The sequence below is a fragment of the Medicago sativa genome, chromosome 3, assembly GCF_051527215.1.
Source record: "Medicago sativa cultivar Bolivia chromosome 3, Bolivia_mono, whole genome shotgun sequence".
Taxonomy (NCBI): domain Eukaryota; kingdom Viridiplantae; phylum Streptophyta; class Magnoliopsida; order Fabales; family Fabaceae; genus Medicago; species Medicago sativa.
The window spans coordinates 94,016,627-94,160,805 of record NC_140751.1 but is presented as its reverse complement, the minus strand read 5'-3'; the positions used below and the strand labels follow the sequence as shown (position 1 = coordinate 94,160,805).

Sequence of the window (144,179 nt, the reverse complement as noted above, 5' to 3'; positions counted from 1 at the left end):
TTAAAACTCCCTCAAAAAAAGTAAATAATTAGAACATATCCTAAAGAAATTATACAATCATAAACATTTTTATGACTGTCATAAGACTATAACTACAGCCACGCAGTGTAAGGCCATTTAGGTTTCTTCAGTGGTTTAAGGCACATGACAGTGTCCTGAAATTCTAAGAAAGTAATATCAACAAATTGACGCTTGTCTTTACCTGTCATCCTCTCAAAACCAAAAGATTTTGTCCATGTGTCTATAGCATCCTCGGATGAATGCAAAACCATGCTTTCTACTCCTAAGCGAGTCAATTGTTTCTCAAGTTCATCCATCAACAAACGACACATTCCTTGTCCTCGATGTTCTTTCTTGGTGACCACGAAAACTATCTCAGCAACCTTGTGACCATAAATCCTTATGGTAGCCACCGAAATCACTTCCTCCATTTTCTCCAAAATCACATTATAGAAACCACAAAAGTTCAAGCGCTTATGTACTGAGTCTCTACTAAAAACAATGTCTCTAATCAACTCTCTTCCAGATAAAGCATCAATTGTTGGATAAAAACTCTCATACAATACATGAAGAGCTACATTTAACTTACGCTTCTTTTGACTAAACTCGTCAGAAGAAAAATCTCTGCCATCATCATCACTATTCACATTCTTCAACAGTGTCCAAGTTAGATTATCCGCAACCTTAACTGGTTTCCACAATAGCTTCTTTAGACATATGAACCTGTTCGCGCAAACTATATTGCAAAACCAATTCTTCTTTTTAACATTACTCTCCATGTGACTAGATTCATATCCTGTTGCCTTTACACACCCAAAGTGAAATTTCTGCTCACATTGAACGCAAACAAGAATACTGTTATCATTGGTATCTGTACATTCTTGTTTACGTTTAGGTCGACAACATATTTTGCAACAACAAGTTGGACAGAACCAATCACCATCCGGAACTCGATCAAGATCTAAACAACTGAGGTGGAATACAGAAGGACATCGATCGCATAGTACTATGTCACCTCCAAAACCACAAATAGAACAAACAGTATCATTATTTGCTTCATAGTTTGCTTCGGCAATACAAATATCGTTTTGATCACGTGAACTCATAGCTTCCCTTTGACATTCCAACAACGACCTTCCATCTTCCAAGAAGATACTAGTGGATGATGTAGGTCTTGTACAACCAGCATGATCCTTAAATCCAGCGAGAGTGAAATTAAAATTACAACAATCACAAACAATACCATCACAAAATATACTCCCGCTTGTAACAACATTGTTACTACCACGACATAGCACATTAGTCCCTGAAACCAAAACTTTATTCTTTATCAACCAAGAAACAAGTGAATACCTTTCCCTTATACCTTCTCTATTTAATCCCATCCCTCTTTTACCACTACCCACCGAATTAGTAACTTCCGGTTTAGATTGAATCACATGCTTCTCATTTTCCATTGATGTTGATAATGTAGTAACCGTGGCTTTTTTAACAGAAATGAAACTAGAGGCTTCAGAATCCTCATTAGAAGTCAATTCAAAGGATTTCAAAGACATTGCTATTGCTGCTGCTTCCTCGGATTCACTTGGTTGCTTTTTCGACTGTAATGGAGACAGAGAAATTGTTTTTGATGCTGCTTCATCAGATTCTCTCCGTTGCTCTTTTATCGGCGATGGAGACGAATAAATTAATGTTGCTGCTGCTTCCTCGCATTCTCTCAGTCGCTCTTTCGACTGTAATGGAGACAAGTAAAATGCTCTTACTACTGCTTCCTCAGATTCTCTCGGTTTCTCTTTCAACTGTAATGGAGACGAAGAAATTGTTGTTGCTGCTGCTTCATCAGATGCTCTCAGTCGTTCAATCGACTGAAATGGAGACAAAGAAAATCCTCTTGCTACTGATACCTCGGATTCCTTCGGTTGCACTTTCAGCTGTAATGGAGATGAATATATTGATATTGCTGCTGCTTCCTCAGATTCTCTCAGTCGCTCTTTCGACTGTAATGGAGACAAAGAAATTGTTGTTGTTGCTGCTTCCACGGATTCTCTCAGTTGCTCATTCGACTGTAATGGAGACCAATATATTGATGTTGTTGTCACTTCTTCCTCGGATTCTCTCGGTCGCTCTTTAGAAAGTAAACAGGACGAATAAATTGATGTTGCTGCTGTTTCCTCAGATTTTCTCTGTCGCTCCTTCAGCTGTAGTTGAGAAAAAGAAAATGCTCTAGCTACTGCTTCCTCGGATTCTCTAGGACGCTTTTTCGACTGTGATGGAGACAGAGAAATTATTGTTGCTGCTGTTACTGGTGCTGCAGTTGAAGGGTGTTTGAGGGAACACCCTCCTTCTTCAATGCAACTCTCGCAGGCTTTTTTAAGAGTAATATGGTTTTTCCCATTGTTAGGAGAAGTATAACGCAATTCCCTCCTACCATTTTTGTCAATGTACCAAAGCTTCCAACCCAAAGAAAGAAGATGTTGTTTTGCTTTCAAAGTCAAATCCTTTCTACCAGCACTTTCTTTGCAATCTTGTAGTCCTGTTAAGCGGCACCATTCTCTTACAGCTTCTGGACAATGCTCAGGCACTATGTTCATATCAGGGGGTAGTGAACGAGAATCCATACCAAAAACTTCAATTCATGTACCAATCTGCACAAAAACATAATTTTGTTGTTATTAAAATTTCAGATACACTATTGTTTCTAATAGAAATTTACTAATAACTATATCAACATACCCCAACGAAAATAAAACTCAATTCCACACAACAAATGCATATTAATTCATTCTCACAAAAAATTAATGTATCAAGCTATAATGTTCGTTCTCCTATGCTTGATTTATTACAGTGAATTTTCAGTTAGAGTATTCTCGTTTCTGTAGTATACCAATTCGTTAACATACCTCCGAGCCATTTTTTATTAACATAATGACATCGATCTCTTATTGCAGCCCGTGTTGCTGAATCGGCTGCTTTTTTTTTTTTTGTACCAACAATTAAGAATTGTTTTCCCATGTTTACTTAAGATTCAAGGCTTGGCATGTCCTACAAATTTACCATTTACCTTTTGTGGCATATGCTTTGATTTCATACAAATTCTGTCCCTAATTAGGTTTTAGTTTTATGTTTTTACACACATGCCATATATGTACAATAGAGTTTTCTATGACATTTTCTTTTACCTTTCGATCTAGAGTTCCTATCAAATAATAATACTATTAAAACGAATGACCAGACAAGGATGTTGAAATGAATTTTTTTGAAACCACCTCGATCACATATGGAGTGATAAAGAGGTCGGTCAATAGTTTGATCCTTGAAAAGCTGGCAGCAACAGAGATACTTACAAACCGGCAGGAGTTGAACATGACCTTACTGATGAATCAACTCCTTATCAATTGAGTCAACCTTCGTTGACTGATCCTCACTCTTGGAATAATTCTAACAATTACTAAGTAATACTAATATTGTTTGTATTGAAAGGAAAAGAAAAACTAAAAACAAAACCATTAATTGACCTTAAAACAAGAATAAGATTAAAACACCATGACACAAGCAAGGTGTGAGCGCTGACAAAAGTATAAGCAATAAAAAAAGAAGAGAAGTAGGCTTACATGCATGCAGGAGAGGAAAGAGAAGACGGCGGTGGGGAAAAAATAGGAATAGAAGGAGAACTTTCTATATTGCAACAACAAAACCTATTTTGTGGATTTAAGTTTTAGCTTGACCCAAGAAAGATGTTTGACAATTGTTTTACCTAAACTTAATTTTTGACAAAATTGTTTTGCCTAAACTTAAAAACCTAAAAATTGTTCAAAAATTAGGAAAATTATTATCACTTATTTTTTAAATTAGACTTATAAAATTAAATTTAACCTTTCTCAACATAAAAAAAAAAATTAATTTAACCTTTTTTTTTCTTTTGAGGGAACCTTTTTATTTTTATGATCAACGTTTTTTTACTTTTATTTTATTATCTTTGATTTGTTTTTAATCTCTTAGAATTTATGGTTAGACCTAATACAATCCCATAAAACTTATTTTTAAGGATGAATTAGACTCAATTTCAACATGGTATCAAAGTCTATTTTCAGGTCACCACCATTTATATCAACGCACCAAGCTCAATAGTGTTGAACTTGAGGGGTGTATTGGGAAAAACTCAAGTCTCACGTTAGATAGATATGATTCTTGATAAGCGTTTATAAAGAGACATTTTGTTCAGCTTCCAGGTCGGTTTTGTGAGGATGTGTTAGTATCAACCATAAAATTCTAAGATAATCAAAAAATATTTTTGAGTTAATAAAAAAAGATATATGTTCCTTAAAAAAATTATATGTTTTCTGACCCAACCATAAATTTGATTTGTTGATTTGTTTTGATCAAATATGTTGAATTATTTTTAATTGAAAAATCAATCAATTTCAGTGTCTTCTCTTCCTCAATTTTCATGTAAACTTTTATAATGTTTTTCAAAAATAAGGTATCGATTGGTATTAATATTAATTAACCTTTTTCCTGATTTACAGATCTTAGTAATTTTTTATTACAAAAAGAAAATTCAATTAACATTAACGACAAAGGTATAGTTGGACACTGAATCAAAATTCAAAATTATAAGTTGGAAAGTAATGGTGTTTCATATTTAAAATAGACATCAGGTCGGGTTGTATTTAATTTGGATGAATTTTTCAATCTTATAATGAATATGGGCTTCATTATTAGTCATTTTATCATCTAAAGTTTGACATAAAATGCAGTGCAGAACAAAATTGTGTAACTAAGGCCAAATCCTGTAATGATAAAAATAACTTCTACCCGTATAAGAGTTAACAAATGTTGCACGACAAAACACCAACAAAATTGTGTAACTAAGGCCAAATCCTGTAATGATAAAAATAACTTCTACCCGTATAAGAGTTAACAAATGTTGCACGACAAAACACCTTGGTGTTTCACTTGCACTTTTAACCATAATTGTGTTCTTCTCCCTTTTGCTTGACGATGGTACTCTATTCTCTAACACCAAATGGTGTATGATCAATTGATCATAGTATTGAACACTACAATTCAAACTATGATGGTGATCACAGCAAAACATAAATGGTTATCTATTGTAAAATGAAAACAAACAGAAATGTATATACAAAGCATATCATTAAAAATCCCTAGAAAAAAAAAGTACATCATTAAAAACATGTCCAAAAGAAACTATACCATCAAAAACATTTTTATGACTGTCGTAATATAACTACCATCAAGCAATACAAGGCCATGTAGGTCTATTCAGGGATTTAAGGCACATGATAGTGTTCTGAAATTCTAAGAAAGTTTTATCAACAAATTGACACTTGTCTTCTCTGGTTATCCTAGCAAAACCAAACGCTTTTGTCCATGTGTCTATAGCATCCTCAGAGGAATGCAAAACCAAGCTTTCAACTCCTAAGCGTGTCAACTGTTTCTCAAGCTCATGCATCAACAAACGACACATTCCTTGTCTTCGATATTGTTCCTTGGTAGCCACGAAAACTATCTCGGCAACCTTTTGACCATAAATTCTTATAGTTGCAACCGAAATGACTTTACCCATTTTCTCTAAAATCACATTATAGAAACCATGAAAGTTCAAGCGTTTATGTTCTGAGCCTCTACTAAAAACAACATCTTTAATCAATTCTCTTCCAGATAAAGCATCAATAGTTGGGTTAAAACTCTCATACAATACATCAAGAGCCACATTCAACTTTCTCTTCTTTTGACTAAATTGATCATCATTACTCACATTCTTCAATAATGTCCAAGTTAGATTAGCTGCAACTGTTATTGGTTTCCCTAACAGCTTCTTTAGACATAAGAACATGTTACCACAAACTACACTGCAAAACCAATTCTTCTTTTCACCACTGCTCTCAATGTGACTTGATCCAAGTCCTAACGCCTTTACACACCCAAAATGAAACTTTTGCGCACATTGAACACAAACAAGAATATTGCTGTCATTGCCATCTACACATTCTTGCTTGCATTTGGGTCGATAGCATATTTTGCAACAACATGTTGGACAGAACCAATCTCCATCCGGAACTCGATCGAGACCTAAACAACTGAGGTGGAATGCAGAAGGACATTGATCACACAGTACTATGTCACCTCCCAAATCACAAATAGAACAAACAGTATCGTTATTTGCTTTGGCAACACAGTGATTCCCTACTTCAGAATTTCCTTCGGCAACAGAATGATTCCCTGCTTCAGAATTTACTTGTACTTCAGAATTTCCTTCGGCAACATAATGATTCCCCGCATCAGAATTTACTTGGGCAACACAATGATTCCCTGCTTCAGAATTTGCTTCAGCAATACAATGATTCCGCTTTTCATCACGTGAACTAAGAGCTTCCCTTTGACAGTCCAACAACGACCTTCCATCTCCCAACAAGATACTAGTGGATGGTCTATGTCTTGTACAACCAGCATGAGCCTCAAATCCAGTGATATTGAATTTAACACGACAACAATCACAAACTATGCCATCAGAAAATAAACCCCCTCTTTTGACAACAATGTTACTACCACGACAGAATACATTAGTCCCTGAAACCAAAACTTGATTCTTTATCAACCAAGAAACAAGTGAATACCTTCCTCTTTCACCTTCCGTCTTTGATACCTTCCCTTTCTTACCAGAAGCCTCTGAATTTTTCTTCATTATACTTGTCTTTAATACTTTCCCTCTTCTACCACAATCCTCTGAATTCTTCTCCATTAAACTCGTTTTTAAAACCTTTCCTCTTTTATCACTACCTACCGAATCCGTAACTTCTGATTCAAATTTACTCACATGCTTCTCATTTTCCATTGATGTTGATACCGTACCTACTATAGCTTTATTAACATCCCCGGAACTAGAGGTTTCAGAATCCTCATCAGAAGTTGATTCAGAACTGGCACTAGAGGCTTCAGAACCATCAGAAGTTGATTCATCGGATTCAGAAGAGATTGATATTGCTGCTGCTTCCTCGGATTCACTCGGTCGCTTTGACGGAGACAAAGAAATTGTAGTTGCTGCTGCTTCCTCCTTGGATTCTCTCGGTTTCTCTTTCGACGGCAATGGAGACCAATAGATTGATGTCGCTGCTGCTTCCTGGGATTCCCTCGGTAGCTCTTTCGATTGTAAAGGAGACGAATAAATTGATATTGCTGCTGTTTCCTCAGATTCTCTCGGTCTCTTTTTCGACTGCAATGGAGACAAAGAAATTGTTGTTCTTTCTGTTTCCTCGGATTCTCTCAATCTCTTTTTCAACCGTAGTGGAGACGAAGAAATTGACGTTGTTGCTGCAGTTGAAGGGCGTTTGGGGGAACACCCTCCTTCTTCAATGCAACTCTCGCAGGCTTTTCTAAGAGTAATATGGTTTTTCCCATTGTTAGGAGAAGTATAACGCAATTCCCACTTAGTATTTTTGTCAATGTACCAAAACTTCCAACCCAAAGAAAGAAGATGTTGTTTTGCTTTCAAAGCCAAATTCTTTCTACCAGCACTTTCTTTACGATCTTGTAGCCCTGTTAAGCGGTACCATTCTCTTACAGCTTCTGGACAATGCTCAGGTTTTATGTTGATATCAGGAGGTAGTGAACGAGAATCCATATCAAAAAATCCAAATCATATACAAATCTGCACTGCAATGCACATAAACATAACTTTGTTGTTACTAAAATTTCAGATACTCTACTATTTCTAATAGAAATCCACCAAAAACTATATCAATATACCACAACAAAAATAAAACCAAGTTTCAACAAATAGTACTTAAATAAGTTTCAACATGTTAAAGTTAAAGTCTAGCAGATTAGATATGTGCTAGATTTCAAAAACCAGAGGAAAGAAAGGAATCTTGAGAAGATTCTTGGATAGTTTTCATATCAATAAACAACTTTTTCTTCTATCTATTGGTCAAGATTCCGATCAAATAGTAATGATACTATTAAAACAATAAATTGACCAGACACAAAGGACTTTGAAGTGCATCTTTTTGTAATTATAATTAGGATTAAATTCACACCAAATTACTACAAATAAAAATTTCAATAGAAGCATATACACTATATTAATCATATCAAAACCAAAATAAGCAAGGCTCAAAGAATAAGAAGGAAGAGAGGTATACTTACATGCAAGATGGACCGGAACGACTGGCGCAGCCGCCTCAATGCAGAGCGAAGAGCAGGAAGAAGACGAAAAATACGGTGCCCTAGAGAGAAAAATAGGATTAGAAAGTGACAAATTATAAAAATTGAAACGAACTATAAACCCTAGTTTTGTGGATTTAGGTTTTGGCTTGACCCAAAAGAAAGAGGTTTTAGCTACAAAATTGTTTAAAAATTAGGATAATTATTAAATTAATAAGTTTTTAAATTTAAAAATAAAAACTTTTATTAGAATTTCAGAGACATTACAACATTCTTGATTGTTTAAAAAAAAAACATTCTTGATATATTCTAAATAAACAAAAAAAAAAAAAAAACAGAGGCAATTACAACATTGTTAGTAACAAAATTGTTTTGCTTAATGAGAAAGAAAAAATATCATTTCATTGAGTGGAGAGATTTACCTTCAGAGTGTCACCGGAAAAGGTTCGCCGGAAAGTTAATCAGAGAGACAAGAAAACGAGATGACTATGGAGTGCCGTCAAACGACCATTGAGTCTTTTCAGTTCAATTTGTTTTGTTTTTATAGACCAAACTAACAAACTTACTTGTCTTCCAAGTTGGGCCCAACTAGGGTTCCTATTTTTATGGGATTTCATCTTCTTATTTCATATTTTTGTTGTGTTATATAAAGGGCATGTTTGGATTAATTTAATTTTCAGCTTATGCAAAATAGTTTTTGTAAATAAATAATTTTTTATTTATTATTTATAAGTTTGTCAAGATAGTTTATAAAAAAAATAATTTATAAGGATATAATTTTTGTTAATGGGAACTTATGAATTAACATAAAAAACTTTTTTTTTAACAAATCAAAATGGAATTTCATTATAAACTCAATGATTCATCCTGTACAAGGTGTGCAAAAAGAGAACCATTGGACAGTAATTACAGAGTCAAAGTGCCACAAGAGAAACAACGGCACCAAAATAACAAAAAATAGAAAATTACACCTGAACACCCATACAAAGAGTTGGATGTTTCCACCAATCCGTAAAGCTGTAACAAAAGGACGGTTCCTTAGCTTTCAGCCATAAGAATGAATACAGCTTAACCTTTTCAATAAGATCAACAGAAGTAGAGAACGTATTTTGGAAAATACGGTAATTTCTTTCCTTCCATAAAACCCAAACTGTTGCAAACCAAATTGTCGTGAAAAATAAATGAGTAGATCTATACCAACCCGCCATCTTAGAAAATTGCATAAAGTGATGTAGCAAAAATAATGGCATGACCAAAGAAATACCTAACCAATTAAAAAACTTATTTATTTGTATAAGTTATTTTTTATAAACTCAAAAATAAGTCAATTCAAACTGGTTATTTCTTTTATGAGTTAAATAATGTTTACATCTTTTATTTGAACGAGTTTTGATTTGCCTATTTAAAACAAATTAGATTTCATACATTTTTCTATTTCAGAATTCTTTGAATTTCAACCTCAAACTCGCATGATTGTGTAACTTAATTTATGTGGTGCGTTGCTTGTACAATTAATTTTATTTTTCATTTTTTTAATGGCCACATGTATTAAATCAATTACATGTCACTATTTAAATAAAAAATAATCAAAATGAATTTGTGACAAACCAAAATATTCAATGTTGATTTTCTCTCCAATATTCAAAAAAGACACGAAATGAATATTTTTTTAAGGAAAGACACAAAATGAATGTTGCCTTTCTCCTACATCTTACATAAATCTACATTCCAACAATAAAAAAAAAATCTTCCAAAATCTTCTTAATATTAAATTTCTTTTTTATATAGTATATTTCAAAATCATTATTGCTACTACATTTTCATTTATCTAATTGTCTTGTCCGGTGTAGAACATGAAATGTAGTGGTGGTTTTCCTGTAGAAATGGCTATGGTGTGGTGGAAGGCGAGATTCCGGCGTGGTGGAGAGCAAGCTTCTACAACGGAGGAGAATGGTATCTGCAGACACGTTAGTACTTCGACGTTTAAGTCAGTATACGAAAGAGATGGATATTGTGCAAATGACGATGAAAATGGTGTGGATCCATTCTATTAAAAAAATGAATACATATTTTTCTCTATTTTTTGTGGTGGCCGAGATTTGAACACCTCAGACCATCCATATATTGTAATTGTCCCTACCAACTGAGCTAAGCCCACAAGGACATTTTTCTCTATTTTTTATTCATGATATTATGTACATATATAGTTTTAAACCTTGTTATGAAATATGAAATATACAAAATAATTTTTCTTTTAAAATAATTATTTTTTTTTGAAGGAAACCAATCAAATACATGTATTTAAAAATATATTTTATATTCTCAATCATTAAGTTAAGGGTTAATTATGTTTCTAGTCCCTATAAAATAGCGACCTTGTAAGTTTAGTCCCTACTTAATTTTAATAGCATTTTTAGTCCCTAATTTTGTTTTTCTGCACTGAGTATTAGTCCTTACTCAATTCAAATTTGTTTAGTTTATGCTTAAACTCTTAAATTTTTGAACAATTTTTTGCAGACATGTTTAGAACATTACTAAAAGTTCGTCCACAAAAAATTATTGCAAAATTTGATTTCTACATCCAGATTTTATTACTTTTTATCTTTAACTTTTGTCGTTTTAAAAAATTCATATTTAATTCATTTCATGTCAGAAAATTCTAAATTTTAGTAAACGAACCTTTCATAGTGTTCTAATCTTGTCTCAAAAAAATCGTTCAAAAATTTAAGAGTTTAAGGATAATTAATCAAACTTTGTTTTAGCAGGGACTAAAATTATAAGTAAATTTTTTTTATAAGGACTAAAAATGCTATTAAAATTAAGTAGGGACTAAACTTACAAGGTCGCTATTTTATAGGGACTAGAAACATAATTAACCCTTAAGTTAATAATAAGGTAATAAAATTTATTTATCATTGACGTTGAAATTAAAACAAATTGAATTACTTTTTCTTGACTAGTGGGTTAGAATTTGTGGATATCATAAAACTATTTAGAGTTGTGTTATTTGAACATTTATATATGTGACAACTTTTATGACAACCAAAATTTTACAAAGGAAATGAGATATTGGCACAAAAACCAAAGCAATGGAGAGAGGAAGTAAAAAAATAATGTGAGTATGAGAGAGAAAGTTGTCACAAAAGTTGTCAAAAATGGTTGTTCAAATATCATTTCTCAAATATTTATTATGTTAAAATAGATTAAAGTGTAGTACATGAATTATTTTGTAAAGAAAGAAGTTTAATTTAAGCAATCTTAAGGGATAAAAGTATAATTGTTTTGGGTTACGTAAGAGGAAGAAGAAAAAAAAAAGCAACTGCATCCTAATAAAGGACACTCCTACATCATCCGTTAGAAGCGTTGAGACAATGCAGTTGCTCATGCACCCTCCCAAAAGGTCCTCCATGATTAGCTCCCACCTTGGTAAGAATGTTTGTGCAAGAGTTTCCTTCTCTGAGAATATGGTAGATGGAGATATCTCATTCCTTAACTAGATAGTTGATGAGAGTATAATTTATTTTAGGTTATAACTTTCGATGAAGGCTTTGCTCAAAAAAAAAAAAAAAACTTTCGATGAAGGAGAGTATATATTATAAGATAAGATAACATAGGATGAGAATACAATTCAAGTTTCTCTTAAGAGATGATAAAAGTGTGATTTACTCAATAAATTAAAACATTTTTTGACTCGTTAATTGTGGATCGAATTAGAGGTTGACAAAATACATTCGGTTAAAAATAAAACTGAACATATGTAATATTGATTTGTAATATTTTTGTCTAAAATATTGATAATATTTTTATTTGATTAAAAAATATACAAAATGTTAAATATACAAAATACTATAATAAAATACTACATATTAATGATCGACAATAAAAAAAAATTAGAATGACAAAAAATATAAAAACTAAAAGGAGAATGCTTCTTATCGCAAGCACAATTGACGCGAATGTATCCCGAACAGTTATATTCACATACACTGTTTATAGGCTCAGCCTTGGACTAATCTAACGTGAGAAACTCTTCTGGATAAATTCGTTGTGTTTCAACTCGGGACATATAGCACTATTGAAACTAAAAACACTAATAGTATGGCATAGCATGGGGTATCAAACCTCGATATAGTCTCTAACTCCGACGGAGCAACCTATCAAATGCTCACATTTAACCTTGAAGGACGTTCGAGTTTCATCAAAAAATTCACGCAACAGTTGATATCTCTAAGCAGATGTTGGAAAGAAATTGTATAAAATATGTTCTTTTAAATAAAAATAAAAAAATTCCAACAAAGAAGTATATACATGCATAAACAATATGTATGGCAAATAATCTGCTGAATAGAGTTGTTGATGACCAACAACAAATCATGATAAACACTAACTAGCTCACAATAGGGCGAATCCAAAGATTTTTGGTGTTATGAGCTAATCAATAAATTTTTGCCCTTTTAATTATTTGGGTTTCTTTCTTCTTGCATTTTTGTTGAGAAGACTCATTCATAATAAAGGTTCTCTAAAAATATATATTCAACAGAATTAATCAAAACAACTTAAAAAGAAATACATCTTTTTTAAGGAGAAAAGAAATATATCTACATAGTACTAACTATACTAAGTAATGATAAAAACTGTGTTGCCCCTAAAAAAATTGTGTCCTAGGTTACCGCTCCTCCCAACCGCCCTTAGGGTCACCCCTGCTGGCTCAGCAAAGAGTTCAAAGAATCATGCATAAAAGTGTAGTGTTACATAGGCCCATGAATATTATTTTTTTGAACAAATCAAAATGATATATATACTCAAGAGTGTTTCCAATTGCACAAGACGCGCAAAACAGAAACATCAACAATGTTTACACAATACAGAGTCAAGTTTCCCTTTTAAAGGGCCAACCTAAAAAATAAAATTAAAGGAACACATCCATACAGGAAAGCGGATGTTTCCACCAATCATAATAAGAGTAAGCTAAAGCTGCCTGTTTTGATTTCAGCCATAAAAATGAGTGCAACTTCACTTTTTCAATAAGAGTAGATAGAGTAACTGACGTGTTTCGGAACACACGATTATTTCGATCCTTCCAAATCACCCAAATAGTAGCAAACCATATAACTGTAAAGAAAAGATGAGTAGTTTTTGGCAAACCTGACAACCTGGTAAACTGAATAAAATGATGTCGAAGCTCACCAGGAGGAACCAAATAAATTCCCAGCCAAGTCTGCACATTGTACCACAGGGCTCCATAAATATTACAATGCAAAAAAAAGGTGAGAAGCTGTTTCTGATACATTACAGCCAGCCACACATATGCCATCTGATGGAATAAGAATACCCCGTTGAACCAGATTATCTTTAGTTGGTAGGCGATTGCGAAGAAGACGCCACCCCAATAAAGACACCTTTGTTGGAACATGCTTTAACCAAACATCGTGAACCTGTGACCTGTCAGCCGTACCACCTGTGTCTGTAATATAGCGGTACGCTGCTTTCACCGAATACCCATGAACCGGGTCTAGCAACCAGCTCCAAGAGTCATGAACAGTGTCCTGCAAAAAAATGTTACTTAAAAGAGAAACACACTCCCTCACACTCTCCTCCTCCCATGCAAACAAACGATGACGCCAAACCCACGCATTACCATTGTCGTCCCACCCCAACCTCCTCATATCCTCAACCTTACTCTCCTTCTCCACCGCCAACTCAAATAATCTAGGAAACTTTAACCTCAATGGAGTGTCCCCCACCCAAGTGTCATACCAGAAGAAGGTGTTCCTCCCGTCGCCAACCTTCCTTCGAACATTATCATAAAACCACCTCCCAACACCCTCACCTACGCCTTCACGCACTCTACACATCATCTTCCACCACACCGAAGCATGTCTATCTCCCTCCCTAAGTCGCCCCCCAACCTCACCATACCGAGCTTTTAACACTCGATACCACAGCCCTTCTTTGTCCACCAACATCCTCCAACACCATTTTCCTAACAATGATAAATTAAAAGCTCCCACCTTCCTAACCTCCAACCCCCCTTCTTCTTTTGGTAAACAAATCGAGTTTCAATTAATCCAAGCTATTTTCCTATGATCCTCACCACCCCCCCAAAAAAAAAATTAAAAATAGATTCAATAGAAGAAATTATACCTGCAGGGGCTTTGAAAAAGGAAAGAAAGTAAACCGGAAGCGAGGACAGGACAGACTTCAGAAGAACCAGACGGCCACCATAAGATAGATATCTGTTATTCCAAGACGACAGGCGAGCCACAATACGGTGGACAACAGGTTTCCATAAGGTAGATATCATGATTTGTTGTTGGCCACCATAAGATAGATATCTGTTATTCAATAGGCCCATGAATATTGTGTTAAGACGATTGGTTTTGTCGTAAAAAAAATTAGAAATCGAGATTGTTGTTCGTTTGCCTTCTATTTCTGTTTAATTTTCTATATACCATTATAACATACTCCTTCTGATCACATTTATAAAGAAAAAACAATTTTTTAAAATCATTGAATATCTAATGTATTTGGTCTATAAAAAATAGTTTTTTACTTGTAAACGTGATTAGAGGGAGTAAGTCATAACGTTTTAATGTTGATGGAGGACGATAAAACTATTTGGAGTTAAATACTGTAACAACGACTAGAGTTATAACTTTTTTTTTTTTTGGTGCAAGAGTTATAACGTTTTATATTACATCAATAAAATATTTTCTACAGAGTACTAACGACACGTTAATTGATAACATTTTATATTACATTAATTGGAATTTTTAATTTTTTTTAAATGTCTCTTTGATTAGGTTCAACTATATATATAAACACAAAAACAACTGGATCATATTTTTTAATGTCAACATATTGTGCAAGTATGAGGATTTTAGTCTCAAATATTGTGTTATCTATTTTTATGTTGCTAACCATTCTTGTTGCTTTGCAATTTCAAGATGGTGAAAGTATACTCCGTAAAAATAAAGTATCTGTTTCCATTACCAACAACATAACTGATACCAAGCTTCGTGTTCACTGTAAAGATAAAAATATTGATCTTGGAACATTCAAATTAAAATATAGAGAAACTTACTCATTTTCTTTTAGGCCTTGGATCATTGTAAAAGCTGAACTATACTTTTGTAAATTTTCATGGTTGGATGAATTTCATTACTTTGAAATTTATAATGAATTAGATGATCACGACACTTGCAAAGAAATGTGTCTTTGGGAAATAAATAAATCAGGACCGTGTAACGTAAGGGGTGATGATGTTGATTGCTTTCGATGGAATGAAAATGCATAGAAGGAAGGCAACTGGGTGAAGGGTGAAGAGAACCGTACACTTAATGTGTAACTTATTCATTATACTCTTCAATGAAAATTACGTAGAAGAGATAATGAATTATTATAAATATATATATATATATATATATATATATATATATATATATATATATATTTCCAATTAACCATTAAAAATTGGAGTTTGATCTTCCTTTCTATCTCAAAATTTCTTTCTCTTATCTTGATGTAAATCATTTTTATGCACTCTAGTTTTCTTGTAAAAAATCTTACTTGTTTAAAGGTGGATATTGTATATAGTTCTTCATGTGACGCCTCATACTAACGAGGTTGGAGAGTGATTGTTGTTGCACAAGACAAAAAAAATGACCAGCTTCTGACTGTTTTAGACAAACCAAATTCACATCGGAATGAGCGAGATCCTAAGACAATGTAGGTATAAGATCGCATGGTTGAAAGAAGACTTATATGAATTGTTTGAAACTACCTATACCAACAAGATACATTTTTTTTAGTAACTCATTCCATACGAACTTTACAATTAAGTATGCTTGACTTGGAACAATTTTGAGATGTGTGACATTCTAAAAAAAATTCCCAAAAGCGTGCAACTGAAGAACTTAAAGTCGTCCGAAATATTATAGTCTCATATGAATTGTTAGCATGCTTTTTTTTTTGTTTAAATATGAATATAACCCCTACAATTTTAGTCCTTGTAAGAAATCATTTTTATTTTTAGTCTTTGCAAATATAAAAAAAAAAATTGATCATTACAAAAATTTAATCCCCGTAAAGTTTGTTTACTTTAAAATTGATATTTGTATTATTTAAAATATTTGATCAGTGTCCCTCCAATACCAAATACGTAAGGACTAAAGTTGATATTTAGACACGTTTTACAGGGACCAATTCGAACATGAACAAATTTTACATGACTAAAAAATTAGCAAGGGCTAAAAGCAAATTTTATTATATTTGTAAAAACTTAAAACAAATAATATTGTGTACATAAACTAAACCAAAATGACTCATATTTACAAGGACCAAAAACATTTTTAGTTTTTTTTTCTTTTTTCTTTTTTTACAGCAAATAACTATGAATCTAATACTTATTTTGTTTTAGTAATAAGTCTCTTTAAGATGGCTTCTTGTTAAGTCTAAATTTTCATGTTAAAAGTCTTACGTTAAATGAGATAAGACATAAATAAATCTTTGCAAGGTGAAGATTATCCCACTTACACAAATATATGGCAAACCATGTCTTATTTAATGTAAAACTCTTAACACATCATTATTTTCAACTTAACTTCTAAGTTGATTTTATAAAAACCTCATGGAATTGTATAGCCACTCCAAATTCTAATATACATCACAATTTATCCAAAAAATATATTCAACCACTTGTTATCGAGTCATCTCAGTTTTGTATAATTGAGTTAGACCCAACCCAAAATAGTAATAATATATAAAATAGTTTTTTTATGTAAGAAATGGGTACGGATTTAACGTACAGACTACCTAGTTTCTGCAAAAAGAAATTTAATGTTTTTTTTTTTTTACTAGTAGGTTTGAGGGCTATTGTTTGACAAGGATTGCGTTCTTTTTTGCCGGTAGGTGAGTAGGTTTGAGTGTTATTGTTTGACAAATCACAAAACAAAATGGGTTGACCGTTTCACAAAGAGTACGTCCGGTAAAAAAGGGTGTGCGATTTTCTTTGAAAGAATTTTAAGACCCTTTTGGTAATTTACAATTTAGAATCAATTTTGGTATTCAAACTATCCAAGCATCAATTGGTGAAGATCACATTTGTATAAAAGTATCCACAAGTAAATCAATTTAGGTTCATCTCACTTTTTCTCAAAGTCAATTCTATCAAACTCAATTCATGCACAATCGAACACATACATATAGCAGTATTATACAAGTATAGCTGTCAAAAAATAAAGTAAAAATAAAGTAGGGTTATAGTATAAATTCCGTAGTACGCGAATCTACTTTGCAATCAATTAAGTCAAACATTTCCAGACAACACAGCAATCAGCGGACACAATAAATACATGTCCAAATGAATAATTGAATCCCCAAATAAATCACTGCATCATATTTTGTTCCCACTTAAACTCATGTCTCATCCATATTGACTGAATAATGGCCGAAGTTCCTGCCCTGTTGATTCAACAATAAGGAATCCAGTCAAATTAAAAGGAACAAAAACACAAATGTGTGCTAACTAAATTTATCAGATGATTGCATAAATGACAGCGAAGCAAGGTAGAAATGCTACTGTACATCATACGGCATATTTTACGTTTTCAGAAACATTAGAATGTTCTCCTAACAAAATATAGTAAGAATGCTAACCTCAGATTGTAACCGCTGCTTATTGAGTAACTGGGTCCTGGCCTTGTTCAAAACTGAATTTGGTGACTTAAACATCCTCTGCACGTAAAAGAATAGGTAGATCAGCAGATAACAAGTGAAAGGAGAAAATCCAGTGAAAGTCCTCACAGACATCACAAGACTTATTTAGCACAAACTCACCTTTTCACCACCAGACATTCTATGTTCGCCATTGTTTAGATACTTTTTCTTGGGTGAGAAACTAAAGACATCTTGTAGGAAGTCGTTGTCCTAATACCACGGAGGAAGAGGGTCAGAAAAACAAAAGGCAAAAACAAGTTCAATATTACAAGCTTTTGACAACAACTAGGTGCTAAAAAAAAGGTAACAAAAAGCCAACCTGCATATGTTTAATGAACCCCCCTCCAAGGAAGTGCTTGATGAAATTCAGCTGCAAAAATATATAGATGTTAAAACGCAATTTTGACTGCAAAAAAACAAATGAAATAGTGCATGAAAATTTTTAAAAATAAATAAATGAAAGAAAGCAAGGAAAACCTGTATCATTTGAGACCACGACGATGTCTGTAGAGAATCACCACCAATCTTCATTGAAATTTCAGGAGCGTAACCATCCTAGCATGACAATAAAAGATCAGTACAGAAGCCTTCTGACTCTTATTCATAAGTACTACATTTCTATTCTCAAATAATAGTAACAATAAGGGAGAGAAGACAAAGAGTACCACCAACATACCTCAAAAAAATCCAAGATATCTCTGAACAGGTTCCTCTGACTATTAAGATCTTTCTTGGCAGATCCTTTTCCACCAGCCTCCACAGAAAGATTTTTGCATTGATTTATCACTTTTCCTTTTAATCCTTGTAAGAATATGTAACTTTCCTGTGGTTTACTCTCTTCTTGAGTTGCATCACTTGCATTCTTAGCCTCGGTCGAAAATTTATCGATAGCTCCAATCTCAAAAATTAGAGCCAGTGCTTCACCAGCAGCAATTCTTACTGACCTGTCTTCTTTATCTAGAAGACCGGATAAATAGGCTATTGAACTGAATGGAAAATAAAATCAATAAGCTGGAACCAAGGCCAAGAAACAGCTACACAAGGAATACAAATCTATATGTAGGATAGGTAGGGGTAAATATTATTTACGAGTAGAACATAGATAAAATGTACTCCCTCTGGCCTCTACTATAAGTAAAAATACATAATTTCACACTTATTAAGGATGGTATTATAATAAATGTGAATAGATTAGTTGACATTTGCTTATATTTAAGATTTAGGCCCTTTTTTTCCTAATAATTTAGTCTGGAGGGAGTAAATCTAAAATAATTAATCCTAGTCTATAGAATAGATTGCCAAAACTCTAATTTAAACCTTAAATTATCAAAATAAGTTGAAAAATATCGGTAGAAACAAACAGCAACAACAAAATATAAGTGGGATTACATTTCTCTTAAGGGTTGATAAATATTTAAGTATCAAAGTTTTAAGTCATATCTTAAATAAGCTTATTCTACTCTTATCTTTTTTTTTCATCCCTCTTTCTATGGGTTAGTCCAAAATGCGTGAAGTGTTATTCTAGTGGTATTTATAGTGATACAACAAACAAGAGCTCTCTATGTCCCTATTGTGTGAAACTCCAAACAGTTTCAAATTGATCAACTTTTTAAAAATGAAAGCATGGACTCTATAATTTATATATGAGTTACATCGTCTATGGACTGGAAAATAATTAAGTGATTTAAGCAGTGGTCCTACATCATCTATGGCATTAAGAAGCAAAATAACTTGTCGATATTATACCTCTTACAGGAAGCATGAATGGACATTGTTACTAAGTAGAGCAGAATGAAATCAAAATGCAAACAAAAGAATAAACTGTGCTTGCCTTTGCCAATGTTTTGAATTCAGCTTCAGATTGCCTACGGTAGAGAGGAGAAAAGACCATGCAGACACCACAGCAGTTATTAATTGAGCAGAAGGTTTGACTGCAACTACCTAAAGAGTGAATAAGCTGAAGCGGTAAATAAAGGGAAGACAAATGGGGATACAAAATTATAGAGTGAAAATAGCACATTTGTCATATCTAAAATACTGATCAGAAAATAAAGCAACTAGAACATTTTAACAGATGCATACATTGGAACCTAATTTGGGATGGATCACTCGCCACATTATGTCCATTGATCGCTCTGTTTCTTCTTGATCATTCCCTCCAACAAAAGTGATTATAGCCAAGCAGTCCAGCAACTATACACAAAAATGACATTAATCAGAAAGTATATAACATCAAAAACATAAAAGGAGAACAGGGAAAACAAAACAGAATACAAGACAACATTTCTAAACTCCTCACCGAAACATTTTTACTTCTAGCAAGAGATTCATCCAAAGGGGTAACAGATTCTTCAAAAATCTCGCGTGCATTATCACTACATCCAACTGTCAAGGCCAAACAACCTGCAATGGAATGAAATTTAATATGCAATTAACAAAAGCAACATACATTATATATAACATACATTATATATGAAAAAGGTGTAATTTAGTCAAAATTTTACCAATGGCTTGAGATGCAAGAGTTATCTCTTTGGCAGATGCCTTCTTTGATCCCTTTTTTATTGAAGCAAGACAGCTATGTAACAAAGTAGCAAATCTGATAAAAACAAATAAATCACAGCATGGTTATCAATTATGATAATCATCACTTTAAAGACATACATTACACAAGGCCTGTTTGAATTGACATATTTGAGCTTATCTACACTTGTGAGACTGTTCGGGAAAACTTAAAAAAACAAGTTATGACTCGTTCATAAGTTGTTTTCAATTTATTTTCACAAGCTCTCCAAGATAGCTTATGAAAACAACTTATAACTTTTACGAAAACAGTTTAAATTTAGTAGTTTATCCAAACAATGCCCTAGTGAGTTGAAATTGCCTGTTACTCTAAAAATTGTACCAGCCAAAACAAAAACCTAAAAAATAATCAAGTTATATTCTTAAGAGAAAAATAAAAGCTTACTTTTTTTCTACAAACTGATGCTGCATATTACTCTTGAAAGCATCAATTATGGCTGAAAAGGCATTTTCCCTCGTGGTGCCCCTTAAATAAATTCAACAGGAAAAAAAAATCTTTAGTTCCACCTTCAATAATCATCAATATTTAACTTAATGATGGTAAATTAACAACTTAAGTACCTTTTTTCATCTAATGCATCAAGAGCTTGATCAAGTACAGACTCTTGATCAAATTGAACATCTTCTGTACCAGACACATTCATGAGATCAGATGGAGCAGTTGATGATGATGTCACGCTACTATCATCATCGCTATCAAACATTGCAGCAGCTTTAGTTCGTGAATTACCTAAACACAACATAACAAACACAATTAATTAACTAATCAATTAATAAAAATAATTAAACTGAGTTAGATTAGATCAATTAGAAGAAGAAGAAGAAACCCTAGAAACTTACGTTTACCCATTGTAACAGTTGTTTCTGGTGGTTTGTTGTTAGGGTTATAATTGTTAAAAAAATGAATCGGAATTTGAGGAAATGAAAGATGAAGAATAATTAGGTTTACAAGAACGAAAACAAAGGGAATTGAAAGGTATGAAAATTGAGAATAATAACACTGATTTTGATGATTCGGTTGATGAATAATCCATTCAAAATTCGAACACTACTTTCTGAGATTGAGATAAGAATTTGTTTAATCTTCTAAATCCGAAACAATCTTGAATAAGCTGTGTATTAGGTTTTTATAATAAGAAGAAAAAAGCACGCGGCGAGGTTTTTTTTCCTTGATTCTTTTATTTTATTTATTTATATATATTTATTGTGGACCAAATAAATAATGCGAATATTCGGTGGGTTTGTCAAAAGATTATTTGGTGTGTTTTTTTTGTGATTGCGTGGCGTGTTGTCGGCCGTTGATTGGGTTCTTTTGTTTACCGACATGGAGACACGTGGCTTTTGTCGAGTTGTTATGGTTGCTTACGCGGATGTGTGGAACACGTGACGTGACGAAGTTGTTTTTACTTGTGTTTTTGCCTTTTTCGGAGTTTAAATCATGTGTTTATGTACTTCTCTAGAAAGTGAGGTACTTATTAAATTTTGCAAAGGAAAAACCTCATGAATTGTATAGAAACTTCGATTTCGAATTTGTGTTGTGTTGAAAAATTAATAAATTATACTCCCTCCGGTCCTTATTATAAGAAAAAGTTGATTTTTTAGGTTCATTGTGTAAGTGATGTATCTAGTCTATATTTATAACAAGATACATTAATTATTCTATGAATCAAAAAAGTCAATTGTTTCTTATAATAAGGACCGGAGGGACTATTTGATTGTCCATCAAGTCTTTTTGATAACTAACAAATGCAGAATTTATTAGGTTGAATGAGGAGGATTCTAAGATGGGATCCCTTAAGATTAAAAATGGTTGTCATTATTATACATATCTATCATGAAACATACTCTATATCTTATATTAAATGTAGTATTTTTTTTCACTAACATATATTTTTATTTGTTGAATTTCACTTTACTTAATTACTCCATAAATTATACGTCAAATTCAATTGTAACACTTATATGAGATGGATGGAGTAATATTTTATTTCATTTCTTAAATTACACATTGATTTGTCATTATTAATTGACCAACATTATATCGGTATTTCATTGGTGCAACGGTTTATTGCAATGCAAATTATATATGAATGAATAGGGGAATTGAGATAAATGTAAATTGTTGTAATTGTTATTGTCGTGAAGAAATGAAATAGTGCAACTTTAGGGGGTGTATTGGATTAGGATTCTAAAGGATTTTAAAAGACTTTTTAATTATGAAAAAGTCTTGTGGTATTCAATCAAGACTCTTTGCAATTTAAAAAAAGTCTCGTGGTATTCAATCAAGATTCTTTGTCATTTTTAAAAAGTCTTGAGGTATTCAATCAAGACTTTTCATCACTTAAAAAAAGTCTCATGGTATTCAAAATCATTCAAATTTCAAAGGATTGTTTAATAAATTAGATTTTGTGGGATTAAAAAAAGTCTCGTGGTATTCAATCAAGATTCTTTGTCATTTTTAAAAAGTCTTGAGGTATTCAATCAAGACTTTTCATCACTTAAAAAAAGTCTCATGGTATTCAAAATCATTCAAATTTCAAAGGATTGTTTAATAAATTAGATTTTGTGGGATTTTCTAGTGAAATTTTAACAAGAAAAAGTCTTTCATGAAGACATAAGATTCCTTGGGATTGTTTTTCTTTAAAAGTTTAATATCTCTTTCTTATCCCTTCTTCCTTCTCTCTTCTCCCTTCTCTCTCTCTCCCCTCTCTTTTCTCCCTCCTCTCTCTCTCTCTCCACTCTTTTCTCCCTTCTCTCTCTCTCTCTCCATCTCCCTCTCTCTCCGTCCCTCTCTCCCTCTCTATTCGTCTCTCTCTCCTCTCTTTTCTCCCTTCTCTCCCTCCTCTCTTCCCCCTCTCTCTATCTCTCATAAAAATAAAATAAAATAAAAAATAAAAGTATGTATTGAAAAAATTATGATAGAGAGTGTGTTGTAATCATTTTTTTTCAATGAGTCCTTCAAATTCATAAAATCTTTTAAAATCTTATAAATCCATAAAATCCTTTAAAATCCTTTAAAATCTTATGATGTAAATCCATTGAAATCCAAATTGAAAATCTTGAGAGTCTTTTAAAATCATGAAAGTCATTAAAATCCTACAAAATCTTTTAAAATCTTTGAGACTTTTTTAAGCAAAAATTGTCCTTTAAAATCCTAATCCAATACACCCCCTTATTTCTAGCTACTTTCATTGAGCACCTATCTTAATTAACTATCAATGGTAAGTTTATTTTTTTATGGGATTTCATGTAGGCCTAACTTCACTTGCTGTTGACTAGATGAAAAAATTTCTTACCTAACTTTATTTTTCTCTTGATGAATTTGAGATTACTAGGAGTCCTTCCTTTAAGAATCAGACGATTAACATATTTAAAGAGGTATAATTTATTAATTTTTACCACACGTAAATCATACATACACTAGTTTAGTTGTATGTAAAAGTATTTTGTTGGTATATATGGGAAAATGATTCTCTCAAGTCACCTAAAAGTCTATTACAAAATCTTGACTCTTGATTTGAAATCTCTACACTTGAGAAAAATAAATTGAGAGGATCCTCCTTTCATATATATTTATGAAGGCTTGTACACCCTTCCGGTTCTAATATTTAGTTCTGTATTTTTCTAGGAAGCATCAGTTCTGTTAACAACAGCCAACGTTTTTATTTATTTTGTAATACTCACATGGTTTAGCGTGAATCCAACATTCAGCTCTTTGCGTGTATATATTATGTATATAGTTACATTCAACTCTTACGTAACCCTAAATATAAACTCTCTTAAGTATATTATTATTGTCAAAAGAACTCTTTTTTTTTTTTTGAGCAAATTGTCAAAAGAACTCTTATTATATCTTGTTTGTTTTATTTATAAACGTAATAAAGAGAAGAACCAGAGATCATCAACAAATTGGCATGCTAGCAACTGTGATTTAATTTGAGGGTACTAGCAATTGCGATTCTCACGATTAATTAAAAATAGTTATGCTAACAAGTGTTCTAAGGGTATCTTTAAAAAAAATGTCCTAATAAGAGCAGTTAACTATGTTAAAGATTTAAAAGATGAAATGATTTATAATTTTTATATAGAAAAAAATTCTTGTTAAAATTTCAATGTGTTGAATATACAATATCGAAAAAACAAGTTTTTTCTTTTTACTTCTAAACAAATGTCCAAAGGCACTTGTCAGCATTTTTAAAAAAAAAATCTTAAACCTGACGTATAGATGAGTTAAATCATAAGAGCTCTTGAAAACTGAAAAGATGGTTGTATTTTTTACTCACACTTTCTAACTTGAGTATTGATTAGAAAAATCCACAAATTATCAGATTATACCAAAATTTCATAGCATATTCGTTGACATCGACGTCGATATTCTTTTTAACTTTATATGATGTGTTGTGTGCCTCCTGTAATCTTTTTTTCTTTTTTCTTTTGAGGTTTCTGTCGACAACAACGCTGGAATGATAAAACAAAAACACATGGTCAATATATCATTCACTTTTCACTGTGTTATGAATTATTTAAGCAGGGATTTTTTTTTTTTTTTAAAGGAATTTAAGCAAGGATGTTGTGAAGAATGAAAAAAGAATATTTCTTGTCAAAAAAACGTAGAAAGAGAATATCCGAAGAAACAAGACCGACACAAAGTAGTGATGATAAATCATAAACGTGTTCGAAGTATTTGGCATATATTAAAAAATGACATTGTAATTAATATGTATATTATCTTCACTTTTCATATTTGAAAAAAAAAATTAATTATGATTATGTTTGAGAAAAAAAATGGTGATTGTCATAAAAAACAAATTGGTGAAATATCATTGTCATTTGTTTATATGTGTATTAAATTTGATTTTTCATATTTTCAAAGACAATTTAGTGGTATTAATTAGGGGGTATGTTTAGAAAAAATAATAATAAATGAATTTAGTAATTTGAAAAGGGGTTTACATTTAGGGATAAAAATAAAGTCAAATGGATGCGTAGATATAGAGACGAAGAGAGTAACATTAGTTTTAGAACTCATCAGCAAAATAATCTTGTCCATATTTTTCAAAAAATAAAAATAAACTTGTCCATATAGTTGGCATTTAACGTGTACATAATAATGTAAAACTTATTACTTAAAAAAAAATTGTTATGAAATTGATCTTTAGCATTGCAAGATATTATAAAGTATATAAGAATAGAAAGAAAGGAATATAGAGAGAGCATGAGAGTATAATATATGAGATTTACTTTTCCCACCCTATGGCTTTCCTCGCGCGCCCTATTTTTTCAAAAATACCCCTGGTTCGGAATATAAAATCCGAACAACTTCCGGAAACTAAATTCCGGACAATTTCGTGGATTTTGGCACTTCATCCACCCTGATGGATGTTGGTGCCATTTTTGAATATATGGTTTCGGAGTACATAATCCGGAATTCTGTACAAACTTCGGATTATGTAATCCGAAAAGTGTAAATCACCCCCGTTGAAAGTCAACAAATGGGGTGGGAAATGATGTTTCCGGATTACATAAGCCGGATTGTGTTAAACTGTCCGGATTATGTAATCCGAACTGCACCAGAACACAGGCAGAAGCCATCTGTTTTGGTTCAACCTTTGTTTTGGCGCATTTTGCTTGCTTCCAAACAGACATATCACGCCGGTGATATGTTCTAACAGTAAATCGAACTTATAACATTAAAATTATCAACAAAACATAATTTTCAAACATAACATTAATCAAATATAATTAAAAATTATTCAAGATTACATAACATTAAAAATTATCCAAATGTTACAAGATGTTCAAACATAACATAATAAAAATCAACTCCTAATAACTACACCCGGAGCACCGCCACCACCTCTACCACCACCCCAGCCATCACCTTTGCCACCCCTGCCACCCTCAGTAGCTCCCCGGCGACGGTAAACTTTCCCATCATGCACCTCTCTCAATACCTCCTCCAAATGTTGTCATGCTTTAGACCCTTGCGGCACCAGACCACTGGACATCACAACATAGACATGGTCTCTGATGCGGCTCATCCTTCCGCTAAGCTGTAAGTACCCAACATCTCCATCCTCCTGAGCAGTATGAGAGTAAAACAAACACTTCGTTTTAGCGAACAACGAACATAATTTGATCAAAAAATAATTTTTTAAATGCAAAAGATATATAAGAAACTCTAAACTAATATTTTCTTATTTCTTAAATAAATTTATGACCATATTCAATATGAGAGACATTAATAAGTAACTATAGTTATCCTACGAGTATTAACTTAATAGTGAAAAAAAACAAAAAATAGAAAGAGAAAACAAAAACACAAAAAAATAGAAAAATAATAGTGCATATGTTCTAGGTTAAATGTGTTTTTAGCAAATGATGAATTGTTTAAGTTAACCTAAGTTCGATTCTTAAGTAGAGCAATTACTGATCAAATTTTACTTAACTCTCGGCTGAACTCCAAATCACAGTGACCCCTTTACCCTGAGAATCGGAAAGTGAACGACGATTGACTAAATAGAAAGACTTTTCTTCAAGTGTGAGAGACATGAGATTTTTATCACCATAGAGTAAAATCCATTAAGGACTAAATTATATTCTAATCTACTATTTTTATTTTGGGTTCATTTCATTTAAAATCTCAAATGCTCGAGGGATTAAATGAGATGACACGAGTCTCTTATAGCTTAACTAAGGTCTTGGATTCGAATCCATTTGGGCCCCACAATGCTCGAGGGTCTTCCCAGTTGCGCGCGGAGGATACCCGATTTACACACACAAAAAAAAACATTCTCAGAAGAAGAAGAAGAAACCGCAATATAATTTAAGAACATAATTGATGAACTTTTAAATAAATGTTAATTTTCTTAAACATTCGTGATCTTAAACAAAAAATAAAACATTAAAGCAATATCTATATATGAAACCAAAAAAGTAGTAGAAAATAATGGAATTATTAGAGACCTCTTTTAACTTAATCAGAGGTTATGTATTCAAATACAGTTTTAGAAATGCATTTGTGTTAAATATGTTGAGGAAATGTTTTATCATCAATTGCATTCATACCCCTGAAGAATTGGTCTATGTGCATAGATGATACTCGATACACAGTAACAAATAATGATTTGGCTTAATTCGAGGAAGTGAAACTTGGAGGTTAAAATCGAACAATTATAAAAACATTGGATAAAAGCAACAATTAAGTCAAATATTTCATTCATTTATTTATTTTGAGAGGAATGAATTCGTTAACTCATAAATGGAATATTAACATTTATTAACAAGCCAAAATGGAATATGATATATCAAAGTGAATGATTCATCTCGCACAAGATGTGCAAAGAGAGCCACCCAAAAGTTTATACAAAGTTATGTTTTTTTTTTTTTGAACAATAAGAAATGGAATATATTATTAACCCAAAGAGAATTCTCAAGCACAAGGTGTGCTAGAGAAAGCTCAACAATGTACAATTACACAGAGAATAGTGAAAAATAACAGATAGTCTAGCCAATGCCCAAACAAACAAAGAGGCTTGACCACCACATATGCAAATTATGACGAATAGAAATGTTTGTAGCCTTCATCCACCAAAACGAATGTATTTTGACTTTCTTTACCAATTGGTGAACGTATGTTCCATGTTTTTGAAGACCCGACTGTTTCTTTAATTCCACAAGACCCACACACAACACAACCAGATGAGTTACATACAATAGTGAATGGTGCGCGAGCCACCTGCAGAATAAACAAACTGATAAAAATGATCTGACACACATAATGGCTCGACTGTAGCTACACCTAACCAGGACCGTATTTGCCCCCACAAAGCAGCATAAATCAGACAATAGAGGAAAAGATGTAGAGTAGTCTCGGTGTCGCCGCAGCTCACCACACAATGCTGATTAGCATGAGGAAGAACACCGCGCATAGACAAATTATCCTTCGTTGGCAGTCTATTCTGAAGGAGTCTTCATGCAAGAATAAAGACCTTCAAGGGAACCTGTTTGTGCCAAAATAAATCCGATAAAACTTCTGTTGTCTGAATCGGTTGACTGGTAAGCAATTAGTTAGCACCTCTAATTGAGTAACCAATCGCCGGATCAAGTCTCCACACCCACCGATCTGTAGAATTTTGCTGCAAAGAAATGTCAAATAGTAAAATCCTACACTCCCCAAACAACTCCTCCTCCCAATCCCACAACCGTCTGCGCCATTGCCACGCCTCCCCCTTCCTCCCACCCTAACGAACACATATCCGCCACCGAATAGACTTATTCACAGCTAAGTCGAAAAGGCATCCAAGCTGAACACAAAGCAAATTTATGTTATTGATACCTCAGCACTAAACATCACGAAATAGTAAAGCACATACTCTATATTAATTATAATGTAGATTAATTTTAAATAAAACCATCAACATTACATTTAAATAGATACAATGATACATGCCTTGGAATTTTTCTTTACAAAAAAATAGAACATCTGTTTTTTTTTTGACAAAAAAGATAACACTTCTGTTGTTGATGTTTTTTTTGACAAACTTCTGTTGTTGGTGTTGTTTTCGTAAAAAAAGTAAAATAATGTTGACGTTTGTTTTTGTATTTGAAGTCGTTAGTCTTATTTTAATCTCTATAATATTCAAGAATTGTTAAAAAAAATTGTAAAATTGTGCAAACTTTTGTTTAGGCCTTTACAAAATCGTGTATTTGGTTTTCTTCCTTTTTTTTAGGGGTGGTTTTCATAGCCTTAAAACCTTTAAATCACTAGTATTTGTGATATTTACCATTCTTTTTAGAATATTTTTTTGACGTGTTTACTTCTTAGAATTTATTTTAGCTCTCAATTAATTTTCAAGCAACTGCATGATAATACACCATTGTTTACAATGTTTGGTGTCACCTAGCGTGATTATGTTACTTTGTGTGAGACATAAATATTTAATGGACGTAATATCACATGTGATAAGGAGAAGGAGAAAGAAGGTTTGGTTTAGTTCAGTCTTTTCTCTGATGTTTGTGTTTGTAATGAAATGAAATTTGATTTGTTTGTACTTGCTAGGTTTAGTAGCCTTTTGCCCTAGTATGTACGAATGCTCTATCATGGGATATAATATTGTCTTATGTCATTTTTGCTGGTTCCGTTTTTGGCTATGTCCCAGTTCTTTGTCCCATCAAAAAAATTCATACACCAATTTGTGATTTATAGCGTTATGGTTCAGCTTTGGTCAGCGCCTGAAAATATGGCAATGTATATTATACCTTTCAAGTCAATGTATATTATATAACTTTTAAATAAATGTTAATTTTCATAAACATTCATGATCTTAAACTAAAAATAAAACATTAAAACAATATTTATATATGAAATCAAAAAAGTAGTAAAAAATAATGGAATTATAAGAGACCTCTTTCAACTTAATCAGAGGTTATGTATTCAAATACAACTTTAGAAATGCACTTGTGTTAAATATGTTGAGCAAATGTTTTATAATCAATTGTGTTCATACCCTTGAAGAATTGGTCTATGTGCATAGATGATACCCGATACACACTAACAAATAATGATTTGGCTTAATTCGAGGAAGTGAAACTTGGAGGTTAAAGTCGAACAATTATATAAACATAGGATAAAAGATATATTTAAGTCAAATACTTCATTTATTTATTTATTTATTTTGAGAGGACCAAATTCGTTAACTCATAATTTTAAGGTTATTAACTTCAAAAGTTTAGTATCTATCTATAATAAACAACTCCAAGAATTTATTCAATCTAATGATAAAAAGCTAGGTCTTAGACTTAGAAGTTTAGTATCTATCTATAATAAACAAATCCAAGAATTTATTCAATCTAATGAATATTTTAGGGTTTTAGGGTTAAGGTTTTAGGGTTTTAGGGTTTAATTATAAAATATTTAATATTTTTTTTAAAACTGTACCATGTAACGCCCTCCTTGTTATTTAATTATTTTTCTTGAGATAGAGTCAAATTATATGATTTATTTAATTATGTGATATGTTGATATTTTATTGAGTGGCTTTATTTTATTATTTATTAGAGTATATTTAGTGGGAGAATATATTTAGTGGAAGAATATATTTAGTGGGAGAATATATTTAGTGGAAAAATATAATTATTTAGAATAATGAGGCTTTGGGGCAGAATTGGAAATAAGGGAAAATAAGTAGGTTAAGGATTTATATATAAAGAGGAGAGTCAGAGTTAGAAAATAAGGATTACGTGCAAACTATTTTTGGGAGAAAAAGGAGAAACCTAGAGAACGAGGAGAAACCTAGAGAAGAGAAGAACCAGAGAAGAGAAGTCTGTAGAATCCTTGCAATCAATCAATCTAAGGTAAGGGTGGGACTATCATTCAATAATCTTGAGTCTATGATTCTAAAATTTCATTTAACATGTTGTAGGTTTAGTTTTTGAGAATTGAATAATTATGGTCAAATTACTGCACGTAGGTCACAGTGAATTTTTATGGACTTTCTGCACAACTTTTTCGATTTCGAAACGTAAACTGGTATTGATCGGTACATAATTGGCCTTGGGTGTAAACATGAAAGTTTTAGATAATTTTGTTAGCTTTCTAGTGGCTTTGGTTTGACATGAAAATGACATTTAGTTTTTGAGTTATGATGAAAATACTCCGAGGAGGTCTTAGCGAAATTATACGGTGACAGCATTCTCTGTTTCATGTTTTTGCGTCTTTTTTACACGTCTCTATTTTAAATTGGTTTTTGGTATAAACATGAAAGTTGTTGATAATTGTGATATCTTTCTAGTATTCTTGGTTTGACATGGAAATATGTTATGTATAATTTATTATGTTTTTATAAAATTGCATGATGAATTGTTGATGTTTGAATATAATATTAACGATGATCTGTGAAGTTGTTATAAGATGATTTAATGTTGTTACTGATGATATATATATATATATATATATATATATATATATATATATATAATCGTATATGCATTATGTGAATTATAAGTGATGTTTCGAGACGATGATTACATTTTGATATTGTTATATCTTGAGATTATTGAGGTGCTGCCATGTTGCTGTTTACTATTGATTTAAGTTGCATGTGTCGGTCTAAGATGTGAGATTTTGATCCAAATTATTGGAGTCATATAAGACATTCATGTTGTCTAAGTTGTAAGATGTTGAGTCCATGCATTCTCATTTAAAGACGAGGGCTCATGCCCTAGGAGCTTTTGCTCAATAAAGAGGAGGGCTCATGTCCTAGGAGCTTTTGCTCAATAGCGACGAGGGTTCATGCCCTAGGAGTATATTTATGCTCAAAAGCGACGAGGGCTTATGCCCTAGAATGGTACCACATGCATAAGTAAAATGATAGAGTTGCATAGTCGAGTCAAGTTGTTAAGTTGATTTATGAAGTTGATATTGATGTTGATTATGAAGTTGATTATGATGATGATAATGATGCTACATGACCATTGCTATGATATTTGATGATGTTTATGTTGTTAAATATAATTGTTGAATTATATGCTTAACATTATTGTTTGTGAATCTCACCCCTTCTGCTTGGAAATGTTGCTCTTGATATGAGTAACTTGCAGGTGATAGAGAATAAGTGGCTGTTGATTGCTGTCGTGAGTGGCTATCTCTCATTGTGTCTTTAGGTGCTCTGATACGTAACGGGATGAGAACTTTTGTGGCTATTTTCTATTCCTTATGTATTGCTTATGATTTTACATGACTATGATTTAGTTTTTGGATTATTACGAGATGTTTGATGAGGCCTTCGTGCCAAGACTAATTATGTTGTTGAATTAAAATCCGCTGCGAAGTTTTTGAATATTTATGTTGACCAATTTATGAATGATGAATTGTTATTTATTCCATTTATGATTTTTAAGAAGTGTAGCATTCTGTTTATGTTGAATGACTCTGATTTATATGTGAAATTTTTTATGTTGGGAAAACGGAGTGTTACATACCTGTCATATAACTTTTATATATTTATATATTTCGAACGAAAAAAAAACTGTGTTATAATTTATATTTATAAAAGAAAACTATGTTATTTGTTCCGAGATCAGATTTGAATATTTTTTTTACTTTCATAAAAATAAACTCAACTTTTTTATTTTATAAATATATTTACGTTGTCTATAAGTTTTAGTTCAACTGATAAATATTTTGAATTTGTTAAATCTAACGCTGTAATAGATTTGAACCCCGACTCTTTTACCTATGTTTATTGGTATCTAATAATTATTGTCATTTTGTTTATCTATAAAAAATAAATACATTTACAATAAAAACTTGTGGTCCAGTTCTTTTTTAAGTAATTGTAGTCCAGTTTTGATTAGTAACATTAAAATATTATTGTACTGGCAATAAGGAAAATACGGGAGGGTAACAAAAAAACACATGTAAAGTAATAAGAAAAACAATATGGACATGTTTTTGAATCAGAGTATGAATTTGTCTGCAAAAAACATGTTTAGTATAGCAAAACAGGTACTACATGTAATAATAGATAAGACAAAATTGATCTAAGATGAGGAAATTTTCCATTGCCCCATGCTAAAACCCACCCTATATAAGACCCAACAAACACTCAAATCAAATCAAACACCTCTATCAATTCAAACACTTTTCTCCAAAAAACACACCTTTATTAGATCTTGAAAGCCATGGTATCGATGAAAACCTTCATCACTTCTTTCTTTCTTTTTCTAACCTTCTCAATTATGAGCATAGAAGCCCGTAGCCTGCCAAACATTCCCACAACACCACCAACACAATACCACCAACACTACCACCAACACTAACACTAAAAAACACACATATAAAGAGCATAGCATATTTGTGGTTTGTGATACCAATAAATTCATACTGTTCTTTGTCCCATCAAAAAAAATCATACACCAATTTGTGATATATAGCGTTATGGTTCAGCTTTGGTTAGCGCCTGAAAATATGGCAATGTATATAATACCTTTCAAGTCAATGTATATTATATAACATTTAAATAAATGTTAACTTTCTTAAACATTCATGATCTTAAACTAAAAATAAAACATTAAAACAATATTTATATATGAAATCAAAAAAAAGTAGAAAATAATGGAATTATAAGATACTTCTTTCAACTTAATAAAACACAACTTGAAGAATGCACTTGTGTTAAATATGTTGAGCAAATGTTTTATAATCAATTGCGTTCATACCCTTGAAAAATTGGTCTATGTGCATAGATGATACTCGATACACACTAACAAATAATGATTTGGCTTAATTCGAGGAAGTGAAACTTTGAGGTTAAAGTCGAACAATTATATAAACATAGGATAAAAACAATATTTAAGTCAAATATTTCATTTATTTATTTATTTATTTTGAGAGGACCAAATTCGTTAACTCATAATTTTAAGATTATTAACTTCAAAAGTTTAGTATCTATCGATAATAAACAACTCCAAGAATTTATTCAATCTAATGATAAAAAGCTAGGTCTTAGACTTAGAAGTTTAGTATCTATCTATCTATAATAAACCAATCCAAGAATTTATTCAATCTAATGAATATTTTAGGGTTTTAGGTTTTAGGGTTTAATTATAAAATATTTAATATTTTTTTTAAAACTGTATCATGTCATGTAACTTTTATATATTTATATATTTCGAACGAATAAAAAAAACTGTGTTATAATTTATATTTATAAAAAAAAACTATGTTATTTGTTCCGAGACCAGATTTGAATATTTTTTTTTTTACTTTCATAAAAATAAACTCAACTTTTTTATTTTATAAATATATTTACGTTGTCTATAAGTTTTAGTTCAACTGATAATTTTTTGAATTTGTTAAATCTAACGCTGTAATAGATTTGAACCCCGACTCTTTTACCTATGTTTATTGGTATCTAATAGTTATTGTCATTTTGTTTATCTATAAAAAATAAATACATTTACAATAAAAAATTGTAGTGCAGTTCTTTTTTAAGGAATTGTATTCCAGTTTTGATTAGTAACATTAAAATATTATTGTAATGGCAATAAGGAAAATACGGGAGGGTAACAAAAAAAACACATGTAAAGTAATAAGAAAAACAGTACGGGCATGTTTTTGAATCAGGGTATGAATTTGTCTGCAAAAAACATGTTAAGTAGTATAGCAAAACAGGTACTACATGTAATAATAGATAAGACAAAATTGATCTAAGATGGGGAATTTTTCCATTGCCCCATGCTAAAACCCGCCCTATATAAGACCCAATAAACACTCAAATCAAATCAAACACCTCTATCAATTCAAACACTTTTCTCCAAAAAACACACCTCTATTAGATCTTGAAAGCCATGGTATCGATGAAAACCTTCATCACTTCTTTCTTTCTTTTTCTAACCTTCTCAATTATGAGCATAGAAGCCCGTAGCCTGCCAAACATTCCCACAACACCACCAACACAATACCACCAACACTACCACCAACACTAACACTAAAAAACACACATATAAAGAGCATAGCATATTTGTGGTTTGTGATACCAATAAATTCATACTGTTCTTTGTCCCATCAAAAAAAATCATACACCAATTTGTGATATATAGCGTTATGGTTCAGCTTTGGTCAGCGCCTGAAAATATGGCAATGTATATAATACCTTTCAAGTCAATGTATATTATATAACATTTAAATAAATGTTAACTTTCTTAAACATTCATGATCTTAAACTAAAAATAAAACATTAAAACAATATTTATATATGAAATCAAAAAAAAGTAGAAAATAATGGAATTATAAGATACCTCTTTCAACTTAATAAAACACAACTTGAAGAATGCACTTGTGTTAAATATGTTGAGCAAATGTTTTATAATCAATTGCGTTCATACCCTTGAAAAATTGGTCTATGTGCATAGATGATACTCGATACACACTAACAAATAATGATTTGGCTTAATTCGAGGAAGTGAAACTTTGAGGTTAAAGTCGAACAATTATATAAACATAGGATAAAAACAATATTTAAGTCAAATATTTCATTTATTTATTTATTTATTTTGAGAGGACCAAATTCGTTAACTCATAATTTTAAGATTATTAACTTCAAAAGTTTAGTATCTATCGATAATAAACAACTCCAAGAATTTATTCAATCTAATGATAAAAAGCTAGGTCTTAGACTTAGAAGTTTAGTATCTATCTATCTATAATAAACAAATCCAAGAATTTATTCAATCTAATGAATATTTTAGGGTTTTAGGTTTTAGGGTTTAATTATAAAATATTTAATATTTTTTTTAAAACTGTATCATGTCATATAACTTTTATATATTTATATATTTCGAACGAATAAAAAAAACTGTGTTATAATTTATATTTATAAAAAAAAACTATGTTATTTGTTCCGAGACCAGATTTGAATATTTTTTTTTTACTTTCATAAAAATAAACTCAACTTGTTTATTTTATAAATATATTTACGTTGTCTATAAGTTTTAGTTCAACTGATAATTTTTTGAATTTGTTAAATCTAACGCTGTAATAGATTTGAACCCCGACTCTTTTACCTATGTTTATTGGTATCTAATAGTTATTGTCATTTTGTTTATCTATAAAAAATAAATACATTTACAATAAAAAATTGTAGTGCAGTTCTTTTTTAAGGAATTGTATTCCAGTTTTGATTAGTAACATTAAAATATTATTGTAATGGCAATAAGGAAAATACGGAAGGGTAACAAAAAAAACATGTAAAGTAATAAGAAAAACAGTACGGGCATGTTTTTGAATCAGGGTATGAATTTGTCTGCAAAAAACATGTTAAGTAGTATAGCAAAACAGGTACTACATGTAATAATAGATAAGACAAAATTGATCTAAGATGGGGAATTTTTCCATTGCCCCATGCTAAAACCCGCCCTATATAAGACCCAATAAACACTCAAATCAATCAAACACCTCTATCAATTCAAACACTTTTCTCCAAAAAACACACCTCTATTAGATCTTGAAAGCCATGGTATCGATGAAAACCTTCATCACTTCTTTCTTTCTTTTTCTAACCTTCTCAATTATGAGCATAGAAGCCCGTAGCCTGCCAAACATTCCCACAACACCACCAACACAATACCACCAACACTACCACCAACACTAACACTAAAAAACACACATATAAAGAGCATAGCATATTTGTGGTTTGTGATACCAATAAATTCATACTGTTCTTTGTCCCATCAAAAAAAATCATACACCAATTTGTGATATATAGCGTTATGGTTCAGCTTTGGTCAGCGCCTGAAAATATGACAATGTATATAATACCTTTCAAGTCAATGTATATTATATAACATTTAAATAAATGTTAACTTTCTTAAACATTCATGATCTTAAACTAAAAATAAAACATTAAAACAATATTTATATATGAAATCAAAAAAAAGTAGAAAATAATGGAATTATAAGATACCTCTTTCAACTTAATAAAACACAACTTGAAGAATGCACTTGTGTTAAATATGTTGAGCAAATGTTTTATAATCAATTGCGTTCATACCCTTGAAAAATTGGTCTATGTGCATAGATGATACTCGATACACACTAACAAATAATGATTTGGCTTAATTCGAGGAAGTGAAACTTTGAGGTTAAAGTCGAACAATTATATAAACATAGGATAAAAACAATATTTAAGTCAAATATTTCATTTATTTATTTATTTATTTTGAGAGGACCAAATTCGTTAACTCATAATTTTAAGATTATTAACTTCAAAAGTTTAGTATCTATCGATAATAAACAACTCCAAGAATTTATTCAATCTAATGATAAAAAGCTAGGTCTTAGACTTAGAAGTTTAGTATCTATCTATCTATAATAAACAAATCCAAGAATTTATTCAATCTAATGAATATTTTAGGGTTTTAGGTTTTAGGGTTTAATTATAAAATATTTAATATTTTTTTTAAAACTGTATCATGTCATATAACTTTTATATATTTATATATTTCGAACGAATAAAAAAAACTGTGTTATAATTTATATTTATAAAAAAAAACTATGTTATTTGTTCCGAGACCAGATTTGAATATTTTTTTTTTTACTTTCATAAAAATAAACTCAACTTGTTTATTTTATAAATATATTTACGTTGTCTATAAGTTTTAGTTCAACTGATAATTTTTTGAATTTGTTAAATCTAACGCTGTAATAGATTTGAACCCCGACTCTTTTACCTATGTTTATTGGTATCTAATAGTTATTGTCATTTTGTTTATCTATAAAAAATAAATACATTTACAATAAAAAATTGTAGTGCAGTTCTTTTTTAAGGAATTGTATTCCAGTTTTGATTAGTAACATTAAAATATTATTGTAATGGCAATAAGGAAAATACGGAAGGGTAACAAAAAAAACACATGTAAAGTAATAAGAAAAACAGTACGGGCATGTTTTTGAATCAGGGTATGAATTTGTCTGCAAAAAACATGTTAAGTAGTATAGCAAAACAGGTACTACATGTAATAATAGATAAGACAAAATTGATCTAAGATGGGGAATTTTTCCATTGCCCCATGCTAAAACCCGCCCTATATAAGACCCAATAAACACTCAAATCAATCAAACACCTCTATCAATTCAAACACTTTTCTCCAAAAAACACACCTCTATTAGATCTTGAAAGCCATGGTATCGATGAAAACCTTCATCACTTCTTTCTTTCTTTTTCTAACCTTCTCAATTATGAGCATAGAAGCCCGTAGCCTGCCAAACATTCCCACAACACCACCAACACAATACCACCAACACTAACACTAAAATACACACATATAAAGAGCATAGCATATTTGTGGTTTGTGATACCAAAAAATTCATACAGTTCTTTGTCCTATCAAAAAAATTCATACACCAATTTGTGATATATAACGTTATGGTCCAGCTTTGGTCAGCGCCTGAAAATATGGCAATGTATATTATACCTTTCAAGTGAATGTATATTATATAACTTTTAAATAAATGTTAATTTTCTTAAACATTCATGATCTTAAACTAAAAATAAAACATTAAAAGAATATTTATATATGAAATCAAAAAAATAGTAGAAAATAATGGAATTATAAGAGACATCTTTCAACTTAATCAGAGGTTATGTATTCAAATACAACTTTAGAAATGCATTTGTGTTAAATATGTTGAGCAAATGTTTTATAATCAATTGCGTTCTTACCCTTGAAGAATTGGTCTATGTGCATAGATGATACTCGATACACACTAACAAATAATGATTTGGCTTAATTCGAGTAAGTGAAACTTAGAGGTTAAAGTCGAACAATTATATAAACATAGGATAAAAGCAATATTTAAGTCAAATATTTCATTTATTTATTTATTTATTTTGAGAGGACCAAATCCGTTAACTCATAATTTTAAGATTATTAACTTCAAAAGTTTAGTATCTATCGATAATAAACAACTTCAAGAATTTATTCAATCTAATGACAAAAAGCTAGATCTTAGACTTAGAAGTTTAGTATCTATCTATCTATAATAAACAAATCCAAGAATTTATTCAATCTAATGAATATTTTAGGGTTTTAGGGTTTAATTATAAAATATTTAATATTTTTTTTAAAACTGTACCATGTTATATAACTTTTATATATTTATATATTTCGAACGAATAAAAAAAACTGTGTTATAATTTATATTTATAAAAAAAACTATGATATTTGTTCCGAGACCAGATTTGAATATTTTTTTACTTTCATAAAAATAAACTCAACTTTTTTATTTTATAAATATATTTACGTTGTCTATAAGATTTAGTTCAACTGATAAATATTTTGAATTTGTTAAATCTAAAGTTGTAATAGATTTGAACTCCGACTCTTTTACCTATGTTTATTGGTATCTAATAATTATTGTCATTTTGTTTATCTATAAAAAATAAATACATTTACAATAAAAAATTGTAGTCCAGATCTTTTTTAAGGAATTGTAGTCCAGTTTTGATTAGTAACATTAAAATATTATTGTAATGGCAATAAGGAAAATACGGGAGGGTAACAAAAAAAACACATGTAAAGTAATAAGAAAAACAGTACGGGCATGTTTTTGAATCAGGGTATGAATTTGTCTGCAAAAAACATGTTAAGTAGGTAGTATAGCAAATCAGGTACTACATGTAATAACAGATAAGACAAAATTGATCTAAGATGGGGAATTTTTCCATTGCCCCATGCTAAAACCCGCCCTATATAAGACCCAACAAACACTCAAATCAAATCAAACACCTCTATCAATTCAAACACTCTTCTCCAAAAAACACACCTCTATTAGATCTTGAAATCCATGGTATCGATGAAAACCTTCATCACTTCTTTCTTTCTTTTTCTAACCTTCTCAATTATGAGCATAGGAGCCCGTAGCCTGCCAAACATTCCCACAACACCACCAACACTACCACCAACACTAACACTAAAAAACACACATATAAAGAACATATCATATTTGTGGTTTGGTTTTTACCAGTTATCTTTGCCTCTCCCCTTCTCTATCTCATATTCGTGATAGTTTTATCTATGTTTAAAGAACCTTGTACCATTTTTAGAGCATTCTATGACTTCCTGCCACCTATTATAGAAGAAGGGGATGAAGAAGAAGAGGATTTTGTGTCTGCTACTGCGTCATCTAAAGGGGATGAAGAAGAAGTCTGCTACTGCGTCATCTATTAATGAAGAAGGGGTTGAAGAAGAAGAGGGACATGTGTCTGCTATTGCTCGCGCCGCAGGATGGTTTTTAGATTGTTGGGAAGTCGTGGCCCTTTCTTTTGGCTAATAGGTTGTTGCTTACTGCTTTTTGTTGTTCATTACCTCCTTGTTAGGTAGTTCCTTATTATTAGTTTTTTTTTAGCATTTCATGTGTGTTAATTAGGTTATATGTTAATTACTGTATTTTGTTGTGTGTAATTCCAATTCCACTAAATAGTTGGGTGGAGCTTGACCACTTTATACCTTCAAAAATCTTGTGTGAGGGTTGTGTGGTGGGGTCCACCCTTCTTGTGGTTATCTAGTTAGCTAGGCTCGGTTTAGTTCAGTCTTTTCTCTGATGTTTGTGTTTGTAATGAAATTTGCAAGAATGGTAAAAATGTGCAAATTTTTGTTTAGGCCTTTACAAAATTGTGTATTTGGTTTTCTTCCTTTTTTTAGGGGTGGTTTTCATACCCTTAAAACCTTTAAATCACTAGTATTTGTGATATTTACCATACTTTTTAGAATATTTTTTTGACGTGTTTACTTCTTGATATATCATTGTCGTTTGATATTTTATCTTAATTTTAATTTGAGTCAAAGTGGCCAAATATGCATCTAAAGTGCAAAAGCACGTTTCCATGTTGTGTGTTTTCCAAATCATGCATTTCTTTGTAGAGTAATGATATATGAACAACCATTGTTGACAACTTTTATGACAACTTCCATTTCCTCTATTTCTATTGGTCAAAAATAATAGAGAGAGAAAAAGGAAGAGAGAGAATAAAAACATAATGTGAGTATGAGAGAAAAAGTTGTCAAAAAATTGTTGCAAATTGGTTGTACAAATATCATTTCTCTTCTTTGTATCATCTTATGATTTACATGTGGAAAGGTGATATTCTTAGATCCTTATGATATCTTTTTGGTCACGTTGATTTTTGTACTGTATGTTATGACTTGTAGTGAAATTAGGACTAAACTTATGGAAGCCTTAAATGGTGACTTCTTTGTACTTGACACAGATGGAGAGTACTAGAGAGAGAAAAAGGAAGAGAGAGAATAAAAACATAATGTGAATATGAGAGAAAAAGTTGTCAAAAAATTGTTGCAAATTGGTTGTACAAATATCATTTCTCTTCTTTGTATCATCTTATGATTTACATGTGGAAAGGTGATATTCTTAGATCCTTATGATATCTTTTTGGTCACATTGATTTTTGTACTATATGTTATGACTTGTAGTGAAATTAGGACTAAACTTATGGAAGCCTTAAATGGTGACTTCTTTGTACTTGACACAGATGGAGAGTACTAGGATTTAGGAATTTGAGATTTGAAGTTCGTTAAGAGTGGAGAAAATGTTCTGGACAAATGAAATGAATATCTAGCTTTCATATGGCTTCTGCATCTAAATATATGTTTCTCAACAAATTTTTGGCAGAAGAATCCACCATCTGGGAAGCACACATGTAACACATCCAAGACAAACTATAGCAAATGTTGGTAATACTTGGTAGTTGTTACAATGATAGAAGCAATACCAGGAGTTTCTTTTAAAAAAAAAAGAGCAGCAACGGTTTTATTTTTATTTATTTGTATCCCTTTGTATACATACTAAACATTGTCCCGGGCTATATGTATGTATGTTTCTTTATCTAAGTGATCGTTCGAAGCTCCCTTTGGCATTGTATGAATGGAGCTTTAGGCAAGTGCTTAAAAAATCATGTTCATCCAGGTTCTAGTTTTTTATGCAAATTAAATTATTATTCTTCTTCTTCCATTTTACTCTCTTCGGTGGTTACCTCCCTCAATTCCCATCTTTCTGTTCACTAACACAAAACATCAAGCTAGTATTATGAGCTTCTCAACTCCCTAACTTTTCATTCATTTTTATATATTTCTTTTTCATGCTTTTTTTTTTCCTCAAATAAATCAACAACTTACGGTGTTATAGGCTTTGAGCTAATAGAAATGTTTTTTTTTCTTCTCTCGAATAAATCAACAATTTGCAGTGTTATAGGCTTAGAGCTAATAGAAATATGTTTTCTCTTTTTGATAGAGATTTGCTTATCTTGCTACTTGTTAAATTCTTGTCGGTTACCATTGTACAACAAAGGAGAACAGAAGTTTTTTGTGTGGACAATTGAAAATGAAAAGAACCGAAAAGTAATCATAATTTAAATTGGAAATGAAATTGAAAATTGTAAAAGTAACAAAGAGGTATAATGAAGCTAAAGTTTCATCTTCCTAAAACCAGCCATAATGGTGGGTGCTTCACCTATTTAACACCACATTAAATAGGCACATCATTGTGGAGTATAACATATGAGTGCTTATGGAGGAGGGTGGCTATGGAAGCACCCTCTCTCTCTTCATTTTTCTTGGGGTCACATTTAATAAATCTTAGTAAAATGCATAAATTTTGTTAAAAATGTAACGATATAGAGTTATTTGTAGGGTCTATTTAATATTTTCTTTTGAGGTGCTAGGTTGGAGAAAATTGGTGCTTATTAAGTACTACCGTAAAATTTTGAGGTGCTAGGTTGGAGAAAATTGGTGCTTATTAAGTACTACCGTAAAATTGGTGATGTGGACATAGGGCACCCACTTAAGCACCCAATGTTGGGTGCTCTGTTGTGGATGGTCTAAGCTTTTTAAGAAAAGAAACAGAAAGGTTTAAGCCTTAAGGTCTTTTTTTAAAATATTTAATTAATTTCATCAATATAAAAAGTTTCAAAAACTAACTACAAAATTATTTAAATATATGAAATCAATTAACTTCTTTTTAATTCTTCAAAAAAAAAAATATACTTCTTTTTAATTTGGAAAATTGCTCCGTGAAGTATTTGAATTTCTCCAAATTTAGATTTGATAAAATACTTCAGAAAAATCCTTCATTGAAAAGCTATCAAATTTTTTATCCGAACAATTAAATTTATATTAAAAAATTTGGATTATCCTCTAAACTTACATTCTCTCAATAAATTTGACTTGGCCAAACACACTTTGTGTAGAGAAGTGATATACTATTTTCAACAAAATACATTTTTCAATGCCTAACTAAACAAATCAGCTAAGTATCGAGATTGTTATTATCTATACTATATATAAAGAAAACTACCCCTTTCAGCACACTTTTGGGTTGGAATTTTCTTTCCAAAAATACCCTTAATTTTAAATACAAATAACCAATTATAAAATAACACGTGGATTAATAATCAATGTCACTAATCGTCACCGTTAACTTTCTTTTACCACCGTTAACAACAGATCAAACTCACAAAAAATTTAAAAATTATATTTGCATTCTTTATGTCTCTTCTCATGAATTCAAATCGATCCATAATTCATAATAGTACCCTCTGATCACATCTCATCACCTCTAAAAAATTAGAAAGTTCCAAGGCTCACGAACTTGATTAATACTTCTGAAGCACCATTGAATGGAATATTTTTAAGGTTCACTTCATGAATTGAATATCTTTCTGTTTTATCCTTCGAGCAATTTACTTTCCGCCAACATTACAATTCAAGCTTTGTTTTTACTTTTTTTTTTGTTAGAAGAATGAATGAATCAAAATTTGAGAAAATCAAAGTTGAACAATAATCACTTATGAAAAATAATAATCCAAAGTTTATGTTTTTTCCTGCTTTATTTCTCACGAGTCTATGAGTTTTTTTATTTTTTTTAAACAAAATATAATAGCCGATGAGGATTGGACTATAAATCCTCTAAAAAAAAAATTAGTAACAAACGTGAGCAAAAAATATTGTTAAAGATTGGACTTTAAATCCTCTAAAAAAAGATTACTAACAAACATGGGCAAAAAATATTGTTAAAGATTAGACTTTAAATCCTCTAATAAAAGATTAGTAACAAACGTGAGCAAGAAAAAAGATTAGTAACAAACTAAGCAAAAAATAATGTTAAAAATTGGACTTTAAATCCTCTGATAAAAATATTAGTAACAAACGTAAGCAAAATATTATGATTCAAAATCTTTTAGAAAAAGATTTGTTAGCACTATATTAAATGGACTATAAATCCTCTAAAAAAATATTAGTAACAAACGTGAGCAAAAAATATTGTTAAAGATTGGACTTTAAATCCTCTAAAAAAATATTAGTAACAAACATGAGCAAAAAATAATGTTAAATATTAGACTTTAAATCCTCTAATAAAAGATTAGTAACAAACATGAGCAAAAAAAAAAAAAAAGATTAGTAACAAACATGAGAAAAAAAATAATGTTAAAAATTGGACTTTAAATCATCTGATAAAAATATTAGTAATAAACGTGAGCAAAATATTATGATTCAAAATCTTTTAGAAAAAGATTTGTTAGCACTATATTAAAAATATTAATAAGTAGGGTTCTCACAGTTCAAAGTTCGTTCCCGCATTGTTTAGTTTTTCTCAACCTCTCTCCACCCTCTGCATCAGAATTCAGAATTAACCTGTAAGTTTTTTTCTTTCTTTCATGTTACAACTAATCAAAGTTGATTAATTTTATGGATTATTTGACTTTGCTGGTTTATAAGTGATTATGATTCAAATTATTTACGATTAATTTTAAGAATTATTTGACTTTGCTGGTTTATAATTGCTTATACAAACTATGATAGTGTGTTTTTTTTTTTTTTTTTTATCTATAAGCACACCTTTGCGTTGGACTTTTCTTTCCAAAAATACCCTTAATTTTAAATACAAATAGCCAATTATAAAATAATACGTGGATTAGTAATCCATGTCACTAATCGTCACCGTTAACCCTCTTTTACCTCTGTTAACCAAAGATCAAACTCACAAAAAAATTAGCGCAAAACAACAACTCATGTTACGTTTTTATCAGCCGCTTTTATGTTGTACATCTGTGTTGTTCCCTTTAATACAACCAACAAAGATTGTCGAGTATTTTCATATCCCTTCCACAAAAAAACAGTATTCCATATTATTTTATTGATATAAATTACTCATCCCAAGTCTTTGATCAATTGTAACAAACATGAGTAAAAAATAATGGAAAAGATTGGACTTTAAATCCTCTAAAAAAAATATTAGTAACAAACGTGAGCAAAAAATAATGTTAAATATTGGAATTTAAATCCTCTAAAAAAATTAGTAACAAACGTGAGCAAAAAATATTGTTAAAGATTGGACTTTAAATCTTCTAAAAAAAGATTAGTAATAGACATGAGCAAAAAATATTGTTGAAGATTGGACTATAAATTCTCTAAAAAAAAGATTAGTAACAAACGTGAGCAAAAAATAATGTTAAAGATTGGACTTTAAATCCTCTAAAAAAAGATTAGTAACAAACGTGAGAAAAAAATAATGTTAAAGATTGAACTTTAAATACTCTAAAAAAAATATTAGTAACAGACGTGAGCAAAAAATAATGTTAAAGATTGAACTTTAGATCCTCTGGAAAAAAATATTAGTAACAAACATGAGCAAAATATTATGTTAAAGATTGAACTTTAAATCCTCTAAAAAAATATTAGTAACAAATGTGAGACTTTATGAAAAATGTAGTTTTTAAAGATATTCTTTCATCGCAATCATAACAATGTTTCTTTTACATAAAATGTCATTTATACATTTATGTTATTATGTTACTAATTACTATTAGAATAAACAATAAAAGATCATTATTTTTTCTTTATTTTATATGCAGACAAACTAAAATATGTTGAGTTCATAAATAATTGTTATATAACTTGACAATATTTTGTTTATAAATTAATATATCAATAATTTCCATTAATATTTAAAAATTTAAAAAATTTAATCAAAATTATACAAACAAACATAATAAAATAATCACATGCGTTAGCGCAGTAGAAAGAGCGGACAGACGGGCACGATAGTGCCCGTCTTTCCGCTAGTTACTAATAGTTTATAGTAGTCTCCTTATTCTTGTGAGTTTAGCTAAGTTGGTAGGGATATTGCATATTATATGCAGGTCGGGATTCAAACCCCAGACATCACGTGAGCTCTAGCCACTAGGTTACTTGACCAAATGCAGGGGTTGGGGTTCGAACGCCGGACATCTCATTTCTCCACATTTAAAATTTGTGAGCTCTAGCCACTAGGTTACTTAACAAAAAAAAAACTATTACCCCCTTGATCCCAAATTGTAAGTAAAAAAAACTAATTTTCTTTGTCCTAGATTATAAGAAAAAAACAAACTTTTGTTATATTCAATTATGTTATTTAAAAAAGAGTGATGCTAAATGGTACGAGAGCTTCAACGCACGAAGTCGCACGACTTGTTTAACTACTGGCAATTTACTTTACCATTAGACTTATTGCTAGCTTATTGGTGTTTTTGTGTTCTTATATTGAACTGTTATGTGAGACGGGTTTAAATTGTATTTGAATAAAATCATACTGGTATGAAATACTTTTTGGGGCAAACAGAAATAAAAGGAACGTGCTGAAAATATTCTCTTTTGTGTATCAGAAGTTAAATAGTATGAGAATTCAAGGGGAAAAAAAAGTATCAATATGATTCTAATAAACTCAGCTTTTGAAAAAAAATATCATATGAATCACAGGCTCGAAAATTGCATTGCCTAGAACTATGATAACTGTGAAGTTACAACAGAAACCTATTTAAATAAACATACATGCAGAGGTACAAACTAAAAACATTATGATATTCTAATTTGTAGGAGTGGAGGTCTTTGACCCGATCCCTTGAAGCCGCCTCATCCATTTGTTCTGTGAAGAAGTAACATCGGTAGGTTGTTGTAATCTTGCCTCAAGACCTTGCTTGGATTGTTCTGTGACTGGAAGCTCAGCAGGGAGTGCAGCAGCAGTGCTAGTGAAGGCATTCAAAACAAGGAATGCTAGGATGGGAGAGAGATCCAGTCCTCCAAGAGGGGGGATAAGCCCACGGAATACATTCAAATACGGGTCACATACAGTGTTGAATCAAACAATAACCACTTTATTGAACACTCAAATTCTTTAACCAATTAAATCTGTGTATGCTGTGTCATTAAAATTATTAGCTACGTTGGTTCTAAGCAGTGTATAATGTCCAATAAGTGAAGAAACATGAAGTTACAGCATACGCATAACGCATCAGGGATGAAATAACAGAATCAAATATTTTGGTAATTTAAGGTAGATAATTAAATTCTATTGGGCGCCAATTGCATCCCGCTACTCAAGTATTTTCTACGTAAATGGATTCCCTAGGTCAGATAGTGGCCTGCAAGAAGACTTCAATCATCTGATTGTGATTGCTGTTCTACAATGTTCTAAATTCTTTGCTGAGCTTCAAATCTAGACCATTTGATTTCAATCAAATGGCTCCAATGCATTGACGATAGGATTCCCTAACCGTGGAGAATCTAGGTCCCTCTCTAATAGCATCCAACCTACAATCCAACACCTCCCATTGGAATTCCCTGGCCTTAAGTATGGAACTTACGTGTATATATCACTCATTTTTACCCTTTTCAACTCAACCACCTCAAAAGCATCCTATTTTTCTAAGAGAAATGCTACTTGTAGGGAAAAGTTCTATCACAAAAACATTCACGATGCTTACTCACTAATACCTCCTCCTTGTAATTCTTGTGTAACCACCCATGTATTCCAATAAAGTGGAAGATCAAATGACCAAAAACAACTCGCGAAACTCTCATGATGTTTTTTTTTTTTGCGAGAAATAGCACAACTCTTTTCTAATTGAGTATTGATTCCACTAAGAGTAAACCACCAAATTGGTCCCTATCTTTGTAAGCCTCTCTCAAATCAATCTCTGCCTTTGTTAATATTTCAAACTAATCTTTGTCTTCGTCAAAAGCTTCACAATTGGGTCCCTCATCATGTGACGAAAACATAAAGATAGGGACCGAATCGAGAAACGTTTGCCAAAATAGTTTGAATTATTAAGAGAGTCACAAACTAATTTGGGAGTAGCTTACAAAGATAGAGACCAATTTGGTAGTTTACTCAATCAACTAATAACCCCACGTCCTTGCATTTCAACAAAAAAATACAAGTTAAATGCACTCTTATCCACTGATGGAAGATAAAATTTTACGTTTATATTGGCTCCGTATTCCCATAAGGAACTGCCATTCTATAATTTTCAATCAACATTTATTGACATGTATTTGGTAATTGGCACATTGTGGCTAACATGTTAGCTATTACATACAAATGTGACTGACCCCAGGTAAGAACAAGCCTGGCAACGAGCAAGGTGTTGTAAAGACTCAAGAAATTATCAAGTCCATTAGCCAGCCACGGAATCACCGGGTAAAACAGCAGCAAAATTGTGACGATTTTCACCCACCTACTGTTCCTGTAGTTACTGCACCGAATGACGAACCGTAAAAATCATGAATAAAAGCGAAAATTACTACGAATGAATTACTACTACTGCTGCTACTTTTACTAACCTGTAGGCACGTGTTATGGAATTGAGAGGAAAGAGAGAGTAGTTTGTTTAAGAAAGGGTTTTGAGAAGCTAAGGGGTGGAGAAGTTTGGAACAAGGGTAAATTACATTGACCTTCCTCGAGGTTTTCTTAAACAACACGAACACCCCCTCTAGTTTTCAAAAAACACTGACCTCCCCTCAATTTAACAGTGTTAAACTTCCTTTAGATTAAACACAAACTCCTCTTTCGCTTCCTGTTTCCAAGCTCTGAACCGAAAGAGAAAATAAGATCTTCTCTGGCAGCTATTTATTTCTGTTGGCGATAAATTCAGGAATTGTAAAAAAAAATCTCTCTAATAACCTTATAAAAATGTCAAAAAAACATTGAATTAAATTCTTTCTTTCACTAATTTCACCCCTGATTTCCCTTCTTCTTCTTCCTCTCCACTTTGATTAGGTTGATTATTTTTCCAACCCTTTATTTCAAACAATTTTTTTCTGATTTTATTTTTTTGGCATTCACGATTGGTAAAATTTCAACCTATAATGTTTGTTTGTTTGATGTGTTTTAGGTTTAAAGGGGTTGTGCCATTTTGTTCAAATTTGTAACCTTTAAGTTATTTCTGAACTTGATAAAAGACTATAACGTGGGTTTAGGACTGATTTTGTTTTTTCGGATTATAAACAATTTTGGAGTCAAATATGAGGAGTTGTCAAGGATCATACATCAACGGAATAAAATGCTTCTATGGGTTTGGGTCCGACGCAGAAATGGGTCGTGGTAGACGAGTCAGAAAGGAGCCTTCATGGATTGTCTGATGATGGTTGTTTTGGTTTGTAAGGTGTGACTCTCATGACGATGTTAGACTGCTAGTGAAAGTGAGGAATTAACAGATATTAAGCGGTGTTAATCTGAGAGGGAGGTATTTGTCAATTTAATAACAAAATAAGGGAGGTTTATGTCTAGTTAAAAACTAGAGGGGGTGTTTGTGTTATTTAACAATACTTTAGGGGAGGTTAGTGTAATTTACCCTTGGAACAATTATCGACGGCGTTGGAAATGGACGTGAGGAGTTGTGGAGGGGAGAAATTGGAGATGGGGGATTTGAGAAAGGGGAATGCTAATGGGGATTGAGAATTACCCCAACAAAACGAGATGTTCTTCTTCGTTTCTGTATCAGTGGTGGACGAGTCGCATATTTTTTTAAGCATATACTCTCAGTTCGTAAATTTAAGCATCTGCATTTTTTACATTTCTTAAAAAAAATGTAAATTTAAGCATCTGCATTTTTCACATTTCTTAAAAAAAAAATGGTTAGTGCAATTAATGTCTATTTTGTGCGTTAATATCATAGCTAGGTTGTAACTTTTCTTAACTTGGTCAGGCCTCTACCCTTCAGGTGTTTTCCGGCAAACTAGGGTTGAAAGTTTGACAATGTTTATAACACCCATACTAGACGTATCTAGAAAGCCTAGCACGTGAGTTGAATTTAGTACTGGATACATTAAAATATACAACAATAAAATTTCGAATGAATATTATTTACAACATCATGCGTTCGTACAAAGATATATAACTCATTTTTTCCTAAAGTATAATAATTACACCCTTGAAATCCATGTCATCCAGTTGCGGTACGAACGGTCACTTGTTGAAATATCCATTCGGCTACTAGCTTGCCATCCAACCTGTTTATCTGAAACAAATAAGGATTGGGATGAGACATAATGTCTCAGTGAGTTCCCCTAAATCCTAGGCTATAGGCAACCTCAAGGGGAAACCTACGGTCACCACGTGTCTACATACAACCTGACGGTTGATTATACGTGTGTGGTCATGTTTCCTAGACGGTAGTGCATGCTAAACCCGTCAAAGGTTCATCTCACTTGTTATAGGCTTCACTTCCTATATGTGTCATGGTGGTCGAGGGGAAATCTAAAACCGCATTGCCAAGAATACACTCTATGTATCAGGACCTAAACATAACATAATCATGACACGATTCTAAACCGGACGATAAGGGGAAACCTAAGATCGTCATCGGTATCATGTTCTTTACTTGTTCTATTCCATGCCTTATACTTGTACTATAGCATCTACTGCTCTTGCTCATAACATAAACATGCATAGATTCATTCTTGCCTAATCATGAACATAATCATAAACATAACATGTATGGGCGTACATAAGTTCATTCATATTATGTTAGCGTTGAACAAACAATATTATCTTGGTTCATTTTACGGATAGTCCTGGGTGGAGTAACCCCGAGAACAATCCCATACATGACCGATGTACGTACATCGGACTCCCTCGGTGTCGTGCGGGTCCCTTGCGGCTTGAACTGTTCCCCTTAGGTCGAGAACCTCCCGTATCCCCCTGGCGTGGATAACAAGAGACACGAGCACCTACGTCTTGTTAATTTCAGTGACATGCGGGTCCCTTACGGCTTGAATCGTTCCCCTTAGATCGAGAACCTCTTGTATCCCCCTGATGTGGATAGCAAGAGACATGCCACCTACTTAATAATAATAGTCTTGTCGTACGTATACTTAAACATATTCATACTTGCTTGCTTAATACCTCGGACCCTTGAGTCGATCCGATTAGCGGTAACTTATACTTGTTCATGCTTGTACATACCTAAACATGGTGGAGAGATTAACTAATCACCACAACTTATCATGCTTGTAATCTTATTCTTAATCATGTGCGAAGATAACATACTTCGCATCTTATCATCTAGGGTTCTTACTAACATGCTAGTTCTCGACTACTATGTCGAGGCTCTAGTTCTTTCCCTTGCTTAATGAATAATTTGCTACCCGCTCGTAAAATCATTAGTTCACTCATATGCCATGCTACATTACACAAAGAAAATACTTGCTTTACCTTCAAGAAAATCTTTTTACAACCTATGCCTTGGAATCATGATTGGGGGATTATAGTTTAAAAAGATTGCTTGAAAAGAACCGCTCGCGAAACGCCAGAACCACCCGGAAGCTAACAAACAATGAGCTGCCCCACTGTTTGCTTGCCATGGCGAGTGATTGTGTGTGGGAGGCGAGCACCTGCTCGCCATTGCGAGTAGGAGGCGAGTGGACACCCCCATTCGACCTTCAAGCTCGCCTCGCGAGCCATTTGCTCGCCGTGGCGAGCTGTGACAGTCCAGAACTGTCAAAAATGATATTTTTCACTCAAAAACCTCAATTCCAATCATTCCAAGGCATATCATGGTACTAGAGATCATATACAACTTATAAAACAATCATTGAGCAAGTATTCACATGTGTAAAGTTACATGACATGAAAGGGGCAACTTTTCTATGTGTAAACCCTAGAAAATGCTAGTTATCTTACAAAAGAAAACACATAAACCAAGGGTGGTAATCTAACTAAGGAACTCACCTAATACAAGTTTCTCATGGCAGCTCCAAGCTCCATGCTCATACAACCAAAACTTTAGCTTTCAATCCACTTGCTTTCTTCTCATCTTCTTGTATTCCAAGACATCTTGTTCCTTGCTTAATCATGAAGAAACCACACTTGAATCAACAATGAAACCATAGCATAAACAAACCATAGCCTCATGAAATTCTTTCTTTAAGGAGGAGTGGTAAAATCATCTCAAACCAAACTTCATATTGCTTCCTTGTTCTTGTTTAAACCATATCACGTATAAACTCAAGCTTCCAACATATTCTTCACTCAACACCCAAAAACCCTAACTTTGTATCCATCTCTTGAGAGGAGGAAAAGAGAAATCAAACAAAACCCAAACTTCTTTAAGCTTAATAGATCATAAAGGAACAAAGTCTAGAAGCTTACCATGGAGGGAAGAAGATTTTGCAAGATTTGGTGGAGAGGAGAGGAAGGGCGATGTGAGAAGAAGAAAAAGAGAGAAAGAAGACTTGGTCAACTATTGGAGAGAGAAAGGGAAAAGTTTATGAAGATATTTTGTCCCAAAATCAATTAAATACTCCCTTGACGTGCAATGACCAAAGTACCCTTGCGTTAAGTGTGTTTAATACGTCTCTGATGCTTTAATCGTGTTAAGCTGACACCTTATAAAATATTTCCTTTAACTTACTTTTCCCTGAATTTATTTCCTCTGGCACGATCACGGGTAATATACCGATACTGACATGCGGGATATTACAATGTTTTAAATAATGGTATAGTTAACTTGTGTTCTAAAGGCACAAGTTAAGGAACTATAAAAAGAAATAAGAAATAAATTTTGTATTGAAAGTATAAATATCTAAACTTTTGTAATGTTGAATACATAGTTTTCAAAAAAGTAATTCTATATTTAACTTCTTAACTTGTGCCTTAAGGGCACAAGTTAACATTTTCGTTTAAATAAATGTATGTTTGTGATGAAGCTGTGGAGCTTGTGGTTAATGAGGAACCAAAAAGATTGGAACCATGTAGATGAATCGAACAATCTGATTGTGATATATTGGTGGAAGGTGGGAGATGAGTGGGTTGTAGTGCCAGCAATATTGGGGTTCAATATGCCAATAAACCCACTCAGTTTACTTGGTGGCTAAAAGCCTAAAACCCGTTTGATATGCCCAAATGCAACTCAAAGGCAATGACTAATCATGTTGGTTCATGAAGGAGAGAATTAGGGGCTTCTATCAAACATTGAAGTTGGTTACTGAGTTTGGCTTTAACTAGACTTTCCACCCGTGCGTTGTAAATGTAGTAGACAAAAAGAAAATATTAATACACAATTCGAACTTATAATTTTAATGTCATACTTTCGACTACAAATTGAATAGAAGTTTCTCATGTTTACAAATTTTAAAATACTCTTCTTTAAACACTACATTCAAAGTTCTATCAATGTAAATACCATCTTCACATTACAATTTTTGGGTGATAATACATGGACATATCATATCCGCAACATATGAATACTCATGTTACACAATATTACATAGGTGGTTGTTCATTAGTATTGCTACACACCAATCCATACCATAGTATCAATATCAAATATAATCATAACCATAAGGTTATTTAACTACCAAAAGAAATGCCACCAAATTCCTTCTCCAACCAACATACTACCTCTAATCATTGAAATGCCACCAAATTCCTTCTCCAACCAACATACTACCTCTAATCATTTCTTGAATATTCTATCAATATAGCAGGAGCCCGTACATGCGCCACAATCCTGATGCAGTTCATACAAAATGAAGTATTAATCAAGTATATCATTCTCATTGAAATAATAACCTCAAAATACATATCGAAATTGAAAGCAACTGATAAGAAGATTCAAATGATTTTGAATATGAGGAAAAAAGAGTGAAATCAATAATTATTTTCAGCCACAGAAAAAAGATGACAGACAACAACATCAATATTAAAACCCACTTCAAATATATTGAATAGAAAGAAGAGAAAGCACTTACTAAAAAAGATGTAACCAAAATGTACAAAGAAACGCAGAGAATGCAAAAACTGTAGCATGTGGATCTTCTTACCAAACTGGACCAATGAGGCCAATTCCAGTAACAAATTGTCGTAAGGAAAATATCAACGATGAAAAAGTCTAGATAAGCACCTCGCCATATCAAATTAATTAAGAGCTATAGCGTGATATATGAAAAAGTGATATGATCCTTTCTAGCTAATTCTAGCAAGGGCAATAAATTCTCTCATTGAAAATTGATCATATTCATGACATTCGTAGCGAGACAATTTTTTAGAAGATAATAACAGCTCCAAATACATTTGCTTCCAAGTTCAATGCAATTGAAAACTCATGTTCCGATAGCTTAGAAATGGCAGGAAAAGATAATCACAAGCAATGGGTGCATGAGCTTTATATACCAAGCAGTTATGAAATAGACTATCATTGAGAGAAAATATTTAGTCAATCGATGTTTTCCAATATCTATAAATTCATCAGATGGTTACAAATTCTACAATCAAAATATCTATGATTCTTCCTACATAAGAATCCCTTGCTAAAGTAAAAAACGCCAATTTTTTCCCAATCAAAATAATAAAATCCATTAATTTAAAGGACATGTAAACAAAGAAGTTTATAAAATGGCTGAGAAAGAAAATAAAATGAGACTAAAATGGACTTGAAAAAAAAACCTCGTTACATATTGTCTTGAAGCTAAATCGTATAAAGAAGGTACTCTCACATGAAGAAAACAAACTATGAGTCTATCTTTTTTCATACTTACTTAAAAGTTGTCAAATAATTTACAATAGAAAAAGGCCAAATTTAGTAACTGATTTAACACATTATAAAGCATGTTAGCTTTTCAAACATGACATTGTCCTAATCAAAATACCAACATAATAGAACAAACATAAAAGACATAAAAATTATGAACAACATGAGTTGTACACACTTTGCAATTTGCACACATGTGAAGAGAGAGAAAAAATAGAGAAAGAAGAGTTAACAATAAAGAACAAAAGTAATAAGTGGTTAATGAGATAAGAGTCTAATTGAGGTGGTTAAAGAGAGAAGAGTCCAATGATTGAGAGAAAATATTACGATGAAGAAAGGATGAGCAGTTTGAGATCATCAATGTTTGTGATCGATTTCGACGTCGTTAATTAGGAGGATGAGCAAGTTGAGGATGAATCCATGTTCAACTATGAATAAAATAGAGAGTTGAGAGTGATGAGAGAAAGTGAGGAAGAGCTTTTTCTGATTTTACCTCATCGATTCCTTTCAAGTTAAGCTCCTTTTCATCACACACCAAACTACAATCTATCACATTTTCACCAGCATAAATATTTTTTCCTGGCAATACATTGGGCACGGCTTCAGCTTTTATGAGACTTGAGTCACATGACAAACCAGAAAAACCATCACCATGCACAATACTCGACTCTTCATTCTTTGCATCTGCAATTGGGCTTGTTAATGGATCCACAGTAGAACCTGACAATTGACCTTGCGTCCCACCTATATATCCCACTTAAAAACTTTCACTTTGCAGAATTTATGGATTTTTAATTTGGCAGTCATTGCTTGAGCTGGCAATAAGTGGACTCACATTTGCAGCTGTGAAACAAATAAGTGGACTCACATCTGCAGCTGTGAGACAAATAATCAGAATTACAGATCAGTCAATGACATGTTAGTATTAAGCATAAGTATAGTACTATTATTATACGGATCCATTTTCAAGAACTTCTATTGCTTTACTCAATCAAATTACATTATATATAACTCAATTAAATCTTAAGATAAAATCCTACAACAACAAATCATTCTCTAATTTAAAAAAAAAACAAATTAAATATCTAGGTTTGGTAGTTCATGCTATTAATGTTCAAAGATTTATATATCTAGGTTTGGTGTTTTTCCTTTGCTATATGATGACATCCTGTCATTACGTAATATTAGGGACTTATTGTGACATTTTGATAGAGTTCTCATGCAATTTATACTGTTCTGGAGTGCAAAAAGCTTAAAATTTGAAGTCTGTTCGAAGGAAATCGCGCCACGCCAATTTCAAGCCGTGCTGCGATTTTTGAAGCAAAATTACACACTTCCTGTAAAGAGGAAATCGCGGCACGCCTATATACATGGCGCGGCGCGATTTTGACGGGTCAGGCCCATGACTTCTATAAATACTGCACTCAATCTGAAGAACAAGGGTTACGATTTTGGAGAACGAAAGTGCGATTTTAACACCCAGAAGGCTGCAGCGGAGAGGATTTCATCATCTCTAACCCAGTTTATGTATGTTTTAATTCTTTCATTGATTATGCTATTTGTAAACTCAATTATGAGTAGCTAAATCTCTTAGAGATTAGGTCGGAGATGAACCTATGTAACCCTAATTGATCATATGTTGCTGTGAAACTCTATTACTTATTAATGATATTCTAGTTTTCATTCAATTCAATTGTTCTTACTGCTTTTTATATCCTGATCAAATATAAACATGATTTTGTGAGATCGAATGACTACTGACCATAGCTTTCGACTTAGACCTAAATTGAATTGTTCTAATAAACATGGTTAGTCTAGGAATGGATAATCGTTTGTTAGTGATATTAGGTTAACGTGCTTAAACCTTTGATGATTATTAGACCACCTAAGGAATTAGGGGCTGTAGTTTAAAAAGAGGGTCCTAACTCAAGGGATTGATTAGGGCTAATTTGTTAACTATCGTGAAACTAGAGAATCATTAGTAATAATAGGTGCAGTAACCAATTAGGGGAAACATAGAGGATTCGAAGACCTGATCTCATCTCTCTCCTATTTTCTTAATCAAATCTTTACTTTTTTATTTGATTTCTTATAATCAAACCAAATCTACTGCCTAGTGGCAAAACAAAATAAACTTTTATACATCCTACTTTTATAACGAAATTGAATAATTGAAGTTAAAAACAGTCCTCGTGGGAACGATATTTTTACTACTTCGATAGTTATTGGTGCACTTGCCAATCTTCTATCAAGTTTTTGGCGCCGTTGCCGGGGACTGTTGAATTATTTCAACAAGGCAATTACGTTATAATTTAGGGTTTTTGCAATTTAATTTTTCTGTTTTTAATTTTTATTTTTCTGTTTTCATATTCACTTGATTACTTTGCGTTGTGCAGTGCTACTAATGTATTTTGCTGTTTATGCGAGGTAAACAGAGCTCGGACGACTTAGAGTACGATCTGGAAATTGAAAGAACTGCTAGAGCACTTTGGAAAGCTGTCCGATCGCAAAGGTTAGCTCAATCCGTTCCACCGGGTGTTCGAGAACAAATACTGGAGCCACTCTCAACTGAATCTGCAACTATGGAAGGAGAAGGAGTTGTACCACCGAGACCTAAGCTAGGAGACTACGGGTTAGCCACTCATCGCGGTCAACTGACCCACACTTTTCAACCAGCTAACCCTGTAGCTTTCGACATCAAGACAACTGTCCTCAACGGTTTGAGGGACAAGCAATTCGATGGGACTGAAGCTATGAGTCCTCATGAACACTTGAGCCGTTTTGCTGAAACCTGCGAGTTTTGTGTGCAACCAGCCACCGTGACTGAAGCACAAAAGAAGCTAAGGCTATTTCCTTTCACCTTGACGGGAAGAGCAAAAGATTGGTTGCTAACAATTCCAAACGGGACTGTCCAAACATGGGAAGAGTTAGAGCTGAAGTTCTTGGAGAAATACTTCCCTATGTCTAAGTATTGGGACAAGAAGATGGAGATCTCTAACTTCAAGCAAGGAGAAGGTGAATCATTGTATGATGCTTGGGAGCGATTCAATTTGCTTATCAAGAGATGCCCTAATCATGAATTCACCGAGAAGCAATACCTCCAAATCTTCACTGAGGGGGTAACACCAAACACTCGAATGTTCTTAGATGCTTCCGCGGGAGGTAGTCTCAAGAGCAAAACTGATCATGAAGTCCAAGCTTTGATAGAAAACATGGCTGGAAATGAGTATCGTGCTGAAGCTAAGAAGAAAGAAAGAGGAGTGTTTGGGGTGAGTGAACAAACTGCTATCCTTGCGAACCAAGCAGCTATGAACAAACAAATCGAAGCTCTAACTAAGGAGTTTCAAGGCTTCACTTTGGCCCATAAACAACAACAAGTAGCTGCAATCAAGTGTGACTTATGTGGTGAAGAACATCCCAACGGTGAATGTGTTCCAGAAGGGTCAAATGAAGAAGCTAACTTCATGGGAGGTTATCAAAGGCAGAATCAATACTACAATTCAGGCATCAACAAGCATCCCAATCTAAGCTACTCAAATAACAATGCTTTGAACTCTCAGATGCTCACTCCTCCTCAACAACAACAAAGGAAGCCATCAGCTCTTGAGGAAACTATGATGAACTTCATGAAGATGACTCAAGGCAACTTTGAAGAGATGAAGAAGAGTCAAGAAGCTGAAAGAAAGAACAATGAAGCTTCTAGGAAGCTGCTTGAAACTCAATTGGGGCAATTAGCTAAGCAATTGGCTGAACAAAGTAAAGGCGGATTCTCAGGTAACACTAAAGATAACCCTAAGAATGAGTCTTGTAATGCTATTGAATTGAGGAGCAAAAAGGTTTTGACACCTTTAGTTCCAAAAGCTCCAAAGAAGGTTGATGATGTAGTTGAGGTAGAGGAGGATGATGTAGTTGAAAAAAATGATGAGGGTGGAGTTGAAAAAGAAAATGATCATGGAGTAGTTGAAAACGAAAGGAAGAAAAAAATAGAGGGAGAAAAAAGTGAGAAGTTAATTGATGAAGATTCAATCTTGAGGAAGTCGAAGAGTCAAATTTTGAAAGATGGAGACAAACCACAGGTTATTCCATCATATATGAAGCTTCCATACCCTCACCTTTCAAAGAAGAAAGAAAAGGATGAAGGCCAATTCAAGAAGTTCATGCAACTTTTCTCACAACTTCAGGTGAATATTCCTTTCGGCGAAGCTCTTGATCAAATGCCGTTATATGCTAAGTTCATGAAAGACTTGTTGACTAAACGAAGGAAGCCTAAGGATGATGAGAACATAGCACTTTCTGAAAATTGTAGTGCTATTCTTCAAAAGAAGCTGCCACCTAAGTTGAAGGATCCTGGTGCTTTCACTATCCCTTGTTCCATTGGACCGGTAGACATTGGAAGAGCTTTATGTGACTTGGGAGCAAGTATAAATCTGATGCCTCTTTCAATGATGAAGAAGCTTAAGTGTGGGGAACCAAAACCAACAAGAATGACCATTACTTTAGCTGATCGGTCAATCTCTTATCCTTTCGGTATACTTGAAGATGTGCTAGTCAAGGTTAATGACTTGGTATTTCCAGCAGATTTTGTGATCTTAGATATGGCTGAAGATGAGGATATGCCACTCATCCTAGGAAGACCTTTCCTTGCAACTGGTCGTGCTTTGATTGATGTTGAACGTGGAGAGCTAATGTTGAGGTTTCATAAGGAGCAGGTAGTCTTCAATATCTTTGAGGCAATGAAGCACCAAGATGAGAATCCCAAGTGCTACCGGATTGACGTTGTGGAAGAAACAGTCGAAGATAAAACCCTTGAATCTCAACCTATTCAATCTAAGGAGGTGGAAAGTGTGGAATCTATAGATAGACAAGAAGTGATTGAAGATGTTGGAATGATAGAGGGTGTTAAGCAACTGGAAGTAAGCAAAGAACAGATGAAACAACAATCATCAGGAGACATCCGTGACAACAAGTATGGGGGATTGACGACTGGTAACAATGAAATAAAGACCACTACCACTGGTCCAGGTGGTAAATTGGCTTATAAGAGGATTCCCTATGGGATGCGTAACGGGCCGGCTGCTTTTCGATGGTGTATGCTTTCAACTCTCTCTGATACTTTAGAAAGAATTAGGAGGTACTGTGACGAAGGGTTGGCAAGAAACAAGCCTGTTGATGAAGCTGTGGGCCTAAGGAAGTCTGGTGCACAAGGAACTTTCAAGGGTAAGGAACAAAAGCTGAAACGGTACCGTAAAGGAGGACTCCCAAACAATGAAGAGGGAGCCACATCAAATGATCCTTAGGGATAGTTATCAGTCAAGCTAGTGACGGTAAAGAAGCGCTGAGTGGGAGGCAACCCACTATTTATTTTTCAGGTATGATTTTATTGCTTTAAAAAATAAAAACACAAAAATATTTTTCTTTTATTTTAATACAAGGCAGGAAAGTTTTAAAAATTTGTTCAAAGATACCTCTTGCCAAGAAAATCATGCAAGGTACTGATGTCTTGCATGATTCTCTCCTCAAAAGTTTTTCAAAAATTCAAGGAACTCAGGCATTTTTCAAGAAAACAAAATGTTTGGCCTGAGGAAGCAAAGAATGCTCCCTGTTTGACCAAAATCGCGCCGCGCCTATATATGGCCGCAACGCGATTTTCAAGAGCAGATAGCCTAACCCCCTGTTTTAATAAAATCGCGCCGCGCCTTGTATTTGGCCGCAGCGCGATTTTGCTTCAAAGCTTCCCAACCGTTGCAAAAACTAGCCGTTATAAACCCACCACCTACCAACCGTTGCAAAACTAGCCGTTTCTAGCCGTTACAACCCAAAATCGCGCCGCGCCTTGCATTTTGGCGTGCCGCGATTTTGCCCAAACAGGCCTATAAAATCCTTCACTGTTCATCATCATTTTCATTCCATTCTTCCTACCTTTCTCTACCAAAACTTCCCTAAACTTCCATTCACGAATTCTCTTCATCTTCATCTCAATATTCACTTCCTAACCATCATCAAACCAACATTCCAATCACAAATTCATCAATCCAAACCACCATCAAACCACAATCATTCAAAACTTTCCCAAACTTCACAAAACTTTCCATTCACCATCTTCCCAAACCACAAATGGCCTCCAACCAAAGAAACACCCGCTCAAAGAAAGCCACCAACCCCAAGCCATCCACAAGCAAATCCAAACGTCCTCGTGCCGCATCCGAACCACCCGAAAACGCCATCCATTTCATCAATGACCAAGCCCAAGAGTTCCATCAATCTATGAAGAGTTTCGAAGTTATAGGGGAAAGGAAGTTTGATTTCACAAAACTAGTGAAATATCCTTTCTTTGAGTCTGAATTAAGAAGGAGGGGGTGGACGAGATTGAATGAGATGATCGACGAGGCAAACAACAAGACGATGATCGTCGAATTCTTTGCAAATGCAAGGGTGTCCGATACACCCTTTCAATCTTTTGTTCGAGGAAAGTACATTGATTTCAGCCCGGATGCTCTCAACGCATGGCTGAATGTTCAAGCACCGGAGGAGTGTTGGGTTGAAAAATTGAGGAGGGAGAGATTTGCTATTACGGAGGATACCTTTGATGAGATCATCACCACCATGTGTAGGCCTGGGTCGACTTGGAAAAAGTCCCGGATGCTTACTTATGCGGAGATGCTGCCGGTACCCAAGGCGTGGGTATCATATGTGGTCCAGACTCTTGAGAGTGCATCTTGCACTTCTGAAATTCCTCTCAAGAGGGTGCTTGCTGCCTATGCCATCATCAAGGGGCACCCTATAGATATTGGCCGCCTCTTGGCCAATAGTCTTCATGATCTAGCAACCGGGAACACCACACAATTGGGACATGGAAGCTTAATTAATTGGTTGTGTGAGCAACAGTTGGTGCCGGCTTATGATAGTGATCTCAACACAAGCAATATGAAGCCGATCACCGACTCGGTCATGGATGGGTTTGTCAAGAAATATGAAGGGTATATGAAGGAGAGAGAGAGGGAGGCAACAAGGCAACAACAAATGGAGCAAGGAGGGAGTAGTAGCCAAGGGGGTTATGCTCCTCTTCATCCAAAGCTTGAGGAATTCATGCATGTGCAAGCTAATTGGATGAATGAGACTTCGGACCAGCTGTGGGTGAACCGTCCTAGGTTCTCAGCTGCGTTTGCTGCGGAGGCTCAATTGCATATGGGTCCGATTAGTGGGTCTTATGAGAGGTTTGGAGGCTCCCGTGAGCGCATGGAGAAATATTTTACACATCAAGAAGAGTATGGGCTGCGCATGAGGAGGGAAATCACTGATGATTTCAATACCACCGAGCAAGATCAAGGGGATGGCATCTTTGAAGGATTGAGGACACCGGGGGCTGGACACTCGGATGATGATCAGGACATGGGCTGATCTACTGATGGATTAGCATTTTCTGCTTTGTATTTTATTTTCAGTTATTTTTCTTTTTGATGTATTTTTTTTTTATTTTCTTTTTAATGTCGAAGTCCATTGAACTATTTCCCTATTGTAATTGCTCCTGCACTTGTTTATTATTAATGAATTTGTTTTGTTTCATGTGACCTATTCCAGTTTAGTAACAGTTGTTTGATGAAACGGTATTCCAAAAGTTCTAAAGGAGGGGTGACTTGATTCAAAGGCGAAGTGTACGGCATTGCTAGGCAGTCACATACTCCCAGAAATCTCAGCCATAAGGTTCATTGCCAAATTTGTTTTTCAATTTACTTATATTTAGATTAGTTTTCCATGCAACTACATTTCTAGAACTTGCATTGTTTCTCTATTATTGATTGGTCTTTGTCAATTACACACTGAGGCAAAAGTGCTTGGTCCTGTGAGCCTTTTTGAACCCTACCCTGTTTTAATTTGTTGAATTTATCCTTTCTTAACCAATTGTGAGCCGGTAGGATTAGAACTTTTTGTTCGGTGACAAACTACATTACAAGCCTAGAGACTTTTAGGACTTGTCCCTTAATGAATTTCTGAGTTAAGGCATTGTAGAATGTTGCTAAAGATTAAGTTTGGGGTTGCTATTGGAATTTGCAACCAACTAAGTTTGGGGTGGGGGTACTAGAGAATAAAACATTAAAAATCCGAGTAACTTCAAACTCGATTGTCCCTAAATGTTAAAAATATTCTCTAGTACCTTTGCATTGATTGTATTTCCACAAGGTGAATGATCGAAGGATTGAATTTTGTGCTTTAATTTCCGTAGGAATGCCTAACTCAAATTTTGTGTAGCCTACTCATCCAAATATATCCCACCTTTCACCTAAGCCCCGTTATAACCCTAAAGACCTCAAAAGTGTGTAATGATATTGACTTTGATTGATGTTTAGAAACTTTTCAAGCGTATGGTAATATGTAGACCTGCATGTCGACTGGTAGAAACCTATTTCATATTGTTGTGTGGAGTTGTGAATTGGTGGATGCGAACAAGTCAAACTAGCTCATCTTTAGCTAGAAGGAGAATGAACTTTTGGGTACTATCGTTTTGTCAGGTAACTGTTATTTTACTGTCGTTTGTCACTGTTGCAAGCAAATTCCTTGAGGACAAGGAATGGTTTAAGTTTGGGGTTGTGATGACATCCTGTCATTACGTAATATTAGGGACTTATTGTGACATTTTGATAGAGTTCTCATGCAATTTATACTGTTCTGGAGTGCAAAAAGCTTAAAATTTGAAGTCTGTTCGAAGGAAATCGCGCCACGCCAATTTCAAGCCGTGCTGCGATTTTTGAAGCAAAATTACACACTTCCTGTAAAGAGGAAATCGCGGCACGCCTATATACATGGCGCGGCGCGATTTTGACGGGTCAGGCCCATGACTTCTATAAATACTGCACTCAATCTGAAGAACAAGGGTTACGATTTTGGAGAACGAAAGTGCGATTTTAACACCCAGAAGGCTGCAGCGGAGAGGATTTCATCATCTCTAACCCAGTTTATGTATGTTTTAATTCTTTCATTGATTATGCTATTTGTAAACTCAATTATGAGTAGCTAAATCTCTTAGAGATTAGGTCGGAGATGAACCTATGTAACCCTAATTGATCATATGTTGCTGTGAAACTCTATTACTTATTAATGATATTCTAGTTTTCATTCAATTCAATTGTTCTTACTGCTTTTTATATCCTGATCAAATATAAACATGATTTTGTGAGATCGAATGACTACTGACCATAGCTTTCGACTTAGACCTAAATTGAATTGTTCTAATAAACATGGTTAGTCTAGGAATGGATAATCGTTTGTTAGTGATATTAGGTTAACGTGCTTAAACCTTTGATGATTATTAGACCACCTAAGGAATTAGGGGCTGTAGTTTAAAAAGAGGGGAAACATAGAGGATTCGAAGACCTGATCTCATCTCTCTCCTATTTTCTTAATCAAATCTTTACTTTTTTATTTGATTTCTTATAATCAAACCAAATCTACTGCCTAGTGGCAAAACAAAATAAACTTTTATACATCCTACTTTTATAACGAAATTGAATAATTGAAGTTAAAAACAGTCCTCGTGGGAACGATATTTTTACTACTTCGATAGTTATTGGTGCACTTGTCAATCTTCTATCACTATATATCTAGGTTTGATGTTTTTCCTTTGCTAAATTTTCCTTTGCTGTTTCTATTAACAAAATTATGCCCATGAAATGAACTTTTCAATTAAAATTGTCGCAACCGTTACCCGTAAAAGGTACCCGTTTCATACTAAAAAATATTATATTTGTTATATGGTAAGTCATTGAGTCAATATGGTTGTCCATATGTTTTCAAAAGCGGCGGTATTTTCATCTAATTATCATAATTTACATTTTGGTCCCTTTATATTGAGGAAGCAATTATTGATTTTATGTGTTTAGTTGTTTTTTTTATCAGGTAATATAGTGGCTAGAATTCACCTTATAAGGTGAATAAGTGAGGTGTCTGGGGTTCGAACCCCAACCCCTGCATATAATAATGCATTGTCCTAGCTATGTGTTTAGTTGTTTAATCAACAACAATAATAATCATAGCTTCAAAAATAATAATAATAATCTAACCACCGTGGTATACAATGTCTCGTGAGACATGCAACACATCAATACAAACTTCAATATATATCATTGTAACGTTAAAGATAGCCAGCCATCTAACTCATAAATTAACAAAGATTGCTGAATAGATCCCGCGGTACTGCTCAACCTTTCAGAACATACCTTGGGATATAATTTTTTTTTTCTCAAAGAACTGATTAGAAGTTATCTTCGAATGAATGTTTTGAGGGGGTTTTCAGCAACGCAGGGGGTTTGTACAACAATTATGTAAATTAACAATTAAGAAGCTCATTTAATCCCTACTTCTGAAGCCCTGTCCCGATAACACATTGGTTGGCTTGCTCGTGACATAATCGGATCAATAGTTAAAAATTATAACCATTTTGTATATTTAAATCCTTATTATCTAATCCTAATGTACAATGTAAACAACTTATGCAAAACCCTAATCCTAGATTATGGGTGGGAAAATGCTCACTTATTGTAGATTTTGAAATTCAAATCATCACATAAATGCAACCTAAATAATCTGGCCCACCAACTAATTTTCCCCAGTGTTGAGCCACTCAATACGCGCTACTCAATGCATTGAAGGAAACAATTTGGATACTTTCTAGGTTTCTGCTTGCCACACTCAGATCATCTAAAAACATCTCTTTTTTCCTCTGATCGCTACATCTCTTTTTTTCTTAATGATGTCAGTGTTCTACTTCTTCATCATCCACCATCTCCTTTTCTCTTTAGTATGTAATTCTTTTTTGTGCCAAAGCTGCTACAAAACTCCTCCGTTCCAAACAAAAAACAACACACACGGAACTTCTCTGTTCTTCTTCTTATTTTCTGAAAGGATATGTTGCATCTTTCCAACAAATTCTGCTCTGATTCCTCTTCATAACTCCAACCCCGTACTCGCATCAGTTGAAGACGAAGAAGATCTTTACGGTGGTGGTTTTTCATAATCAACTCAAATAAAAATAAAATTGGAGGTATTAAATTAGTTCTTTGTCAATTTCATACTAGATTTTTTCTTTCTCATTTCGATTTCGGTTAATGATTTCATTGATGATTTTCAATTTTTTTTTGTTTTGCAGTTACTTATTCACAGCTTTTCGGAGAACTCATTTATCTTGCATGCCGCTTTCTCAGAAGATTACCCGTGTTTTAGATACGTTTTCTTTTAATTAAAAAAAATTGATGATTTTTCAGGCGATTCCATTGTTGGTTATACTATCTCATCAATTCGGTTTTGGTTGATGATTCCTTTGACGATTTTGATTTTTGATTCGTTTATAATTTAGGGTTTAGAATAGATCGCATCTCACATGGTGTTGAAATGGATAGGAAGATCAACGCTGGAAGTTACAATTGTGAGTTTTTTCTTCATTTTTGTAGAATTATTATTATTATTATTATTATTATTATTATTATTATTCCATTCTTCCTTTAACTGTGAATTATTATTATTGTTTATTTTTTGTTCATTCATGTCTGCTACACTACAGTATAGTGCTATAGGCCACTTACCATACTCTTTTGCATACATTTTTTTGTCTCTTTCATGTTTGATATTTTGCCTTAAACTAGTAAGATACCCGTGCATCCGCACGTGCATCCGCACGGGTGCTGGTTGGTCGGGGACGAATTTATGCAGTATAATCTTGTCATTAAGTATTTAGTTCATGAGGGTTCAATATCATTATAGAATTTAAGTCAGGGGATGGCTAAATAGCATGAAAGTTTTAGCAATACCAATTTTTTATAAATAACATGAGGTTTTGTGTATCAAAGTTTGTTTAGTCAACGACAACTTATCCCGTACATTTACATTACTTCTAAAACTTGTATAAACGATAACTTGTCCACGTCTATTTTTTATTTTTAAATCTTTATCAAGAACAACTTGTCTTCTATGTAATAATTTTTTCGTTTATTTGTCATAAATATTTCTATGTTAGATAATTAATTTCAGTTCATAAATCAATATGGGGTAATGAATATTTGCTTTAAGGTTTTTACCAATAATTATTTTAAATCTCTCGTGTATAGTGATGACTCATGCCGTGTATAATAATTATTTTAAAATTCTTATTAGTGACGACTTATCTTGCGTATAATGATAATTTTCATATTTTTAGCAGCAACAATTTTTCAAGTATGAAATAATCATTCTAAAAATTTATTTGTGACAACCTGTCATGAGTATAATAATCATTTTAAAACATGATGTGACGACATTTTCCATGTATAATTATTATTTTTAACTTTTTAGCAGTAACAACTTATCCCTTTCTTATATTGTGCAGACTTTTTTACATTGTATAGAATTTTAGCAACGACAATTATTTAAGTGTATAATAATTTTCGACTTATACAATTTTATAATATGTTTGCCAACTTGTCGTGTGTATTAGTGATGACTTGTCCCAGGTATAATAATTATTTAAAAATTTAGATCAATGACAATATGACTCGTGTATTATAATTACTTTAAGTTTTTATCAATGAAAACATGTCTCTTGTATTAGTGACGACTTATCTTGTGTATATTGATAATTTTCATATTTTTAGCAGCAACAATTTTTCAAGTATAAAATAATCATTTTAAAAATTTATTTGGGACAACCTGTCATGAGTATAATAATCATTTTAAAACATGATGTGACGACATATTCCATGTATAATTATTATTTTTAACTTTTTAGCAGTAACAACTTATCCCTTTCTTATATTGTGCAGACTTTTTTACATTGTATAGAATTTTAGCAACGACAATTATTTAAGTGTATAATAATTTTCGACTTATACAATTTTATAATATGTTTGCCAACTTGTCGTGTGTATTAGTGATGACTTGTCCCAAGTATAATAATTATTTAAAAATTTATATCAATGACAACATGACTCGTGTATTATAATTACTTTAAGTTTTTATCAATGAAAACATGTCTCTTGTATTAGTGACGACTTATCTTGTGTATAATGATAATTTTTATATTTTTAGCAGCAACAATTTTTCAAGTATAAAATAATCATTTTAAAAATTTATTTGTGACAACCTGTAATGAGTATAATAATCATTTTAAAACATGATCTGACGACATATTCCATGTATAATTATTATTTTTAACTTTTTAGCAGTAACAACTTATCCCTTTCTTATATTGTGCAGACTTTTTTACATTGTATAGAATTTTAGCAACGACAATTATTTAAGTGTATAATAATTTTCGACTTATACAATTTTATAATATGTTTGCCAACTTGTCGTGTGTATTAGTGATGACTTGTCCCAAGTATAATAATTATTTAAAAATTTATATCAATGACAACATGACTCGTGTATTATAATTACTTTAAGTTTTTATCAATGAAAACATGTCTCTTGTATTAGTGACGACTTATCTTGTGTATAATGATAATTTTTATATTTTTAGCAGCAACAATTTTTCAAGTATAAAATAATCATTTTAAAAATTTATTTGTGACAACCTGTAATGAGTATAATAATCATTTTAAAACATGATCTGACGACATATTCCATGTATAATTATTATTTTTAACTTTTTAGCAGTAACAACTTATCCCTTTCTTATATTGTGCAGACTTTTTTACATTGTATAAAATTTTAGCAACGACAATTATTTAAGTGTATAATAATTTTCGACTTATACAATTTTATAATATGTTTGCCAACTTGTCGTGTGTATTAGTGATGACTTGTCCCAGGTATAATAATTATTTAAAAATTTATATCAATGACAATATGACTCGTGTATTATAATTACTTTAAGTTTTTATCAATGAAAACATGTCTCTTGTATTAGTGACGACTTATCTTGCGTATAATGATAATTTTCATATTTTTAGCAGCAACAATTTTTCAAGTATAAAATAATCATTTTTAAAATTTATTTGGGACAACCTGTCATGAGTATAATAATCATTTTAAAACATGATGTGACGACATATTCCATGTATATTATTATTTTTTTTTTAACTTTTTAGCAGTAACAACTTATCCCTTTCTTATATTGTGCAGACTTTTTTACATTGTATAAAATTTTAGCAACGACAATTATTTAAGTGTATAATAATTTTCGACTTATACAATTTTATAATATGTTTGCCAACTTGTCGTGTGTATTAGTGATGACTTGTCCCAGGTATAATAATTATTTAAAAATTTATATCAATGACAATATGACTCGTGTATTATAATTACTTGTTTTTATCAATGAAAACATGTCTCTTGTATTAGTGACGACTTATCTTGCGTATAATGATAATTTTCATATTTTTAGCAGCAACAATTTTTCAAGTATAAAATAATCATTTTAAAAATTTATTTGGGACAACCTGTCATGAGTATAATAATCATTTTAAAACATGATGTGACGACATATTCCATGTATAATTATTATTTTTAACTTTTTTTTGAGCAAATATTTTTTAACTTTTTAGCAGTAACAATTTATCCCTTTCTTATATTGTGCAGACTTTTTTACATTGTATAGAATTTTAGCAACGACAATTATTTAAGTGTATAATAATTTTCGACTTATACAATTTTATAATATCTTTGCCAACTTGTCGTGTGTATTAGTGATGACTTGTCCCAAGTATAATAATTATTTAAAAATTTATATCAATGACAACATGACTCGTGTATTATAATTACTTTAAGTTTATATCAATGAAAACATGTCTCTTGTATTAGTGACGACTTATCTTGTGTATAATGATAATTTTTATATTTTTAGCAGCAACAATTTTTCAAGTATAAAATAATCATTTTAAAAATTTATTTGTGACAACCTGTAATGAGTATAATAATCATTTTAAAACATGATCTGACGACATATTCCATGTATAATTATTATTTTTAACTTTTTAGCAGTAACAATTTATCCCTTTCTTATATTATGCAGACTTTTTTACATTGTATAGAATTTTAGCAACCATAATTATTTAAGTGTATAATAATTTTCGACTTATACAATTTTATAATATGTTTGCCAACTTGTGTGTATTAGTGATGACTTGTCCCAGGTAAAGTAATTATTTAAAAATTTATATCAATGACAACATGAATCGTGTATTATAATTACTTTAAGTTTTTATCAATGAAAACATGTCTCTTGTACCGTGACGACTTGTCACGTGGATAATAATTATTCTAAAATTTATATCAATGACAACATGACTCGTGTATTATAATTACTTTAAGTTTTTTAGTTATGAGAACATCTTTCATGTATAGTGACGATTCATTCCGTGTATAATAATTATTTTAAAAATTGTATTAGTGACCACATGTCACATGTATTTTTTAGCAATGATATTTTGTCATGTGAATAATAATTATTATAAAAGTTGTATTAGTGACGACTCGTCCCGTGTATAATAATAATTTTAATTTTAATTATTCAAGGAATTTTAAAATTTTTAGTAGCAATAACTTTTCAAGTGTATAATAATCATTTTAAAACTTCATATGCAACAACGTGTGCCGTGCATGATTAATATTTTTAACTTTATAGCAGCAACAACTTATTCTTTCTTATGTTGTGTGGACTTTTTTATATTGCATGGAATTTTAGAAACGACAATTTCTCAAGTGTATAATAATAATTGACCTATACAATTTTAGAATATGTTAGCCAACTTGTTACGTGTATAATAATCATTTTAAAAGAGGACTTTCACAATGAAGAATGTGATTAAAGGACCCTAAAAAATATGATTAAAGATAATAAAGAATAAATATCAATCTTCAAAACAAAATTATAGTTGAAAAAAATAGGAGTCTAAAAAGCAATTTAAAAAATAGGTTAATTGTAATGGTTAGGCCCAATAGATAACTTTCCATAACAAACCCTAATTTTCATTTCCCATTAACAAAACACAGAAGAAATTCTTCTCTCTCTCTCCGCCGTATCTTCTTCTTGTCTGCCCCCTCAAACCACGAAAACCTCCTTCTCTCTTCATCTGCAACTTACTCCGACCACCGTACATATAAATAAAGCCACCATTTTTATCGTCTCATTATCCTATACAAAACCCCCTTATTTATTTTGAGATCAAGGAAAGTATGAATATTGAGTCCAATTTCTCTCCGATTTTGCAGCCATCGTTAGCCTCCTCTGCAAAAATCAAAGTGAAAGACTAATATTTTCAAGAGATGTAAGATTTGTTTTTGTAGATTAATGAATCTGTTTTAGGTTTTTTTAGATCTAATACTAATGTTATTATTTTGGTAATCCTTTTCCTGGATCTTTGATAAAGAAGCTTTTATATTGCAATTTCCTTGAAGACTTCGTTTGGAGTTATTTTTTGGTTCATGCAAAAATAGATGGGTTTCTTTACCACAAAAAATTATCATTTTTATTCCAATTTTGAATTAAAAAATATAAAATGAAACTTTTGTTCAGGAAATAAGGTTTTTTTTTTTTTTCTGGTGAATGATATTTTTCTTTTGCAAATCAAATTTTTTTTTTCCTTCTATATACGATCTCTGTTTTTTATTTAACAAAAGTTACAACTCTGTTTTTTCTTTTTGAAAAAAATTCTTTCTTTAATAGATTCTTTTTGGAGAGTCTCTAGAAAGTCAGAACACGAGCAACTCATCCCTCTTTCTCTATTTTTTTTTTTTTGTAGTTTTGACATGGAATCTTCAATGGACAGCTTACAAAAGTCTATAATTCCCATTTTCGACAAACTTGGATCTCAATTATGGAATTGTGCAGCAGATCTGGAACCTTCATCATCTACTTCTTTCACACATGCAACAAATAACAACAACAAATCAAAGGCTTTTAAGGTCAGCTTTTATATTCATATCCTTAATTATATGAAATTGATTTCTTCATCACTATTTATTTATTTGATACATGCAACAACAAAATCACATTTATTAAAGGAAAAGATAAGTTTCTTCTGAGGAAACGAAATTGGTTATAAGTCAACAAAAAAAATTATGTTTTGCTGGTAAATATTGTTTTGTAAATTATTTTGTTGTTGTTTTCAAAGAACTTTTTTTTTGTTTAATTTCAATGAAATTGATTATTTACGTGATAGACAAAAAAAATAATTATGTGTAAACCTTGTTTAATATTTTTTTCTATCATTTAAATGATTTATTTATGTACACAGAAAAAACAAATTTTAAACTTATTTTAAAAAATAATAATTCATTTTAATAATTCAAAAGAGTATTTATACCCTGATTTCATGTGATTTTTGTTTGTTGAAAAATATTAATTTTATTTATATTTTACAGAAAATCGGTCACCGTTGATTGTAGAAAGGAGAGAAACTCTTAACTTTCTAGAAAATGAAGTGGAAGAACAGAATTTGAGCTTAGCAAAAGGTAAAGAGGAAAATGTTCACAAAAACTCTTATCCATTGGTTTAAATCTTTAAAACTTTGTAGTTTGTAGCATAGAACCATACCTTATCCATTGGTTTAAAACATTTTTTTTATACTGCTATTTGTTGCTATGTGTATTTCCGTTTTCTTTCTTTATTTTTTTCAATGAAAAGAAGGAAAAAGTAATAGAAAAGAAATACAAAATTTTGAAAAGAAATACAAAGTGTAGTTAGTTTTACATGATATTAAAAAAAATATGAAAATACTTTTTAGAAAACCGACTGAAAAAATAATAATATATTTTATTCATATTTTACAGAAAATCGGTCTACATGACTCAGGAGAAAGGAGAGAAACTTTTAATTCCTGCAAAACGAAGTGGAAGAACAGAATTTGAGCTTAGCAAAAGGTAAAGAGTAAAAAGTGAACAAAAGCTCTCAATCAGAGAAGTATAAGATGTTCTTGTTGAAAATGTTTTTGGATTCTATATTTCTTCTTCATTATTTTCTTAAAATAATTTAGAGAGCAATAATGATTTTCTTAATATAATTTAGAGAGAAATAATAATTTTTTTGGACAATTTGTTAAATACAGTTTGTTATATAATATATCTATATAGATCACCAAAAGTAGGTTTATAAAATTTTTGTTTGACATAATAGATATATTTAGATATAAAATAATAAAAGATTAAAACTCTTGAATAAAATAAGAACTATTTTGGACTAAAATCAAGGTAGTTTATTTCTGCATAATAATCTCTGTGAAGTTTGTCGCATAGAACCAAAACTTATCCATTGTTGTGTGTATTTTCGCTTTCTTTATTTTTTTCAATAAAGAAGGAAAAAGTAATAGAAAAGAAATACAAAATCATGAATGTTGTTTTGTATACCTTTGATGTAGAACTGTCATGATGATATGGAAAAAAAATGAAAAATACTTTTTAGCAAAGAAAACAGTTTTTGTTAAAGAAAAGTTTTTGTTATGAAGAACAATGAATGAAATGGAGTATTGAATCTTGAATAAAAGTGTGTTGAATCTTTCATAAAAGTGTGTTGCTACAAAGTCTTTTACCTTGATGTATTGCAGGTTTGCTCATTTTGTATTTGAAGCTTGAAGATAGAGTTGAAAAAATCTTCATGTGTAGAACATTTTTTGAACTTTGTTGAATGAGAGAAGATGAAAATAAGAGAATGGTGAGATAGAGTATATGAGTATTCACTTGTATATATATTCAAAATTAATTTGATTGAATTTGAATTTGAGAACTTGCCCCCAAATTTGGTTGGTAATTGTGTAGAGGACACATTAAATATATTGATTTGAGACACACTGACACAAATCAGCTGCTGTCATTGGTAGTTGCAATTTTTTCTAGTAAAAGCAAACTATCTTATTTGCCTCTCAAACGTACTCAACCATCTTCAGTCAGCATTAAACCGGGAAAAGCATTTTGAAGTGCAATGAAACCAAACAAACATAACTTGGTACTTAGGTGTTCATTTAGTTACAAAAAGCATTATTTAGACTTCTTTTACCCCTTAATTTAGGACGTGTCAGTTGTATAGGATGACCAGTTTGGGTTTTTCCACAACATTGAATCTTCTTATATTAAGGAGGATATGCTGTCGGACAAACTAAGACCTGAATTTCTAAGAGATATTCAAGCTTTGATAAATTTTGTTTTGAAAGAACAAGGCCAAAGCAAGTTGGAGCAACTATGATGACAGGTCATGTATTGATTAGTATCACCGAGTCTTATCTAGATGCACTCAACCATGGTGTCGTGCCTACTATTTCTTCCTCTTGGCAGGTTAGTTTTAAATCAACTTTTAATTTTTATTTATGCGAGATTGAAACATGTTGAGATTTCAGAATTCCTTAAAAGTGAATCAGTGACGAATGGATGTTATATTTTGACCATATTCGACTTGCTCATTTCATTAAGATTATCCTATCAAGGAAATAAAATGATCGATAAATCTTTGACTATTGATATATGATATAGTTGATGTATGAATGACAATATTCATTTACTACCACAATTTCCTTCAATGTTGTTAAATAGCAGCTATAGCATAATGTAATTTGAGCAAATCACTACCGTGATACATTATTTTATATGAAGCATTGTCAAATTGTGGCTAAGTGGCCTATAGCACTGTATTGTAGTGTAGCAGACATGAACACCTCCAAAGACTTTCTTCCTTTTGCTTTGGTAATCCACATATCTCTCCCTCTCTAACATTCTCTCCATTATAGATTTTTATACTCATTCATTTTGAACTGCAATCCTAATTTATCCTTTAAACAAAATCCCCAACTTTTTATGCCCTCAAACTGGTAATTTTGTTACTATGATTAAATGAGAATAGAAACTCAATTTTAAAGTAGAGTAAGAGTTCTAAATCCGTGTGATTTTTTAATATGTTATGTGAGGTGCATAAAATGTACTATTTTAAAAAATCATGATTTCACGGTTAAATTATCTTCTTTCTTGCTACCTTTCTCTTCTAGATATTATTTTTAACATCATGTATAGATTACCATAGAATTTTGAAATCTTGCTATAAGTTATAACAAAATTATTTTACTAAGGGACCATATTCTTTATGTATGAATTCTTGAACCTCCCTGTAATTTGTTAGTACTAAAACTTCTGTGAGCTTCTTCTCATTTTGTTATGAGTATGTTTTGTGTTAGTGATTTTATTTTTGAAGAAAAAGAGAAATGTGAAAAGCTGATTTTATTTATATTGTTTGAGCTTGATATTCAAGGAGAGATGCATCTTCGCTCTTCAAGTCTACACATCACAACAATGATGAAGTTTCTTTGCAGGGTTCCTTGGCATACTAGGTTCCTTATCGGAAGGTTTTGTTTGTCCATTTAATTATGGTCAGGTTGGGTAAGTTGGTTCATTTTCCTGTTTTTGTTTTTGGATGCATTGATGCATTTAGCATTGAGCATCGCTGCATATAGGGTGGTTGAGCATGATATATTGTTTTTTGATTCTTAGCTTTACATGTGATATAATGCTACTTCTATTCCTATTGATAATGACCAAAGGCAAATACAGTTTGATAACTTATGAAAATATAATGACATGATAACTATGCATACTATTATGGCTGAAAGTTAGTGACATGTGAGTTCTAACTTATTTCTTTTAAGAAAATTTAGTTTTGTAATGGGAATGGTTGTGGGAAGTTAAGGCACATGGCTGCTGATATATTGACAACTTATACAAAAAATGTTGAGGTAATTTGAGGTTTGGATAAGATAATTGGTGGCTGAACTAATGGGTAATCATATGGTATTCAAACTATTGTGTTTTAATCATATTGTAATCATATGCTCTATCCCCGTTCAAAAGTTTGAATATCATATGATTACCCATTTAGTCTTTTGAATGGGGATAGAGCAATTAGTTCTATGTTTTAATATTGAAAGAATTAGTATCGTCTTATTAGTTATTTTAGGTAGGATTATATATTTTTTTGGCTGATTTCTTGATCTGCAGAACATGCTTCAGTTCCTGTTGGATGCATCACATATGATTGGGTGTGGTCCTTTTGCTTTTGATTTAGATTGTCACCAAGTTGGAATTGCATGAGTAGTGTGTTCCGGTTTTAACGGAGTTGATATATCCATACTGTTTTAGGATGTTGGTAGCTATATCTTGAGTGGAGAGCTGCTGTCTCACTATCAGCAGAGATGCGGCTTGCATACCGTCCATTTCAGGATGTTTTTCTGCTCACCGCATTCATTTGGACTTGCTGTATTTTGTGAGAGGTGCCTTATAAATGTAGATGCTTCTCCCAACTGCAGGCCTATTGTAATTGAGTTGTATAATAGCATTGTACTTTTCTCTTTTATTAAAACTATAGATTGCTGCTCTATGTAACTAAAAATATTTTGAATCAATTATACAATTTCCTTTCAACATAATTTTCGTATCTTTATTTAAGTGATCTATAATATATGAATTTTCAATGTAATTGACTCACGAGAAAAAGAGATATGTGTAGTGTTTTTGGCAAAATCTCTTTTGTTATTAATTATAGATTGTTGCTCAATGTCACTAAAAATATCTTGAATCAATTATACAATTTTCTTTTATAGTTGTATTTAAAATTATGACATCAAAATTATAAGTTGGGACTGTACTATAATTTTGCCGTTGTTACTACATTTCCTTATTATATGACCCGTGCGCGGAAGCACGGGTGGACGATCTAGGTATATATATACCCAGGCTATCACTTACACCTGCAGACACAAGGATTCCGTTTAAATTCCAACGGAGGCAATTTCCTCTGTCTGTATGTTTTGCAATGACAATCAACAAGAGTCCAGGACAATCGCTCAAGCAAGTTGGTGTGTATCTTCCACAACCTGTATTTTCACATGGTCAACTTTATGTTGCAATATCTAGAGTTACATCAAGAGTTGGTCTGAAGATTCTAATGACTGATGATAATGGTGTTAGCATGGATAACACTTCAAATGTTGTTTACAAGGAAATTTTCCGCAATGTACCAACATGAACCACTTTTTTATTGTAATTTCATTACTTACATTGTATTTTGCATCATAAGCACATTATTTTCTATATATTTAAATGTTTTGTTTCCAATCAATATGACCCGTGCGGCAGCACGGGTGCAAGGTCTAGTATCCTCTAAGATTAATGAACATACAAAACAGATCTTAAGAATAATCAACTGCTTATCTAGGTATTTCTTTTTAAAATAATTGTGGAATTTAATTATATATTTTTCAACTATATATTAATGTTATCAACTTTTTTTGAAGGAAAAAAAAAGTTGGGATGTTATCAACATAATAAAAAGGAATATTAAATATAAATTTAGTTTGTTTACCTTTACTAACATTTGATGCAAGGTTCGGGGTTTAAACCCATGCCACCCCAAAAAAAACAAACATTTGATGTATGAAAAGGAACATTTTCCAAGTTATAACGTTGTAAAAAAAAATTGAATCGACAAATATTATTAACAACGAGCTTGTGAAGGAGAACTAAAAGGCTCGCTAAGGCAGAAACCAATACAAAAGTACCGTAAATATGTAACACTTAAACCCGATAACAAAACTTCCCCACCAAGCAAAGGAGGTAAGATACCAACTACCCAAAGCTATTAAAAGGCAACCTGAGAATACCAACAGCAACCGAAAAAATTCCTACCAAATTGAAGATATAAGAACACCAAGCAAAGTTCATAAACCAAGTATCTTACCCTCCTGTGCAAAACCAGAGAGCAGCAAAACGGCCTTCAAGGAAGGCAGCCTCATACCACCACTTTTATCTCATCAAACAATCACTTGGACACCAAATCTATTTAAACTCAATTATCTAAAAATTCCTACCAAATTTTATAACGTTGTAAACAAAATTAAGTTTAGTTTCAAACTCACTTTTCATTCAAATTTCAACTTTGGTCTTATCTACTCACCTTACTATACAATTAAATTAAATAGTACAGGTTTTAATTCAAGTGTGCAGGTAGATAAAGGGTACAAATTATTGAGAATACTTAATCTGATTGAAGCATATATTTGGAATCAGATATTTACTTAATACACCCTCCGGTTTTCATTGAATAACCGGTGTATTTAGTCTATATTATTGACTATATACATTAGTTATTCAATTATTTAAAATATTGTTTGTTGTTTATAATATTGACGGAAGGGTCGTTGTTAGAATTTATGACGGCTCCAACCCCTCCAAATTATTGTGATGTGAATGGTCACCTCCTCAAGTTGGCCAAGCTATATTCTTCGTGATATCATGAGAGTTTGTTCTCCCGGCTAGGGGTGTAAGTGGTTCGGACAAAACCAATGAAACCGAAAGTCTAAACCAAACCAAACCGAAAAAATATCTGACCTTGTTTGGTTCGGTTTGAAACCGATCCAAACCAATCAAAACCGATCTAGTTTGGTTTGGTTCATGGTTTTTCATTTTGAGATCCGTGAAACCGATGAACCAATCCGATGATAACTACACTCCTTATTTTACTAATATTATCCTTCATTCCTACCTCACACAAACTCATGGTTAGACCCAAAATTAAACATAAAATAATTTTTAATCCATTCACTTTCTCTTATCTTCACATCTCATCAGTCAGACTCTTTCATTTCTACTAAAAAAGTAACCCTAGCTATCAACTACACCAAACCCATTGTTCATCGTCACCCGTCACCGCTGAGAGCCTGAGATCGTTCATCCGGTTAGTTTTATCATGTTTATGCCATTGATTTATACTCATTATATTTCATTGTTTTCCATGTTATTTTTCTATGCCATTGATTTATACACGTGTGATGTCACTGACGCCATTGTTTTCCATGTTCATCTCTTGGTTAGTGAAGATTAGTAAAAGCCATTCAAAAAAGAAAGCATTTGCGATTTGCGTAAAATTTTGATCGCGTGTGATGTCACTGATGTGTATTGATCAAACTTGAAATAAAACCATAAAATATATATACTACTCAATAAAAATTGCAACCCTAGAAAATTTTCAAATTTGCACGCAAGGTCTGTTTGGCTAAGCATTAAATAAAAAGCAAGCATTAAGATAATATATATTTGAGCTCGATGAAGTTGTTTTTGAAGAATGATGGATGAATGAATCTTAGATCATATGTATGAAATATTGAGTAAGGTTAGTTATAAAAAATTATTTGAAAAATAGAGAACAGGAAAAAACAAAATATGAAATACTATTATACAGAGTTCTATGAAATATTTTATGAGAATATGTTTTTTTTAATTGTATTTTTAAATAAACCGATCAACCGAACCAAACCGATTTGTTTGGTTTGGTTTCTCTTTTGAAAAACAGTGAAAACCGAACCAATCCGAACCGATGAAGGTTTCATCGGTTCGGACATTTTTTTGACTGAAAACCAATCCAAACCGAACAGTTACACCCTACTCCCGGCGGCTTCTTCTCCTACGTTCTCAAAATAAAACAAGTGCACTAAGTGCCTGCTTGGTGTGGCGTGACAACATTGGATTGTTGAAAAATTAAATTTATGTTTGAATAAATTTATGTAAAAGTTGTTTAACAATAAGTTCAAGACAAAATATTAATTGTTGTTGCAAACACTCAAAGTGTGTGTTTGGTTCAGCTTTGAATATAATTGATTCTGAGAGAATTTATTTATGTTTGGATACAATTATGTAGAATTGATTAAACAAACTGAATGTTGTTTGGATGATTTTGATCAAAATTGCTTTTGAATGTATAATTACTAAAATAGACATAGCTAAAGGAGAATTGATAAAGAAGGAGAATTGATAAAGGGCAATAAAGGAAAATAATAAGTTGTAATAATAAAATATACAATTTACTGTTTATAATTGATTCTAGAAAAGCTAGAAGCTAGGATTTGTAGCTTCATGGAAAATTGCTTATAATTGCTTTTTGGTTAGAATTGCTTCTTTGAAAAGTCAAACCAAACATGTTGTTTTTTGTCTAGAACTGCTTATAATTCCTTTTTGGCTAGAATTGCTTCTGAAAAGCTAAACCAAACAGGCCCAAAATCTAATTTCAAGTTAGAAACAATTATCTAGGCAAAATCAATTCTTCTTAAAAACATTCAAACATTAAAATCAATTTTTCAACTCTAGAATTAATTTTGTAATTTTCAAAAGGGAAATGTGTCCCCGATGCACTTTTTAAAGACCTTAAATATTGAAATTTTATAAAAAATAATATTACATTCAATGCATTGAAAACTGTAGTATTTAACTTTCTTATAAAGAGTCCCGCGAAGACGGTCTTTAGCAAAACTTTTTCAAAAATTGTAACAAAAACATATACTATGTGAGTTTCTAAATTAGAAATGAGGGTGAAAAGTAACACCCTAAGCGTTTGGAAATGAAGGTCTTGTCACAAAGTGGTTGTTTCGTGGTAAACACGTTAAAATATGAAGGCCCGTGTGTTGGAGTTAGACCTGAAAAGGCCAAGCCCTATGGCACCACACCACAGACACCAGCAAGGTTAAGTTAATAATGGTGGATACTCACTTCATCACTTGTTCTAAATTATATCCATGTGAGCACACTGCCCCGTGGGTTTCGGGAGTGACAAATTTGAATAGCAAGAGAAGAGAAAGGGACAGTCAAAGCATTGGGATTTGTGAATATCAAACTCTTATTATACCCTGTCATTGTGAAATACTATAAGTAAGATGATTGAATTGAAACAGACACACTTTTAATTTGTTGAAATAAGTGGTATGGGAGTTAGTGGTTGTGGGGTATATAAACTCGTTATAAGTGTGTCAGAAAGAAAATTTACAAGTATAATGCACACCCACCACAAAACAATCATGTTCACTTATCCCCTTCCTTCACAACCCAAAAAATTTTATATGTGCATCATTGAGTTTTTGGGGGTCACATTTCATTTTACCCCCTGCATGACAGCTCTTTCCACAATTCAACTCTACATATATACATATTTAGATGGTGTAAATCCTTTCTTTTTCAATTTTCTAATTTAGTAAAAGATTGCCATCAATTTGCCTTTGGGCCAATAAAACAGTTGCAATTAAGGAGTACCTTGTCCAGAAAGTGTGCTACAAAAAATTAAATTCAAAATTAAAATGATCAACTACTGCCTAAAATTATCCAAGTGGTACAAATTAAATTTGAGTAATTTTTTTTTTTTTGGGCTTGTTTTGGCTTTGCTTATGTTTGCACTTTTTTTTTGTAGAACTTGTGCTTTTAGGTGCTGTTTACTTTTTATATAAATTGGGCTGTCTTTAAAAAATCTAGCTAAAAAGTTGTACAAATTAAAGTCATTAACTACGTCAATGCTTTTTGGCAATCAACTATCTCCAGCATGACCCTCATTTTCTGCTGAAATAGTACAAGTTTCATTGACCGCACCACAATGAGAGTAAGGTTAATGTACATATATATAAAATTTCTGTAATGTACCAGATTTATACGTGGCACACAGCTTTCCTCAGGAGAGTAATTCCAAATTGGTCTGTTTGTTAATTTTGGGTTTCTCATCAACTTTTTCTGCACCATTGAATATCTGCTCAAAATCCAACTATGCTTCTATAAAATAATTTGTAAAAGAGAAGAATCATTTGATTATTGCAATAAATAAATCACATGAGTAGCATGTTTTTCGAAATCGTGTATCATCTGCAGCAGTCACTTCCCTTAATTTTCTTTCTGTCTATGAGATTTTCTTTATTCGTTTTTTTATAAATCATATGTGTACTCATATATCTGATCAAATCTACTGATAGTTATGATCCAGATTAATAGCCTGCCACGCATACAACTTTCAATTCTATTGCTCTGTAGAAATTCCAGGTACACTATATTGTACGTGGATGCATGTTTGGTTTGTCGGTGAGTTTCATAAAATTAGTGTGAGCCACTGTGGTTTTGACAAACATTTAACTTCTATAATATCATATATCATTGTAAAAGACGGTTTCTATAAATATGTTCAACTTCGTTTTTAGTCTCTATAAAATAAAATTACACTTTTTGGTCTCTATAAAATTTTATGTCATCAAGTTTAGTCTCTGCCATGAAGTGAGGCTAACGGATGGTGATGCATCAATCTGCACCACGTGTAGTAGAAAATCGCTAATATAATAAAATTTTCCTATAAAAAACGATCTTATGTTCTTTCATTTTGTCTTTTTTTTTGGTTACAATTGTTTTGTTATTTTGTTTCATTTTGTCTAACCATAGTCAATCTAATACTTTTTTTTGTCAAAACAATCAATGTAATCTCATTATTGAATTCCAAAATTAATTTTCTAAATAAATCCACACGAATTAATTAATTCAGAAAAAATTAGATTAGTGAGCAGGAAAAACATATTTTGAAAAGTATACATGAAGCCAGGCTAGCTAGGAGCAAACTCAATAGGAGCAATGATATTTGTAAATTCATACCATTATATATCACTTCAATTGCATCACATTTTCTATTTCTCTCTCAAGATATCAAATGAGTGTCGTTGGAATATTTTGCTAAGAATTGGCATGGACTAAGAAGTTAAAATTGGCGAGGATGACATATACATGCTGATCCATACCTAACATTACCTTTCATAAGGGTGGCTTATAGACGTAACCTTAGTCCCGTACATATGTCCTTTTCTGGTCAGGAGTATTCCCCATGATCAACTTTCATTTCAAAGCGTACGTACGTAAATCTTCTCGGGTTCACTATCGATTCAATCTCCATATATATCACTATTCATGTATATGTATAAGACTCTTCTCACGATCCCGACCCAACAGTGGTATAAGAGTCGACGTTTCAACCAACTTTTTGTATCGAAATAAGATGATTCATATATTTAATATATTAGATGTAGGAATATTTTTTGTAAACACCACCAAAAAATATTCCTACACATGGTTGATTTTAGCATAATATGATGTTCTTTTGGTTGTGTTTAGACTCTTCTCACGATCCCAACCCAACACAACAGTGGTATAAGAGTCGATTTTTCAACTAACATTTTGTATCGAAATGAGATGATTCATATATTTAATATATCAAATTTTTGAGTGAAGATGTCGTGTTCAAACAATCTTTGTGTGGTTGTTAGTATAGGATGGGTGAGCATTGTAAATCCTTAAGATATCAAATTTGATTTCTACCACTCCATTTTGCATTTATTTTGTTTCAAACTCTTATTTTAAAAAGAACAAAAACTCTTTTGGGTGAAAATTAGCTGATAACTAAATACTCTATATAATAGGGAATTAATTTTTAGCGGATAAAAGATAGCTGGTAACAACATATTAAATTTGCAGGGTTTTGTAAAATAAACTAGCAAATTGAACTAGTTGTTAAATATGAAATATTATAAAAAATGTATCTGTAATCAATATTCAATTTTATTTTATTTTTTACAAAATTAATATTCAATTTTTTATTTATATAATAAAGGTAAAAATGATTCCCTCAAAAAAAAAAAAGGTAAAAATGATAGAAAAATCATACAATTGTAAGGTATAAGCTCAGATGTTATTTGAAGTAGGTTGGTTATTAAAAAATGATATAAGTTAATAAAAAAAGGGTAAAATATGCTTTTCGTCCCTGTAATTATAGGCCATTTGAATTTTCGTCCCTGAGCTTACTAATCCTCCCATTTCGTCCCTGTAAAAGTTAATCACTTGAAATTTCGTCCCTCGCCCATTTTAATCACTGCCACGTCAGCAAATTACCAAAATGGCATGGGAAATGACGAAAATACCCCTGACTTATTTTTTTCCTTAAAAAAAATTTCAAAATTTTGAAAATTCTTTTTTTAAATTAAAAAAATCTGAAAAAATAATTAAAAATCATAAAAAATTTCGGAAAAAAAATGTTAAAATTAAAACTGAAAAAACTGAAATTTTTCGGAGAAAAAATCGTAAAAAAAAATTCGGGAAAAAACTGGGAAATTTTTTTTTGTGAAAATTATTTTTTTAAATTAAAATATCTGAAAAAACAATTAAAAAACATAAAAAATTTCGGAAAAAAAAATGTTAAAATTAAAACTGAAAAAACTGAAATTTTTCGGAGAAAAAATCGTAAAAAAAAATCCGGGAAAAAGCTGGGAAAAAAATTTTGAAGGAAAAAAAAAACAAAAAAAAATAAGCCAGGGGTATTTTAGTCATTTCCCATGCCATTTTGGTAATTTGCTGACGTGGCAGTGATTAAAAGGGGCGAGGGACGAAATTTCAAGTGATTAACTTTTACAGGGACGAAATGGGAGGATTAGTAAGCTCAGGGACGAAAATTCAAATGGCCTATAATTACAGGGACGAAAAGCATATTTTACCCTAAAAAAAACAAGAAGTTCCCGAAGAAAAAATATTGTCATAAACATGTTTATTTTGATCATACAAACTTATAATTAATCTATAAATCATCCGCTACATGCCAAAAGCTTATCACATAAACATCAATGAGGTAAAGAATTTCATCCTAGCTAGCTGTTTTAAATAAATTGAAATGAAAACGCATACTTTGAATTATCGTTTTCCTTGCATTGCTTCCGGCCTAGGAACAAAATGCATGTGGTGTTCATAATTTCAATATTTTCTATCCCTTGGCAGTAATATATATCCCCCACTCCAAGAATTGGGAAAGAGATAGGGACGATAGCAACATAACATAGAATTACCCCAGCGCAGTACATATGCTCAGAGAGGATGAGTTATAATTAAGTTTTGGAGTTAAGTGAACAAAGCCCCCAGTGACATGAACAAAAAACTTAGAGAAATTTCAATAATATTAATTATTGCATTAATATATATGTATGGAAAAGGATGGACCATTCTGGCTGGTATAATTTCATCTCATCAATTCTTGACTTAAATACATTTGTTTACCTTTTTTTTTTTTTTTTTTTTTTATGTAGGAGTATTGTGTATGTTTGAATAATGAACTAACAAATAAAATTACGAGTTTTATATTGGTCCTCTAAATAAAGAGACTAATATGAAACCCATAAATTATTTAAGGACCAAATATACAATTTAATCAATAAAATACATCCTCCGGTCACTAATATAAGCAAAAGTTTGATTTTTAGATTCATTCATTAAATGATGTATGTAGTCTATAATAAAAATAGGGTGTACTTAGAATAGGGTGTCAAAACAACAAGGTCAGTGATTCAGTGTTTTGGTGAAAGATCACCATTGAAGTTCATCAACGGATAATTCTGGTCAAGTGTGAAGTAACGGTCCCGAGATGTCCCAAGAAGTGGCATGAGAATAAAATAAAGGAAATGATAACAAGTGTCCCGCTCTTGGAGCACTTGTTTAGAAGTTAAAAGAAGAATTATTATTTTTTGAAAATTGTGTATTAAACACATTGAAACTTAAAAAAAGAACCTTTTCTACATAAAATTTATAAATTATTTCCTCTTTTGAATCTTTAACAAGAGTCCTAAGGACGCTTGTTAGCATAACCCATAAACTAATTTAGGAGAAAACACAATTAAGCCAATATTTTGCTCCAAAATTTGATGTAGAAAATATTAAATTCAAAAGAGATTAAATACAATGCTATTACTTGACATTTTTACCTTCTTTTTAAATCGTTTGAAAATTATTACTTATAAATTGCGATCATTTAAAAATATTAAACTCAATTTTTACCTCGCATTTTGATCACTTTGTTGCTTTTAGTTTTGCTCTCAATTTTTCTCTTACAATTTTATCTCTACTCTTGATTTTACACTCAATTTTACTCACACAATTTCATTCTTTAGGCTTCAACTGACATAATTTTTTACACAGCTGTTCATTTTATCACTCCATTTTTTTTTTGTCAAATTGGGTCTCAATCAATTTAATTTTGAACAAATTTTGTTTGTAAAATTATCAGCATCCTAATTCTCAAAATTCTCAATTATTGTCACCACCAACCAGTCCTAATATGTTTACACCAAATGGATATATGAAATGTATAAACTTGAAACACTAATTGGGTCTACTTGAGAATGGTCAAGTTCCACAATTTGCATCTCAAGTTAATCTTAAAAATGTTACTTTTAGAGAGAGAGAGAGAGAGAGAGGTTGTTTTATTCAGAAAAAATCTTAAAGAGCTGTTTTAAAAGGGACTATGATGCATTTTTTTTATTCAATCAAGCTCAACATTATAAATGATCCAACTGTGCGATTGGATGAAAGAAGTAGACAATTTTTAGTTAAGAAACGTGGCCAATTTTTACCAGCATCATGAGAGAAGCAGCCCAATTAATTAAAATCTCAATGGCATTGAATATATATGATTATTTTCGGAAATTTGTTGGGTGTTACACACAAGTTGTTATGGAAAGAAAAGTGGGGAAGCTCAAAGAAGGATATCACATTCAAAACACGTTTTTCTTTCTCAATATGAAGACTGATCTTTCAATCTTGAGTATGCATGATGATTGCTGAAAGATGAACTTTAGTTGATGGGTGCAACAAGTTACCGTTCTTAAAAGAAAAACAAGAGTTTTTCTAGTGGGGGATTCTGGCACCCCATATACGTTTCAAGTTATGAATATAAATCAACATATACAACGGATCATTCAACGGAATAAATGGAGCAAAGTTGAACTCCAAAAAAGAAGGATAAGAAATCACACTTAAAATGTCTTCTATGGATAATGTTTGTCACAACATAAGCAGGATGAGAAGGATATGAAGGTGATGTCTATATAAATAAATTAGAATTTTTTACCATTTCCCCTTTTTAATAATTCAATTTTTTCCGACAAAAATAATTCAATCTTTTATATATTACCATTGACTATACTCTGTAATTATGCAACAATGAACTATATAGTGGAGCAATGAAAAATGACCATATTTCTAATGAAATGGAAAAAATGACCATACTTGATACAAAAATTGAAATAACAATGTTGATTACAAAATATGCGAATAACAAACACTTGCATCCTAAGAAAAAAACTTGCATCTACCCTATTTTATCTTTAACATACATAATAAAATTAGTTAGATGATAATTTTTTTATTGCGCTAATGTGTATCAAAATTTTTGACCAACATAATATACAATTAAGATTGTTTTATAATTTGGCTATATTGAAGAATTATTGTGAATACTCGGTACACGTTACACGATCAAGAAAAAAATGATTATTTGGCCAAAAATTTCGTTCTTACTATTTGCATGTGTAGAAATGGTTACATACTTGCATACATTTGACTGGTCATGTTACTGTGGATGAGGTTCTATGATGATTTTGGAATGGACCCTCCAGGTTGCATCTCTATTAAATCCTCGACCCGCTTCAAAAACTTGAGACACACTAAGGTCCGGGACAGGACAGGACCCTACGTTGCCACCCTGCATCACAGCTAGCTGGGGAAAGAAAAAAGCGACTCCCCCTCATCCAAGTCACATTCAATATATATATATTTTTAGGGTAATGTTAACCGGTGCTTCCAGGACACCGGTTAAGAAGTAAATATAGTAGGGTAATGTTAACTGATGCCCACGAGGCACTGGTTAACAAACAAATATTATATACATATAGTTTAGGAGTTTAGGATAAAATAATATTATATATATTATATATGGTTTTGAAATACTATTTTTCAAGATAATGAATGTCATTAAATTACATATTTTTTCGAACTTTTTTATAAAAGAACTATATATATTATGATTTCACCTGAACCAACATGTTCACCGTAGAGTTTAGTTGGTTTAGGTTTAACAAACAACTATGAGTCTTTTTTTACAATAAAATAAGTTTAATTTAAATGTCAAAATAATGATAGTACAATCCTATCAAACTTAAGAAATTAGTCTCCGATGTTACACAAACAAAATAGTTAGATAACACAAAAACCGTTGCTCACACAAGATGTTTAGATCACACAAACAAATTGGCTATGAGTTAGGACATTTTTATCTACATTTTAAAAGTCAAATGCATGTAGTTAAAAATACGTTGACAAATCAAACTCTTATAAAATTATGAGACAAACGTATTGGGAAAAATCCAAGTCCCACGACGGATAGATAAGACTCATGATAATAGTTTATAAAGAGTAGGCACTCTTCACCTTATGAACCGGTTTTGTAAGGATGTGTTAGGCCCCAATTTCAACATGGTATTAAAGCTTGTCGAATTTAAGGGTCACCTATCTATCCACGCACCAACCCCAAAAAGAGTGATGGACGTGAAGGGGGTGTATTGAGAAAAATTCAAATCCCACGACGGATAGACAAGACTCATGATAATAGTTTATAAAGAGGAGGCACTCATCACCTTATGAACCGGTTTTATAAAGAGGATGAAATATAAACTTTAAGCTAATACTCCTTCCGTCTCACAATAATTGTATTTTTAACATTTTTTTTCTTTTTCTCAAAATAATTGTCAACAATTTAGAATAGCAATGCAACATTTATTATTTTTTCCATTATTATACTCTTATTTATTGAATTTAATTCAATTTAACTACTCCACTAACTACAATTAATAAGGTATTTTAATAAATGATATTAATTTTATCATTGAAATTAACACAATTAATTATTTTGTTAATAATCGTCCACAAATCATAAACGACTATAGTTTAAAGACGAAGGAATTATTATTTTGAGACAGATAAAATATATTCGTGTGTAAGATGAACTGTCACCCCTCTAAATAGATATGGTGAGTCCACGCGCCCCAAAAGTTCGTGAGTAAGACAGTGTTGTCACAAACTTGTGTGTTCCTCAAACGCAAAGTCTTTTTCTCAGTCAAACTCAAATCAAAACCTCATCATCACACTCAATGCTCACTACTTAGTACATAACCAACCAACCAACCCTTCAACAATCTTCAAAACATAAAATAAAAGCATTGTCTCAAACACACACAAATACACATAATTCATCATCCTAGTGACCAAAATCTCGCCACAAATACATCAAAATAATCAATGTCTTCAATTTTCAATCTGAAACAGCTACTATAGCTTTAACATTTCGCCGAAATCATAGCCCACCAAAATATATTCATTTTCCTTTCCCACCTCCTCTTTTAATTCTTGATTGACTCCCCTAGTAAATGTACGTACTAGTCAATCATATATTACTATATATTATTACTACTATTACCATATTAAAAACATAAACATATTTTGTAGAATCAAATCAACGTGATGTTTTTTCTTTCTTATTGATTTCACTAGTGAGAATAAGAAATTTATTTTCCAAGGAAAAATAAAAGATATGGATGATCTTTTGTGCCATGAAAAAGAAACGTGCTTGGAAGTTGAAGAGAGAGATGAAGAATGGTCAATGAATCAATCACATCAAGAATTTGGTGTATCTGAGGAGGAGCATGTTGGATTATTGCTTCAAAGAGAGATTGCTTTTGGGTTCAAAAAAGATGAAAATGCTGTGTTTGAAGACTCCTTCAAACGTGCTCGTTTGAATGCAATAAATTGGATTCTCAAAGTTAGTTCATCCACCCTTTTTCTCTTTTATTATATTATATGTTATTCTAATTCAGCTTCATTAATGAAATTACAATTGGAAAAAAAAAATCTTGATTTTGACTTCAATTTTTTCCTGATTTTGGATTGATAATAATCTCAGAAAAGAGAAGCATTGGATTTTCACTTTGAAACAGCTTATTTGTCAGTGACGTACTTGGATCGATTCCTTTCTAAACACTTCATTGATGTAAGCTCTAATTATGATCTTCCAAATGCAGCATTTGTTTCTATCAATTGGTCACTCTTGTTTAAGTTTTCATCAATCTAATTAATTGATCAATTATTTAATTACCCTTTTGGTTGAATCTTTACATTTTATGCAGGGTGAGAAGGATTGGGCAATGAGGTTGCTATCAATTGCATGTCTTTCTCTGGCTGCAAAGATGGAGGAATGTATTGTGCCAGGGCTATCACAGTTTCAATTGGAAGATGATTATGTCTTTGAAGGAAAAGTGATTCAAAAAATGGAGCTTTTTGTACTTAGCTCATTGGATTGGAACATGGGTATCATCACTCCCTTTTCATTCCTTTCTTACTTCATCAAAAAGTTCAGCAGTGAATCACCAAGTCCTATAGTTTCCAACACAATGCATCCTATCTTCACTGTAGTAATGGAAGGTGAATCAATCATGAACACTTGAATGTCTTTCTCTCTTTGAGTTTAAAAGATTTACACTATCAATAGATCACAACTAATCAGAATGATTAAAGTCAAATATTTTTAATAATCAGATGATCATGTTAGATTGATACCAGTAGCATCTAAAATCGTTTGCATCAACGATGACGATGTACACAAATTAAATCCTTTTTGTTATTCTTATTTTTCTTTTTGAGAAAGATGAGAATTTCTTTGTTCAAATATGGACTAACCAAATCCACGTTTTCTTATGCAGAGTTCAATTTAATGGATCACAAACCATCTCTTGTTGCAGTAGCTGCCACTTTAGTGGCATTTGATCAAAAGTTGACCATAGAAGATGTGAGATTGAAAATGAATTCAATTTCTCAACATCCCTTACTTCACCCGGTAAGTCTTTGTTTTCATTTTTTTTTGCCAAGTTTCACCAAAATCATGATTAGAAGAATGACATCTTAATCAATCTATAAATTTTGCCCTTTGTTCTTTATTTCACAGGATGACGTATTTGCTTGCTACAGTCTAATTCAAAGATTGTATGAGGAGAAGATCAAAAGAGAGGAGCATAAGCATTTATGTACACCAAATTCTTCAGTTTTTCGATCCAGGCCAATTGACTATGCCGTTGCTATGACAAAGAGAAGAAGACTCTCATTCATTGATGATGAAGATGGTGGTGACAAGAAGGGATCACATCAAGAAAATCCCAAAATTTGAACCTTTTGAAGTTTTAACAATTTTATGTGAAGATTATGTGTTGTCTTTCTTTGTTACTTTTTGCAATAGTATCATATCACTAAGAGAGGGGGGGGGGGTGAACTTACACCAAAAAATTGTTTTGGAATTGGATTTATTGGTTTACAGCTAGGAAATGGAGGAAACAAGAATACAAATTCTGGTTTTGGGATACATATAGTAGTAGTTATAGAGACTTAGAGTGCCCAAATCAGCAGGTAACTGAAAGCTATATGCTAATCCAGAAAGCTGTAGAAACAGCCAATTAAGCCATAGTTAAAGTCCGAAGGAATCGCCAATTTAGTCTTAGAAATTGAAGTGTTGACCTAATTTGGTCTCAGAAATCAACATACTTTTAAAGTAATTTCTGATATTGAAAATCCTCGATTGCATTGTTCTTCAGGATGAATTTCAGAGTCTTAATTTTAGGGATTAAATTGATGATTGATTTGTTTCTTTTTCCTCTTCTACTTGGTCGGGACTTGCTTCATAACGGAGTTTGTTTGTCATATGTATCTATTGGAACCTACCGTTTGATAGATGCTTGGGATGCTTTAGTAATGTCTTCAAAAAGGTTAAAAGTGGGAAGATAAAACAGTGCTGGTGTGATAGGATGCATGGTTTGTGTTGCATGTTGGCCATCACAAAAGTCTTGTAAAGATTGATTGGATTTGTTTGAATGTTTGAGACTGCTTTTAAGGCGGGACCTACCGTTCTGCCTGGCTTTGTTGTGTTCATGGGTCATGAAACCCAACATGTTTGTGGAATCAAAAGTATTTTTATGTTGGTTCTGCTTTGAAGCAATATATTTCTATGAACTGCCATGTTCATCGTATAAATAACATTACAAAACTTCGCGTGATCTATGTTTGGGACTATGGCCCTTGTATTTAACAAAGCCAAGAAAACAGAAATCACAAAGATTAGTACTTTCACCGATTTTTTGGCCTAGATCATGTTCTTTTGCATGGTTGAGAATGATAAGAGTATTGTTGCCATTTGATTGTTGAACACCATACCTGTAATATTTCTGCAATTGGACCATTTACTAAAAAAAGTGGAGCAGCATCCCCACCCTTGCATTTTTTTTCTTCTTCTCTTTTCGAAAGAGTAATGTTTCTTGTGAAAAACTTCCTTGTGGAAACATCACGACCACTTTTGTCAGTTTTTAACTTGTAACTGTAGTATACTCCTTTTTATCTAACCATCAATGTTTCCCCCAAAGAAGAGACGACGATTGCAATGAATTTGCCAACCTTTGTGATGTTATATTTCGTTAGAAATAGCAGCGCTGTTATAGAAAACATACTTAAGAGCAGCACACAAGTCATGTTTTCTTTTTCTAGATGTGTACATTCGAAGTGATAAATGGGTGAATGCCAAGATAAGTGTAAAAAAGTGAAGAAAACATTTTACAAACAGAAATGTTGAAAAGCTAACTTGAAGACCGTGATAGATTATTGGTGTCATCAGTCAGAATGGTATTTGCATTGAACAAGGTCTACTCTGTTCCCCCCCTATATTCACTTCACTCTCTTTAGTCCAGTGTTCATGATTATCTCTTGCAATTACCTAATCAGCTTTGATAGATGTAAAGTTCATTACACACGACAACTATAAGAAGAAAGAAGAAACATGATTTTTAATGTTGCTTAACAACGCAAATTAGACCTACTACAAAGTTCAAATAGTAAAAAAAAAAATGTACCAGCACCCACGGCATAATTTTGTACCAGCACCCACCGCAATGAAAAATATGAGAGGTTATCTGAACAAAATAGACCGAGACAAATGGACCTGAACCTGCTCATGGAAAAGAGTGTAGACTGTGGAACTAAATGAAATATAATTAGTTAATCTACTTGCTACTTTTTAAAGCACAAAATATACAAGTATATTTTCTTCAACAGAAGATGCCTCATCAAGATCTCAAAACTTTAGAATACCCTCTGTCTAAAAGGACTAAAATACCAGTTTCTTTCACAATTACCACTCTACTAGGTTAGAGGAAAAATATTGCATAAATTTTCTTTTTCATTTAAATTTTGATCATCCACAATGAGTGTAAAGTGAGCTAAAAATTTTAATCTCCAATCTTAATTCTAGGAATATTCGAACCTGGATGACACAATCACACCATGCATCTGATCTATTTACAGGGATAACAGCTTAAAGTTTTAATATTTCCTTAATCTAGTTTAAAAGTTGGTTGCAAGCACCGTTTCAACAGGCATGTGGAAAGATGCACATGAATCCTTTTGGAAACAACTCATTCCTGACTAAGAGAGTAAATTTGAGAAACTGTAGATGGATATCATCATAATTTCATGAATAATAAACAAATAAATCATTCAAATTAAGAGAATTATAACCCCGTATAATGAAAAAGTACCTCATTATACAAAAATCCCAGTTCATATAATATACATCGCTCTGAAATTTGACAAAAATTGTGCAAAATGTTTGATATATGTCATCTGACACCAGCAACAAATACCAAATTTAGTCTCTACTCAGTTGCCCTACAAAATTTCAAGCTAGAAAAACACTTGGTTCAATCGGCAACTTTTAGAAGAGACGAGGAGCAAACAAGAACCTTGATTTTCATGTGAGAACAGAGAATGACCAAGAATGTACCTAATTGTCTGAATTTATTTTAGACAGATCCCACAGGGATCATCTTCAAAGCTGCACCAATTGGCATGCCAAGGACTCCAAGGAAAACACTAATGAACCACAGTTTCAAACTTAGAGGAGATGTGTTGGCATAGGTGCCCAAGAATTCAACAATTATGATTTGGAAGATGGCGGTGCAGGTGAGTACAGCTGTGAACACATAATTCTTTAGGATACCTTCAAAAACATTTATCCTCTCCATGTCTCTGGAACTGATCTCATTGAAAACCTAACAAGACATTTGAATACAAGTAGGTTAATAAAGTGTACAATCAGAGAACATATTACAAGGAACCATAGTTTAAACATTTACCACAGGGAATCTCAGCACCCATGAAAGGTTAGAAAGATATTCGACAACAATATTTTAATATTCTAAAAGTCAGAAAACATTATTTGTCTAGTCTGAATATGAAATCATAAATCACATCCCAGAACAATGATTTTCTAAGTTTACCTGACAGAATACAAATGAATTGAAAATGAGTGTATTCAATATCAGATCACTATCCGGGCCATCAAGATGAAAAGCTGTTTTTCCTCTTGTCTGGAGTAACCAGATTATGACAAATTGATATATAGACTGCCCCGTGATATTCCTCCACATCACGTTACTGATAAAGTTTCCTTTCCTACCAACTGGTGCTCTTTTCATCAACTCATCATTAGGGGGTTCAGTGGCAAGTGCAAGTGCTCCAAGTGTGTCCATAATCATGTTGACCCATAAAAGTTGAACCGCAGTGAGGGGAGCATTTCCTGGGTATTTATATATATCATGAGGAAAAAAGAACAAAGCATACAATGCAAAAATTCATAATTTAACTTTGATAAACATGATAACAAGGAACACATCATGACTACCTGTCAAACAAGCAGAAGTGAAATTGACAATCAAAGCAACAACATTTACAGTTAGCTGGAACTGCACAAATTTCTGTATGTTTATGTAGACTGAACGGCCCCATTTAGCTACAGTGACGATAGTTGAAAAGTTATCATCTAGTATTATTACGTCGGCACTTTCTTTTGCTACCTGAAATTGCCAAAATAACGGCTTTAAAAAATATATCACCAAGTATAGAACGACAACTAGTTAAGGGACTAAGATCGTCTGCTAGAAACCAATAATAAGATTGGATTTTAGAGGTGCATACAGTGCAAAGCATCTCTTTGAACTAGTGTTATACATAAAGTACAAAGTATCTCTTTGAACAAAAACTTCTCCACTTGGTATAAGCTATATTACCTTGTTGTACAGATTAAATAATGGAGTGTCATTTGCCATTTTATATATCATAAATCATAAGCACTTCACATTTAGTAATATATAAATTTGGAAATAAAAAACGTACCCTCTACATAAAAAATTCCAATCAAAAAAATTATTCATGGTTTACAAATTTCTACCATCAATACATCGGTATGAAGACGTACCTCGGTTCCAGCAATGCCCATTGCAAGCCCAATATCTGCTTCATGAAGTGCTGGTGCATCATTTGTACCATCACCAGTAACTGCAACAACCTCTTCAAATGTTGTCCTCAAGTGTTTCACTAGGGTATGCTTATCCATGGGTGAAGATCGAGCCATTACCTGCAGATTTAGACATATTGATTTTTGATATCATAAACAAATGTTTTCAGTAAAGGGTAATGTAGACCACCAAGCTTTTACTTCCAGGCTCTGAAAATCACCTTAGTATATTCAAATGATCCATCACTCAGTCCATTTATTATCACTATGCTAGGTTTTAATGGCGGTCAACATCCATGTAATCATATGGCTCTTTTAAATTAATAGTCACGAGAGGACATAATGATATCGTTTGATTCATGCTCTGCCTAGCGAGAAAATATTTTCGTTATTTTTGGTGTATATTGTGATTTGAACTTTTGAAGTACATATAAAGTTTGAATATGCATAACAAGGATTTTGCATAGGCTACTGATAGTCATCATTCATCATTATAGTAAATCTTTAAGAATTTGGCATGTTTATGGCAACCTCTAACTAGACCTTTTAATTCCAGGACACCAAGTTCATTCATGTACCCCACCCCCACCCCTTAAAAGAAATGCACGCCAAAACTCAAACTCTGGTAAGAGCAGCTAATCCTTCAAACAAATTGTCAAGCAAATTAAACAAAAAATAAAAATTAAATGACATATTGTTGATATGCACCTGAATTTTTGGAATGATATCAAGCAATTCCTTCTCACTCATTTCACGGAACTCCGGGCCTTCAATCGCTATACCATCGGTTAAAATTCCACATTCTCTAGCAATCGCCTTTGCAGTATTTATGTTGTCTCCGGTAACCATCCTAACTGTAATACCAGCCGACCTACAAATGGCTACAGACTCTCGAACACCAGGACGGACTGGATCTTTAATACCCACTATTCCTACACAAGTGTAACCATTAATAGGAATAGGACTTCCAACTAAAAATTCATCATGAATATCAATGTAAGCAAGGCAAAGGGTCCGGAGAGCTTCATTGGCAAATTTTTCGATTGTATCATTCAAGTGACTGATGGAGTCTTCATCAAGTGGAACAATCTTGCCATTTGAGTCTACAAATTTGTCACATGCAGCAAGAATTATTTCAGAGGCGCCCTTGCAATGTGCTCTGTAACCACCATCAGGAAGCTGTAGAACTACCCCCATGCGCTTCTTTATAGAATTAAATGGTTCAACTTTCACAAGTTTTGATGCTTGTCGTTCTTTGTGGAAATCACCACCAAGTGATAGCCCAAATTCCAAGATGGCAGTCTCAGTTGGTGATCCCAGAATCTCAATCTTTCCATTTTCATTTTTGACCACTTCACCTCCGGTGTTGTTGAATATTGATTCAAGTAGAATTGCTATAGCAGAATCAGGAAGATCAGATGAGAAATCAGAAGAGTCGATGGAGCTCTTTACCTCTTTGATCTTCCCACAAATGCAAGCTTTTACAACAGTCATATGGTTTGTAGTTAACGTGCCAGTCTTGTCACTGCAGATAGTAGTAGCAGATCCCATTGTCTCACAAGCAGCCAAATGACGGACGAGTGCCTTATCGTTCATCATTTTTTTCATGGCAAAAGCAAGGCTCAATGTCACAGCTAAAGGTAAACCTTCAGGAACAGCAACAACAACAATTGTAACAGCAATAGCAAAGAATTCCACAATTTCCATTGCATCATCACCAGACCATGTCCATTGGGAACCTTCTTGCAGCTTGCGGCTAAATAGCCCTTGGACCAACACTGAGAAAGTCACAACAGCGAAAAAGAGGCCTATTTTTCCAATAATGGTAGCCACGCCATTGAGTTTTACCTGCAAGGGAGTTTCATCATCTCCACCTTCACTTAGAGTAGCCATTAGTTTACCCCACTGGGTTCTCATTCCAACAGTAGTCACAAGCATCTTGCATGATCCATCCTGGACTTTTGTTCCAGATAGAAGAAAAGGATTAAGGTCACTGACATTCACTGGTTCACTTTCTCCTGTCAAACTTGATTCATTTATACATACAGAGAAACCGGACACAAAAAGCCCATCAGCAGGGACTTGATCTCCGATATTAAGATGGACAATATCACCAGGAAGTAGATCATATATTGAAATTTTCTGTCTATATCCATTCCGCGTGACCTGAACTGTAATTTTCTTCTTCTCTTTATCTAGATCCTTAAACTGCAATGATTGTCTGTAATCACTAGTGGCAGTGACAAACACTACAAGCAATATGCTTGCAACAATACCAATCCCATCCTGTGCACCCTTAGGCCACCCTTCCATTATTATGCCAACCACTAAAGAGACAAAAGCACAGACCGCAAGTATCATAAGAGTTGTATCTTGAAGTGCTTCCCATACAAAAACCCAAAATCCCCGGGCTGGACTTTCAGTGAATTTATTAATTCCATAAATTTCTTTTCTCCGATTCAGTAAGGGCTCGGATGTTGATATCCCATTGTTGACACAGGAATTGAGTTTGTCGGTGATACCCTCAACCCCACCATGAATTTTCAACTTCTTCACATCACGTCCATCAACAATTGTCCCTGCCTCATCAGCACAAATTTCAAAACCTGCAGCTTTAACTTCCTCTGGTACTCTGTACTCGCTTGACAAACTTAGGCCTGGAGGGAGCAAATACTTACTTATCACGTAGAAACTGAAACCTTTGCAACAATTTTAAAATGCATGTAGATTGGCTTTCTTACCATGGATAAACTGAAGTGCAGCTTGTGAGACCAACACCGCCACTCTGAATTTCTCCTACAATGTATAATGGTGGCAGGGAATTAAGAGACTACAGAATCATTTTTAAAACATTTAAATGACCATGTCCTTTTTCACCCCACAAAGCTAGGCTATTTGAGTAATATTGTAATTAGTAAGATAGTGAGAGGAAAAATATTCCAATCTTTCCATGACTAAATTTTTAATTCAAAATCATAAAACCCGTGCCTTGATTTTTTTGGAAATACTAACAGGCTATGCAAGATAAGAGTAATATGGTAATTTATCAAATATGAAACAAGTCCAAACTAAGCATGGAAGGGCAGGCATCTCTTTAACATTATAGTATATCACTACCGATATATGTTTGATAATTACCCTACGACAATAAAAGTAAGTACCGACAAAATCTCATACCCAATACAACATGGAAGACAGGAAGAGCAGTTAGTCTGAAAAATGTGGAGGGAAATAAAAGGAAAAGACTCAAAATTGGCAATGGGTCATAACCATAGCCAAAATTGAATCCTTATATTCTATTTTCCTTTTTGGCAGACAAAAGACTAAGGGAAGAACAAAAAACTTGACAATTGTCATGTTGCAGATATTCAAGTAAGTGATTCTTAATTGCATTCCAACCAAGCAAAATAGCAATGCATATCAATTTTATAAGTTCTTGTCAAATAATATTCACAATAACTTTCTACGTGGTACCAGAACTTCCGGTTTCTACGGATAATAAGGAACTCAAATCAGATCAGATTTGAGTATTCGTATAAACAGGGAGTTCTGGTACCATGTAGAAAACAGTCTTTCATTGAATGTAATGCAGTAGTGGTAGTAGTTTTGATGTGAATGGATCAACATTAAAATGATCATGAAAACAATATATAAATTGACCTTTGATTTAAATTTAATGCATAAAAAAGCATTGAGATTAGTGAACAGAAGGAAGTTAAGATAAACATAGGAAGTTTCCATTTTAGGATGATATCTGGATCTAGAAAGAAACCTGATTAGAGCGTCTAATAGCTTCAGCTTCAAATCTTTTGGAAAGATTAGCAGTGAAACGAAACCTTCTTTTACGATTCTTAACAACCCAACAAAGCTTCCTCCATCTCTGAAGTGCTTCTTCCGATGAATTTTTCGGTTTCACATCTCCGAAATTCTCATTCAAGTAACTCTCCATCTATTTATGCTCTAATTGCTTTCAAATCTTAACAAGAAAATATGAAGACTTGTTTTGAAACAAATTCCAATGCTTAAAATTAATGCATTTTTTTTTTTTAAATTATATTGATTGATTCAAAACAGAAATTTGTCTGAGTGAGAAAGTTTGAATTTAGTACAATAATAGTTGACAATCGTCAATTTCACAAACTCACGCAAAGTTTGATTTGATTTGATTATTATGCTACAAACACTGAGCAAGTCAAAGTGAAACTATGTAAAGGAAAAAAAAGGCAAAGTATACTCTGCTAATATGTTTAGATTTGGATCTACTCATATCAATTAATGTTTATAACATATAATTAATAACTAAACTGTTGAAGAAAAGTTGTTTTTATTTTTGCTTGAGTGATTAAACTATTTCGTTTCGTGATTCCTTTTGTAACCCGATTTTTTTTGAATAAATAATTATTTTGGTCTTCTAATACGTGAGATATTAATTTGTACTTCAAAAAACATCAAAATTATAAACACGTTATCAGTGTATTTTTGGTTAGCCCCATTTGGATTTTCAAATGTTTTTTTTTATTAATTTAGTTCATAAACTTACAAATAAAAAATCACTACAAGTTATATTTGTAATTTTAATGCATTCAAAACATTATATTGACTTTTTTGACAATGCTTCACACATTGAGGTCCCAAATACATTATACATACTCATTTTCTTTTGCAACTATAGCTTAGTTGATAAGATGCAAGAAAATTTGTATATGGTTCGTATTCTCATTTCTCTACACTTAGTATACCATTCTAAACATTAAATACTTAAAAATAAATTATCCACTCGTTTTTTTCACTTTAGTTAATTGCAAAATAGAAAAATATATGGCCTAAATTTTGATGTAGGAGTTGGATTGGAGTTGTTTAGTGGAGCGAAAATATATAGTGGGGGTGTAAGTTTGGACCAAAATGAATTAGGGGGGGTGAGAAACAGTTTTCGGCTGTGCCGGAACGGGATTCCCGTTTGTTAATGTTTGTCTTGTATGCACGTTAGTAGAGAAGCTGTATATCTCTGTCAGCGCGTCCCATGTCAGACGTGGGACCCTCGTTTAAGTTTTCCTTTTTTTCTTTTCTTCCCTCTATTGAAAAAGTTAATTAATGGTGAATTTGGACATCCTAATGTTTTATTGATATTTATTTATTTTATCAATATCAAAGGGATGTAAATATATTTACAATCAAATTATATTAATATCTTTTTGAATTGGATAATATAAATATCTACATTTTTTTGTTACTATTGAAAATATAAATATCTACATTTGAAATACAACATAATTACTGCTACTATTTTTTTAGGGGATAGTTACTATACTATATACATCAACATATTAAAACAACTTATTTTTTCCTAAAAAAAATATTATTTTAATGTGGATAAAAAAAACTACTGCAAACTAAAAAAAAAGAAGAGAAACTACATAGAAGAAATGGAGGAATATGTGACATAAACATAAACGATTAATATAATTAAGCAAAAGAAAAAAGGAGAGAAGCAATAAAGAAATGAACGAGAAGAAACGAAGAGAAATGATATTTTAGAGGAGCATGAGTTGACTTGTCTTTTAACAAACTCACCATGAGAGTTTACAAATAAGAATAAAAAGAACAACTACAATTATTAATAATATCATCAAATTTAGAGAAGTTTGTCATTTTGTTTTTCATATAATCAACAACTCGGTTAGAATCAAGTTAAAAAATCGACATTATGATCTTGAACCCATCTCATGGTGAAGAGTAATCCTAAAACTTCATCCCTCAAAAAAAAAAAAGTAATCCTAAAACTTCACTTGTTAGTTGTGTCAACTTTTTGCAAAGGGAAATACCATTCAGTTTTAGAGAGTATGAGTTGCCTCATATCATCGTGAAAGCACATATTCCAATGGCCACCTTATTCCAAACTATGGAAAAGAGGCGTCTATGTTGCACTTGTATCATCCGGAAGAAGGCTCGGTCCGGATTGTCTGTGCATGGCTTTGCGGAATGTTGTTATGTATGTCTGCATTGTCTCACTTTTAACATCCAAAATGAAACAGCAAACAAAGAGAGCAACTTGGTCTTGATCTAGTAATTAATTTTTTGGTTACATACATTTTCTTTTTTGGTTACAAGTCTTGATCTAGTATGTCCAAAATGTTAAAGTAAGCTTCACCACTTACCAAAGTCCATTTCTTTTTGCCAACAGTTGACACTATTATGGCAGACAGATAAGTGGTGCAAACTGTCTTCTTAGAGTTATTGCAAATAACATATCTACTTGGGAAGTTGAACTCCGGTGAGCAAACAATTTTTATAACCAACACCAAAGAAGATTCTCAACTTTTTGTGATATCATTACACGCTAGATAAGGTGCCACCAACCATTATTTACCAGAATTCATGAGACACGTCAATTGCTTCGTTGATGCAGAATTGGTAAGCACTTTTTACCGAGTACCAACTACCAACCATCCTTGTCTAAATTCCAAACTCTTTTATCCTCGACAACAAAATCCAATAAAAATATGAAGAATTTTCCACGATCACTATATTGAAACATTTATACACCACAGTTTTATTCTACATATTATTATCTTGGTGTTTACCGGTATTTTTTGTATAAGGAAAGTCAACCAAATTTAAAACACAAGTAAATGTCTCGGGATGGTTTTTAAAATTGTCTCCTAAACAAGTTTTGGTTTTATAGTCGAAATCGGCTAAAAATGGTTTAAGGCTAGTTTTGCTTCAAGTAGTAAAAGTTGGTAATGTAAAAAACGATTCAATTTAAATGAGAATAAATGTAAAAATATACTTAAAATTTTAAAGGCGAAATAGTAAATTGTGAGGAAAGGGAAATTGTTGAAGTTGAAAAGACTCGAAAAATATATTGCTTGAAAAGTAAAGTGCTCAATTTGTAAAGACTTGAAAGACAAATATGCTTGAAAAATAAAGGAATTTAGAGTGGTGTTCAATGTAAAACGGCTTCAAATGTAAAGTATTTTGTGCCAATTATTTTTATTTGGCTCATATTTTTTGTCGATAGAAACAGAACCAAATTGGCTTACCCACCCCTAGCAATATCACTATTGTATTTCTTATATTACTATCAAAACATTTATCTGTCAAACCCCAAAGCCTCTAAATGTTAAATATCATTTTAGCAAATTTAGCTTTTGGAGGTATATGTCTATATTTTGAGAATACATTTGATGTATTATAAACTTAAAATAACAACATATATGATCATATAACACATCAAACACATTTAACATTTTAAAAAAATACAATACATAGTGCTTCTATTAAAAAAAAAAGGAAAAGTAAACTCTTCACTCTCCTCCCTCTTAAACCATCATCTAAACACGCCTTTAGAACGATCACTATAGTGCAAAATCAATGTCAATTCATAGTCTATCATAACATTCATAACAAAATAAAAAGAGAGACACTCTGTTACAGGCAAAATTAAAAGTATTGCCAGAAAAGCAAAGCATACTAAGTACTACTACCAAGCTAGCATAATTTATACTATCATAATTTTACAAAGCTTCTTCGTTACAAAGGTGTATATACAAGTTGATGCTTTTAGGGTGGGTGCTGCTTTAAGCCATTAACTATGTATCGCTGTTAGATTGTTGGAGTACATTGGTGAGCACAAAGGATATCTGGTAGGGTTTATGTTGATATTTATGAGGCACGTACAGTGGCATTGCTAGATCTTGGTTGCCGTAGAAGCTCTATTAGTGTCTCTACCTGTGTCCCCATGAAGAGGAACAATCAACAATCGAAAGAAAAAAAAAAAAAAAGAACAAAAGCTCCACACCATTAGACACGAAATCAAAATATTGATATAAATGAAAATATTCTCCCATGTCAAAAAAAAAATATATTTGTATTATGATTGATCGATAAAAAAATACTTACTTCTCTTACTAGATGAATTTTTAACTATTAGACTTCTTGAAAAAAAAAGATATTATTTTTTTTAAGTCATGTTTTGCTGAACGAAACATTTATTGAGACATATTTCTTCATTTAACTACTTTTTTATGAATATATAAATAGCAGTTTTAAATAATTTTTTTATACCTGTCAAAAAAATTATGCAAAGTGGTTTTATTTTTTTACATCATTTTTTTTGAAAGGATTTTTTTTTATAGCAATGAATAGTTAGTTTATAAATAAAAATAAATAAATCTAATAAAAGGTTAAAAAAAGAAATTAAATATGAGTATTATGATTATGATAAACTTACAAAGGAAAGAACAGACACACATGTGTTCCATTTAGAGTAGATCAATTTTCAAAACGAAAAAATATCAATAATAAAATGAAAAATGCTACTCCCTCCGTTTCAAAATGAGTGTCGCTTTAACCAATTGCACACAAATTAAGGAATGAAATAAAGTAGTCAAATGTCATAGCAATTTTACCAAATTATCTTAATCAACTATTGGTTTGTTTTTCATTAAAGAAAAAATAATATTTGGAAGTAGTGTAACATAGTATTAATTGAAGGGTACACTTGAAAAGAAAAAGTTATTATTGCATTGAAAACTGAAAGTGACATTCATTTTGAAACAAATTTTTTTGGATAAAACGACACTCATTTTAAAACGGAGAGAGTATTTGGATGAGCACAATGCATGGAAGGACATGCCTTAACCCTTAGGAAAATAATATTTAGACACCCAAACATCAATTCTACATAATGAGAGAAATAGAACTAAAAAATGATGTGATACATGTGATAGATTGATGACATAAAAAAAAAGATAGATGAAGTTGTAAATTTACTTATTTGTTTGAATATTATTAAAAATCTCCGTGAGCTAGCTCAGTTGGTAAGGACAATGCATAATATATTCAAGGTCTGAGGTCCGAATCCGGACACCACCAAAAAAAGAATATTGTTAAAAATATTAAATACTAATTTTTAATAAAATAATATGTTTTGATAATTTTTTAGTTATTCAACACCATATATGTATACGTTACATATACCATTTGAGTTTTAATTACTTTTTTGTCTCTATTTATGTCACATCAACGATTATAAATAACATATTTTATACGGTGTTGAATAAGGTCGTCAATTTTTAATTTATCAAACTTCAAATAACAACACACTTTATAATTAATTTCCTCAATAAAACACACTTTATAATAAATGTATTTTGCAATTGTTATAATTTTTGCATAATGTTATGTACTTAGTTACAATATTCACATTAAATTAAAAAAATAACAATAATTTCAAGAACTTCAAAAAAATATAATTAGTCTTTTTTTTTTGAAGAAGCTAATATAATTAGTCTTATTAATTTCAATCTATTCTTAATTTCCCCATCAAATCTTTAAAAAAGAAACGAAAACAAATGTCCATTGATGAAAAGAAAATATCAGTGTTTTTTTTTTTTTACCAATACAGTAAAAGTAAAATTTATTTGAGCACAATGATATCTAAAAATTTAGTTGAGTAATATTTTTTACATTATTTATTTTAATTAAAATGAAGTCAAATGTCAAACAAATTTTAATACTAATTAAACTTCAAACACATAAGAATTTACTTAAATTTGATTGATGTAATATTTGCAATTTGCAATTGCAAGATGGAAGAATTACTGCTGACATGGCATTCTGCCGCGTAAACATGAAGAGTTGTAAACTAACCTTGTCTTTGGCGCGAATGGTACCGGACTGAGAAAGAGAAACCAAAGGAGGAATAGCACCTTCACGGCAGACCATTACTCGATAACTCATATTCTCTTCACAAATCTTCAACAAAATCGCCGCCGCAATTTCCTTCTGTCTCTGCGTCCCAACCTCCACAATCTCCACCAACACCGGAATCCCTCCTTCCTCCACCAACGCCGTCCTCGCTTCCACAACCGTCACCAACACGCTCATCACATACGCTGACTTATCCACCATGTACGAATCCAAATCCGCCATTAATTCAACCAAAGGCTTCATTATCCCAGCTTTCACCGCTCTAATTTTGTTCTCTTTCACAGAACACAACGTGTATAACGCCGTTGATGCATCCTTTTTCCCGCGGATTCCTCCGTTTTCTAGAAGGTTCACCAATGCCGGAATTGCTCCACATCTTCCAATTGCTCCTTTATTCTCTTCTGTCTGTGAGAGACGAAGCAGAGCACATGCTGCATTCTCCTTCGCAGTTGGAGTGCCTGTCTTCAAAGCTTTCACCATAGGTTTAATCGCACCAGAAGAAGTGATAATCTCTTTATTTTCATCGCATAGTGAGAGGTTTAAAATCGCTGTGACGACGTATTCTTGCAGTTGAAGATCCATCCCCGGCGACGGTGATGATAAAAGGGAAATCAACGGTTTAATAGCGCCGGCTTTGGCGATTCTGAGACGATTTTCTGATTTGTTTTTGGCGAGTAATCTGATTTCCATTGTAGCTTGTTTTTGTTGATCAATAGAAGAGGAATGAAGATCGAGAATCAACCGGCGAATGAGTTCGTCGGAATAATTATCGGAAGCGCATGTAATGAGAAGGCGTTGGATTCTGGTTTCGGTTGTAGTGGTGAATTCGGTGGATCTGTCACTGTCGCAGTCGCTGAAAGCGGAAGAGGAATTATCGTTGAAATTGAAAGTTCCTTCCATTACGTAATTCGTAACGATAACAAAAGTGACAAACAAGTATATATGTTGATGGCAATTTCTATGGTACACTCGAAAATTTTGAGTGTACCGGTACATCCATGTATTTAAATGTATAGTTTAATGATTTTTTTCTTTAGAAAAAAAATATTTTCTATCATTTATAATTATAATAATTATATTTTATTTATCAAAAGTGTCGGCAAAGCAAAATTCAATTTTTTTTTAATTTTTTATTGCTCATAATAGTGAATATTGATTATTTTTTTAATAAAATGTTAAAAAATTTAGTATAATTCTTATAAAGAATGAAATGATGTTTTTTTTATGGGATAATATTTTCTAAAATATAAAAGTCGATAAATATCTCTTTATTACATAAAAATTATCGTAAATTTATTGATTTATGAAACAGGTGTACCGGTACACCTTAATTTAAAGGTGTACCGTAGAAACTCCCTATGTTGATTAGAGGAAAAGTGATGGTTCTATATTATAAAGTGAACGTGGAAAAGAGATTTTGGATGGCTAAAGCCCAAAAATATGGAAAGAAAAGCAGTTATGGCTCCGGTGGGGTTTGGTGCTGACACGTTTAAAAATTGAATGTTGACCGTACTGAATCCTACTAGGAGAAGAAAAAAGTAGCACGTGTGATGGGGGTCTTTAAACGCGTGCGTGTGAAAGACAGAGTGAGTTTTTCGAAGAGTCTCTTTCTTGGTTTTTGCTTTTAAAAGGTGTTAGTTGGTTTGGTAGTTAGGCTTTTATCGTTGCTTTGGTTAATTAATAGTTAAAAGATGTGTTCATTGCTTGCTGGGTCGGACGCACATGGTGGGGGATTGATTAATGATGGGAGGGAATCAGTACAGGTCAAGGAGGACAGGACGGTGATCATGGAGTTTTGGCCATGGTTTGCTTGCCCTTCTGTCTATCATTATTTTTTCTACTTGTCTACTCTCACTTCCCTTTTCTTTCATTAACGTGGGACAAGCATAACGTATTTTAAATAGAGCAATGCTATATCTCTAGAAAAATAACATCAAGAATTCTTCAAGAATAAGGAATAACCAATCACAATGCACTATTTACCACAATTCAAGGAGGTGTGGCTGAAAAATAGGAAGTGGACAAATAAATCATCCAATTAAAATTTGCCAACTATTTCTTGAAAAATTCTTGAAGCTATTTTTCTTGAGAAGTAGCATTTTCCTTTTAAATATGTATTTATGCATGCTTCACTCACAATACAAAATTCTGAAGAGTAATGATATTTTGACATCCATTTGATGACAACTTTTTTGACAACCTTGTTTTTCTTACTTCTTATTGGTCAAAAACAATGGAGAGAGAAAAAGGAAGAGAGAGAATAACAACATCATGTGAGTATGAGAGAGAAAGTTGTCCAAAAATTGTCAAAAAGTAGTTGTCAAAATATATTTCTCAATTAAGAAACAATTTTCTAGCTCTGTACTAATAATAATAAATAATACTTATAAACAAATGTCCATCTCTGTTGTGATACATTTAAGAAATCACTCTTCACACAACTAATAAATTGCATGCTATCTTTTCTCGTTAATTTTAGTGTATTTTTGTTGCATTTTCATTTCTTAAGGACTTTTGCTTCATATACTTCTTCGTTTGTTCCTTATGTTTTAATAGTAAATAAATATTAAAAATGTATATATCCAAAATCTTAAGATACAATTTAAAAAATTATACTACTTACATTACTTTTTTTTAGGGAACTACTTACATTACTTTATTAATTAAAAATCGAATCATACTAAATATTATCCGTAAAGTATTATGTATCGAACAGAAAAGTATTGATTAAAAATCAAGAATAAAAATCATTTTTCCTTTGTACCAAAAAAAAAATCATTTATTCCAGAGTATAATATTATCTTACATTTGTTTCAACAATACTATATCAAAAATGAGCTTTTTTTTTTCTTGTCATAAATTGATCAATGCAGAGGAATTATCCAATAAAGATGTATTTGGATGGCAGTTTCAATGATTCAATAAAGGAATTACCTCTCACAATATGCCGAACAACATTCATCCCAACTGAAAAAGGTATCAATAGTTAATGTCCAACACATCTCAAATAAAAAAGTTTACTGCAAAAAAAACCTTTTAATAAAACATCCAACTTAAAAAGATTTACATGAGCCTTTCAACTAGAGAATTTTAGACTCGAACCCAAGCTACCATAAGAGTAAACATAAGATCCAAGATCATACCATTCAAGTCAATCCAAGATTATGAAAAAACATTTTAAAAGGGTAATTATCTAAGGACCTCCAATGAACAACAACAACAACTGAGCCTTATTCCACTAATTAGGGTAGCTCTGATGAACAAAAGATGAAATTCGAAATGCCAACTCTAAGACATTCATGTCCTATGACTTCGACCCCAGAGGCCAGAGCCAATGCTAACACTACTTCGAATGGCATCAACAGTCAAAACGAGTTAAGGACCCTAGTCAGCTACGCCCACTTTGAATCTGGGAACATAGTTGAGTCGGACCAACCTGTTTTATTTTATATATATATATATATATATATATATATATCTTCAACTAAACATTAAAGTTAAAGGAAATGTAGGCTAAAATACATTCAAATCTTCTGAACCAAAACTAGATTCAACCAAAACTGGATTCCGGTATGAAGTAACCTTTACAAGACATTAAACTCTTTTGTATAAGATAATGTTGGTATCGCGATAGCTGATTGCGAATTCAACAACGCTCGCGATGTAATGCTCTAATTCATCCAAGTCTCAATCAACGAGGACTAGAAGAGAGAAGAAAAACCAAAACAGAACACATGAAAATCTCGGCTGCATCCATAGTAGACATTACCAGTCAATGTATGAGCCATGCTTCCCAAGGAGGAGAAAACTGTCGGCAGAAGCCAGAAGAGCAATACACCACGTCTATACTTCTGATTGATCTTCGATTCTGCATAAAATTTGTTTTAAAATGTAGACTTTGAAACTAGCCAGAATTATATGGTGTATTGGCTAGCAAGAAATGTATGTTGATGGACCTATTAAAAACCACTCAATCCAGAGAAATGCTTCTTCATGGCTTGGTCCTTCCTGTAATGGTTGTTTCTACCTCCTCCCCTTCCTCTACCTCTCCCTCTCCCTCTGTTATTTGGACCTTGATCTCTACCCTCCACTTCAGAAACATCGTCAGATTGTTTTTCCTGATGTTGATTATGTTCAATATGTCTCCCCCCTTCTCTCTTTCCCCTGCCACCGCCACTCCCTCTCCCTTCTGTTCCAGAAACATGGAATTGGTTACCACCTCCTCCCTTGTAGGAATCTGCCATCTTCTGTACCGCGCCAAGAGGAAGGTTGCCCCCACGTCCAAGACCATGTATCAATTCTTTCTGAGCTTCATTAACTAAAGAAGCTTCATTAGAATTTGCAACTGCTACTGCACCAGCCACTTTGTAGCTGTAATTCTTACCATCTTTGACATAGTACTGTGGCTTTTGCCTAGAGCCCCATTTTGTATTAGAGGCATTTTGGCCAGAGTTTCCGGTCCCTGTTTCCCTTGATTTCCCCGATTTTTCATTCATTTCGTCATCAATCACTTCACTTTCTTCTACTCCAGATTCCGCTACGCTTAGACCCAAGTCATCAAAAGAGTCATCATACTCATCATCATATTCATATTGCAAAATTCTTGACGCATCTTTCTCATCATTATTGTCCAATATACTTGGATCAGGCCTGTCGGCTCTAGATTTCCTCACAAATTTTCCAAGTGGAGCAGATGATGGCATCAATGACCCTTCTGTCAGGTTCTTCCCATTAGAAACTTTTGTATTTGAGGACACTGACGTAGAATCAATTAGTATACCTTTTCCTTTATCTTTCCCGCTAACATCAATTAGTACACCTTTTCCTTTATCTTTCCCACGAACAGCGGTGGACTTGGCTTGTAACTGTGGCACCATCTCTAATGAAGTATCCAAGCACTTCAGATCATTATGAAGGGTTCCTTCTAAAATTCTTTGAATGACCTCTTCTGGATTGTGATCATAGACCTCGAGACATGCAGATAAAAACCCTTTACCGTAATCAGGGAATAGGTCCCTAATTTGACTGATTTTTGACTCTAAAACTGCAGCATCTTCATCTGTCTGCATGGTTTGGTTCGGCGCAGAGATCTTTGCAGAATATGGCTCCCTGTTAATAGTCTCCTTCAAAGAACTCAAAATCCCAGATATATATTTAAGTTGTTCATCCTCAACAAATATCCACCCTGAATCAGAGGAACTAGATTAGAAAAATTACACACTACATTTTAAAAATGCTATCAATTTAAAGTATTGGTTGAGTGGTCAGAGAGACCTGGTTCCACCTGTAATTTAAACGAGGAACATAAATTTTTCCCTCTAAAGAATTTCACCAGATCGAGTTTTTTGCCAATAATCGTAATAAGTGTAGCAATTTATGTACAATACCTACTATTATGTGCAAGTGACTTGTGCTGCTTAACAAATAAGACAATTACCATTATGCTTTAATCCCTCAATCCTGCTTGATATATTGAAATTCCTTTCAACACCTTGAAGAAATGTTTCCTTCTTATGGATTTCCTGGAAACTTAATGATACTGAATTTATCTCTCTAAATGTCTGAACCAGAATATCTGCTCTGATGACTGGGTCTTCAACATTGGCAGGAAACATCTTTGTGGCAGCTGGAAGAGGGATGCTATCTAGGAACACATCGTCACTTAAATAGCAAAAGTGCAATAATTGCCACCCAAACTTTACCAATCTCATTCTTAACATCTTCAAACTAACCACAATATTAGAGACTGTGTCATCTTGTTTGCCAGCAAAAATGATATGGAACCCCTTTTGCATGGACGGAATTAGCGAATCATGCAACCTGGCAAGGAAGCTCAGCATCTCCTCATTCCCATATCTAAAGTTATAAAGATCAGAAAAAGATTAAAATTGTTTTAGATAAATTTTAATTGTCAATATTAATCATAGATTCTATATTGATATATAAAACAGCATAAATCTGTTAACATATGAAAGGCCAAATTTTTGTCAGATTAGCCATACTTTTATAGAAATTTACTGTATTCGTCTTTATTCACCATAAAAACCCAAGTTTCAATGGTAAGAAATACCTCATCTCAACAGGGGAAGAGAACAATAAAGCTGCTTGTTCGTATGCACTAACAAAAGCATCCATTGATACAATTGCATCATTTATGAAGTCCATCACCTATATCACAAAAATAGATGACATTAACACTATGCTGCATATGTCAAAGAACTTCGTGAATCAAGGCACAATATTTTACAATGTGAATAAACTAAATGCTACGTGTTTTAAATAGCCTCGATGTATTCAAAATATGTACCCTTTGCCACAGTGAAATTCTACTTCAAAATTTTAATAGCTTTGAAGTATGTGCAGTAGTTTTTGTCTATGACAATCTGATGGTGTGGAAATATGTGAGCACAAAATTATTAATCATCAATTGATCAGCAGTCAATGCCATTTATTCGTGGCTATTCTTTCTTATTTAACGTCCAGGCTTAACTACATTACGTCTGTGACAGTTTCTGAGCTTCACTGGAGTAGTAGTATCTCCACCCTTGAGGTAACATTAAGGAGAAGGCTGAGACTAGTACTCAACCGGATTATTGTGAGTACCTGTTTGGAAATGAATTGTTTGATAATTCTAGAATCTAGAGATAATTTTAACATAAATGCTGAAGAATAGACGGGGTGATCATTCTCTAGTGTTCCCATACTGCACTAGTATGCTGCATAAATTAATGGTGGAATTAGAAGCTTCTCATATCTGGTTTATCACTTCCTCTGAAGGTAGAAAATCACAAACTTATATATACAGAATGTGAAGCCTCTATGCTCTGATATCAGGTTTGTCACCCCAAGAAGATTGAACAACTCACTTTCAAAGAGGCAAAAAACAAAGAAAATTACCTCCAGAAGATCAGTTTTTAGTAAAGTAGCATTATGGTCATCAAGACTTCCAGAAGCAAATAAGACCTGTACATAACCCCAAAATAAAAATTATGAATTTACCTACAAATTTTTCCTTTATACTATAATTTAACTATGCACATAAACTTTCTATCAAGATTCAGTCAATTATAAATAGTTTTCTGAAATACTCTATCATTAATTTATTTTTAACATGTCAAATAATGTATGGACATGGCAGAAAAAATGTCATCAGACACATTATTTGTCAACAGGATGTTCAAATGAAATGCACAGAAGAAAATTATCAGGAGTCATTCTTTACTTCTTAGATGCTATGTTATTCAAAGGAAAATAATGATACTTTCTAAGACCAAAAATTAAGATTTTGGGCATATATCCAAATAATACAGAAGCAGTCAGTTATGCACATTTTATATACAAGTTTCTTTTATTGCATCACTCAACATAACTTAGAACCATAGCCCCCCAAATGTTGGCGAAGTAATATGTTTCTCTGCCCCAGTTCCTATTTTCATTTCCCTCCCTTTCTTTGAGGGGTGTGTGGTGGGCTTGTCTTAATCTTTTATTGAAAGTGTAAATTCTAACAATAAAGGGGAGCAGAGCAGCTGTCTGTCATTAACTCGCTATTCATCTAGAAGCAAGCATACAAATGTGCAAAAGCCATTATTTCTATTTTGATCTCGTTATGTGCTGCACTGGTCACAAACGTACAAATGTGCAAAAGCCATTATTTCTATTTTATTATTCTACTTGGCATGTTAAAACAACAGAACCCAAACAAATGAAAGTATTGTAATATTGGTAAGATGCCCATCAAGTAATTATACATAAGTCTTGTGAACCAAAGCAGTTTGTAGAACACCAAAGTTGAACATATAAATTATCTAATAATAACATTCATAATGCAATAAATACTTGAGATAACAAGAATCAATAGAACTACATTTTTCATATAAAATTGACTTATTTACCAAAAGATGGTACAAAAACTCAAAGCTGAAAAGAAAATGATTAGCCAATTATGGAAATATCACATTTACACTTTCGAAATTACTGGAATACCTCCAATGATGAACTGCATCGTTCGTGCATTGTGCTTACAATGACCATAAAGTGAGATGTTACTGCAGCTAAATTATCATGTAACCAAGGCTGAGCATGCAAAGCATTTTTAACCTGAAAGAGTGAATAAATAAGAAACGTAAGGAAGGCAGGTTAAATATGTAGAGGGATGCTCTGTAATTATCGCAACAAAGTGTGCATAGAGAAATCAATTGAATTGAGATAGCTTTCTGAATAAAAAATGCGTACAGAGCATATCTTTCTATATATATCACTTGGATAAATCATTTGGATTGAGATAGCTTTCTATATATATATTTTCATCAATATAGTAACGTGATCTTTTTTCAGAAAGTTCTTTTTAAGTGAACCAAAAAAAATATTAAAATCAAACACAGAAAGAAACAAAATAAAGCAGCGGTGCAATTTGGGAGAAAGAGAGAAAACCAAATAATATCATAAATTCCATTTGACAATGACTGAGGAGGCATCCCAGGGTTAAAAGATCATAATGAACTTAATCCAGTTTTTGTATACAAATAAAGCAAAAAAAGCATCAGCAATACAGACTCACAATAGAAACATATCACTGTAACAATAACAATGACAAACCTCAAAGAAAAAACAAGTACTGAGAAAAAGGTGATTTTAAAAGAAAATTAAATGCATTTTTATTGAATCTTAATCTCTGGCCCATTTTATTTTAATGAAAAAAGGCTGTGAAAAAATCTATTGTACCAAATATATTTGGAAGCCACATGCCCACATGATAGTTGATGGATTAACATCATTATAAAAGATAGCTTCTTCCAAAGGAAATGTTTTTGGGTCTATTATGGACCTGTCAATGGAGTAACAGAAATACCTTTTTGCTGTTACTTGTTGGAGATGTAGAAAATAGTATATATGTATCGTCTGATCAGAGCATGAGAAATTGTTCAAACGAAAAACCTTTAGTTTCTAAATAATTCTTCTTAGAAGCTAGGTTTATTGAAACTAAGGATGCCAAAAACAAAACAAAGGATTTTTCTTAATGCACGCTGCATTTAAGGTAATGCTAACTTAATAATATTCCACAATAGTAAAAAGTTCTCACCAGCAATCTAGTCAATTCTTCATTTTCATGACTGTATATGGCACATATATCAAACAACTTTGGCAAATCAAGCAACTTCTTCTCCTGCAAAAGAACTACATGCAATATTAGTGAACAACAGTACAACACCGAGAATACAAAATGAGGCAATTGCCCAAAAATAAATAGAAATAATTTTAAGAAAAATACATTACTAAATGTGTGATGTTTACTATATGTTCTAACTCAGACATAAGTAGTCAAATATGCAAACGCCCAAACACATTTTTAAGAATATTACCACCATTGCATGTGAGCAATGTTATTGATGGCTGATGACAATTCCTGCCGCAAGCCAAAACCCGCTATAAAGAGTACAGCTGATGGCATTGCAGCCAAATGCAAAAGCATGGCAGCCATAATGCAAATACACAAATACACAAATACAATAAACTAGATCGATGGAAATCAAATAATACCATAAATCTCATAGTAATGTAAATGGACTAGTGCTGATAAAAATTAATATCACAAAACTCATAGTAATATAAATGGACTACTTAGAGAAAAAAAATAGAACCATGACACCAGATTAAACATAGTTACACAAACAAAAAAGAAAATAAGAAATATAAGGAGACAACAGAAAGCAGATATCAGAGACAACAAAGAGAAGAGGTTTCCAGAAAAGAGAACAATCATCTGAAAAAGGAAGAAAAAATAATGTTGTTCATGGGAAATGGAGGTTGAGGACAGCTTGTGCTCCGATAGAATAAACCTTTTTATGGGCAGTGTTATCAATCACGGATGGAAGATTATGGCGGCCAGCTAAAAAAATCCATCAGATAAACATTGCAGAAATTTGACGACACGGCTGACGGATCATGCGGGTTTTGGGTCGGGACTCCATTTCTTTACCCTGACTTTCAACCCACCGTTCCTACTGCCATGCCACGGCTCCATGAGAATGCCATCCATCATGGCCTGCCATTCGAAATCCACAACATATATTCTAGATGGTAGTTTTTTGAAAAACCGCCAGAAAGAGTGAGTGTGAGTAAGAGCGACGCAGAACTTGTACACAGCCAACAAGAAGAGAAGGATCATGAAGATAATGACAATATAAAGAAATTAAAATAAGGAAATTAAGTAATAGGGCAACTATATTGGTAAAATTAAAATAGAAACAAAAAATATTTAAAAAAGGAAAATTAAAAATGTTGCAATCTCATTTTGTGCTAAGACATTGATATGAAACCCACGTGTGCATGAAACGTATATTATGAGCTGTATTTGCATGCAATCATTAATAATTACAAATAAACCATGTAGACGAATCGCGTAAAAATCACGTATGGTATGCTCAGCTAAAATGAGATCACTGTCCACAAACTATAAAAGGGCGAAGGAGATCCCACCTTCATGATCTTTTGAACTGAGTGTATCAGCTGGTCGAGCACCAGGATCTCTATTGGAAGACCTGCAAACAAATTCCACTTAAAAACCATACAAGATTAAAGGAAAACAGAGTTGAAATCATTGTACTCCAACCTATTAGAAACTTACATTCGATACAATATCATGAAAACACGACGGCTCAAATCGTGCTCTCCAAAAATAACACCAGCAACAATCCCTCTAGCCCCACGGTGAGGGAAATCATACCACCTGCTCCTGAATTGCAGAAAGCTGTTGAGAAACTCATGTAGGGATGTATCACTAGCCACTACAAATACAATCCAGACAAACAACAACAACGAAAACAGTTAGAAATTGATAAAACAAAACCGATGTGAACAAACATTTCCAATGTAATAGCACACACCATGCATCGATGATGAATTTTAACAAACATTGGTTAGATAATATTACAATAGAAGTTAATTCATATACACCCTCAATCAATCAATCATATAATTGTAAATTGTCAGATCACATCACTAAAACTGTTTAACTTTAATTATAACTACTTAAATGATAGAAGCACTAACACATACACGAACCACAAACACATTGACACCGATAATAATTTGAGAAAATAACAAAATTGAAAGTAATCACTTATGTCTATAGACATATCTTTACAAAGTGATATTATATCAAAATTAAAGTGATTAGAATAAACTTAAAATGATGTACCTTGTGACCAAAAATCTTTGGGTTTCAACTTGAGCAAACGAGACAACTGAGAATTAAGAAGATCAACAACTTTCTGAGATTCAAGGGCATCCAATCCACCATCTTCTGCGCCAAAACCAGCAGCGACAGCTTCATCTTGCGGCAGATAGTACACGAAATTGCCATTCACACCCCCCGGTTGAACCCTACCTGACGAAGTATTGCTATTGCTACCAGAACCAGAACCAGTTTGTTGTTGTTTTTCTCTTAGGGAAGTTGACAAGGTTGGGGTCGGATTTTTAGGAACGAATTTCATCTGTGGTTTGTTGAAACCCTTATTGTTGTTGTAATTGTCTTGCCTACCTTGACCGTAACGATTCGACATTTTCTGTTAGCGAATCGCTGATGAGTGAGCACTGATCAGAACTATAAACACAGTTTTTGGGATGGGTTCACCGTATACAAATGCTTCTCAACTGACTTAGGTTATGCTATTGCTACCAGGTTTTACCTTTACCGGGTTTTCCCGAAAATCTTTTTTATTTTATCGTAACAACAGGGTAAAAAAGCCAAATTGATCTTTTTTTCTCTATTGTCAAAGTCAAAATTAATCATATTTGACAATAGAATGTCTTGTTCATATTCTACGATCAAAATATATAGATCTATGATGTATCATGTTTACTTGGATTGATCGAACAAAATGGAGCGAAATGGAGCGAAACGAAATAAATTTTTTATTACTAAAATTTTATTTCATTCAACAAAAATGAAATAAAAATACCAATCAAGTGTTTGATACTTGTTTAAATTTGATTAGAGACTCTAATGGTAAAAAATACGAATTTTTTTTCCTAACTTACTTTGATTAGAAATATCTGGTACCACACAACTCTCAGATGCGGGGTACCCTGAAAATTGCAAAAAAAATTGTCTTTATTATACCCCACAACTCTCAGTTGTGGGGTGCTTACATTATTTTTATTTTTTTTATTTTTTTATATATCCCATAAGATGGACTTGCGAGGTACTTTGCTGCTTTTTTTTTAAAAAAATAAATACCCCACAACTCTGAGTTGTGGGGTACCTTGTGGTGAGGCCCGCACGCAGAATTGCCTCCAACATTTTTTTTCCTTTCCAAATTTTTATAACCTGTTGAAAAAAAAATTAAAAAAAAAAAAAACTTAATTGGAATAAACTAATAAAAATAATATAACAAACAAAATTACAATAATTTATTAAAATAATATCTATAATTATTATAAAAAATGTCTTGTTCCATACCTTCGTCTTATGACTTGACGCGCGATTTCTTTCACGATGAATTTCTTGAGGGCCATGTTGGTCTTCGTCGTCATTATTTGTAGTTGATTGTATCTGACTACTATGACCCAACGTCAATGACACATCGTGTTCTCTTGTAGGTCATCCCATATCCAGAAATTGCTCAATGGAGTTCAACGACAAACGACTCAAAGACGGATGATCGTAGTCGGTTTGGTTACCAGGATTATTATCAAAATTTCCTGGAGAGAAATGAGATAGTAGGTTTGTTGGCGTTGATGGGTGGTTGTAGTTTGGGTTGTTGTATTGTGGGTTGTTGTAGGGGGTAATTGGTGTTGGACGGTCCAACTTGGTTTGGGTCATTATTGGAGGAGTAGTTGGTGTTGGACGAGTCAACTTGATTTGGGTCATTGTAACCAAAGTTTAGCTTTGAATTTTCTCGTAACATAAGATTACATAACCTAACACAAGATGACTTAACATAATCTACTCAACGTTAATTTTTCTTTCAACGAACAAGTACAACGGGTCTCCTGTGTTTGTTCTTCATCGAAACATGTCATCCACTTCAATGTCTCTTTCAAGAGTCTTACAATCATACCTTAACTTTCAATCATCGTGGACATCATCCAACGAGTAGTTCGCCTCTACAGGTACAATACGTTTAACCCTTCGAGTAGTATCATTTGACAAGTAGAAAAAGTAGTCGAAAATATCTATTAATTCTGATAGCGTATCAAGAGGATCTAACATCCAACTAGTGAACGGTCGATTTATATGTCCAAATTTAACGGTTGAACATATTGCATTCGGCATTGTGAAAATGAAAAAAATAAGGTTAAGAGAAGATGAAATGATGTGATAAATTGAAAGATTAAAGGAAGTATTTATAGTAGATGAAATAATATATTTTAATTAATTTATTAAAAATAAATTTTTAAAATTTGAGTCAAAACACATTACCCTAAGCTGGTCTACGTTGACAAGACACGACCAAGGTACCTCACAACTTGGAGTTGTGGGGTATTTAAATTTTAAAAAAAAAACAGGAAAATACCTCGCAACTTTGACTTGTGGGGTATTTAAAAAACTAAAAAAATAATAATGAAAGTACCCCACATCCGGGAGTTATAGGGTATAATAAAGACAAAATTTTCGGCAATTTTCAGGGTACCACGCAACTTGGAGTTGTGGGGTATTAGGGGTCCCAGGAAAAAAGTATGGTGTTTCTGCAATTTTTTTAGAAAGTATGGTAGATTTGTATTTTTTCCAATAAAGTAGGGTAGAAAAAAAACACTTTCGACGTTAACAATGGATCTCAGAGGAGGTTTTCTTGAATTGCTACTTGTTGAGCTTTGATTATTAGAGTTTTTAATGTGAGATTTATTAGAAGATTATAATGTCGGCCAGAGCTTGTTCAACTATTTGGAAAGAATTATGGGTTCTACGTCTTGTTATAAAATTTGCTTGACAATAATGATATTGTTTAGGTGTTCATCGGTGGTAGTGAAAATGGTGACCTCTTGCTAATCCTAAACGTCTTCGCCCATTTTTATTTTTTTCTTAACCTTGTTAGTTGGAGAACTTCAATTTGTCATGTGTTTTGTGAAGCTAATAGGTGTGTTGTTCTATTAACTAATGAAAGTGTATCTTTTGCTAATTTTTGATTGGATTTTAGTTGAGTAAACATTTCGTGCTTTGGAACTCTTGTTAGAAAATGATGTAAGAGACGCTACTTTGCTTGACTTAATTCGTAATTTAAATTTTTTTTCATGACATGTTAACACATTTAACCAATAATCCAGTAGTATTATTGATCAAAGCTTCTCTAGAGACTGCATTGGTCATTTCCATTCATCCAAGCATGCGTGGTCTACAAAAGGATGTATAAGCTAATATTTTATTTTGACCAAATATATAAGCTAATCTTATTGACAGAAGAGTCCTACAACTGCATACTTGACAATGTTTCATGCAACATGAGACATAAATTTTGCAACACAAATCATCTTGTTGGGAAATTGGAACACTTAAATACTACAGAATAGAAAATAATTGTTCTGAAACTAAATAATTTGCAAACCCTATATAAAAATAGGTAGGATTTCCAAATCATTAGATTATACTTAATACATGATAATATGTAAATGAGCTAAGTTCTTAAATCTAACATCACTCATAAACAAGCTTCATTTTAAGCTCATGGTGGTGGAGAAATCTTCTTCCTGTTGAGATTGAATCCAATGTCAAGTCCATTATAAGCAATCGGCGCATACATCCACAGATCATCAGAGCTTAGAAGCTATATAAGAGATAAACATTCATATTAAAAAGATGTTATTCTGATTGAACATATACACACACCTTGATATTTCTAAACAGAAATTAATTATTAATCGTCTATATTTCGCGACTCATATATTACCTTGATTTGGAGCTGCAGAAATTTCACATATTGGATTGCATCTTCAAGCATTGTGCTTATATCAACCTGTGTATGACCATCCATATATCAAATTATACATCTCTCAAATAATTGCAACTTACAACCCCCTTTAAAATGCAAAACATTCATGCCAAAATAAATTACCTTTGTCCCATTTGGTACAAGATTTTGTAGAGTTCTCAGTCTCTCGTTTATTTTCTCCCTTCTTTTCTGTAAAATTCAAAAAGACAATAAGCATCACATAAATTGCTATATACTTCATTCACTTGGCGAATGATCTTCGCTTCGCGAATCTCGCCATGCCATCAAGGGGCTAGTGTGACCATCCTTCCAAAGAAGAAAAGAAGGCCACATGCTATGGTTCACAGAATGGAGATTAAAAAGAGGAATAGTAAAACAAAAGGCATTTGTACTTAAGAAATTGATAATTACCCTTGCATAGAGGCTTTGAGGATCTGTTGCTGATCCTCTACTAGCTCTTTTCTTCCCATTGGAGTTGAGAGACACAGTTGATTTAGAAGCTGCAGAAGCTCCTCCACTGTTTTCCTCACACATGTTTTGTTCCTCTGAGGTATAACCACTGGAGGTATGTCCATCTACACTTGCATTGGCTTCTTCTGCCTTGTTCTCATTTCTATCAACCTTCTTGCTCTTCTTGGACTCTGAATTTTTCATGCATCTTTGCACCTGAATTTGGAAACCACAAAATTTCAAATCATTATTGCTAATTAAAGTGGTACTGGAATTTGAACTTTGTCCTTTGAGATTACAAAATGTCAAGACTCTAACCGCTAAGCTGACAAATTAATTAACCGATGGAGTGAATATCGTATGGTATAAATATAGACAAATTAAGCTTACATCTTTTGCAGCACGAGGTTTTTTCTTAGGGTTCCCACATGAGTTTATCTTATCTTCTACATGCACCTGAAATTCTGGCACATCAAGCATCCTTTTCAGCTTCAACTTAGGTTGGACTTGATTGTGATCAAAATTCTCTGTTCTGTCACTATTATTAGCTACCACATGATCAGAACAATCAAAATAGTAGTTTGTGTGACCTTGAGTATTATGATTACTTTCTGGTGAATTATAGTTAATGTGAGAATCAAAAGAATAAAACACATTAGTATTCATGTTTCCCTCAGCTTCAGAAGGGGAGCAAAACATGGATTGTACTCCAAAGTTCCCATTATTTTCTCCAAGCAGAAGCGAGGTTTGATCAAGTAATTGTGGTGGAGAGTCATCATGGTCTTCAGTTGCAAATATTCTGCGGAAGCATTCCCATTCGCCATCATCAGGGATAGCTCCAAGTGTTTCCATTTTTCTTGGAAGTCTTTTAAGAGGAAAAGGGCTATTAAGTATAAATGGTTATGGTTGGTACTTAGCTACTTACTTGTCTTAAGCAAAATCAAAACACAAGATATTTATACTTAACATGGATTGGCTACATTTGTAAATAAATAACATAAACAATTTTAATTGGTAATGATTGTGATGGGTAGGTACCAACCAATTTTGTGTAACTAAACTCAAGGCCAATAGGAGGCAAGCAACAACTCATAGGGGAGCCAAATTTGATGGGAACGATAATGTAGAAAAATACCGTTATTCTAGACACCTCAGAGTCAGATTTATAACTAAAACTATCATAAAAAAGACAACTCTTGGTCTAACCATCTAATCCTAAGTATAATAATAATTGGGAAATGAGTATAATTGAGATTAATTATTATGTGTTGGTTTAAAGTGTGATTGGTTTGTCTCATCACACAAACCGGTTTTGCGGGTTGTGTTAGGCACAATCACAAATTTTAAGATGGTATTGAAGCCACCTCTAAGATTCGTTGAGTCACCTGTTATCAAATTCCGTTATCAGGAAATCCATCATTTATATCCACGCACCAAGCCCAATAGTGTTGGGTGTGCGGTTGTTAAAAGTCTCACATTAGATGAGAAATTGTTTAAATATGTGTTTATAAATGGGGGCAATGATCACCACACATGCTAGTTTTGTGGGGTTAACCTTAATATTGTATCCTCTAATATCTGTTGGGTCATCTGCTATCAGGTTTCTGCAATCGGTCACTGAATATTATATCCATGCATCAAGTTCAATAGTGTTGAGCGTGAGGGGTATGTTCAAAGTCCCACATTGGACGAGGATATGGTATGAATAAGTGTTTATAAGTGGGGGCAATCCTCACCCTACAAGCCAGTTTTATGAGGTTGTGTTAGTCCCAACCATAATTTTTAAGCTGCTCTAAGAGCCTCATCCTAGATTCTCAGATGATCTTAACAAGTGTTTATAAGTGAGATAATTGTTCATGTTGCTCGGCCCCTAAAAATAAGTCGATTAGGAGTTGTGACCCGATAAAAAAAAAAAATATTGGGTCGTAACTCTAGATACATTTGTGCAATCGGAAGTTACAAACCGATAAACCGGAGCAATTTGAGGGGGAAGCTGTAGCAATTCTCTATAAGCGAGGGAAATCGTCACCATAGGCGTTGTGTGGTTGTGTCAGAAGAGAGTCTTATATGGACTAGTCGAATTAGATTATTATTAGTATGTTGTTGCTCCCGGCGCCATGGTTTCAAATTGCTAAGGCAGCAATACTGTAGTTACGGCAGTGTCTGCAACAGCCGCAATGTAGTGGGCACGGCAGCCGCATCAGACTACCATGTGTGTCGCAATGGCCGCAATACCCGCATTCGCAATCACAACTTAAAACCATGTCTGGCACTTCAAAGGACTCTCAACAGTGTGTTAATTAAATGTAGTGATAAACAGAAAGAATTATGTGTGGAATTGATGGAAATAAACAAGATTAGTTTGGTCAATGGGCGGCCACATCGTGGGGATTAGTCTGACATTCTTTAAGTCATCTAAAGACCGACATGACAACCAAGGATACCCCCATCCCTGTTTCCTTCAATCATTCCCAGGTCCCCGTTAGCATACTACACTAATGTATTTCATATATTGAATTTTGTTTGGTCTTAATCTTACTAGGAAGAGCTCTAATAATACAAACAAAATCTGGTTTTATTCTGTGGTAGGTATTCTAAGTATTGAAACTACATCTGCAGCATCTTACAGAATAAGTGTTGATATTATTTCTATAATAAAATAAAAGATAGAAGTTAAATTATTTTTATATATAAGTTATAAACTGTTTTTATAAATTATCTTGAAGTATGAAAATAAACTGAAAACATTATTTTGTTGTTTCATAACTTCTCCAACAAATACTTATGTTAGTAAAGTCTTACACACGCTACTACAGTCCAAAATACAAATTCCACAGTCCACACCAACCAAATACTCTTCTCAATATATTATAATGCAGGTTAAAGTAGAACATGTCAACAAAATGCTCATGCATGGTTGTAGCTGCTTTGGAACAGATGAAAAGTCATTTCCACGCGTCTTAAGATATATATCCACCTGTAAAAATTCATGCTATTCTAAAAAATAAATGCAAATTCGTATAACATTAATTCATGGTGGCACTATGAGTACTCTTGTGTGTGTGGCAGAGAGTATAGAGAAAGAACCATGCCTTAACAACATAAAACCGTTTTTTTTTTCTTTACAAACAAACTATTGATCAAACTTAATGCTTAAAAAACCCAGTTAAAGGGTTCATGCGATCTCTATAATTTCAAAAGATGGCCAAACTTTGAAGCAAAGCTAGTGTAAGTATGCTTTTACAGTTATTTCCTTTCTGAATTTCTACATATACTCATATGTGTGCAATCATAATCTCGAGAGAACACAAAACACATCCTTCATTTGCATGAATCTCAGGGAAAAAAACAATTTGCGAATGGCAAGTTGTTCGTTATTATCCTACCAACTAAATCAAGTTGACCAGAAAGACGACAAAGAACGGTGGTAAAGGAGGAGGTAGACATATGGAGACGGAGATCTTGTATCTACCTCATGAATTGATAATCCAGATCTTGTTGAGGTTGCCGGTGAAGTCTCTTATACGCTTCAAATGCGTTTCTAAGTCATGGTTTTCTCTTATCTCTGATCCTCTCTTTGCAAAAACACATTTTGAACTTACTGCCGCACACACTCGTAGAATTGTGTTCATAACATCAACCCTTCACGTTCGATCAATAGATTTAGAAGCATCACTTAATGATGATAGTGCTTCTACTTCACCGAACCTTATTTTTTTGCTTCCCCAATCTGAGTATAATCTTGAAATTAAAGGTTCATGTAGAGGGTTTATACTTTTAAGTTGTTCTTCAAACATCTACATATGGAATCCATCCACCGGAGTTCACAAACAAATACCTTTGCCTCCTTTTGGTTCCAATGTAGATGCAAATTATTTTTATTGGTTTGGGTATGACGAGTTAACAGATGATTACTTGGTGGTTTTAATGTCTGATGATCCAAACTCTGCTAATTTTTTGTCACACTTAGAGTTTTTTTCGTTGAGAGCTAATACATGGAAAGAAATTGAGTGTACTACTGGTACTCACTTCCCTTATATGAATTCATGTGATGATCCTAGAGTAGGGTGGCTCTTGAATGGGGCTATTTATTGGTTGGCTTTTCGTCATGATATATCCATGAATGTTGTTGCTGCATTTGATTTAATGGAAAGAAAATTTTTAGATGTGAATTTGCCAGATGATTTTGACCGTGAACCTACCAATTGTGGTTTGTGGGTATTTGGAAAATTTCTTAGTCTAAGGGTTGTGGATTGTCAGAATGATATAGTTGAAATATGGGTGATGAAAGAATGCAAATTTAATTCGTCTTGGAAAAAGACTCTTGTTCTTCCTATTGATGGCATTCCCTCACAATACTTTTACCCCTTAAGCTCTACAAAAAGTGGTGATATTATTGGAACAGATGGTGATACCGGATTGGTTAAGTATAATAACAAAGGACAGTTGTTAGAGCATCGTTCATATTGTAACGATCCATGTGGATGCCAAGTGGCTATGTATACGGAGTCTTTACTTTTACTTCCTGATGACAATGAGCAAGCTTAAGAAGATGAAGAAATGAGAAGAATGGGGTTGTAAAATACTCTCACACGCCATTTTCTTGATATTTAATTATATTGTATCGTGAACCCTTATGTGGCTGCATTTGTAACATGAGCCAGTATGCCACATGAGTTGTGTTAAATGTACTTAATAAGTTTGTTATTATTCAATCAGGTTGTTTTAGAGTTTGTTTAGATGGTTTAATTATCTATCCACTTAGTTCATAGTTAGTTTCTCTTTTTTAGCTTTCCTTATTTTCATGTTTTTTTTATTCTCTACTACTTCACTCCCTACATATACAAAAGGGATTGCACTGTGTAAATAAGTTTTCTGATTTTGTTAAATGAAGACTGTCTGAAAAGTTCAGCTTCATCTTCCTTCAATAGCAGGCAAGCAACAACTCATAGGGGAAGCCAAATTTAACTAAAGCAATGTATTATCGAAGGACAACTCGAGTATTACAGCCTTGTCAATCAATTAGAGTTAGTTGATAGGTTATCAAGTTAGTTAGTAGATGAGAAGGTTAGTTAGGGAGTTAGTTATTCCAAATACATCAATAAATAAGTCTCTCTATCATACCATTTATATATTCTTTTATCAATCTATTCATTCTACTATGAATCTTTATAAGTATCTCCCACGAATACTTTTATGTTTGCTTTATTGTTGATCACTATGATCTTTATCCCTATGATTCCATGATTCACAATACTTAGATTAACAATGTAGAAATTAACCAAGAGAATTATGTATGAAATGGAAATAACAAGATTAAATTGGTCCGTGGGCGGCCACATCGTGGGGATTAGTCTAACATTCTTTAAGTGATCCAAGACCGACATGCCAACCAAGGATACCCCTCCTATTTCCTCGGATCAATCATTCCCAGGTCCTCGTTAGCATATACTAATAATAATGTATTTCAGATATTAAGTTTCGTTTCGTGTTAATCATATTAAGGAGTGCTCAACTATAATACCCAAAAAAAAAAATATGGTTTTACAATACTACTATAGAGTCACATCGTCTAGGGTTGTATCAGGAGTAGAATTAGAATATCAGGACATAGTAGCACACGCCACTCAACGTCCTATATCAGGAGTATATATGTGTGTCCGCGCGCGCAATATGATGAACAACCCTAGACAGCAGACTTTTGGGTGTTTACATGATCTGTTTAGTTTACCCATTCAACAATAGACTTCAATTTTGAGAAAATTGGGACGCTTCGGATCTGTATTCACTTTCTTCTTTGGTAAGTCTCTTTTTTATTTGTGTTCAAGTTTCAACCACTTCTTTTGATATCAAGTATGAAACATGTTTTCCTTAAGACATTCTCAACAGATATGTAGACTCGGTTTGAAGAAAAACAAAGAGAGGAAAATGGAAAAGTGGCAGGCGGGTTTTGGGAGAGGATAGTTTTGAGTGGTTTTTTTCTCTTCATAATACAAAATCCCTTCAAAATTGAGGAATTCAAAAATTGTATTGTAAAAAGATTTTGGAGAGCTTAGATAAATTCTTTAAATTAAAACCTTTGTTGTTATAATACTCGCAAAATAAAAAATACATAAATCATAAACATTCATTTATCATTCTCTAAAAAAATTAGTCTAAACAAGATGAAAGACTTTTTCTACATACCCGCAAAAGCCTTGCCTGCCCATTCCCTCCAAACTCACAATCAGAACCTTAATCACAGTACGGTTTAAGAGGATGGAACGATGCCAACAGCCAATTTGGTTAGGGAAGAAGACACAAAGCAAGATCAAAATTGATATAGCATATATCAAATAACACTGGTGGTTCATTCGCGCACAATTTTTTTATCACCGGTGGTGCATCCATCCATGTTGTATGCTCATTACACCTCATCATTAAAGTAAACCCATAACATAGGGATCTTAAGCCACCAAATGGCAAGCAAACAATTAAGTCTTCAATATTATAAAATAGAATAATGTTACATACAGTTCGAGCCTGACCTGTCTGTTGATTCTTTTAATAAAAAACATATATTTTTATTTTTAAAATAGCCCTTAATGTGAACTGAGCTCACAAACAGTCGAGCTTTCAGCAGTTAATCCCATCTAAAGTCACCAATAATGCTCAAAAAAAGAGCCAACTCAAATGGTCAATAACTAGAACATAATCACAGCAACAAATATCAGGCTCCTTCTCCTTCAACTAAGACGAACAACGGCTTGCCGCCCAGCTTTGCTCGCCCCTGAAATAAACCAAAAGCAGGAAAACAGTTAGCAATGAATTTTCAGCTGCAGCACACACATTTGGTACTCAAAGTATTCATGTGATTTGAAGTAGTCAAAAGCCAAGATAAACTATAGTTACAATCCATCCTAGTTACATACTTTAGTACAGTCAAGAATACGTGGTGAATGTAGAAGCTACGTCCTTTCTTTTAATTAAATAAATAAAAGTTAAAAGAAAAAACCTACATGGACATGTGTTATCAATAATAAGAGCAACACTTCAAGGGTGCAAAACTCTAACAACCCATGTAAGGAAATTACCAGTAGAGAGGAGTTCATGCGGTGATTTGCACTAGTACTATATTTTTAAAAACAAACATGTTAGATCAGCGAAAGAGAGCACCAATCAATCCTACTATTGATGAGTGTTGAACTCCAAAGTCCAAAAAATGTCTTTGTTGCCTTTTTCCATTTCAGAATCAAGGAACATAAGAGACTAATGAGACATTCTTGGTTAGACATAATGCATATTCAGTTTGGGAACTAAACTGATAAAATCTAGTCAGATTGGAAAAATCTTATTAGGTGGTGCGTATACGAGAAAATGGGCTCAGCGCACAAATTACTTTGCAGACTGTGAAAAGCTAAAAAAAATATCATGTGTAAGGAATAAATTGAGCCAAACAACTAGCCAAGGAACTACAAATATGTAAGGTTGTACTTGTACCTTTAATTCTGGTAATTCAATCACACAAGCGCACTCAACAACAGTCACCCCAACACGTTCTGCAACAAAGAGAAAATAAAACAGGACAGCTGAGAATATATTGAAATAATGAAGTTAAGCATAAACATAGCATAAAATGTGCATCCCAATAAAACAGTTACTTCAAAAAACAGTTATAGACTTATAGTGGTAGATCAAATGATACGATTAGGTTCATCACCAGAAGTGAAGCATCCAATTGTCTCCACAGTAATGGAACATCATGCATGCAGTATATGTCTGAATGTATAAATAAATAAATAGAAAGAAGAAAAAAATAATGAAATCTTTGAACTGTGATAGGATGGTCTTTTTTTATTCATTTAATCCGCAAACAGAATGTGAATCATCTTTGAATATAATATACATCAAACCATCCTGCCCACAGCACTTATCTTAAAAGAGATTAGATCCATCATATGAAACTAAACAAGGAAAGGGGTGTAGGCTCCCTCCAACTTATGCATGGCTGTTAAAAAGAAGAATTAATCTACCCTACATTCACGTTAATGGATTTTTCTTTTCCAATAAAGCATTCATATTGACCAGTTTACCTAGTAGTTTAATCGCAGCACATAAGGTTCCACCAGTGGCTATAAGATCATCTATGACTAAGGCTCTTTCTCCAGTTTGTACAGCCCCTACGTGCATTTCTATTTTGTCAGTTCCATACTCCAAAGAATACTCTTCTGAGATAACCTCTCCTGAAAGAATAATTGAAACACAACCATTCAAACAAATCAGATATTTTCCCCAATCACAGAAACTGCAATTGCTATCAACATTAGCATAGTGAAGCTCAATACTTTAAATTGGAACGTCATATGAAATAAGGAGGTTCGAAGACCTCAAACCAAAATAATCTGATATATTGGGAGTTTTGAATAGGTTATATGCATAAAATGAATATAAAAGACAATTGTGCAAAGCATATACCTGGCAATTTTTTGGGTTTCCTCATTGGAACAAATTTTGCTCCAATCGCCAAAGCAATCGGTGGGCCAAAAATAAAGCCTCTTGCTTCAACGCCTGCATTATGTCATAAATGAAACCATCAGATTAGACCAAAATAGTAACTTAATTTGAGAAGATTAAAAAACAGCAAAACTAAAAGAAAACGAAGCATCTAGAATTATAATCTATCAGAGAATAGAGTAGCTAAGCTACTGTTAAGCTATAACAGAATGTAATCAAATCGGTTGTAACAATTGTTAAATGGGATTGGATCTCATCCCAAAAGCTGCCCAACCACATATATACATACATCCAAGAGTCCAGGAACCCGAGCAATGTGGCACTCCAGTACAACTTCAATACTCACCTTCACACCTAGCATGGGTCCTAGATTCAATTCCCACATTGCAATCCTTAACCTGGCTCTAATACCATATCAGGTTTTTGTATTGTGCATAACTCATCCTTAGAAAACCGGCTTGTAAGGTGGCTGCTCAAGCTTTATAAACTCTTGTCAGACCTTATATATTTTTCTATGTGGGACTTGGGTTTTTTCCCAATACATGCCTCATGCACTAAATGGCAGGTGGCACAATCGATAGGCTCTGATACCATGTTAATTGGGCTTGGATTCATCCCAAAAGCTAGCTCAAGGGATGAGGATACCCAACTACATATATACATACACCAATACAACTTCAATATAAGTTAATGTTAGTTAAAGCTTAAGCTTAGTTTCTGACTGTATATTTAAACCTCATGTCCAGGAGACATTTCAGTAAGCATTGTTTGAAACCATTTATCACAAATTGCAGATTAGAAATAGACAATAAAAAGTGGATGAGACCCATCATTCTCATAATATCAAAAGTTCAACATAATATTCCTCCACCTTCTACTAAAATCACTTTGTTGTACTTATACACTTAATTTAAGTTGTTTTAAAGAAATTTCCACTCTTAAATGATTGACAGGAACTTCAATTTCCCTTGCCCTGATGTAAAAATAAAAATGTTTAGGGGAATGGTAAAAACATTACAAGATAAATTCACAAAGACTAAGCAAACAGAAACATGAAATAGGGTAGAATTGATTGAAGAATACCTGCGACAACAGAAATGTTTTGATCTCTGTACCTCTCAACAAACAAATCAATGGTATCTTTGAAAGCCTTTGTATCCAAAAGTAGTGTGGTTATGTCTTGAAACATAATCCCTAACATTGGGAAGAAAGAAAAAAAATGAAGCATATGAAATTTCATACAGCATAAAAAATAAATAAATAAAAATAAATCTATAGATCAGGAAAAAGAGAAGAGAAAAGTATTAACCTGGCTTGGGAAAATCGGGGATGATACGGATCGAAGATGAAATTCTAGCAATACGAGGATCTTGAGAATCCTTTGAAGCCATTTGTGAAGAAGAAGTGGAGCGGATGGGTTTGAGGCGAATCGAAGAAAAAGTTGAATTAGTGATCGTTAAAGAGAGTGATGGGAATCTAAGACAAGAGGGAAGAGTTGGAGTGACGGCTGAACCAAACAACAACTGATTTGAGGAGGAGGAGGAGGAAGAACACAACAAAAGCCTACTTGTTTGCATTCTCTTATTACCTCACTTTAACTTTCTTGTCATTATACCATTAAATTACCAATATATCATCACTTTCCTTATAATCTATCTATGCATAATAATATTTTTAGAAGAATTTAGGATAATTTTTTTATCGGATTTTACTTAACTATTTTTGAACCTTGAATTACTAATTCAACTTTTATCATAAAAATTGGAGAATTAACACTGAAGATAAAATTACAATTTTTTATTTTACTTAATAGAGTGCATGATGAAAAAACAATTTAAGAAAATAATGACTTTTTAATAGAAAAAAAATTATATATATTATTATGATAGATAAACAAAAAATAATTTATGTGTTTTTAAAGTATTTAAATATTAATCTCTAAATTATTAAATATCAAGATTCAATTTATAAGTAATAGATGAACCTATAAACGTAAATTAATAAATAACATGGTTTAATTACCTCTGGAAAAATGGTTCAATTAATTGTTTGGCTTATTTTATTTTGATCCTTTATATATTAAGGTATTGTTTCGCGTAATTTTTATTTGCCTCGTCTTTTTTTTAAAGGGAGAAGTTAGGCCAAACAATAATTTTGAAAAGTACTAGTTAAAAAAGAACTTGATTACTTATGTAAATGAGCTTCTAACTAAGAGATTGAGAGTTATTTTTAGACAACTTTTCGTAGCTTTTTCATATGGTTAACTCTTCAATTCTTGTTTACATTGATTAATTTTCTATTTTATACCTCACTTTTATACATCAACCGTATAATTCACTCTAAACATATCATTGCTAAAGACTCTATCAAACACATTTTAACCTAAAAAAATTGAAATGGATAAACCAACGTTTACCAAACAACTTTAATTTATGGGAAATCCTAATTGGTGCCCTGGGACACTGGTTAAGCATACTAAAATGGAAATGATATACTCCATCCGTTTCAAAATGAGTGTCGTTTTAGGTGTTTACACACATATTAAGAAATGCAATGATTAAAAGAAAGAGAATGGTTATTTTACCAAATTATCCTTATTAACTATTGGTTAGTTTTAAAAGTAATACTTTACAAGTAGTGTGCAGAGTATTAATTGGAAGGTACAATTGAAAAGAAAAATTTATTATTGCATTGGAAACTGAAAGTGACATTCATTTTGAAACAATTTTTTTTTTGTTAAAGCAACACTCATTTTGAAACGGAGGGAGTAGTAGTTAATGCATTTAAATTATGTAATTAATTTATAAAAAGTCCAAAACAGTTTCCTTTTATAGTAATAGAGGGCACCGGTTAGCATGACCCTAATCCTTATTTATTAATTTTGTTACGTCTGCAGCAACTTAACCCTAATTTTTTCCCGCTCATTTGCTTTATTAGGTTTGCAATTATTTAACCTAACAAATTCCATCTAAAAAAATGCATTGCACACCAATTTCATTCCTATCCTCTTGCTTTTTTTTTTTTGAAGAAAATATTTTCTACCATATTAATGATCACGTATGATCCTTCTATTTTATACTTTTTTTTTTTGTCAAGAATTTTACACTTTTTTTTAATTTCATGCCTTTTGTTTTTGACATCCTTATCCTTATTTATTAATTTTGTTACGTCTGCAGCAATTTAACCTAATTTTTTTCCTTGGACACCAATTTCATTCCTATCCTCTTGGTTTTTTTTTTTGAAGAAAATATTTTCTACCATATTAATGATCATGTATGATCTTTATATTTTATACTTTTTTTTTATCAAGAATTTTACACTTTTTTTTTTAATTTCATGCCTTTTGTTTTTGACATCCTTATCCTTATTTATAATTTTGTTACGTCTGCAGCAACTTAACCTAATTTTTTTCCGCTCATTTGCTTTATTAGGTTTGCAATTATTTAACCTAACAAATTCCATCTAAAAAAATGTGTTGCACACTAATTTCATTCCTATCCTCTTGCCTTTTTTTTTTGAAGAAAATATTTTCTACAATATCATTGATCTTACGGTTTAAAGATTTTTTATTGGTCTCTATTATAGTCGAGAAAACCCGTGCGACGCACGGGTCAAAAGTCTAGTTTTATTTCAAAAGTTCTTGATACTAACTTTAGGTTTAAAGCGGCTTCTATATCTTAAAAAAACCGGGTCAAGCTGACTTTAAAAGTTGGTGCTAATGTTTTTAATGTTATATTAAGTTGTTTCTTTTTTAAAGTAACTCAAAAATATATTCTGTTTTGTTTTTTCTCACGCAATTGCAATATCCCTTATGCGACAACTAACATTTTGTGACATTGATCCTTAATTAGATAATTGGCTGCTCCTGTTTATTTTATTTTATTTTTGTCTATTGTGTATCAATAGTTTTTTTTTTAATCTTGAATACTTTAAATGTTATTTCAAATTTTCATATATTTTTAAAATTTTAGGATTTATGGCAGCTGATGTCGAGTCCGTTTAAAATAGGCTCATGGAAAGATTGATTTATCATGGATCCATTAATTTGAATCGTCGTTTAAGTAAGATACACATATTTTATGAGGTGAGTTTTAGATTGAGGGAAATGGCGACTTCCATTTAGCAGGTTTGAGCATAATTCACCTATCCCATTATGATTATAATCGCTCGACCTGTGTGGTCCAAATGCGCTAACAAGCGAGTTACATCAGGTGACTTGTGTGGTCTGATGTGGATTAAACTGTTTCCGTTCAAGTGGTTCAATTGGGTATGCTAGTGTTTGAACTCAACCAAAGCATTAGTTGAAGAAATGGGATGTCTCAGTTCTAACTTAGTTGATAAAACTGAAATGAACCACGATTTACAAATACCCACACCATAATTTTTAAACTCTATCAGAAGATTATATTGAATATCGGAGCACCGGTCATGCTCTTGAGGAATACAAATTAAGTTATGCAATGGTCATGAGGTTAAAATAATGACTGAAAAATTTGGTGGAAATGTTGCTACATTCTAAGAATGTCAATGTCACCTTCATAATCACCACAACCTTTCAGATTCAATCGAAAAAAATTCTCAATTACTGTATGATATGCTTTGACAATTAACAAATATCAAGGTCAAACGCTTGATAATGTTGGTCTATATATCTGTAGATTCGTGTAGAGTCATGGTTAACATTGTCTGACACTTTCAAGAGTGAAAAAGAGGAAAGGATTGAAAATTCTAACTCATGATCAAGAGAAACAAGCATTAAAGATAACAACCAACGTTGTCAACAAAGAGATGTTTGAGAATCTTTAACAGGCAAGTGAGATATTTTTATCCATTGGACATTATAATTTTATTTTCTTAGAATATTTTACATAATCAAAGTTATTGAAACATCTTATTTTTATGGACGCAATTTGGAGCATATGTAATTGATGCAGTCAAAGGATACATGCAAAAATCTCAATCTTTTGTAATTCACATTTGATGCAATAGTAATTTGATAGTTCTAATATCTATCTTTCAAAACAAAACAAAAAATATTTGATGCAAGGAGGATAGTATATTGTTGTTTTTAATTTTTATACACCAATTATCTAAGCAATTTTTAATGCAATGGAGACTTATGCCTAGGGGCGAAGCTTTGCTCTACCTTTATCCAAAAAATATTTTTTATTTGAATAATTTAGTATAATGTGTAAGTAACTATCCAAATAATACATATTTAGCTACCACAAATTAGTTTATTTATCAAAAACTAATAGAAAAGGAAAGTAAAAAAATATCCACTTGTTTGATAGATTTATTTCATCTTACTTCAACACTTTTAATCATTTAAATGACTCCAAATAGAATTTTGTTAACAATAAAAATTGTCAAGACAATATATAAAATATATTTCATCTCATTAATTTTTTAAGAGTTGACCTGGCCCCTCGTAAAAAATGGTTTGCCGCTGCTTATGCTATTCTTTTCGATGACTGCAATCATATTCATATTATCGACATATTAGAATAACTACAAATTACAAATACAGTAAAATATTAAATGTAAGACTGTAACTAAAAGCAGGCTTGCGCAACTTGTTTGTGAAAATATACTTATGATTTAAATGAAAAATGGACCACATCTAAAACTAAAATGGGTTCAAGTTTTATGTAACAATGTAAATTATAAGTAAAAATGTACAAGTTGAACTTTTTTTTTTTTGACAAAATGTACAAGTTGAACTTTTATAAGTGATAATATCCATAAACCAAATGTTTTTAGACTTTAGATAGAAAATGTATGTTAAAATCCAACAAATAAAATAACGGTTCAAATGGATCATCAGTTCATCACAATTAGTAGGGTCAATACAAACATTGCATAAAAATGGTTCGACATGTGCACGTGTCAAATAGGATGTTTTGCCTGGTTTTTCTTTGATAAGCTTTGCCTCCAGGTTAGGCTCTAAGATCCAAATAGCATTACCAGTTTCTAGACTATCATGACTTCAAGAATTCAAAAGAATATAAACTTCGTAGTTGTTTCCTAACCTTATCCATCGGTTAAATTTCCAATTGTTTGCAAGTCAAAACTAAAAAATAGTAAAAATTATTTCAAACAAAGAAATTGACTTTTTTACTTGCACGATGCACCTTCTCCATCCAGAAACTTCTATCGCCTAAGGCGTTGATTTTCTTGGAACCGTGTTTAACTAAACCACAATGAATGTTGGTGTGAAAATATCTTGAGAAATGAAGAACGTGAGATATATTTTTTTCTTCCCAGACTTTGATCATATTGTAATAAAAGGAAGAAAAAAAATAACAATAACACCATTAGCGGAAATACACATGCATACATTCTTTGTTTGTTCCAAAGCTGCAGGATGTTTGGACATAATAAGCTTAAAAAATCTAATATGTGAGCTTCTCCTTCTGGCGAATGATTTTACTACGTTGTTGTTTGATTTGTTTGACATGTTATCTTCCCAACAACATCTAGCTGCGATGCTTTTTTGGAGTTTATAGAAGAGCCGCAACTCAAAGCTTTGGGAAGCCATGGATACTTCCTCCATTTTCCTCCTTTCTAGAGCAAAAGACACACTACAAGAGTGGAGTTGTTTGCAACGTGCAAAAATTCAGAGGTTCAATACGGAGCATTCCACTTCTTGGGTGAAACCACTAATGGGTAGAAAAAAATGCAACATAGATGTGGCATTGTTTAACAACAATACAATCGTGGGATGTGGTATGTGCTTTAGTGATTTTTGCAGATAGCTTTTAAAATGTAAATTTGGTTACTTACTATCCTCTCTCTGTTCTAGAAGCTGAATCTATTTCTTTTCCGGAATCTCTTAGTGTGGCAATATCAAATGGATGGCATAATGTATTGTTTAAAAGAGATTGTAATACCTTAGCTGAAGTCCTCACTTCACCAATTGTTCCCACCAATGAATTGGGTTACCTCGTTTCATGTGTTGTAGTCTTCTGACTAATAATTCCGATTTTGCAGTGTCGTTCATTATGAGACAATCAAATAAAGTTGTTCATAATATTGTTAGAGCATCTTTATCCTACACTTCATAGTATTGTTAGAGCATCTTTATCCCACAATAAGTCTCTGTATTTTTTTATGATGTACCATCTACTATATACTCTTTGATTTTGAATGAAGTGCATTAAATTTACTTATGCTAAAAAAAAAAGTAACACTATATTGGAAAATCTGAAAAAATAAAAAAGTTAAACCAATTTTAGTCCCTCAAATATAATACAATTTTTTTTGACAAAAGAAATAATACGATTTTATTTTCTCTTCTTTAGCGATCTTAATAAATTCATATTTTCTTCAATTCGACACATAGGTAGACTACTTTTCCTACGTGAAACCTATAATTCCATGAGGCATATGTGACATCATGGTTGAATTTAAAGGCACGACTACTAAAATTTTAGGATTAGATCCACCAACAAAAATTCAGTTGTCTTAAGTTTTTATGGAAAAAAAACCTCATGTAGACAAAAAAAAAACCTCATAAGTAGACAAAAAAATATCATATTTTAAAATTTGTTTTAGATCTCATATATTGTTTTTCATTGTTAAAAATTTCAAAATAAAAAACCACTCTGAAACTTTGTAGTTTCCCTTACAACAAGTGTGAGTTAAGGTATGAATCTAAGTTTTCAAGGAAGCTAGAAACTAGTACTCCCTCCGTCCCGGAATAACTAACCCATTTTCTAAAAAAAAGTGTCCCAAAATAACTGATCCATTTCAATTTTCAATACAACTTTCATCATTTCCAATACAACATAACACTAAATAATACTCCCTCCATTTCAAAATGAGTGTCGTTTTAGGTGTTTACACACATATTAAGAAATGCAATGATTAAGAGAAAGAGAATGGTTATTTTACCAAATTATCCTTATTAACTATTGGTTAGTTTTAAAAGTAATACTTTGGAAGTAGTGTGCAGAGTATTAATTGGAGGGTACAATTGAAAAGAAAAAGTTATTATTGCATTGGAAACTGAAAGCGACACTCATTTTGAAACAATTTTTTTTGGCTAAAGCGACACTCATTTTGAAACGGAGGGAGTACTACTTTTATCATTCCCAATACAATATATTCCACTTTCCCCTTTATTTATACACTTTTCTTAATCTGTGTGAAAAACCAAAGTAGGTCAATTATACCGGGACGGAGGTAGTAGTTAATTAGGTAGTAGCTATTAATCAATTAGAAAAGATCATAAATACCCACCCACCTGCTGTTGCTGATGCTTGTTTGTTACAAGAAAAATCACTCATGAATGTAATCTCGCCGGTTTCATCTCTATCACCCCAAAAATCATGACAATCCATATGGCGACGCCCCCAATTTGTTTTCAATTTTAAACTTTTTTTTGTATTAATCTGAATTGCAATTTGCGATACATATTGTATAATGCATGCCTCCAAATGAACAATGCATGAATGATCACTCACTCACTTTCCAAGTTGCCATATGGAACCAAATGGAAACATAGTATGTATACATTGCAATTGCATTTTAGTACAAGGTATACATTAAAAGTCGGCTACTATGACATTGACTAAGAAAAGTCGTTGGTGGCTAGTTCACACATACATACTACCCTACCGGCTGCTGTTGACAAACACTGTTTCGGACCAACTTCCCTAATCATGTTTAAGTTAAAAAAACAATAAACATAAACAAAGAAAAATCCTTATTGTACTTTTCACCTATTTTGACTTTTGAACGTGGAGTCAGTCTTCCTTACTTTCCCTCTCATTTGTACACTCTTCTACTATCTAATCTCAACTTCTTTTTAGTCAAATAAAAAATATCTTACTCGTTTTAACAAAAAAAAAAAAAAACTTAGTTGGTACAACAACACCTTATTTGACTGAACTTAAGGTCCACTACTACTGGCGACAAAAAAACTACTCCTATTATAACACACACACACATGCGAGTAAAACACGTGCTCCAATCTTCTCCACATGTAATAATCTTCTTAATTAAGTAATTTTATATTTCAAGTGCACCATTGCGCCTACTTTCTCGGCATCTGTCAAGTAACTTCCTCTCCAATTCTCATCTCCTCTCATTATATATAAACCCACCACACCACATCCATTCTTCACTATCACACTCCAACAAAAAAAAAAAAACCACTTCTCTCTCAAAACCTCCTTTTGCCTTTTGCTTCTACTTTCACTTGCGTAACGCTAACTAACTCTTCTCGAGTGTTCTTCTTTTCATCATATGGCTATGGAAGCACTTAACTCACCCACCACTGCTACTCCTTTCACACCCTTTGAGGAACCAAATCTGAGTTATCTTGAAACACCGTGGACGAAAGGTAAACGATCAAAGCGTTCTCGCATGGATCAATCTTCATGCACTGAAGAAGAGTATCTCGCTCTTTGTCTCATCATGCTTGCTCGCAGCGGTAACAACAACGGCAACAAGACTGAATCAGTGCCGACTCCGCTAACCACCGTTAAACTCAGTCACAAATGCTCAGTCTGCAACAAAGCTTTCTCATCTTATCAAGCCCTAGGTGGACACAAAGCCAGTCACCGGAAAGCTGTTATGTCCGCAACCACCGCTGAAGATCAGACCACCACCACTTCATCCGCCGTGACTACCAGCTCTGCTTCCAACGGTAAGAACAAGACTCATGAGTGTTCCATCTGTCACAAATCCTTCCCTACTGGACAGGCTTTGGGAGGACACAAGCGTTGTCACTACGAAGGCAGCGTTGGTGCCGGTGCCGGTGCTGGAAGTAGCGCTGTAACTGCCTCTGAAGGAGTTGGATCGTCACACAGCCACCACCGTGATTTTGATCTTAACCTCCCGGCTTTTCCGGACTTTTCAAAGAAGTTTTTCGTGGATGACGAGGTTTCTAGTCCTTTACCTGCTGCAAAGAAGCCCTGTCTTTTCAAGCTGGAAATTCCTTCTCATTACTGATCAATAATAGATCCAATTTTATTGTTATTATTATTAATAATTATTATCGCTTAGGGCATAGTTATTTTCTTTTTTCTTTCAATTATTTCGGATCAATTTGTTCTGTACATACAAATTGGGATTGGTTTTAGAATTTAGACGGTTGTAGACAATGGAAATTCAATTCAATTGATTGATTTTTTTTAATTTAATTTTGTGGAAATTTATCGAATTTGTTCGTATATGATTGATGCTTGTATTATGTCTATCATAATTTAGAATATTCCTTCAAAAAAAAATCATAATTTAGAATATACGCGTGATCGGTGCAATAATAATATCTTATTGATTAAGTCTCATAAGTAAAACATATTAATTTAGTTAAAATCGCGTGAGTGACGGTTATTACTGTTGTCACAATGGACACTACTATAGTAGTGGCATTTCCTCATTTATGAAAATAATAAAAGCATATATTTAGTGTCTTAATGATTAAGATTGAGAGGAGGGGTTAAAGGATTGGGGTGTGAGTGGATGACATGGGTGAAACAAAGAGTATGTGTCGTGTTTGATGTGAGGATAAGAACGATGAATTGGATTTGGTTTTTTTGTACAAGCTGGGATGATAAAGACACACGTGGTATTTACTCATCCTGATATGTTTTTATTTTTTATAGCATTCATTCACATTGTGTGTATTTGGCTAGTCTTGTGACGCGTCATTGAATAGTTCTAATTAAGGCAAGGGATTTTTAAGGCCGAAATTTTGGATTCATTCCTTATGTGAATGAACTAAAATGAATGGGAAACTTCCTTAAATAGTTTTGTGATGTTGGAGATAACAATTGAAAATTTCTAACTATTACCATGCACGTGGACTGGATTGTAAATTTTGGTTTGATTCCGTGTAATTTTACTACTGTTACTAACTTGTTTCCAACTCTAAAGTGCTCACGTTTATTTTGAGAAATTGCCAAATCGCAATTCCACGCGGTATGTGACATTAAATAAAAATGGTAAGAAAAGGAAAATGCGTGTTTTAGTTGGTAAATGTCAAGCCCTGATGGTGGATTGGTGGGGTTGGATTCGCGTTAAATTAAATGAACCGGTGTGCTAATTTCAAGCTTTAGAATCCGTCACCCCTTACGCGTCCGAGGGTAAATCCCCCTAAAAGGTCCATTTGGCGTCATTCATGAATCATGATAGAATGTTGTTAATTTAATTATTTTTCCTTTTTGATAAATACAATATTGTTATTTTAATTTCTTTTCCTTTTTTTTTGGTAGTGATAATTTCTTTTCCTTTTTGATAAATAGAATGTTTCTTTCTTTGTTTTTTTGAGGAAATGTTTTTCTCATTAATTGACATTAATGTATTATTATTTTTTCCAATCAAAATTATTATTTTTGCAACAAATCACGGAGATATATAACACGTTCTTTAATTATTTTTTTATGAAAATGATAATTTGTGTACAAATTAATGAGTCAAAAGTAGATATATTTTGTTGTAATTATACATTTAAAATTAATTTTTTTTACTTTTAATTAATTGTATGCACATAAAATTTTAAAAAAATTATTTTTAGTTGATTGACATGTGTGACCACAAGTTAGCATGACCATTATTTTTATTATAGTAAAGGGGGAAAACCGGGTTGATTTACATGTGCAATATAGACACATATTTTCATGGTATCTCCTAAACTAAACGAAACAGGACGTGAATATGAGAATAACATAAGGGACAATCCTTCAACGTGCATACCAATTACCATATAGTCCTTCCACACGGTGAAGGGAAACTATATTGTAGCCTAGGTAATCAATTGATTGATATAAGAGTTGCAATTAAAGAAATTAAAGTAATTTTCGTGCTAGACTCGAAATGGATAGTACAATGAAAGGAGGATATTTCAATTTTTGGCAACATTATCAATGATTGTGTAAGAACTATTTTTCTTTCATTTTTCAAATTTGACAGAGGACAAGCCAAATAAAGCTGTTTAACTTTTGTTACAAAAAGCAATAGATAATTAAAAAAAGTAAAGTGCTATAATGAAGTGTTTTTGTGTAAAGTTTTTTTTGGGCCACACGTTTTTTTTAAGGGATTTTGGATCACACATTGTTTGCATGTTAACAATAAGATTAAATTAAATACAGTGACTTTTATTTTAAACAAAAATTAAGTTGCAAGGACATTATAATTTACGATGATTATGACATTTCAAGTAGATTGTCACCTCACATGCCAAAAAATATTTGTAGCAATCAAAAAAATATTTTTTTTTTGGTACAAAAGAGGGAACAAAAATAATATTATTAAATTAATTTAAAAAATTCCAAGAAGAGGTGATACAAAAATAAAACTCTCTCAAGAGATACATATTGTTGAAAAAAAATCATAGTTAATAAAAATGATTGGATCATCATTCTCATGACCGATCAACCAATTAGTTTTTTGTTATTTCTTTTTTCATCATTCTTTTTTTTTTTCTAGTGCGCCATATTTGGATTATAAAATTAAAAAAGTGAAGGATTTTTGAAGGTGTTTTAATGTATGTTTGGAGGATTTGGAGGGTCTTTAACATTATTGAAATTATAAAATCTGAAATTCGTAGGGCGCATAAGAAACTAGTAAGATGGAAAAAGAAGCTGCCTTAATGTGTTGTTTTTGTTGAATTCAACCCATCTATTCTTTCCTTTCTTGAGATTCAATTTGGTCCTCGCAATTTGTTTTTGAAGTTAATTTAATTACTCCATCCAGTCTTTTTTACAAGAGACAAATTAATTATAGACAAAATATATCAACTTTTGTTGATCTATTTGTCTCCTATAAAAAAGATCGAAGGGGGTATTAATTTTTTTTTTTTTAGGGAAATCGAAGGGAGTATTATTTTTTGTTTGAAACTAAATTAGATCGCAAAGAAATTATAATTGATCAAATTGAGTTTTCACTTTTCTTTTTATTTTTTTAGTTGCCTTTGTCCTTTTGTAAAAAAATTGAGGGTTAAAGGAATTATAAATGAAAGCCGATATACAACCCACATTACATTTCAACCATATTATTGAGTTTGGTGCCTCATGAGGATTTTCAAAAAAGTTATGCACAGGTTTTAATTTGATTTGGTTTTCTACTGTTTGGGTAATCTAAAGAGAAAGAAATGTTCGAATTTTTCAACAAAATTTGGGTCTTCTGCATCATATTTTTCACAAAATTAAGATTCAAACATATTGGTGGCCGAAGGTAACACATGAATTTAAAGTTTAACTACCACATGTGGATCAATCCTCTTTTATGTTTGGAAGGTGTCTTTTAATGTCGTTTTTCTTGGCTTCCTCTCTGCATTTTTAAATTCTATTTAATTTAATGTAATTGTTCCTTTTTATCCTTTGCTTCTCTCTAACATTGCTTTTGTGGAGAGTGTATATATGTTTTGATTAATATAATTTAATTTTATCTTCTTAAATAAAAAGTCAATATATTTAAAATGAATTATAATTTAATTTTAGGGATAAAAGAATTATAAATGAAAGTCGATATATATATTTTTTTAGAGTGAAAGTCGATACATTTAAAAACAACAAAATCATATGGGGAGTGCTATTTCAAGCAAAAATATAATTTCGAGTAAATAGTCAAAGACCCCCCAAAATTGCAAGGTTCATCAAATACCCCCTGTAGTTAACGAAACATCAATTACCCCTCGAAATTGCTTAACAATGATCAATTTCGTCCAGCCGTCCATTTCTGTCGTTTGAATGGTGACGTGGCCGTTATAGGAGGGTAATTGACTATTTTTGTCATAGGGGGGTAATTGACTATTTTTGTTAAAAAAAAAAAATTTGCTTTCTTCTTCTTCTTCCTTCCACATCTTCATCTTCTTCAACATCACCTTCATCATTATTCATAAAAAAATCCATATTTTTTTTAGAAAACAACAACAAGTAACACCATCACCTAGAAAACAACATTCATATTTCAACTCATAAAAAAAAGGTTGGAGCAGTGGTTTGATCTCTAAGGATGCAGCAAGGTGGATTGATCTCTAAGGATGCTTTAGACAAAGGTTTGATTATTGATTCAATTTTTGTGTTGGGATTAGATGGAAGTGTTGGAGCAGTGGCTTCACTTGAGTTAGATGGAAAACCACTAATTGGCTTGTCAAGTGTGAATGTTACTACTTCTGAACATGTGCATTTGGAAGGTGAAGGAAATGGTGAAAGTAAGATTGTGATGGTAACTTTGAGAGGGTTGAGCATTCCTGTTGGTAAAAACTTTGCTATGACATGGAAAATGGGATGATTTATATTGTCTCATCTTAGTTTGTTTCTTTTCAATTTTAGCATGCCAAGACAACAACAAAGGCTTTTTTTTTATGAGTTGAAATATGAGTTGAAATATGCCAAGACAACAACAAATTTTTTTTAACAAAAATAGTCAATTACCCCCTATAACGGCCACGTCACCATTCAAACGGCAGAAATGGACGGCTGGACGAAATTGATCATTGTTAAGCAATTTTGGGGGTAATTGAAGTTTCGTTAACTACGGAGGGTATTTGATGAACCTTGCAATTTCGGGGGCTTTGACTATTTACTCATATAATTTCGCTTCTCATATCTCAAACTTCCTCTATTGTCTGCCATTCTTCTTCGACTTCAAAGATTGCACCACGCAGTTTCTTGCAAATAGCATCTTTCTGGTATATTTTCGACCTATTCAACCCTCTTTCGCTTTTCGTATGTGTGATCTATGAATTCTATTTTCGTTCTTATCTTCCTATATGTTTTTATGGCTTCTCTTTCGTAAAATAATTTCTGGTTTCACAATTTCACGTCAATCTTTGTTTTCGTTGTATGTTTATTGTCTTTCAATTTTGATTATTTATTTCGTCCAGTGTATGTGATTAGTGGTCCTCATGCACCAAACTTCTCATTCAATTTGTTTAAAATATAATGGGAAATCAAATGTTAACCAGTGCCCCTGACACTGGTTAAGGAACCAAATATTAACATTTGCATTGAAAGCTATGTAATCAATGCATTAAAAACATAAAAAGTGTCCTTTTTGACTTACAATTTCTTCTTTTGACTTCTTTTAACTAGTGCTCCGGGCACTGGTTAACTTGACCCTAAAAGTAATTATAATAGCAATGTGATGGTTTATAGATTAATTTGTGGGATCCATTGTGATTTGTGAGTTAGAAACATGGAAATAGAATCCACAATTCCCAGCAGCTCAATCGGCAAAAATGCTTAAATTGTTAGGTTCGATGTTGTGGCTGGTGTTCGAATCTCGGCTCCTCCAAGTTTTCAATGATTATTGTCACTTCGTCCATCTACAAAAGAAAAAAAATTCAAAATAGAGCGATCAATTATGATCTTTGGATGTCAGGGGTTGGGCAGGGAGGGGCTTTTATGCAAATAACTTACCAATTCTTAATTCTATGCTTCTATGCAAATACAAACTGAAATTAAATATACCTACCTCTGTTCTTTAGATATAAGCAAAAGAAGTCAAATGAAGTTGATGCATCTTGTTCAAATTTTTAATCAGACACATAAACTTTGTTTGACTTTGTGCTTATATTTGAGATTGGAGTAGTATATCAACACAAACAATACCCAGAATATCTCATTCTTCAATTCAAATAACTTACATCATCAGGAAGGTTGGTGACATCAACGTTGGTGTATGAAGGATTGTTTTGTGTAGCATCCTCATCACTGTTATCTTGACTTCCATGAGTAAAACACATGAAAATAAAATCCTGAAATTCCCAGCTTGTTTATAGAAGTGCACAAGAAACAAAGTGGCAAATGAAGTCATAGAGCT

General features: G+C 32.5%; 12 protein-coding genes, 2 long non-coding RNA genes and 1 other non-coding gene across 17 annotated transcripts in view; 5 read left to right on the top strand and 10 right to left on the bottom strand.

Annotated features, from left to right (window-relative positions):
* The window catches only part of LOC146942175 (uncharacterized), a 3,802-nt gene extending 79 nt beyond the window's left edge, over positions 1–3,723 (bottom strand). Inside the window, exons 1-2 of the mRNA XM_085756131.1 lie at positions 3,612–3,723; positions 1–2,645 (exon numbers count right to left, since the gene is read on the bottom strand). The exon at positions 1–2,645 is cut by the window's left edge and continues 79 nt beyond it. Coding sequence (XP_085612257.1) covers positions 93–2,618 — 2,526 coding nt within the window. The 5' untranslated portion in view covers positions 2,619–2,645; positions 3,612–3,723 and the 3' untranslated portion in view covers positions 1–92. The remainder of the gene's footprint in view (positions 2,646–3,611) is intronic.
* Positions 3,724–5,135: 1,412 nt separating this feature from the next.
* LOC146942174 (increased DNA methylation 1-like) lies at positions 5,136–8,699 on the bottom strand. The gene is made up of 3 exons (XM_085756129.1): positions 8,607–8,699; positions 8,167–8,246; positions 5,136–7,674 (listed from the first exon to the last, which is right to left on the bottom strand). The coding sequence occupies exon 3, from the start codon at positions 7,640–7,642 to the stop codon at positions 5,255–5,257; it is 2,388 nt and encodes a 795-aa protein (XP_085612255.1). The 5' UTR covers positions 7,643–7,674; positions 8,167–8,246; positions 8,607–8,699; the 3' UTR covers positions 5,136–5,254.
* A 4,734-nt stretch (positions 8,700–13,433) lies between these two features.
* Positions 13,434–14,150, bottom strand: LOC146942173 (uncharacterized). The gene has a single exon (XM_085750010.1). It carries the CDS (start codon positions 14,148–14,150, stop codon positions 13,434–13,436), a length of 717 nt encoding a protein of 238 aa, XP_085606136.1.
* Positions 14,151–17,331: 3,181 nt separating this feature from the next.
* SAT32 (interferon-related developmental regulator family protein / IFRD protein family) lies at positions 17,332–21,583 on the bottom strand. The gene is made up of 13 exons (XM_085756128.1): positions 21,325–21,583; positions 21,046–21,214; positions 20,870–20,950; positions 20,406–20,500; positions 20,201–20,304; positions 19,984–20,094; positions 19,733–19,842; positions 18,578–18,887; positions 18,379–18,456; positions 18,221–18,271; positions 18,022–18,111; positions 17,842–17,919; positions 17,332–17,646 (listed from the first exon to the last, which is right to left on the bottom strand). The coding sequence occupies exons 1-13, from the start codon at positions 21,332–21,334 to the stop codon at positions 17,602–17,604; spliced, it is 1,332 nt and encodes a 443-aa protein (XP_085612254.1). The 5' UTR covers positions 21,335–21,583; the 3' UTR covers positions 17,332–17,601.
* A 36,237-nt stretch (positions 21,584–57,820) lies between these two features.
* On the bottom strand, positions 57,821–57,927 carry LOC146942171 (small nucleolar RNA R71). Its single transcript, XR_015033784.1, has one exon. It is a non-coding gene; the product is annotated as a small nucleolar RNA R71 (small nucleolar RNA).
* Positions 57,928–65,476: 7,549 nt separating this feature from the next.
* Positions 65,477–76,210, top strand: LOC146942169 (uncharacterized). Of its 2 annotated transcripts, none has more exons than XR_015032602.1 (5): positions 65,477–65,880; positions 65,986–66,261; positions 73,955–74,075; positions 75,101–75,167; positions 75,783–76,210. It is a non-coding gene; the product is annotated as an uncharacterized LOC146942169 (long non-coding RNA). The 2 variants fall into 2 exon arrangements; XR_015032601.1 differs by having other exon boundaries at positions 73,905–74,075.
* On the top strand, positions 71,419–73,630 carry LOC146942170 (uncharacterized). The gene is made up of 4 exons (XR_015032603.1): positions 71,419–71,714; positions 72,174–72,263; positions 72,582–72,671; positions 73,352–73,630. It is a non-coding gene; the product is annotated as an uncharacterized LOC146942170 (long non-coding RNA).
* Positions 76,211–88,632: 12,422 nt separating the features above from the next.
* On the top strand, positions 88,633–91,490 carry LOC146942168 (cyclin-D5-1-like). Its single transcript, XM_085756103.1, has 5 exons — positions 88,633–89,256; positions 89,398–89,484; positions 89,621–89,915; positions 90,194–90,327; positions 90,436–91,490. The coding sequence occupies exons 1-5, from the start codon at positions 89,029–89,031 to the stop codon at positions 90,652–90,654; spliced, it is 963 nt and encodes a 320-aa protein (XP_085612229.1). The 5' UTR covers positions 88,633–89,028; the 3' UTR covers positions 90,655–91,490.
* Positions 91,491–92,964: 1,474 nt separating this feature from the next.
* On the bottom strand, positions 92,965–99,076 carry ACA1 (autoinhibited Ca2+-ATPase 1). Its single transcript, XM_085756102.1, has 7 exons — positions 98,594–99,076; positions 97,563–97,617; positions 95,530–97,478; positions 94,783–94,941; positions 94,210–94,381; positions 93,806–94,104; positions 92,965–93,577 (listed from the first exon to the last, which is right to left on the bottom strand). Exons 1-7 carry the CDS (start codon positions 98,768–98,770, stop codon positions 93,329–93,331), a joined length of 3,060 nt encoding a protein of 1,019 aa, XP_085612228.1. The 5' UTR covers positions 98,771–99,076; the 3' UTR covers positions 92,965–93,328.
* A 3,119-nt stretch (positions 99,077–102,195) lies between these two features.
* Positions 102,196–105,503, bottom strand: LOC146942166 (U-box domain-containing protein 4-like). Its single transcript, XM_085756127.1, has 2 exons — positions 104,473–105,503; positions 102,196–102,549 (listed from the first exon to the last, which is right to left on the bottom strand). The coding sequence occupies exons 1-2, from the start codon at positions 105,430–105,432 to the stop codon at positions 102,484–102,486; spliced, it is 1,026 nt and encodes a 341-aa protein (XP_085612253.1). The 5' UTR covers positions 105,433–105,503; the 3' UTR covers positions 102,196–102,483.
* A 2,498-nt stretch (positions 105,504–108,001) lies between these two features.
* Positions 108,002–116,191, bottom strand: LOC146942165 (Ubiquitin system component Cue protein). Of its 2 annotated transcripts, none has more exons than XM_085756121.1 (9): positions 115,730–116,191; positions 115,157–115,316; positions 115,009–115,070; positions 113,612–113,706; positions 112,516–112,629; positions 111,430–111,495; positions 110,603–110,700; positions 109,970–110,388; positions 108,002–109,717 (listed from the first exon to the last, which is right to left on the bottom strand). In XM_085756121.1, exons 1-9 carry the CDS (start codon positions 116,091–116,093, stop codon positions 108,492–108,494), a joined length of 2,604 nt encoding a protein of 867 aa, XP_085612247.1. In that variant the 5' UTR covers positions 116,094–116,191; the 3' UTR covers positions 108,002–108,491. The 2 variants fall into 2 exon arrangements, with proteins under 2 accessions (XP_085612247.1, XP_085612248.1); XM_085756122.1 differs by having other exon boundaries at positions 113,612–113,695.
* A 2,792-nt stretch (positions 116,192–118,983) lies between these two features.
* RSL4 (root hair defective 6-like 4) lies at positions 118,984–121,209 on the bottom strand. The gene is made up of 5 exons (XM_085756124.1): positions 120,300–121,209; positions 119,871–120,125; positions 119,583–119,648; positions 119,418–119,483; positions 118,984–119,294 (listed from the first exon to the last, which is right to left on the bottom strand). Exons 1-5 carry the CDS (start codon positions 120,759–120,761, stop codon positions 119,193–119,195), a joined length of 951 nt encoding a protein of 316 aa, XP_085612250.1. The 5' UTR covers positions 120,762–121,209; the 3' UTR covers positions 118,984–119,192.
* Positions 121,210–122,856: 1,647 nt separating this feature from the next.
* On the top strand, positions 122,857–124,690 carry LOC146942163 (F-box/kelch-repeat protein At3g23880-like). Its single transcript, XM_085756123.1, has 2 exons — positions 122,857–123,137; positions 123,250–124,690. Exon 2 carries the CDS (start codon positions 123,357–123,359, stop codon positions 124,455–124,457), a length of 1,101 nt encoding a protein of 366 aa, XP_085612249.1. The 5' UTR covers positions 122,857–123,137; positions 123,250–123,356; the 3' UTR covers positions 124,458–124,690.
* Positions 124,691–126,368: 1,678 nt separating this feature from the next.
* Positions 126,369–130,007, bottom strand: LOC146942162 (adenine phosphoribosyltransferase 1-like). Its single transcript, XM_085756126.1, has 6 exons — positions 129,712–130,007; positions 129,486–129,596; positions 128,364–128,456; positions 127,982–128,131; positions 127,389–127,447; positions 126,369–126,678 (listed from the first exon to the last, which is right to left on the bottom strand). Exons 1-6 carry the CDS (start codon positions 129,977–129,979, stop codon positions 126,619–126,621), a joined length of 741 nt encoding a protein of 246 aa, XP_085612252.1. The 5' UTR covers positions 129,980–130,007; the 3' UTR covers positions 126,369–126,618.
* A 7,362-nt stretch (positions 130,008–137,369) lies between these two features.
* LOC146942161 (zinc finger protein ZAT10-like) lies at positions 137,370–138,548 on the top strand. The gene has a single exon (XM_085756120.1). It carries the CDS (start codon positions 137,655–137,657, stop codon positions 138,360–138,362), a length of 708 nt encoding a protein of 235 aa, XP_085612246.1. The 5' UTR covers positions 137,370–137,654; the 3' UTR covers positions 138,363–138,548.
* Positions 138,549–144,179: the final 5,631 nt, after the last annotated feature.

Excerpts from the sequence above, each read along its gene's own strand:
- LOC146942166 (XM_085756127.1), bottom strand. The coding sequence starts at position 105,432 with ATGGAAGGAACTTTCAATTTCAACGATAATTCCTCTTCCGCTTTCAGC. Across the intron at positions 102,550-104,472 it reads CCATTCGCGCCAAAGACAAG|GTAGAGACACTAATAGAGCT; the intron begins GTTAGTTTACAA and ends ATGGGGACACAG.
- RSL4 (XM_085756124.1), bottom strand. The coding sequence starts at position 120,761 with ATGGAAACACTTGGAGCTATCCCTGATGATGGCGAATGGGAATGCTTC. Across the intron at positions 120,126-120,299 it reads AACCTCGTGCTGCAAAAGAT|GTGCAAAGATGCATGAAAAA; the intron begins GTAAGCTTAATT and ends TTCCAAATTCAG. Across the intron at positions 119,649-119,870 it reads CTCAAAGCCTCTATGCAAGG|AAAAGAAGGGAGAAAATAAA; the intron begins GTAATTATCAAT and ends TGAATTTTACAG.
- LOC146942165 (XM_085756121.1), bottom strand. The coding sequence starts at position 116,093 with ATGTCGAATCGTTACGGTCAAGGTAGGCAAGACAATTACAACAACAAT. Across the intron at positions 112,630-113,611 it reads AAGAATTGACTAGATTGCTG|GTTAAAAATGCTTTGCATGC; the intron begins GTGAGAACTTTT and ends TCACTCTTTCAG. Across the intron at positions 109,718-109,969 it reads TGAGGGATTAAAGCATAATG|GGTGGATATTTGTTGAGGAT; the intron begins GTAATTGTCTTA and ends CCTCTGATTCAG.
- SAT32 (XM_085756128.1), bottom strand. Across the intron at positions 17,920-18,021 it reads GAATGTCTGGTGGTGAAAAG|AGGATGTTTAAGTCACCAAA; the intron begins GTGAGTTTGTGC and ends TTTTACGTGCAG. Across the intron at positions 17,647-17,841 it reads AGCAGCGGTTACAATCTGAG|GGCAGGAACTTCGGCCATTA; the intron begins GTTAGCATTCTT and ends TTGAATCAACAG.
- LOC146942163 (XM_085756123.1), top strand. The coding sequence starts at position 123,357 with ATGGAGACGGAGATCTTGTATCTACCTCATGAATTGATAATCCAGATC.
- LOC146942162 (XM_085756126.1), bottom strand. The coding sequence starts at position 129,979 with ATGCAAACAAGTAGGCTTTTGTTGTGTTCTTCCTCCTCCTCCTCCTCA. Across the intron at positions 129,597-129,711 it reads CCCCGATTTTCCCAAGCCAG|GGATTATGTTTCAAGACATA; the intron begins GTTAATACTTTT and ends TCCCAATGTTAG. Across the intron at positions 126,679-127,388 it reads TTGAATTACCAGAATTAAAG|GGGCGAGCAAAGCTGGGCGG; the intron begins GTACAAGTACAA and ends GGTTTATTTCAG.
- LOC146942173 (XM_085750010.1), bottom strand. The coding sequence starts at position 14,150 with ATGTTGGTGGACAAAGAAGGGCTGTGGTATCGAGTGTTAAAAGCTCGG.
- LOC146942161 (XM_085756120.1), top strand. The coding sequence starts at position 137,655 with ATGGCTATGGAAGCACTTAACTCACCCACCACTGCTACTCCTTTCACA.
- LOC146942168 (XM_085756103.1), top strand. The coding sequence starts at position 89,029 with ATGGATGATCTTTTGTGCCATGAAAAAGAAACGTGCTTGGAAGTTGAA. Across the intron at positions 89,257-89,397 it reads CAATAAATTGGATTCTCAAA|AAAAGAGAAGCATTGGATTT; the intron begins GTTAGTTCATCC and ends TAATAATCTCAG. Across the intron at positions 89,916-90,193 it reads CTTCACTGTAGTAATGGAAG|AGTTCAATTTAATGGATCAC; the intron begins GTGAATCAATCA and ends TTTCTTATGCAG.
- LOC146942174 (XM_085756129.1), bottom strand. The coding sequence starts at position 7,642 with ATGGATTCTCGTTCACTACCTCCTGATATCAACATAAAACCTGAGCAT.
- ACA1 (XM_085756102.1), bottom strand. The coding sequence starts at position 98,770 with ATGGAGAGTTACTTGAATGAGAATTTCGGAGATGTGAAACCGAAAAAT. Across the intron at positions 97,618-98,593 it reads CTATTAGACGCTCTAATCAG|GAGAAATTCAGAGTGGCGGT; the intron begins GTTTCTTTCTAG and ends TATACATTGTAG. Across the intron at positions 94,382-94,782 it reads TGGGCATTGCTGGAACCGAG|GTAGCAAAAGAAAGTGCCGA; the intron begins GTACGTCTTCAT and ends TGGCAATTTCAG.